The sequence below is a fragment of the Equus quagga genome, chromosome 16 (genome assembly GCF_021613505.1).
Source record: "Equus quagga isolate Etosha38 chromosome 16, UCLA_HA_Equagga_1.0, whole genome shotgun sequence".
Classification (NCBI taxonomy): domain Eukaryota; kingdom Metazoa; phylum Chordata; class Mammalia; order Perissodactyla; family Equidae; genus Equus; species Equus quagga.
In genome coordinates this window covers 40,750,702-40,894,880 of record NC_060282.1, presented here as the reverse complement: position 1 = coordinate 40,894,880, position 144,179 = coordinate 40,750,702, and the positions used below count along the sequence as shown (strand labels likewise).

Below are 144,179 nucleotides of genomic sequence, written 5' to 3'. Positions count from 1 at the left end.
ATGGCAGACCATAGACAAATCCAACAAACAAGGGAGAGGAACATTATCTTACAGAGAAAAAGGAGAAAATTGGGAGGGGTTGTTTTGAAGGAAACTTCATTGGAATAAAGCAAGAGTTCAGGGTGGTGATGGGTTCTCATTGGCTGAGTTGCTAAGGTAGTCCGTTCCTGTTTGGGATGCAACGTACTTTTCATCCTGTAACTTGAGATTGTTCCTGTTGAAGAGTCTGTTCGGGTCTGTAATTGACTATCTTTGGTAATCGACCTGGAGTGGTCCTGCAGGGGCTCCCCCTTCTGGCCCCTCCTGACTCCATTTTAAATGAGATTTCTCTTTATTAATTTTCACAAGGGGGACACCCACAGGGTTCTCTGTACACACAAAAGTCACACTTCTGTCCTTGGTGAACTTTCCTTAAAACTGTGGCTGAACTTTCAATGAGTAAACAAACAAGGTTTGTGGAATTGTGCATTCCACCAGAGAATCATTAGTTTTATGTAGGAACTCTCAACTCAGAATGAGCCTAAGTGTGGTAGTGAGATGGGTGGGCTTTGAAGAAAACTGACAATCCAAAGAGGGAAAGGTGGTTGACTGGCTACACTTGCCATATACAACTGGCATGTGGTACTCATGATATACTCAGTACTTCCATGCCAGCCTTTATGTTCCACCGTTCCACTAGAGCCAACCATCTGCCATCCAGCAGGCACCTGGTAGACAACAGAGCCCAGTTATCATAAGCAAGGTCAGCCAGTGACGAAGAGTCAGAGCTTGATTAGAAAGTGACAAGCCATGCCGAGGCCGCACCCCACATAGAAGCATTAGAGGGACTTGCAACTAGGATATACAACTATGTACCGGGGGGCATTAGGGAAGAAAAGAAAAAAGAAAGTGACAAGTGAAAAGAAGATGAATCACAGTTATTTCTGTGGCTTTCTCTCTCTGCAGACCCATTGAGAGTTTTTCCAGGAAGCAAAAAGTATCCTTCCCTCCTTTAAAGTCACACTGATGTGTCACTCTGGGCATCCCCCAGGAAGTCCTCACCACATTTTGAGCCATAACTTGCTGACTTTCATGCTAATGGGAAAAGTTACTGTTAGTATCTGTTAGTCTCTTCCTACATATGGACCATTGAGAAAATGCTCGAGTTTCAACGCTGTTATCATAATCGGCATCATCATCATCATCATTATTGTCATCATTACTAATTTTAAGTAAATTAACTGTGCAATCTTCATAGCATTTTATAGCTATCCTTTGCTGAACCAATTTTCTGAACAAAATCTTCCTAGTCTGACTATAGGTTTGAAGGAGGTTTTAGAACACAGCAAGGAGGAGCTGGCATGAGCTTCGTGGGAGGTTTAGCAGAGTGTGGGGAGTGAAAACTAGGAATAATTAAAACAATTAGACAACCATCAATGGCAAGTATTATTTACATAACACTCAACAATATAAATATTTATAATATCAGAGTAATATTTTTTATTCATTTATTTTTTAAATGATCATACAGTAAAATCAACTTTTTTTTGATGTACAGTGCCACGAATTTTAACATATATAGGGATTCATGTAACCACCACCACAATCAAGATACAGAACAATTCCATCACCCAAAAAACTCCCTTGTGCTGCCCTTTTGTAGTCACATCCTCTCCTGATCCCAATCCCCTAGCCATTGATGAGTTCTGTAACACTATAGTTTTGTCTTTCAGAGACTGTCATATAAATGGAATCACACAGTGCATAACCTTTTGAGACTGACTCCTTTCACTCAGCATAATGCCTTGAGATTCATCCAAGTTACTGCATGCATTAATAGTTTGCTCCTTTACATTGCTGAGCAGTGTTCCATTGTATGCATGTACCACTGTTTATGCATCATTTGTTGAAGGACATTTGGGCTCTTTCCAGTTTTTAGCAATCAAGAATAAAGTTGCTATAAAGATTTATGTACAGATTTTTGTTTGAATACAATTTTTCATTTCTCTAGAGTAAATATCCAGGAGTAGAGATTGCTGGGTCATATGGCAAGTCTATATTTAACTTTATAGGAAAGTTCCAGAGTGGCTGTACTACTTTGTACTCCCATCAGCTATGTAGGAGAGTTCCTGTTGCTCTGCATCCCTATCAGCACTCAATATTGTCAGTATTTTTTATTTTAGCCATTCTACTGTGTGTGCAGTGACTTCAATTTGTGTTTCCCTAATGATTAATGATGTTGAACATCTTTTAATATGCTTATTTACCATATTCATACCCTCTTTGGTGAAGAATCTCTTCAAGCCTTTTGCTGGTTTTTTAATTGGTTTGTTTTTCGTACTGTTGAGTTTTGAGGGTTCTTATATATTCTGGAAATAAGTCATTTGTGGTATATTTAATTTGCCAATATAGTCTTCCAGTTTGTAGCTCATCTTTTCATTCTCTTACCATTGTATTTCATAGACAAAAGTTTTTAATTTTGATGAACTCTAATTTACGATTGTATTCTTTTATGGATCTTGCTTTTGTGTCATGTCTAAGAACTAACCCCAAGTTAAAATATTTCCTCCTGTGTTTTATAGGTTTTGTAGTTTACACATAAATCTATGATCAATTTTGAGTAAAATTTTGTATAAGTTGTGAAGTTTGGTCAAAGTTCTTTTTTTTTGCCTATAGATGTCCAATTGTTCCAACATCATTTGTTGAAAAGACCACCCTTTCCCCATTGAATTGCTTTTGCATCTTTGTCAAAAATCAGTTAGCTATATTTGTGTAGATCTATTTCTGGACTCTCTGTTCTGTTCCATTGATCTACGTGTCTATATCCCTTTGCCAATACCTCCACTGTCTTGATAACTGTAGCTTTACAGTAAATCTTAAAATCGAGTAGTGTGATTTCTCAAACTTTATTCTTCTTTCTCAAAATTTCAACAACCAGTTTTCAGTGAGCTTTTGCTATGAATCCAACACCAAATCAAGCACCATACATGTATTATCTCATTTAATCTTCACAATGAATCTCTGAGGACGTGTGTCCCTTCAAGTTTGCTAAGAAGCAGATGTCAAGGTAGATCCAGAAGTGCAGTAGATTGATTGGGGGACATTGCTATAGGGGATAAAGGGGCAAAGGAGCAGGAGCAACAGGGAAAGACTTCAGATTGTGAGGCTGGTCTGACACCTGGGAGAGGAGGGGAGAAGCAAGGAGAGTTGAGCAGAAGACCAGATTGTAGCACAGCTCTGAGAATATTTCAGCAAGGGTTACGGGGGAACTCCAGAGCAAAGCTTTCCCATGAGAGGAGTCCCTTGTTGGACAGGAATCACCAGGGCTCTTGGCCCCGCCTGTGCTCAGCTATTGGCTGGGCGCAGACTAGGGAAAGTGTGTTCTCAGTATGAATGCTGCAGAGGAATTAAAACCCAGAATGATCTGATACTAACTCTTGTTACTTTCCCAAATGCAAATTTCATCTCAGGATTAAATTTAATTATAATATTACAAACATGGAAAATAATTTGAACTGTCTCCTGCTCAAAAAAAAGTGTCTCAAGGTTAATAGATTTGCAAATTTTATAGCATTTTCTGCTTTGGCAAGACTCAAATATTAATATCGCTCAATATAGTGCTTTTATGATAGGATTTAGAGCTATTTCCCTGGGCACAGACAGGGGACTGGACTCGGAACCCATTTCCTGTGCTGGCTCCTTGTTAATTGATGTTTCTTTCCTTAGTATTGTTGCTCCTTCCTCTTCTTCCTTTCTTATCCTTCTGTACAAATTTCTTCAAAGATCTAAGTCACCATCCACTCATATCCTCCTGTCTGGCAAACAGAGGCCAGCTGACTTCTGCTTTATTAAAATACCACATTCAGAATCTCTTTAATTAATGTTCCCATTTCACATTTATAATAAAGTGCTAAAAATGATCAGGCCTTTATGCAACGCCCCCATTGACTGGCAAAGCTTCCCCTGCACTTTGATGTTCTGGGTGCATCCCCACTGAACAATTAGAGCATCTTAGTTCATACAAGGTATTTTTAGTGTGTTTTAAACATGTATACTGACCAGCAGCTGGCAAGTCAGACCATTTCTCCATTTATATTTCACCAATATTTCTATACTTTAAGAAAAGAAACATGAATGTAAAAAGTATTCCTTGTGGTGAGAGCAGGGATAACATAAACTTTAATATACATAGTTCTCTTTACTTTGGAATGTGCTTCCTTCTTTTAATCCTGAAATGAGTCTGTGAGGTGGACTGGGCCAGGAATATCGTGCCCATTTTATAAATGAGAGAAGTGTGGCTCCAAAAGTTAAAGTGACATCCAAGGCAGAACTGTGATGAAAATCTAAGTTTTATGACTCAAATTATGTGCTCTCTTCTCTAGACATGAAAGCCTGTATATGGCATCATAACATGTAAACATGGAAGATATACAAATCTTTAAAAAAGTAAATAGTTGACAGAAGGTTTTGAGTGTTTGTGAACATGGAACATGCTAGGCATATGTGTGTTTATGTAGAAGCCCAGCCACCCACGCTGTTGAGAGATTGTCCCAGAGGAGACTCAGAGACAGTTGAATGAATGAATGAATGAGGGCCTGCCCCAGATCAGGGCAAAGCAACCTCTACTAGAATAGGGGTTCACAGGGCCACCACAGAGTTCTGCCTGTTCCAGAACATCTCTTCCTGTCACAATGTCACATTTTCCTCCCACTTAGCCTGAAAGCCCTACCAGGAAGCCTCTGCTAAGAGTCAGACAGCAAAAATAGAGTGTTTTCCCCAGTCCTGGACAAAATGCACTTTCATGATCTGGGAGGAAAAGGAGATGAGGGGTCGGCCTTTGCAGTGAGCACATCTATGCCCCTTCAATTCATCCAGAAAATGTACTAATTTCCTTCTGTCCTCTTCCCTGCCATCACCACCCCTATCATTTAACTCACCACATTGTCTACGTGTTTGTCTCCTTCATCATTGAGTGAGTAACATGATTCCAGGAGCACACTCATTCATCTTTATATTCCAGAGTGCCTATCACAGCCCCTGGTATAGTGGCACTTATTAAGCAATTGTCCAAATGAAGAAATGAGAACTATATGCTCAGCATTAGGGCTGGGTTTTCTAGCATTGAAACGAGGAGGAGGAGGAGGATGAAGCTACTGATGATGATGATGATGATGATGACATCAGTCAACATTGTCAGCACTTACCATACGCCAGGCACTCTGCTACATCATTTACACACACAATCTTATTTAATTCTCATACCAGCCCTGATGAGGTAGGACTTTCTACTAGTCACATGCAGGAAACTGAGGCTTATTAGGGTTAAATAATCTGCCCAAGACCACACAATGAGTATGCAGTACAATTATGTCTGCTGGACTCCAGGGAGCATAGTCTTAACTTCTACGTTTTATTCTGCTGGTCACACTGTCCAATCCAGAAATCAGATACATGGTCCAGACCATGGCCTTTCAAAGAGGACAGGAAAGATTCCTTGAAGAATCTTGGAACCAAGCTACCCTAGCTATGGGGGAAAAAATTAAGTAGAAGACAGGATCCTGTCTTCAAGAAGCTTACGGCTGTCATAAGGAGAGGAGATCAACATATGTATTAATAAGAGAATGACCCAGACACATGAAACTGACTATCTAGAAAATATCCACTCATTTATTTGGACAGCCATAACTCTACCAGTTGTGAGTGTACCCTCTATGCCACATACTGTGCTACGTGCGCTACATCTATTTTCTTGATAATTCTTCCAATCACCTTTGAAAATAAGTATTATCCTCGATTAACAAATGAAGAAATTCTAATTAGAAGAAGTAAGTAATTTGTGTTACATCACAGAGCTAAGAACAAGTGGTGGATTTGGACTTCCAAGCCAGGTCACAGGATTGCAGAACCTGGATCACAAACCCCACCCTCCGTGCACTCTAACCCAGGACTGGTAGAGATCTGGCAGTTATGCCATAAGCAGAGAGTGTTTCCAAAACATACTGTTATAATGGAGACATCTTTAGGAAAAATGAGGATCCGTAGCAAAGACTTGTCGATCTAGTATAAACTAGTTCTTTCAGATTAGCTAATAATTCAGTTGGGATCTTACAGGCATGGGACACATGACAGATAAATATTTTATCTTCTGCCCAAAGATGGTAGGTCTGCATGAGGGCCACATGAGGCGTGTGAGTAGATGGGATGATGGGACAAGAGGAGATGGAAGTACTATAGCCCGACGACACCAGAAGCGTGAGGAGAAGCAGGTCTGCAAAGTGGGTAAGGGAATGATGAAACCAAGTCCACAATTTCACCAGGGGCTAGCCCTGCTTAAAGAAATGGAAGAATTATGTCTTGGAGATTTATTCTTGGAGGTTAATCTGTGACTTGCTTTTATTTGTCTTAACAATATGTTTGGAGCTACTTCCAGGTGAGAAAATAGCAATCTGCAACATTCTTTTAAACGGACACATATTATTCCATAGCATCCACGTACTAGGATTTATATAACCATTCTCCTATTGCTGCGTGTTTAAGACATTTCTACTGTCTTTATACAAACAATAATCCAGTGAACATCCTTGTTCATATGACCTTGTGTACATTTGCCAATGTTTCTGTAGGATGGATACCAAAAGTAGAGTGTTATAGTTCTTTTTTAAAAACTAAAAATCCAAGCTTTATTAATTGTTGAGTTGATGAAACATCTCTAACTTCTGACCTAAATTGGCTTTTGAAACATTTTTTTTTCTGTTTTAATGTAAGCTGAAAAACATCTTTTTAAAGATAGGAGGTATAAATTATAGGTCTTCTATCTAAGATAATAGACCAAAAAGCTATGTGTAATCATAACAGAACTATAAAATTCTATTCTGTTTTTCAGCACGAGGCAAATAAAAATTTTCAGAGTAATGAATATAATTTTGGGTCTTATGCTGTCAAATTCAGGCTCTACATCTTACAGCAATGCACTCTGCTACTCATATTTTCAAGTGATTTTTTTTTTTTGTAGATTTGTTTTTTCTACATGTAACACCAAAATATGGGGGGAAATGTACTAGCAAATCCTCAAGTACTTTTTTTTTAACCTTATTTTGCATCTGTCGTATTTTGATTCAACTATCCTTTAAATACCTGAATGTATCATTTCAGAATTAGAATGCAACTGATGGGGAGGGGCCGTAGGAGGTGGAGAAGTAAAGAGCTGAACTAAAATGTTACCTGTGAGATTCTCTTCCAGGAAAGAAGGCTCCTAGATTCTGAAAGAATTACAGAGAAGCAACCCAATGTCTGTCGACAGATCAATGGATAAACAAAATGTGGTATGTACATCAGTAGAATATTACTCAGCCTTAGAAAGGAAGGAAATTCTGACACATGCTCCAACATGGATGAACCTGGAGGACATACGTTAAGTGAAATAAACCAGTCACAAAAAGACAAATTCTGTATGACTCCACTTACATGAGCCATCTAGAGTGGTCAAGTTTATAGATCAGAATGTAGCAGGGTGACTGCCAGGGGATGGGAGGAGGGGGAAAGGGGAGCTATTGTTTAATGGGTATAGAAATTCATTTTTGCAAGATGAAAAAATTCTAGAGATCTGTTTCACAACTATGTGAATATACTCAACACTCTGAGCTGTACACTTAAAAATGACTAAAATGGAAAATTTTATGTTATGTATATTTTACCACAATTTTAAAAAATTACAGATGATCTAACCCAAATAACAAGAAATCTGCTAGACTTTGAGTAACGTAGCCTCTAGTGCTCACATTTAAAGTTGCATTTTCAAACTTAGTTGTATTAGTTGGGGTAGCCTAAACCCCAAGAAGTTGACCTTAAAATGTAGAATGGCTAAACCATAATAGAAGATCATTTCTCTTTCGTGTGACATTCCAAGGCAGGTGGTAAATAAATGTTTGTTAAGTGAATGAATGAATGTGGGTTATAAGATGTGTATACAAGCCACAGTATCAGATATGAATCTGAGTTTACAAACTCAGATGCAAAAGAAACATGAATCTATTCTATCATAATTAAAATTAAAATATATTTTGAAGCTTCCTTCTGCTGGATTAAGTGGCCAAAACTATATCTGAGACTGCTGCTTGCCATCCTGTGGTAGGCAGAATAATGGCCCCCCAAAGATGTGCATATCCTAATCCTCAGAACCTATGAGTATGCTACCTTATACGGCACAAGAGACTTTGCAGATGTGATTAAATTAAGGATTTTGAGATAAGGAGATTATCCTGGATCATCTGAGTGGCCCGTTATCACCAAGGGCTTCTCTAAGAGGAAGAGGGAAGCTAGAGAGTCAGAGTGAGAGTGAGAGATCTGCAGATGCTACACCAATTGCTTTGAAGAAAGACAAGGGGACACGAACCAAGGAAAGTAGGAGGCTTCTAGAAGCTGGAAAAGGCTGGGAAACAGATTCTCCCCTAGAGCCTTGAGAAGGAACCCTGCGCCAAGCTGACACCTTGATTTTAGCCCAAGGAAACCCATTTCAAACTTCTGACCTCCAGAACAGTAAAATCATAAATTTGTGTTGTTTCAAGCTACTAAGTTTGTGGTAATTTGTTACAGCAGCAACAGAAAACTAATGAACATCCCCACCCCCACTTTGCTAACAGTGGCAGCTGAATTCTGGATCTGGGAGGCAATAGTGATATAGAGAGGCCACATAGAGTAGAGACCACCTGGATTCAAAACTCAGCTCAGTCACCCACTTGCTTGGTAACCTTAGCGAAGTTATGTAACCTCTCCATGAATAGCCACTTCCCCATCTGCAAAATAATGTCCTCATCTGTAAACTGGGAATGAGACCAGTACCTACCTCACTGGATTACTGTGAGGAATAAATATGTTCATTTAGGTAAAGGGCTTACACCAGTGCCTGGCATGCAGTAAACACTCTGTCAGTGTTAGCTAGTACTGTGGTTACTCTTATTGTTATCGTCTGGTCCCAGGCCCTGCTTAGTCCATGCTGGTTCCTACCAAGTGAGCCCTTACCCTAGACATAGGCTGTCCCAGGTCTGCTTGTATTTCAGTTAATTCTGCTCCAGAATGGACTCCCACTTTGGAAGCATGATGCTGATTCCCATGGCAATCTGAAGCGGAAGCTGTTGGTGCCTCCCCCAGATCCCTTGGAATCCCTTTCGCCTGTTGATTGGTGTGCTTGTCCTTCCAGCCTCTGCTGGTGCTTTGGCTGAAGGCTCACCCCTGCAACCTTGTCCAGAGGATTGCCCTTGGGCAATGGAAGCCACCTTGCCCAGAGTTAAGATGCCCTCATCAGAGGTCAGGAACCCTGGGGAAGGGTATAAAAGTCTTGCTCCCTTGTCTCAAGGCAGGACAGAATCTGCAGGACTATTTGTGTTCCAGAGCTTAAGAGGATCTGCTAAAAGCCATATTCTTCCCCGTCCTAGCCTGCTGCCCTCACCACCCTGCATGTGCCTCCTGAGAGAAGGCCCTCAATATATTACATGCATGCACAGTTCTCACATAGGCTCTGTTTCTGGGAACTTAACCTAAAGTATAGCCTAAGGCTTCAAGACACTTAGTAGGAGCTGCTTAGGGCACACGCTAGGTGACCTGGGAGATGATAAAAAGCTGTGGGATTGCAGAGGAAGGAGCTATTTGGACTGGAGGAGCAGGGAAGGCCTCACAGAATGGCCTGAGCCAAGATTTGTCCTGTAGGCACCTAACTGGGAAAGCCTATTTTCAGACTGGGCTTTGTTCTGTGGGCCACCTTCAGATGTCATTGTGTCCTATGCACACAAAATGTGTAATGCTATTTTCTACCCAACCTTAGTTGTCACAAAGTCAATTTTTTTCTCAAAAGCAGTAACACTTTTACCACTAAGGCCTCTTATGTCCTCAATGTTAAAAGTAAAACTTAAAAGCTCAAATTTTTGTTGCAGCTAGAAACCAAATAAAAGGTTTCCAAGACAAGTAAAATTATGTTTGTAGTTTTTCCTGAATAGATTTTTAAAAAGACCAAATAAACCGTTAAATTTTGAGACTGCAGCAATTCATACTATTATCTTTTTGTTTTATCTTCCCTTTAGGTGATATACTGCTTAATATGTGAGCATTTGTTGCCACTGCGTCTCAGGACGTTATGATTTTACTTCACTAGGTTTTCTGTATTTACACGTTTATCTTCCTGACTTCCCCCATTCTCCAAGACAATTCCTGCCTCCATTTAACTCCTCTCTCTCACGTCATCCATACAAATGCTTCCCACAGACACCATTTTTTTTTTTTTAAACAAAAGAACTATGGCCATTGGCAAGCTAATACTGGGAGTTGTAGGAGTATCATAGGGATTTACTGAAAAAGACACTGACTATACATTCGGCTGGAGCTGAAGATAAATCTAAAGGACAGTGTCTTCCTCAGGACATAAAAGTGTTCAATGAAAGAAGCAACCAACAATGACCAATCATTTGTCACTGAATAGGATAAGAAAAATGGTAATTAGTGACTCCCCACCAGCCATTCGCTTCTTTATTCCCTTCTCTCTTATCCACTGCCTGCTTTCCTGGACAATTGCCAGCAGCCAACCTGACAGGTGGGAACTGCCCCTAAGCTGTTGAGGGAACAAGGTCCCTCCAGCCCTGCTGGGTGACAGGCCAGGAATGGCCTGCCCCACCATGGACAACTGGAATGCTGCAGGTCCTCCCCCGGACAAAGATGCTTACGCAGGAAAGGGGGTCTTGGCAGGGAGGAAAGACTACTCACCTGCCCCTCTCTGCCTCTCATTTGGAAACACACTAGCATATATGTTTCAACACTTTCACATCAAGAGTCTCCAATGTAATTCTTTTTGTTTTTTTTGAGGAAGATTAGCCCTGAGCTAACATCTGCTGCCAATCCTCCTCTTTTTGCTGAGGAAGCCTGGCCCTGAGCTAACATGCGTACACATCTTCCTCTACTTTTTATGTGGGACGCCTACCACAGCGTGGCTTGCCAAGCGATGCCATGTCTGCACCCAGAATCGGAACCAGCGAACTCCAGGTTGCCGAAGCAGAACATGTGCACTTAACCGCTGTGCCACCAGGCCAGCCCTCCAATGTAATTCTTTGACTTTTGCTTTTATAGAGTATAAAGTTGAAACTTGGAAGGAAAAAAACAGAAAAGATACTTTTACTCCTTCTCATTTCTCTCTTAAAAATATACAGTAATATATGCTTTGGGACTTTCATATAGTCTCTTCTATAATTCTGTTTTACCTTTTTCAGTTCTAAACCAAGAATGGAGATAGACCAGCATCCAGACGCCTTACAAATTACTTCAAGGGGAAATGAATTGTGCTGGTAAACATAGCATGTAGTAGTTACTCATACTGACCTATTTTATTTCTAACAAAAGCCTTGTAAAATGTGTTGGTCATCTCCATTTAATATAGTAACAAAAACAGATGAAAAATAGAGTGATTTGTCAAAAACTCATCACATTCATGGCAGAGGCAAAGCAAGAAACCAAGAACTCTTTGATCTGAACCCAAAAGAGCTTGTATAGCTTTCAATTTAATGGGGGGAAAGAAGTTGTGAGTACACGTCTTTGAACCTAAAACAAAAACAGAAATATAACGTCTAGTCCATTTACTAATTCTCAGAGAATGCAGCTTCTAGTGTTGAGTTTTAAAGTCTATTTCAACATTCGAACGTTTTTAGCGCCAGCCTCAATTAAGCCTTCATTGAGATTGCTATTAGCAACATTACTATATGAGATTTTTCTAACTAAAAAGGAATTAAATGCTCATATATCTTCTCCTCGTCCCCACCCCAAAGGTGCAATGCTGTCTCCTATTGTCCATAAAAGCAACAAAGCCATCATCAAAAACTTCCACTTAAAACTGATGTGTGCCTTTACGACTCATGTCTTGGATCCCTACCTTGAGATCACTAAAGCAGTACAGAAGAACCATAACTCACTGCCCTTTAAAAGAAAAAGTATCCTTTAGCCTATGACAAAGGATCTGCAGCGAGGATGTTAAAGGTGAGCAAATTGAGAGGTACCGAGAAGAAAATTTCACCAGAGAAGAAGAGTGTCAGAATAGGCTCTTTTATAAAATCTCTCCCTAAGAAGAGACAAGGAAGAGATCAGATAATTTATGGCCTTGTGTAGAATTGTCAGATTTGGGGAGGTTTCCTGGCTTGCTTTCATATTAATTCTTTACAAATATGAAGACACTTATCACTTTTATTACTAGATAAAATATCTCCCCGAGAGTGTGGCCTTGTATTTAAATCATAAGAAAGGCTTTCTGGTTCTATTTGTCAGCATGTAATTGGCTAAAATGGAACCATAGCCTATTTACTTATTTTTACCCCTTATTTTCCTGTTACCTAAAGAAGTTTAAAAACCTGAGAATTAGATTTAAATTCCTAGTTTGTAATTCATTTTGTGTGTCATTGCTGTTGTTATTGTTTAAAACAATTACCATTTCTAACTCCATTCATATATTTATTCCCTCCCCAGGCTCATTAGAGCTAAAAATAAATTTAGAATTAAATAAAATTAAATGAATGCAACATTTTTCTTTTCTTTTTCTTTTTCCTTCTTCTCCCCAAAGTCCCACAGTACATCGTTGTGTATTCTGGCTGTGGGTCCTTCTAGTTGTGGCAAGTGGTATGCCACCTCAGCCTGGCCTGACAAGCGGTGCCACGTCTGTGCCCAGGATCCAAACTGGTGAAACCCCAGGCTGCCAAAGTGAAGCGTGTGAACTTAACCACTCAGCCACAGGGCCGCCCCAATATTTTTCAATTGAAGAAAAGAACCACCCTATTCTCTATATTATTAATGACCCTGCCATCAGCACATCAATGCTATGACATGGTCCAAATGAGAGGCAAATGTTTTATAGGCCAGTAAAATTTGTAATGGATTCAGGTTCAAAATTTTTATCTGCAACACTGATTTAAACTAATTTGGGTTTATAATCTTTGGGGCAATTTGTGATCCACGTGCAAATTATTATTACAATAAATATTTTTCAGCAAGGGTCAATATAAAAGAAATGAGCACATTTCTATGGCTAGGCAGAGGGGAAACTTTCTAACAAAAACCATCCAGGGTTGGGATGAGAAATCTTTTCCCAGAGATGCCTTAAAATGAGTCAGGGCTTATTTGTCCAGAGTGATTTAGCTGGAGCATCTCTGGAGGCTTAGTGACGGATTATGTAACTCTGAAGGTTCTTCCCATTCCCGCAATCCAATGATAAATCTGGGCATTACATTAGATTTGTGTTCTCACAGATTGGTGACATGGCCTTCTCCCCTTTGACTCCAATGAGAAAAATATACGTTGAGAAATTTTCTACTTAGGCTTTCTGTCACTTTTCCTATATGAAGACAATGAAGACAGATACAATTATCTATGAAGGGGAAAAAAAAAAGAAACTGGATCCCTACCTCATACCAAACACAAAAACCACTTCTATATGGATTAAAGATTTATATGTGAAATGCAAATATTTAAAACTTTTAGAGCCCTACAGATGAATATCTTTCTGACTATGGATCTTTTAAACAATACAGCAAAATGTGCTGGGCATATAATAAAAGCTTGACAAATTCAACTACATTAAACAAAGAACTTCTGCTCATCAAAAGAGACCTTTCAAAAGTGAAAAGGTAAGCCACAGACTGAGAGAAGGTATTTGTAACACATGTAACAGACAATATTGTTATTAATGTTTATACAGAACTCCTTTAAGAAAAAGACAAATAATCCAAAGGAAATAGGCAGCAAAAATAAAGAGGAATTTCGTAGAAGAGGTAACTTAAATGGCCAAAAAACATTTGAAGAGATGCTCAAGCTTATTAATAAAAAAGGAAATGTAAATCAACATGATGAGATACCATTTTATACCCAGTTAATTGGCAAAAATTAAGAAATCTGACAATATCAAATATTGAAAAGGGTGTGAATCGACAGGAGCACTTGTTTACAGGTAGGAGTGTAAATAGCTACATCCATTTTGGAAAACAATTTGGCGTTATCTTGTAAAGTCCTCTCTCACGACCCCGCAATTCTACTCCTAGGCATATACTTGTGCACTACCCAAACATTCATATTTTTGGGAATAGCAGAAAGATGGATGCTCACACTAGCAGAAAAGATAAATTATTCTGTGGCATATTCACCCAATAGAATGAGTAAACTATAACTACCCATAATAATATGGATGAATTTTAGTAACATAATATTGAATGAGAAAAGCAAGTCTGAAAAAGTAAGCAAAACTAAACAACTTATTGTTTAAGCATATATAAAAAATGATAAACACAAAATTCAGGACAGTGGTTGTTTCTGGAGTTGAGAAATATAGCACATAGGTAAGTTTAATTTGGGAGATAGCTGCAGTTCTTAGAGTAGATGGCACTTCATAGGTTTTCATTAAATAATTAAACAAAAATAAACAAACAAATAAATAAATGAAATGATAGGTATGCCCAGATCAGAGATGACAGTGCTTGTGTACCAAGGATTATGATTATATGAGGTCCCCCTAAGCCCCCAAAAGAGAAATAAATAAAAATAAAACTAGTGTTTTCACAATTGGTTTGTTTGTGCTGTTATGATATTTCAAGGATTATAAAGTATCTTACCAGTCTCAATTCATAGATTTTATACTACTTAACAGTATTTTTACCCACCTCCCCCAACTTTGTCTCTTTTTAGTGTTTCTTTTTGGCTTACAGTTAGAGAAAACTGTAAAACACAAAAAAGAAAACGCTTAAATATTTTTCTCAAAGATCAGTGGTGAGCCTAGAAAAATGACTTCCTAGGCTTTTCTCTCTATACCCAACAAGACACCATTGCACACTTCACCCTAATTAGCAGTAATGACACACATAGTTCTGTGAGTTTTTCAGTTTTGCCTATAGGGCTACTTTTTTTTCAAATCAGTCTTGCTGGGGGTTAATACTTTCATTAATCTCTTCAAAGAAGTAACTTTTTGCTTTGTTAGTATTCTCTACTATTTGTCTATTTTCTATATTACTAATCCTGACTTTCTTATTTCCTTCTTTCTACCTATTTGAGTTTATTTTGCTTAACTTTTGTAGCTTTTTAAGTTGGAAATTTACAGAGCTGATCTGAAACCTTTCTTTGTTTCTTTTGTTTTTTTTAAAGATTGGCACCTGAGCTAACGACTGTTGCCAATTTTTTTTTCTTCCTGCTTTTTCTCCCCAAATCCCCCCAGTACATAGTTGTATATTTTAGTTGTGGGTCCTTCTAGTTGTGGCATGTGGGACGCTACCTCAACATGGCCTGATGAGTGGTGCCATGTATGCACCCAGGATCCGAACCAGCGAAACCCTGGGCCGCCACAGTGGAGCGCCTGTGAACTTAACCACTCAGCCATGGGGCCAGCCCCATTTCTAAAATAAGCATTTGAATTTATATATTTCTCTCCAAACACTGCTTTTGCTATATTTCACAAACTTTAATAGTGTTTTCATTTTCATTCAATTAAAAAATCTTTCTGATAAACCTTATGATTTCTTCTTTGATCCACTGGTTATTTAAAATTATGTTGTCTAATTTCCAAATGTTTGGGCCTTTTTAAAGTACCTTATTGTTATTACTTTTAACTTGTTATTAGTTTCTAGTTCATTTCTGCTGTAGCCAACGAATGTATTCTGTAAGATTTAAATCTTCTAAAATTTATGGAGACTTATTTTGTGACCCAGTTTACAGTGGACTTGGGGAATGTCCCATGTATACTCGAAAAGAATGTATACTCAGCAGTTGTTGGGTACAGCGTTTGGTAAAGGACAATAAGGTCAAGCTGATTGTTAGTTTTGTTCATATCTTCTACATCCTTACTGATTTTTAAAATCTATTTATTCTATCAATTACTGATAAAGGAGTGTTAAAATATCCAGCTATGATTGTCTCCCTTTAGTTCTGTCAGTTTTTGCTTCATGTCTTTTGAAGTTCTGTCACTAGGTGCATACATATTTAGGATTATTATGTATTCCTGAGGAATTGACACTTTGACATTATGAAATGTCTTTTTTAATCTTTTCTAATATTTTTTGTCTTGAAGTTTACTTTGTCTGATATTAATATAGCTACATCAGGTTTCTTAGGCTTACTGTTTAAGAGGTGTATTTTTTCTATTCTTTTAATTACAGCCTATTCAAGTCTTTATATATAAAAGTGCGTTTCTTATAAACTGTCTATAGTTCAGTCTTACTTTTTCACACAGACTGATTTCTGCTTTTGATTGGTATGAGTAGCCCATTTGAATTTAATGTAAGTATTGCTATAATTGGTTTTAAGTCTACCATTATGCCAATTTTATTTTATTTGCCTCCAATGTGAAATAGGATGACCAAACATTCCAGGAAACCTGTCAGTCCCGGGCACACTCTAAGAGTTGGCCATTCTCGGATCACAATATGCATCCTCACCTTATCAATATCTAATTCTAATCAATATTGTACCACTTGATATAAAATGTAAGAACCTTACTATAATTCCATTTACTTCTCTCCTCTGTTCTTTTTGCTATTTCTTTCATGGATTTTACTTACACATACATTATAAAATCCAAGCTAAAACTGTAAATTATTTTTGCTTTAAACAATAAAGTGCCTTTTAAAGAAATTAAGAGAAGAAAAAATGTTCTTTTAGAGTATGTATATTTACCATTCCTGCCTGCAGATTTAGTTCCCATTTAGTATCATTTCCTTTCAGCCTGAAGAACTTCCTTTAATATTTCTTATAGAGTATGTCTGTTGGCAGTGAGTCCTCTTAGCTTTTGCTTATCTGAAAATGTTTATTTCATCTTCATTTTTCAAATATATTTTTACTAGATATAGAATTCTGGGTTGTTTTTTCCCCTTCTAGCTCTTTCTATATAATTTTCCACTGTCTTCTGGCCACCAAAGTTGCAGAAAAGAAGTTAGCTGGCCTTCCTATTGTTATTCCCTGTGCCAAATGTGTATTTTATTTTTGACTTTTTAAAGATTTTCTTTTTATCTTTGTTTTCCATCAACTTGACTATAATATGCTTAACTGCACTTTTCTTTGCATTTATCTCACATTATTTGTTGAGTTTCTTGGATCCAATTTTGGAAATTTTTCAGTCACTGTTTCTTCAAATATTTTTTCTGCCTCTGTCTCTCTCTTCCTCTTCCTCCTATTCTCTTTCCCTCCCCTTTCTCGCCCTCTCTTCCTGTCTCCTCCCCTCTCTTCTCCTCTCCCTTTCCCTTCTTGGGCACTAATACACATGTGTTAGACCACTTGATATTGTCCTACAAGTTACTGAGACTCTATTAATTTTCCTTTATTTTTCCTTTTCTAATATTTTACTTTTCAGTTCTAGAATTTTCACCTCACTCTTCTCTATAATTTCCATTTATGCGTTAATATTCCTTATTTGTTTATTCTTTATGTCCATCTTTTCCTTCAAGTCTTTGAAATATTTCTAATAGCTACTTTAAAGTCCTTATTGGCTAACTCTAACATCTTGGATCTATTTTCACTGATTGTCTTTTTTTCTTAATTATCACTCACATTTTTCTACCTCTTTGCATGTCTAGTAATTATCAATGGTACTCTGGATATTGTGAGTGATATGTTGAAGAGAGACTGGATTGTTTTGCCTTCCTTCAAAGAGTGTTGAGTTTTGTTCTGGCACACGGTGACAATGCTGGTAGATCTTCATTTTCCTGTCAGGCTTGGTTTTATGCTCTGTTGAGCAGGTTTATTTTGATTTTATCCTGAGTCCTAGGGAATGGCTAGAACTTACTCTCAAGATGTGGTCTTTCTCTGATTTTAACTGAATGCAGTGATGTCTCTCTACTCTGGCTGGGCCAGGACTCTAACATCTAGCAGCACTGTGCAATCTCTAGTATTTCTATTCTGCTTTTAGCTGTTTTCTCCTAGGCTACTAGCTGTCTCCAAGGACCCATGATGACTCCCCATGCAGACTTCTGGGGTCGCCCTCTGTGTAGCTACCTCCTTTCCTGTACCCTACTCACAAATTCCAGCCTTCTGAAGCCCCAATTTCTCATCTCACCTCCTCAACTCAGTAAGACTGCTATTTGGGCTTTCTCTCCCTGAGCCATGGTCCAGAAACTTCCCCCAGTCAGAAATCTAGGGTAGCCATGGGTGTCCCTTTGTGTATTTCCTGTCTCCCAAAAATCACAGTCCTGTACTGCCTGTTATCTCATATATTTTGTCCAGTTTAATGTTCTTTTATGATAGGTGGGCAAGTCCAGTATCAGTTAGTTCATTTTGGCCAGAAGAAGTGACATTACCTGATTTTTATAAGCTTTCATTTTGTTTTTATAAAAACTTTGAATTTTTTATAGTGTTGCAAAGCAAAATGAATTGTGGTTTACATTCACAGTTCAGAAATCTAATTTCTCATGCTTTTGCAAAAGTGTCATGTCCCCAACTGTTCTAAGTTTTCTCCCTTTCAGATGTTGGAACATTTCTCTGGGATGCTTGTGCCCTATCCTTCCACCCCCACTCCCAGTGCTTCCTTTCTCATGTCAAACTCATGCGCCCTACCCCAAAGTTATTAATCATCCACATCTTCTGGAATAGTCACCTCAAAACTTGAATTCCAAAAATCCTTCAAACCTTTAAAAATCCAATGTCTAGTTATCATTTGTGCATTATGAAAATGCTTTTTGAATCTGTTTATATTTTCATTCTAAGCCACATTGGGGGAAAAGATCTCCAATATGTAATACTTTTTACTTTTATGTATGTTTAAAAGTTTTTATTATCAAATGTTACAGCAAAAACAAAAAGAAATTTCCAAAAGTTCGCAATAATTTACCTCTCATTTGTCCTAAAACTACTTCCTCCAGGAACTAAGTGATGCCCTTTGGTTCCAAATCCAGGATTTGATGAATAAGCCTGACTTCTCTCCAAGATAACTTTCATTACTCCATAAATATCAGTCACTTTCCTGTTATCCTTTATCTTGTCTGAACTCTTCTGTCTCATTTAGTCTCTCCTCATTGAATAGCTCCTAAATCCATGGCATTTTTGCTGCTTTTTTTGAAGGACTTTCAAATGTCCTTTATGCCTCTTTCTGAAGCACAGTAACCCTGCCGCAGCTGGTACTCCAGGAGAGCATCCACGATGGATAGATACAAGAATAAAGTAAACATCACTCAGCAAGGAGGGGCTGAGTTCACACCTTGAGGTCTTCTTTTCCTTGAGACACATAGTGATGACACATAAAAATATCCAAATTATGTTCTCTGATGACTATACAAGTCATTTGGCACTTGATAATAAAAAGATGGATTACGAAGTCCACAAATATGAAACTAAAAAATACATTGAAAAACACAACTGGAAACCCTTCCTCAGTGAAATATTTATGAATTTTGTTTAAGCCTTTAAAAAACTAGCAGGCTGGGGCTGGCCCCGTGGCCGAGCGGTTAAGTTCGCGCGCTCCGCTGCAGGCGGCCCAGTGTTTCGTTGGTTCGAATCCTGGGCGCGGACATGACACTGCTCATCAGGCCACACTGAGGCGGCGTCCCACATGCCACAACTAGAAGGACCCACAACAAAGAATATACAACTATGTACCGGGGGTCTTTGGGGAGAAAAAGGAAAAAATAAAAAAAATCTTTAAAAAAAAAAAAAAAATTAGCAGGCAACCAAAGCCTCCAATTCCCGACCAAGAAGAATTTATGGAAGAGATTTCAGAAGGCTTTACAAAGTTCCAGACACACTGGGCTGGAAACCTTGGTTCTAAAACTCACTGTTTGGGTCAATTTGGGCAAATGATGGCAACTCCCTGAGTCAGCTTCTGGTCTGTTATATGCAGACATTCGTTGGTTTCCATGAAGTTTTGCCTGAAATATTCACCTTACAAAGAACTCTTGCTCTTTAAATCGTCTCTGTTCTCATTAAATGGGCTTCAAAATCTAGGTCTGTCTCTCTGACTTCACAGCCCTTTCCAGTCACTGTCATAATTTCAGTAGTGTATTTCCTTTTAGAAAATATAATATAACAGATAGCTTAGGAGTCTCCACCAGAGTGCTGGTCCTGAACACACTGTCCCCACCCCATCATGTGTACCCAATTCTCCCAAGGAGAATCCAGAAAAGACATGGGCCGTGGAGTGTCTGTGGGGCAGGAGACACTGTCTGCTCCGTGTCAGCGTGCTAAGTCTCTCTGATCCCCCTGCAAAGGCCAAAGAAGGGGAGATCTTCCCTGCCTCTGAGGCTGAGGATGAGGGAAGAGAGAGGCTTCCATCAGGTGACCTGGCAGGGAGGCAATAGAACTGACAGCAAAGCCTGCCTAGGGGTGCAGGGAGGCACGAGCAGAACCCTTTGCTTCCCACCACCTGTGGATCCCCATCATAAGGACACTCTCAGATCAACCAGCTCTGAGAACAAACCAGCCAACCAAGAAACATGGCACCTCATCTGATGGCACCCAGCAGCCTGAGAGAGGAAAACAATTAGAGCACACTGGAGGAGACAAAACTGCTGGAGGAGACAGAGGAAAACATAAGTTCAAAAAACTACATGCACTTAAAAAGTCCAAATGCATCTGCAAATAGATAAATAATAATAATATTAATTAATTAATAATAAAAATGTATGACTTCCTAATAAAAATTCAAGATGGAAATCATGTCAGAAAAGGTAAGAGATTTAGAGAATATATTCAGGACACTCAACAGACAGATAATAGGAGTAACAGAAAGGGAAAAAAAAATGCAAAAGAGGAAACAAATAAATGACTTTAAAAAGCCCACAACTAAACAAACAAGAAGTTTTTCACTTGAGTAGAAAGACCTGAGTCTGGAAACTGAAAGGTACATGGAAGAGAAATCACAAGGACATAGGCATATCCTCCGAGTAAAACTCCTAAATTCTAAGGATAATTTAAAAATCTTACAAGCTTCTAAACGGAAAGAACAAACTACCTACGGGGAAAAATGCACAGCTTCAAATGCTTTTATTATTAAAGAAAGACAAAAATAAAAGAACTTAGAACTTCATTTAAGAAATTATAAGGAGATCAACTTAAAAAACAAAAGAAAAGAATAAGAGAGAATTAGCAAAGATAAAAGAGAAAACAAACAAACACAAAAAGAATAAGTAAATGTAAAAATTACTTTAAGAAAGATTAATAATAGAAGAGATAAATCTCTGGAGCCTGATGAGAAAGAAGTGTCAAAGAGACAAGGTTAAGAATGAGAAAAGAATGCAGGAGAAATTTTAAGAATCATGAGAGAATGCTTCTCTCTCTAAAAGCAAATATATGGCAACCCATTTTAAAACCTAAAGGATAATAATGACTTTCTGGCAAAACACCAATGACTGAAATAGACCCAAGAAGAAATAGTAAACTTGAATAGACCAATTATGATGGAAGAAATAGTGGTAAGAGAACTACCATTTAGATAGGCACCAAGAGCAAATTCGTTCCTAGAGCAGGTGCTATCTAATCTCTAAGGAATGGCTCCTTTCAATGCTGCTCAAATTAGTCCAGGCTAGAGAGGAAATACATTCATTTTATGTAGTCAACACAACTTGAATGCCACAGCCCGATCTAGTAGAAAATAGGATGAAAAAAAATAGACCTGTATCACTTTCAAATAAGACGTAAAAAATCCTAGACAAAGTATTAGCAAATGCTAGCAAGTTCTCAAAAACGGATGCACTAAGACCAAGAAAGTTTTTCTTTAAAGGAACGTGGAAGCAGCTTGCTATTAGAAAATCACTCTCAGGGAACATCAACAAAATCGATTACATCAACCAACTAAAGAATAAAACCCATAGAATCATATCAATAAATCTTGGAAGGGCTTTGATAAAATTCAACAACCATTTCCAATAAAAACTCGCAATAAGTAATGAAACTTTTTGATCTACTAAAGATGACCCCCAAACCAACCACAGCTGTCACTCTAAATAATAAAACACAATCCACTAAACCGTTTTCATGAAGATCAGGAGACAGATTGGGATGCCTTGTTATGACCATTATTCTTTATAAGACTTCTGTTGTTAAATAACTGGTATAGACATTAGAGAAGATATTAAAGCCACACTTTTCGCTGATGATATAATTGTATACCTAGAAATCTAAGAGACTCTAGTGAAAAATGTATTAGATTAAAGAATTTTAATTATGGTGGCATACAAAGTAAATATTAAAAGATAAGGAGTTTTCCTCTAGCAATAAGTTCCTAGATGAAAATGGGGGAAATTCTATTTATAATAGTGACAAAGTATATAATTAATAGGAATATATACAAAAAGAAGTTCACAGATCTACAGGAAACTATAAAATCTTATAAAAAGACATTTAAAGATCTGAACAAAGTTGAACATAACATTTTATGGTTTGAGATGACTTAATATCATAAAAAATATTACTTGCCCCCAAATCAATACATAAGTTAATTGTTGCAAATGGAATTCTAAAATGGTTTGATTGTCTAAAATGTCCTTAGAATTTATATGGATGAAAAAATACAGAAAGTATCCAAGAAAAATATGGGAAAAAAAAAAAAGAAAACAATGTGTGGTTAGGGAGAGTAGGGAGATGGCCTTTGGAAATATGGGAGGGTACTATATTGTCAGGGTAACCAAATAAACATGGGAATAGACAAATAGATCAGTGGAGAGAATAGAGAATTGCAAATAGATTGCAGTATATATAAGAATATATGTAAGATGTTTTAATACCATAGTTGTAGATGGATATATCAATAGCAATCATCCAAGAGTTCTTTTAAGAAAAAGGCATATTACCTTCTAGAAAAATGGGAAAAGGATATGAACAGACAATTCACAGAAGACCAACTCCAAATGTAAGTAACACAGGAAAAGATGCTGTAAAGCACTAGCAGTCAGGAAAACGCACATAGCACCAGCAATGAGCTGTTACTTCATACTTATCAATCTGGCCCAAAATAAAGCTAACGTCTCTTGCTGGCTGGGCAGCGGAGAAAGGAAAGGGAGACGGTCCAATACCACTGGTGGAAGGGTGAGAACTTTCTGTTGTTGTAAAACTGTCAAACAATGTCTCATAAAATTAAAATTATTTATACTCTCGAACCCAACAATCTCACTCTTGGAATCTAGCTCGCAGAAAGAAAATCACCATTAATTAAGGAAATATATAAAAGGCATTTCCTGTAAGATTGTTTGTAGGAAACAACTGGAAGCAGAGTGAATGCCTATTACAGGGAAACAGCTGGATCAAGTATAAAATACCCACACCAGAGGGAAACAGGCAGCCATTAAAAAAAGGAATGAAACTTCTATCAAGTGGCTTGTAGGAATTTCTACACGATGAAGAAAGCGTTCAATGAGATCTCATTTTGTAAAAGAAATAAGAACAAAACAAACACTCGTGTGTCTCATGTATGAGGGGGAGGGAGAAGTGGACATTCACGCTGGGCTGTTCACACAGGAAACCTCGGGGTGTTGGGGTGCCTGTGGGGAGCGGCTGGGGTGGGAAGAGCTGCTTTACGATGCTGCCCTGGAGCGAAATCTGCCAAGAACTTCCTCTCCGTCCTCATTCACCTTACTAACAGCTAGAAGAAAGAGAGCAAAACACAGACGTTCTGAGTTCTGACTTCATGATAGATTATTTTTTTCCTTCCCAGAAGCATTTCCTTATTTCTATCTGAATTCAAAGGAGTGTTTTTTGTTTCTTTTAACAATTAAATTCTTTTTATTTCTATTTCACAACTTGCAATTTTGGAAGTTTATACTCTTTCTCTGCATTTCTATTTGGATTTAAACTTCTTATGGTGCATACTTTTTTAAAAAGATAGAATGATGGGTACTCTTGTTTCCTATGCCCTTTCTAATGCTATTCAGTTTTTTGTTTGTACGTTTAGCCACAACAGAACATGTTTCTATGAGCAAATTTTATCATGACTCAAATATTCTATCTTAAGTTATAATTAATGGGTGAGAATTAATTGTCAAAGATCTGTTATTCAGTCTGGAGGGATCAGGGAAGGCCACCTAGAGGAGGTGTGTGATACATAGTAGGCACTTAAATATCTGCTAATGAGGACACCTCTAAACTGACACTGAAGAGGCAAGTGGGAATTAGCCAGGCAGAGAATTGGGAGAACAGAGAGGTCATTCCAGGCAGAAGAAATACTAATAACGATAACTGGCGTTTGTAATAACTGGCACTTATTGACACAACTAGCATTTATTGGAAGTTCACTATGTGCAAACTAACTTGCTAAATGCATGCATTAGCTCATAGACTTCACACATTAACCCTGTTATTTCCAGTCTACAGATGAGGAAACTGAGGCTTCAGCGGACTGCTCAGGTGTCAAGGTCTCTTAGAACACAGTAAGAGGTGGAACTGAGATTCAAACCCCAGTCTGTCTGTCACCAAAGCCTGAGCTATATCCACGGTAGCCTACAGCCTCCCCAGGAGCAGGTGTAAGAGGCCGCATTGTGTCTCCTCAATGTATTGCGCTCGGTAACAACTCACCCAGGCATGCACCCTGCCTGCTTCACATTTCACTTCCTGAAAGAATGTAGTAACATTTTCACATCCGGATGTTTGTGCACTTTGCTTTCTAGATCTTCTAGAAAAATGTTCAATGCAGCAATTTCCAGCATTAACCCATAGGTGGTCCCAGTATTAATACTGTTCTATTCAGAGAAATATATATGTATTCTCTTCTGCTTTTAGAGTTTTTAAGATACCTAACTCTATTGAGTTTGGAAAATATTTCACCCAGGGTAATTCAATAATTTAAACATTTCTTTCTGAAAATCGAATTAATTTTTATAGTAGTTTGTCTTCATTAAGACTGTTCTTTATCTGTATATGCCTTCTAAAGCACTCCATGACAAGAATTCTTTTCTATTCAAAGTGAAGATAAGGTAGTCAAAACTCTGCCTCATTTTCATCTCTGTCTTTGTCTGGGATCATTTGTTTACCAGGAACAGAAGCCTTCTTATACTAGCTAAAAAAAATGAGGAATTTATTTTAAGAATATCAGAGTATCTCATAGATCCTAAAGGAATAGAGTTAATTGGGGTCTGAAAAGAGGCTAGGAAAGGAACTGAAAAAAACAAAATCAGGAACCTACATTATTCTGGAGCCACGTGTCCCCTATTTTTGCTTCTGTCTGTTCACCTGCTTTATTCTTTCCACTGTAGATCAGGCCTTTTCTATTGCAGCCCACAAGGACCCTCACTAGTTTTGGACAATTCCCAGGTCAATGTACAATCGAGTTAGACTCTGAATTCCTTGGTTTAAATGATCTAATGGGTGAATATGATTGGCTGCTGGCCCACTAATAACTCGCCTGCTCCCGCATCCATCTGTAACTGTGAGCAAGGAGGTGCGGGACCACTTAGTATAATGTATGCAGGGCTCCCCTCCTAGTCCATAGTATGCAGGGTTCCATCCTGGAGAGGATGGGACTCGGAGAACAGTGAATGGGGTAGGTCTAGCTGCCACTAAACTAATAGTCTACAGATAGCAGTAACAAGAGTAGTACCATTTTACAGAAAATCAGTGAAGATTAGATTTTCTTGCCCAATTGGATATACAAAAATGCAATGCAAATAATTTCAAGATATCTTTGTGGAACCTTTCTAAATTCATATATCCACATATGGCTCTTAGGAAAATGTTGTTCGATGACCAAGAATGATGTAATTTTATAAACAATGTTTTCTATAAAATTTCATATCTGATTTCAGGATGAAATTTGTCACGTACCTTAGTCACAGACTTTATGATCTGAGAACAACTCTTAGTTTTAAAATGTATTAACTCCAACTCCTTTCAAGAAAATTCACGTGCTTCCCCAATGAGTACCTGGCATGTGGCAGGTGATCCACATATGTTTGTTGAATGAATAAATGTGAAGTTTTACCAGTCTTTCAAAAACCATACCACTCTGTTAGTGAAACAGACAAGAGCATTTTTCCTCCTGTTTTATTCAGGGGATAATTATGTATTAAATAATTCCTTGACTTTCCTGCCTGTGTTCTGCTGCCCAAAATGTGACAATTTTGCTCAACATTAGCACTGAATCAAATTATGAAACTCAAATCAGCCAACTTCCTTGGCAAAGGGTTGACAAAGGCAAATGGAGAGAATAGTGGAAAGACTGAGGTTAAGAATAGCTATTTTTGGACTGCCTGTAGATTTCGTCACGGCTTCAGCTCACTCGCCATTATTAGCATGGGTAATTAGTAGTTGGCTTGCTGGATTTCCTCTTATTCTCAGGTTCTATCATCTTTCAAGTGAACTTACTCAGGGCTAATCCTACCAAGTAGATTTCCAGCCTAGTCCCCCGAGAACATTCCAGGGAAGGGCAAGTGGAAGAACAACAAAGTGGCATCTTTCTCCCTTTGACGTTTCCTACTCCGACAGCTCACCTTGGGACATGGCACCTGCTTGTCCACGGCTATAAGGTGATATAATTAGATGCCATAATGACAGAATCCAACATGTCAGCTTAGGTTAAAAAAATATGTCTCTAGTAGCTTTCATTTGTTATTTCGTTTTGTCTGGTTCCCTTTGATTCCTATTTTTTACATTTCTGCATCTCAGTCTCTATATTGTTCATTTTTTATATTTTCCTCTGAAATTCTTGAGGTAGGGTGTTTATTCTTTTAGCAATCAGTGAAGCTATTTGGGAAGTGATTGGTTTTGCTATTTTACTTGCTGTGCCTCTCAAAGCACAACCCTCAAACGGAGGACCTGAAATGACATATGTGTTAGGGAGGAGCCTTTAGCTCTAGTCACCTGCTATACTTAATGTATTAGACATACTCCACAAAATTCTACCGAATTTTAGTCCTCAGTTAAAAAAAAATCCAATTAGTAAAACATACAAATAGGCTGCTATAGATTGAATGTTTGTGTCCCCTCAAAATACATCCAAGGTGATAGTATTTGATGGTGGGGCCTTTGGGAGGTGCTTAGGTCATGAGAGCACAGCCCTCATGGAGGGGACCAATGCCCTTATAAAGGAGGCTCCAGAGAACTCCCTCACCCCTTCCACCAGGTGACGGAGGACACAGCGAAAAGACAGTCATCTATGAACCAGGAAGCCAGCTCTCACCAGACATGGAATCTGCTGGCACCTTGATCTTGGACTTCCCAGTGAGAAATAAATTTTTGTTGTTTTTAAGCCACTCAGTCTATGATATTTTTCTCATAGCAGCCCTAAATGACAGCCTTCCGTCATTTCCAAGCTTAGACATGTTCCTCACACCAGCGGACATCCCCTGGCCCCTACGCCCACCCCCACTCAGCACAGGCAGCTTTTTTGTAGCTAGCTCTTATGTAGGATATTTTACTATTAGTGCTTTTCATACCTTCAGATTATCCTTTTGGCCACACCTGTTAATGCATTTGACTGTAAGATCTTGAATATTTATTTGTTATCATATACCTGATATTGTATGATTCTCAAAATGGTACCATCTCCTTGTCACATATATACTCAATGCTGCATGACATTTAAAAAAAACAAGTCACTGAGAGTCTCATAAACACCAAGAGCCTTGGGTTATATCTTTGGGTGCATGGACAGATCCATTATTTCAACGCAGGCATCTGCTTATTCATTTTTATCACTGTCTGCCCAGGCTGAGCCAGAGAGCGGCAGCCATGCTTCTTGTTAGGCAGATGCCCCAGTGACAGCAATCTCTGTGAAAGCCGGTGAATGAGTGCATTTTCCCCTTTTATTGGAACCCTAAGTTATTTGACAGATTCCTAAGTGTTGGGGAACAAAGGGGTGTGGCCTTGCCTGAAGGGTGGAGAGCAGCCTAGGGCTCTTTTGGGGGTAGAGGTGACACTTCTTGGCTCTTTGCATTTCTCTCACATTGCTCATTATTTTCCGGAACCTCCTTTCATAAGTCCCCCCAGCTCACGAAATTCTTCAACCCACAAAGAATCCATCTTAAAAATACGGCTATAGTTCATTCTTCCAAAAACCAAGCAGGCCCCCCTACATGGACCCACAGGTGCCAGCTGAGTTTCTGTGGAATCAGAAGCATCTGATGATACAAATTCCAGCCTCCTGATCTTTTTCTTCTTTTCCTCCTCTTTTGCTCACTCTTGTATTTCTCCACATTATCTTTTTCGCTGCCAGTGCCTTAGATTTGCCCAAGGGGAGCTTGGCAGTTGGCACTCAAAACCAAAGAGCTGGATGTCTCTGACTTTTGAGTTGTAACTCTCCAGTGCTCTAAAATGTCTTTCTTTGAGATTTATTACAGGGAAAGGTTACTAAGACATCGTAATTCCCACTTAGAGTATGACTGTATTTTATCCTAATTTCAAATATTACCATGGTGTATTATCTATACATTTACATCTATGTATCTTAAAGGTTCACAACTCTTATGCAGTAGAGATTGAGTTTTAGATAAAAACTTATTCAAGAACTATTGTGTGTCTTTACCTACCGGGAATGGGAATACACAGTGGTGAATAAGACAGAAAGGTCCCTGGTCTCCGGCAGTGGGCATTCTAGGATCACGATGGTTCCATAATTCATTCACTTGTGAGTCAGAGAGAAAAACAGTGTTAGAAACTGGAAGGGAATATGCATTTGTCATGTGCTGTAGTATACCATAGACACAGAATTGAAAAAATTTTCATAACAAAATATTTCAGATCAATTACTTCCACTCAGGAAATACATGCTCATTATTTTCTTCAGACTAGAAATTACTTTATCCCTCTTTTCTTTGAAGTTCTCTTAAATCTGTTATTATTCAGGGTCTCTATCCAATTTCTCATTAAAGTGCCCTATTTGTAGCTTCCAAATGTTAACACCTCTATGCCGAAACGGACCCTACAAAATGCCTTAGGGGCTTCAACTGTGTGTGAGGCAGAAATGGTATTTAAGTTCTTAATGAAATTGTGAGCTTTTAAAGTGTATTCTGGGTTTATAGGGGTCTTCCTCCACTTCCCCTTCTTGGGGCAAGGGGTTGGGAGGGTGCGAAATACTCAATACACGTTTATTACATTTATTGTCTTCTCTTTTAAAATACGATTTTCATGAACTGGCGATTTGTGAATACAATGCTTGAAGGCATCTGTAAACTTTGTGCGTTTTTCTCCAACTCTCAAGCAGTTTCTTTCTACTGCTCTAATTCTCGCAAGCTAATATGCAGCTAAATAACGTCTCCCATTGCCTCAACGATCTTTCTCCAGAAAGTGAAACTGAAGAGAAAAAAGACAAGACAGAAGGAAAGAGGACGCAGGAGGAGAGAGGAAAAGGTAGGAGAGGAGAGAGGGGAAAAGGGAGCAATAAAATGAAGGAGCCCCGGAGCCCGGAGCATTGATTGCGGACGAGCAGACCCAGGGAAGGCACAGCGCAGAGCCGCCGGCGCCCACTGGTCCACGGAGCTGCCAATCGGGGCGTAATCCTGTAGGAATTTCTCCCAGGTTTAGCTGGGAGTCACACTGCCGCCTCCTCTCTCCGACACCCGGAGAAGCAGGCTCGGGAGGGAGAGTGGGAGGGAGCGAAAGGAGAAGAGGAGGACGAGGACAAGGAGGAGGACCCGGACGAGGAGGAGGACCCGGGGAGGGAGGCGGCGGCGCGAGAGGAGGAGGGGCGCAGCCGCTGAGCCACTAGCCTGGCTCCGACGCGCTTCTCTCCAGATACTCCGGGAGCTCCAGTCGCGCGGACTGCGCGCCCCCATTGCTCTGCCCCCAAACTTCAGCTGCAGCTACATTCCAAGCCATCTAATTTATTCCTCAAAACCAGAAACTGAGCCGCGACACGGGGTAGGAGTCCGCGGAGGAGTAAAACAACGGCAGAGCAAGAAGAGCTCCAGAGAGCAGCCTCCCTGGAGCGACAACTCAGCCTCAGGAGTGCAGAAACCAACAAGTGAGAAGGAGCCGCGGTCCCGGGGCGCAGCCGCGGGCAGTGGGAGCAAGCGAGCGCCCCCGAGCCCGGAGCTCGAGCCCCCGAGCCCGAGCCGCGGTCGCTGCGGCTGCTCTGCTTCGGCTTCCTCTGCGCGGGCTGCGCCGGGCGCTGGGCTAGAGGCTTCGCTTCGTCCTGGTTGCAAGCGTCGGCTGGGAGCAGCCGGTCTCCGGGGAATATGCAGCGCGCTTGGATCCTGCTTACCTTGGGCTTGGTGGCCTGCGTGTCGGCGGAGTCGGTGAGTGAGCCAGGCGGGGGACACGCGCGTCGTTTAGGGTGCTCAAGGCCGAGCGGAGTCTGTAGCGCCCGCAAGGAATCGGGGAGCGCCACCTGGGGGATTCCACCTCCCCACCCGCAGACGCGGCGCTCGGTCCCCCGGGATCTGCTAGGATAAATGCACTCGCTCCACCACGCCATTCTCGCCTTCCTTTCCCGCAGAAAAGCGCCGCTCGCTCGAGTGGCCCCGAGGTCCCCGGGGATGAGGGTGCGAGAATCCCTGTTTTGTCTGACCGCACAGGCCCCTGAAGTCACTCCCAACTTCTTCGCCCTCGGAGGGGTCTTGTTGCGTGGCCCAGGAAGACCGAGGGAAACGGTGGCCGGAGACAGGAGTCGGGGTAGGGCCTTCGAGGGAACGGGTCCCCTCTGCGCGCCCCCCGGGACGCAGGGACGACCTGAAAACTTTGGGGTCCCTCCGCACACCATCCTCCGACGCCAGCTTACCTATTCGATTGAATGCAAGTTCTGGGGAGATGGAGCCCAGATTTAAGAAACCCAAGAATATCCGCAGAGGAAAGTTTGGAAAAGTTCTTTTGTTTGATGTTCCCTGTGGTTGGGGCGAAGTAGCAGACACTACGTGGAAACGCTACCCGCGGAGGCGCAGTCTGCGGTCCCGCAGGGGGTGCTCGGAACGCGACCGAAAATGCTGGGGCGCTGGTTGCTGGAATCCCAGTGCTACGGTGACCCCCTCCTCTTGAGGGGCGGAGGGCGGCCGCGGGCCCTTAGGGGCAGGAGGACATTTTACTACGGATTGCTCTGGAGTGCGGCAGGCATGCAGGGTGAGGCGGCGTGCGTGTGACACTGCGCTCGGCTTCGGGTTGCCTGACCGCTCCGGGGCCGAGGCTTCCAGCCCCCACGCTCGCCCTTGCGGGCCCGGGCGGGAGTGCTTCCGAGGCCTGGAGGAGCCTCTTCTGCGGTCAGGGCCGGCTGCGGGCACCCAGCCTTCCTCCCCAGCCCCGGCTGTGGGAACTTGGTTTCTTCTCCTTTGACTTGCGTTTGGAGCTTGTTTCCCTGCATCGCCCAATGAGCGCCCTCTAAAGGGAACTGCCTCGTAGGCTTCCCCTTATCGGTGGCGGTCCCTACCTGGGCGCCCGGAGCTTTGTCCGGCTGGGTGGAAGCGCCGCACCGTTCGGTCCGCAGCCTCAGTGCAGTCTGGGGCCTCGGTTATGGAGGGCAGCAGTTTCTGTCCCTTCTCGTTCCCCGTATCTCCTCCCTTTGCCACCTAATAACTTGTCTATTTTTAAATAACTGAACCGTCTCCTCGAAGACGGATGATGCCATCTTTAAGGGTGGTTTTGTGAGTTTTTCCTTCTCGCCTTTGAAGTGTGGCTTCTCTTTTCTCCCGTTTTTTTGAGTTAATGCAGTTTAGGATTGGGAAACCTCTTTGGCCCTGAGCAGCAGATGGGCATTTTCATCAGTCTGGGAGCCTCTGTGTGTGCTGGCAGATCTTCACACTTTACCCAGGATTAGAGAGCACGGAGAATTGTAAACTGAACAGAACTGATGAATGTTTGGGTGCTCAGGCTGTAAAACAGAACTCCGAGTCTTGCTAACATTTCTCCTCGGCAAATGATCATTTAGTCTGTTGGGAGTGGTAATCTCCCACTCAGTTATGAACTTTGGCTTGTACAAAAAAACGGGGGGAGATTCTCTGTTTATTTCAGGAAAACATCATTGCTCATCTTGTTGCAAAACAGGGCAAAGGGAGAACTCCATCTCAAGGTTTTCAAGAGAAGCCTGCCTAAAGAGCTGCACAGGCTTAAGGAGGAGTCCTGTTCAGGGATTTGCTAGGAAATGTTACTGTTTGGAGATGCTAGGGAAAGAATGTCTATCTTTCGCCTCTTTGGGTTTTTGCATAAATCTGGCAGTGGCCCTTAAGGAAGCTTTTTGTCTGAACTATACTCGTCCTCTATGGTGACACCTTTCCTCTGAACTCATTATCTTTGGGGTTTTGATATTTCTCATTTCCCACCAAAATGGGCTGCTTCCCGAGTGAGCTGCTTCACTGTGGTAGATACTGTTTTCACTAATTGGAATATCATCCAAAAGGGTGATTAGATATTTTTAAAATGTCAATTTGGAGACTCTAGCAGAGTCTTTGTTAGGCAATGAGTCAGTCTTTCTCAATAGAAGCTGTTTCAAAGCCCAGGATGGCTAATAGTCCGTTTGAATTACTTTTCAGTCTCTGTTTCATGTATAGAAGCATAAATGTACGCAAAGTTGAAAGACTTAATTTTTCAACATTTAGCCATTATAGTTCATTATTCCCAGTACTTTGCATTTTAATTTGAAAACTGCAACTGTTTCCTGGGAGTTAGGAGTAGTAGTGATTGTCTGAGCTTAAAGCCTCTCTTTAAAAGGAAGAAAGGAAAAATGTCTGCAGTCAGTGAATTCTTGAGTTTTCTGCTAAGCTCAAGAGGAAAAAAAAAAAGGTTCTCAGGAACTAAGGCTCAAAGCTGTCTGTGAAAAGGCCCTGGTGGCCCTTCCTTTATGGATGACAGAGAGCAGGGAAAGCCTGTTCATGGTGATGCAGTCATACTTTCCACCGGCAGGTTAGGGCTTTTCACTGCAGGAATAGCGTGCAAGGGGAAAGACTGACGGAGTGTGGCGGTAGTGACATGCTGCTGTTTTTCTATGCATTTTTTACATGATTGTTTATCTTTAGAAATAACATATTGCAGACTGCTATAAATGTATAATTTGAACTGGAAATATGTTTAAGAAAAGGAAGTGTTTTGAACTAGTGGAATTTTATACACGTGCTTCGATGTGTGTAAATTAAAAGAAACTGTCAAGTCATTTGGACTCATCCATTTACTTCTCAGTCTATTATGAAAGGCTTTGGAAAGTTTGCATTAGAAGGAAAAATAAAATTGGAACCATATAACCTTTTGCAATTCTTTGAAGAATATATTTTGGCTCTTCTAGTAATGAAATGAATTATTTTTGCTAGGGAATTTTGTGGATGCAAGGGCTCTTTCTCTGTTAGTTGGATATTAGCCGTAGATAGATGTCGTTTAAGAAGGAAAGATTTTGTAAGAACAGGCTCGCAGAAGATGGGCGTGCTGGAAAGAATTTGCGTATGTTCTCTAACACCTACTTCTGGGACCTGGAACATCTACTTTTGGTGGTGGTCATCATTTGAAGGGCTGTGTAACATGATCACTCACATGGCACCTTGAGTAATCATCAGTTTGGAAAGGATTTCAAAAGATCGTCTAGTTTTTTCCTGGGCAGCACTAGTTCTCAAGTCTTCAGAAGCCTCCAGAGACCTGACTGGCCAGCTGCAGGTAGCCTGGAGTCTCCTCAGCTTGGCAAAGCCTTGAGGCTGACCCACCCTGGCCGGCTCTGTCATTAAGGTTTATAGGGAGTCTGGTCAAGTCACTGTGCTGTTGGCACATCACCCGGCAGTGATCCAATAGTTCGTGTGAGGAATATCGTCTGAGTTTAGACTCTCACGAGATTGTCTTTCCTTCATTGTCAGAAATCAGACTAAAAGATCTTGCCCATGTTTTCTTCTTCCCAAGGCAGAAGATTGTTATTCATGCCCCTGTTGATGGTACATTCCAGTATCTCAAAAATTGCCTAATTCTTTCATGGACCAGAAGCCAGAATAAAGTTTTAAAGAAAAACAAGAAGTAATGAAGAAGAGGCTTTGCTGAAAACAAGCTACTCTCATTTACCTTTTTTAGTCAACTGGTAGTACCATCGTCTTGCTTCTGGTCTTTTGGATTTGAATCTTGAAGACGTCCTTGACTCATTCATCTTTGTTGACTTCCACTTGGCCTTCAAATCCTCCTCCGTGTTGTTCATTCCACAGATAATTTATTCAGCATGTACTAAGTGCTCAGGATAAATGGGTGAGAAACCAGGCCACTCCTCTGTCGTCTTGGAGTTCCCATTCTAGTGATCCAGATAGCTTTCCCCTTCAGTCTTTTCTTTCTTGGGCTCTTGCTAGCTTGTGCCTCCATGTCACCAACCTTGAGTTGCCCTACCTGGCCCAGATGTTCATCTGCTGTTTGATTTATCATGTACCACTTTGATCGTGTTGCCTATGGTCCAGAAACCTCCGTGTTTCCTTGTTATCATGGTGTGGAGTCTAAATATCTCTGCCAGATTTAGAAAATGCTCCACAGTCTTGCTCCTTCCTGCTTATCCACCCTTGCTCACTCTCCATCTCATCTCCTGGCCCTGGCGCACTGGTCTTGCTGTCATGAACGTTCCTGAGACATAGCTATCTCTTCAGTGTTTCTCCCTTTAAATTCTGTTGATTCAAATCCAAGATCGAGAGAGCTTTTCATGATTGATCCAGCCCTTGTTTTTATCTTTCTGTAAATAGTAAGCAGACTGATGATCAGAATCACTGGAAGTATGTAAAAATACAGATTTTGGGGCCTCCTCTCAGGACAATCTGTATTTTTATGAAGCATCTCAGATGGTTCTAATGAATTAGCCACTTTTAGGAACCACTGGCCTAGGTTGCACACTTTACCCCTTATTATGTGCTATTTTCTGTTAGTCCTGGGGCTCCCAGCAGTAAGATGTTAAGTGACCCTGGGGACAGTACAAAGCGCTTGGGCATGGGAGGTGGACAAGTCTGTTTCATATTCTGGTACTTAGCCACTCACTCAGTGTTAGGACTTGGACAGGATACTAAAACTCCGAGTCATTTAAAAAAATACATTCATGCGTATGCCTATAAATTGGACCTAAGACTGCCGTTATAACCTGACTGTTGTGAGGGTAAAATGAGGGAGAATAGGAATGGTACTCAAGGCACAGAAAGTGACTCTTCCTTTCCTTTCTGGGCCTCGGTTTTCTTGGCTGTGACACAAGGGAGTCATCTCTAATGTTCTTAAGGCTCCTTAGCCCTCTGATATTCTAGACTTTGGCACTGTCTGAGGGAAGGGCCCTTGTGTCCACACCTCTGACTCCAGTGGTCAATACGTGTTGATGCTCTGTATTTAAGTGCAGGTGCCCGTGGCCTGGGCAGTTGGTGTTGGTCAGTTCTGCTGAAGCTCACCTTTGTTCTGGCCGCTGAAGGCAGTGTGGTCTGGGGTCACGGAATCCACCAGCCCCAGGGTTGGACTTGAGCTGGTTTGCCAGTGTTGACTGTCTAGACCTCGGTTTCGGGAACATTGTAGTGTTGGTATGAAGAATAATCAAGATATTGAAGTCAAGTCCTGCGCATCATCAGTGACCGTTCTGCTTCCTCCCGTTTCCTTCGGCTGGGTTGAGATCCCAGCAGTCAGGAGGAGAGAGTTACATAGGCATCGCGTGCTGGAGTGCCACCGGTCATCCAGAATGAGGTGGCAGGGTGAGGAGGGAGTGTTGGGGACCTGGGGGCAGAGAGAGGGAGTATTTTTAATTTTTAACGGTACAAATGCATGAAATTTCTCTTTTTACAATTAGAGCTTTGGGTCCTAGTACTATTAAAAATCCCTATTGTGTTTTGACAGGTCTGTTTCTAGGGCAGCGTTAGTGTTAGCACCTAAGCTAGTGGGGTGACTGTCTATGCATAGGAAAGGGTGCCGTTGAAATAGAATTGTGAATGTCAGTTTTTCGCAGGTAACTCAAAGAATTGGTAGGACTGGAAGAAGGGGAGAAGCCTTGAAGTCTTGGGAGATTTCTCACTTGAATTTCCCATCAGCAGAGTGGGGCCAAGTCGTGTGCAGTCGGTCATGAGAGAGCCACTTCATGGTCTTGGACTCCAAGCTATAGAGAAATGTTATTAAAGATGAGATGTGTTTTCACAGTTCTTTCCTCTGCTGTTAAATCCAGTTTATGAAAAATGTCACAAAGATGCAGTAAATGTGCCCTTTACAAAGCATTTTGATGTTTATTTCTTTTCTTATGATTATACAGATATATTAAATACAAATAGTACTGATATTTAAGGAGTATGTACAGTTAATAGAGTTTAGCCTCATGATAAAAATGACTCATGGAACAAGATATCCAATTATTAAAGGAAAGTTATTTTTTTTCAAGTTCTTACCCACAGAGTAAAAGTTAAATATGTATTTTTGTGTGACTTATTATTAAATATAAAGATGGTAAAATTAAATGTACAATATTTAGGGCAAAAGTGAGGTTTTGCACACATCTAGTTACTATCTTAATCCCTGTGGGACTTCAGTTTCCCATGTGTAAAATAGTGGAGTGAACTGGAAAAATTTTAGTATTTATTTTTTCTATATGCTTCAGGATATGATTGGAGAAATGATTAAGATTAACCTAATCAATAAGTAATTATTAAGCTCCTGCCAAATACTGTTACTACTGAAGCAGGGAATTTATTCACATTACAGAAAGGTAAGTCGTTTCTATTAGCTGATGGTAATCAGTTGGCTTGAACTGAGTATTCATCATGTACTGGGATTATATACGTTGCTCTGAATATTCCTGATCTAATATCTAGTGTTTTCCCATATCTTTTCTTATATAAGTCAATGGAACAGCAAGACCACTTGGTGGGGTGGAATCACTTTCATTCCAGATGGAAGACAACATGACTTGATGTAATTTGAGGGTTCTTAAAGGCATAAGTCATGGAGGGGTCTCAGGCTCCTCATTTGGTTTCTAGCCTAGAGCTCCATTTTCAGAGAGGGGGCCTTTACTGGTGCCTTCCCTTTGGTTCCTTTCTGTAGCACTGGAGCCCAGTGTAAGTGCTGTGGAGACCATAAGCAAGAATCTAAACGAGCAGGCAGTATGATAGAGTGACTCAGAGCCTGGGTGCTGGAGGTATGACTTGCCTAGGTTTGAATCCACCTATTTGGGCAAGTTTCTTAACCTCTCTGTGTTCAGTTTTATCATCTGTAAAATGGAATATCCTAAAATAGGTGGTTTGGATTATATGAGACAGAATGGGTAGGAGCTTTTAAACTCAGTGGCGTATCCATGCTGCACCTCACGTGGTAGTTACTGTTAGTTTGTTTCCTGGATTTCTGCCTCCCTGAGGAGTGGAGGCTTGGCACACTATGTGGGCTGATCTGATAAGCTCCAGCCCAGAGGCTGGCCCAGAATATGCTTTATTGAACCTGCTTTTTCATAGCAGGGGTTCTCTTGCCTGACCTGGGGAGGCCTAGCTCTCTGTCAAGATACTGGGGATATATTTCGACTCATCTTTTCTCTAAATATGGGCGATGTGAGAGAATATGTCATTGATTATTTCTGGCCCATGAAAAGTTCCTTACAGGGACTGGGTGAATCCATGATTGTTAAGGTGTAAAAAGCCCATCTTTTCCAGTAATTTTGCCTCTACAGACCTATCCAAAGGAAATAATCACAGCCGCGTAAATGTATTTATTGAAACCATACTTATAATAGTTAAAAAATTAGAAATAACCTGAGTGTACAATAATAGAGGAATGGTTAAATACAAGATCATAAATTATACATTAAATATTACATAGCCATTGAAAACGTGCTTGTAACTTGGAAATTGTTTAGAATAGACAAAAAAGTCAAATATAAAACTGTATAGTAAAACTTTGGTTATATTAAATAAATTTATATATATACACATATGTATATACAAACCTGTGTATGTGATAAAATTGCGTAGAACTAAATACACATACATACAAACACAAGTGAGTATAAGGAAAACTGGGGAAATGGGAATAAGAGTGGCGGATTGTGTCAATATCCTTATTGTGATACAGTTTTATAAAACGTTACCATTGGGGGAACCTGGGTAAAGGGTACAAGAGATCTCTCTGTGTTATTTCTTACAACTGCAAGTGAATCTACAATTATCTCAACAAAAATGTTTAATTAAAAAAAATGGCACCAGACCTAGATGGTTTTACAAGTAAGTTCTGCTTATCCTTCAAGGAACAGATAATTGTTGTTCCAGGGCTTTGAGAGTGACGTAAGGCTGTTCTTTTTCATTTTATGAGGTTAGCATTAGTCTGTCAAAACCAGATAAGGAGAGCAAGTCTAAAGGCCAGTTTCACTTATGATCATAGAGGCCAACATTTTATATAGAATATTATCAAACTGAATACAGCAGCTTATTAAAAGAATAATGTTGAGTCCAAGTAGGGTTTATCCAAGGAATGCTTGAATGTCAGAAAAGCAGTGTGGTTATTAACAGTTTAAGGGAGATGACGATATAAGCATCTCAACAGATGCAGGAAAGCATCTGATAAAAGTTTATAAAAATGTTAATAAAGGATCTCTAATTTCTCATTAACTGAAGGTTTACTATATTAGGGTTAGTACATCTGTGCTAACAGCTCAATTTGCTTGACATGTTTAGGAACCAAAAGGCCACTGTTTACTGAGTTGTTAGGCAACAGTCTCTAGTTGCATGGGTGACAGGTGTGTGACAGTGCAATAAAGTAGGGGTCATAACATATATAGATTCTAATTCGTATGAAGATGTAGTTCTAGCATTGCCAAATTTGAGTTGTCTGCGCTCCCAAGTTAAGATAAGATAGGAGATGATGGTGAAAGTTTTGGATTCAGGTATATTGGGGTTCAGTTTCTGGTATTACCACCTAAAGCTGTGTGACCTTGGGGAAGTTTCTTATCATCTCTGAGTTTGTTTTTTCAGTGTAAAAATGGGGATTATAATATTTTGAAGATTAGCCTCGTAATGACAGAAAACGCCAACAGAAACCCTGACTGAGGGGCTGGCCTGGTGGCTTAGTGGAAGTTCACGTACTCCTCTTTGGTGGCCTGGGGTTCACAAATTTGGATCCTGGGCATGGACCTACACACTGCTGATCACATCATGCTGTGGCAGTGTCCCACATATAAAATAGAGGAAGACTGGCACAGATGTTAGCTCAGGGACAATCTTCCTCAAGCAAAAAGAGGAAGATTGCCAACAGGTATTAGCTCAGGGACAGTCTTCCTCACAAAAACGAACAAACAAACAAAAAACCCTTTCTGATACTAGATGTTTTAAACACATTTGATTCTGTTTCCTTGTAGCTTTAAGTTTTGTGATTCTGGAATGTATTATACATGCATAAATGTGCATGCGTCTGTTTCATGTTTCTCATTTGCATTCTGACCCTTGTCACCAAGGGACATGTATTTTCACAAATATATGACCAATTTATTTTTTACCAGGCAGAGTGTGATGCTGAATTATACCTTTTCTTTCCTCTGTCATCCATTTCCTGAATTACATTCAGCTAAAGCTCAAAATACACGTGTATACAAGTTGGAAATTTAGTTAAGACTTGAAAATCTAATATAGTACTTGGGATTATAATTTTAAAATGCTTAAAGAAGGTCAACATTAGAATCTTATGTTGTAAACACTGACTTATCTGTTAGGTTTACTAATGAATTAAAATCTTAACTTCTTTTACATCCCAGTTCTGAACTCATTTAGATGTGTGGTGCATAGTTTTTTGATTATATGAGATTTGATTAGATTTTGTGATTGTCCTGATCAGTTATTGAATGAAGTTTTATGTTTGGTAAGTCAGTCACTTAATAGTTAACTTGTGCTACTACGCATCAACCAAGGGCAAATCTCTGTGTTGGTCTTGCAAGTTAAAAAGAAATTATGATATGATACCTTGCTTGAAGCAACTATTATCTACCTTTTGATTATTTAGGGTAATTGAAGATGGGTTGAGCCCATATTTAACGTGCACATTATATATAAAAAATGTGTCAGTTTGTTTTTGTCTGAATCTGTTGAGGCATATCTAGCAATCAAAACTACCACAGAACTACAATCGAGAAGAATAAGAAGAACCCCTTGTAGAAGAGAAGTCACTGCTTCCCAGCAAAAAACAAAACCGTCCCTGAAGTGGCACAGTGTGTTGCAGAAAAGTCAGAATTCTATTGATAGCTTGAAGACACTTGAATTTCATATTTTTCTCTTTTTCCCCACCTGCTTTCCAAGGAAGGCTTTTTGAGTATTAAAATGTACAAGACACAAAAAGCAAGAAATTGTTTAGAACTGGAATAGTCTATTGATGTTTGTATCAGGGGAGAAAGAAACCTCGCATTTCATCCACTCTAATTCCCCAGACACTATGAACTTTGGGCCCTTAAAGGCGAGAGCTGGACCTTACGTGTTTGGTCAAGGTCAAATAGTCTTGACTGATGAATGAAAGAGGTAAAAACTGTTGGGATGATTTTCATTGTGTACTTTTGGATTCTGCTTTTTCAATGTGTAACAATGGATTTTAGAGCTGGAACTGACTTTTAAAACAGAATACATTTAGAGAAGTTAAATGATTTGTGCAAGATCACGTAGTTAGAAGTAGAGTTATAAGTTGGGCCTAGGCCATCTGATTTGTTAATATTTTTTTCTTAACATAAAACATTCTCTTTCTGGCGCTTTCTTCTCTCTCATTCCCCACATTAACGATAGCATCTAATACACTTCTGGCACATGTTTGATGAATAAACGAAATATCAAATGGAACATATATGTTATGTACTCTGCACCAGTGTGGTTAATGTGTTTTGTGCAAAATGAATAATTTTAAGTGATGTTTAGATAATTTCTCAATTTCCAGCAAAAATTGTCCTCCTGCTAACTCCTTTATTGTCTGTGAACCTTTTGTCTAATTAGGGCAGGAGAGCCGGAGAGTACTGGGCTTTGGAGACCCAGAGACATCGGGACAGAGTCAAGTGGATTTGTGAATCTTAGGAAGATTGTGGAGACCTGTAGACAGGAAAGGAGATGAAAGCTTCCTGAAGATAAGAATCAGAACTAGGAGCTAAATCCTCTTGAATTAACATCGCATTTTATGGGGGGAAAAGTTGCTATTGTTGGTTGAGGGAAGAAGAGCATGCCTTGGATTTTTATACTAAAAATACCTCAGTGCCTTCTGGGAAAAGAGAGTCCGAGGCGCTCAGGGCCCAGGTGGAAGCACTTTTTGGCTCGGTTCTTTTTGCCAGTGTTGGATGTAGGTTCATCTTTTTTCCCAACATTTTTCTCTTGAATACTGCTTTTGTAAATCTTAGCGTAATGAAATAAATACATTTGAGTCATAGTTTTCCAGAAAATAAGTCTGTGGTATGATATTTTTAAGAAATGAATTTTATTAAAAGACAATAACATTAAAAATTATTGCACTTATCTTCTACTCTGTACTTAGAACTATGATAGGCACTTTCCATACATTGTCTTTGTCTCACAATTGCTAGGCGGTATTACTTGCCGAGGCTGCATTTTATGTGACCCAGCAGAAGTTAGATCCTCAGTTTTTCTAGCTGTAAATATCCCTGATGTGATAGTATAATCTTTCAAGAGAGCAGTGAAAGAGTTTAAATATATTACCACTTTTTAATACAGCCTGATGGGTGCAGCCCTGACTTGTGAAGTGTCAGACCCTTCATTTGCTTGGGTGGCCTAATATTCTAGGTCACCCATATTCTGATTTCTTTACCAACATTTAGCATATTACTTTGATGGCTTCTCTCCACAAGCTTCAGTCTGGTAATGAGAGAACTAAGGAATAGAGTTAATGGGAATCTCCTTAAATCCCAGCTTGGCCGGTATCTGGCTGTATGACTTTGGGCAGGTTACTTAGTCACTCTGTGCCTCAGTTTTCTCATCTGTAAAAAGGAGAAGTTACAGTAGCCACTTCATAGAGATGCTGAGAGGACTAACGAGTTACTCCGTCAGGTGTTTGGAAGAGGGCCCTAGGCAGAGTCAGCACTAGTCTCGGTGTTGCCGCGGATTAAAACGGATGGCTCGTTAGATGTGCTGATCAAAGAAGAAAGGATCCTCTTTTGAGCTTTTGAGCCTGAGACTGAGAAGAATGATGCTGCCATTGACCAGATAGGAAAGACAGGAGGAGAGGCTGAATCTTTTCCTCTTTTTTTCTTTTTGTGGCTGTTGTGTTTTGGTGAAAAGAGGAGGCGTTTTAGCCTCTCTAGCTCTTATCTGGATAGTGAAGGCATGTTCTAGGTCAGTGGTTCTCAACCCTGTTTGCATGCTAAATTCACCTGGGGAGCTTTTAAAAGCTCTCTGTGCCTGCCCCACACCATGACCAATTAAATCAGAATCCAGGGAGTAGGGCCCAGCAAGCTGTAAAAGCTCGCCAGGTGATTCTTAGTTCCGGAGGATTGAGAACCGCTGCTCTCGTATGCCTTCTGGATCCCTCCAGCTTGGAGGGAAGGCCGGCAGGTAAGATTTGGTCTTCTTAAAGCGTGTTCTCTGTGGCCCCGTGGAGTACAATGGCTTCACAGGACTGACCTGCCGCCCGTCACAGCCGGAGCTGTGTAGCATTGGGAAATGCTCGTCCCCTTCCAGCTTCTTCGTTTTCTACCCTTCACCATCTTTTTGCTGGCTTGTGCTTTTCTGATAATTATGTTGGTGGACTATGATACATTTGAGAGCTCTTCAGACACAAGATTATATGTGTATAAATTGTTTATCTGAGGATATCTTAAAAAAAATCAAAACATTTCCCTTTCCTTTTGAAAACTTCTCAGTGGAACAAAGTATGCTTGTCCTCTTGGCCTGGTTGCAGAAGAGCATGTTTGGTCAGCTTATTAGATTTGCTTGAGTTCACGCTTTGAACAGCGATTTTGTGTTTTACTGATTGGAAATGTATTCTGGGACTTGTCTGAATTCACTGGTCATGTATAAGCCCTACACACGTGTCTAAATGACGGCCCTCTCATTGTAACTGCACTTCAGTTCAGCTCCTTGGACCTGGTTCAAGTTGAGTTAATTCCATGGAACTGCTGTTTCCGGTGAAGTAGGGAAGAGAGAGTGCTTTAGGCTGTCCTGTGAATAAGACATCTGAGTTGTCTTTAGTTCTTGCTTAAGTAAAAAAGCAGCAGCCCATTATCTAATCTATTCATAGTTTACTTTGCTCAGATATCTAATTTGGGAGCATGTTTGCCCTCACTGAGCTCTGAAACACAATTTTCCATCCCTTGAATAAAGAGGGATATCTTTAATTGACTCAGGGAGAAAAAGAACCTTGTTTAAGAATTCTAGAGTTTCCAAAGCTTTTAAAAATTGTTCTGCAGGATAACATTAAAATGCTGACCCTTTAGAAACTGCCACTCAACGTGTATCTGTCCTCCAGTAGAGTTGAAGATTCCTCTGATCTGAGCAAGCCCTTAAAATGAGCCATTTGCTATGAATCATAGGCTTTTGAATCCAATAAGTCTGTAATATCTAGAACAAAATTCAACATTACTGTTTATTATTTTGGCAACACTAAGGTTAAATGTGTCTTTACAAAGTATTAAGCATGCACGTAGACTAATCCTAGAAATTAAAGGAGTGGACGTGTGAATTCTAGCCCCTCCCCCGCCACACATCCCTGATATACTGTGGAATATCAATGCTCTGGAATAGCAGAGCAGAATACAATACAATTTGCAGACAAGTGGAAATTGAGGTCTGTTACAAGAGTCATTAACTCTAGCATTAGGTCGGTGGGCCTCAAAGTGTAGACACTTTGAGATGAACATCTGCCTCACCTGAGAATTTGTTAGAAATGCAGGTTCTGGGCCTAATTCCAGACCAACTGAATCAAATCTGGGGGTGAGGCCCAGCAATCTGAGTCTTAAAAAGCCCTCCAGGTGGTTCTACTACATGCTAGAGTTTGAGAACTGCTCTGAGCAGCATCCTCGTCCCTCATGGTACAGGCGCTATTAAGCAAGAGCCACTGGTGGGGTCCAGATATCAGTGGGTTTCTTTTAAACTGGCATGGTGATTCTAATGCGCAGCCAGGCTTGCAGGCCACTGCTTTACAACCTTGCTACTCCGGAGGAGGTGGGCGCCAGACCAGCAGCGTGAGCATCACTGGGAGCATATTGGAAGTATGGAACCTCTAACCTCACTCTGAGACTGCTGAATTGTAGTTTGCGTTGTAACAAGACTCCCAGTGACTCATCAGCATATTAAAGTTTGTGAAAAGCTACTTCATAGAAATAGTTTTCTTTACAGAATTCAGTCCCTAGAATGCCCTTAATTTAAAAGTGTTGTGAGGAGACAGAATAGCTGCGTTGGCTTCTGCTGGTGTTGACCCGGGGAAGCAGCCATTGATTGGGAGGAAAGGTACGGCTCCAATAGCTTCTGCTTAGAAGGACCCAGGATTGTTAGGCCTAACAGTAGCCCATAAGCCATCAAGTGAGAGAGAGCAGTTAAGACAGTTCCAGGTGCAAGTAACAAAAATCCCAACTCAGATTGGCATAAGCAATAAAAAGGAACTTTTTGGCTCAGATAATGGAAAAGTCCAGGAGTAGTACTGTGTTTAGGCTTGGCTGTATCAAGAGGCTTATGCAATGTTATCAGGCCTTAAATTGTACCTATCTTTCAAAGTAACTTTCCTGGGTTAGATTCACTCCCAGGCCTTATATTAATTAACAGCTAAGCTGTTGTTAAAAAGATATTTCCAGGGGTCCGGCCCTGGGGCCGAGTGGTTAGGTTCGCGCACTCTGCTTTGGCGGCCCAGGGTTTCAACAGTTCAGATCCTGGTTGCGGACATGGCCCTGCTCACCCAAGCCATGCTGATGCAGCATCCCACATGCCACAACTAGAAGGACCCACAACTAAAAATACACGACTGTGTACTGGGGGACTTTGGGGAGAAAAAGGAAAAAATCTTTAAAAAAAAAATCTCCAAATTTAGCGGCTCAAAATAGATAGATGTTTTATTTCCCTTTGATGTAACAGTCCAAAGACAGGGCTGGTGGGATGGCTCTGCCATGCTCACATGCAGCTCTTACCTGTGGCTCCAAGGTGGCCGCATCTCCTTTACTGTCTCCCAGCCAAGAATGAGTCAAGGGGAAGACATACCCAATCCTTTTAAGGCCACAGCCTGGAAATGTGCACATCACTTCTATTTACATTTTGTTCATCAGAACATAGTCATATGGCCACACAGGTGCGTGCAGGCTGGGAAATGTAGTTTCTACATGAGTGGCCATGTGCCTAGTAAAAATCTGGGGAGGTTGTATTACTAAACAAGGGAAGATTTTAGATAGTGATGGCAACCAGGAAATCTCTCCCTTTGGGGTGACAAGATGGGGTCTGGCAACTCTAGGTTAACCAAAAGTCTTGTCTTCTTGGCAGTTGTAGTAGAAAGAACTTCTCTTTCCACCTGTTCTAGTAAGAATCCAGGCATAGCTTCTTGTTGGCCCTTGGTTGGCCTGGCCCGGTGTCTCTGGCCTGGGTCATATGCATCATCGCTGGAACTACAAGTGAAGGAAGCATCACCTGAATCTCGTGGGCTGTGATAGGAGAGGTTTGGTTCCCCAGAGAGAAATGGAAGGACTGCTACTTGAGGGAGGAGAATGAATGCTGTGAAGATGGGACATCTTTTCCTCCTTTTACCTGTGCTCTGGCTGTTACTATGGTAATGTCTTTTTTTCCTTCCAAGTCTGATCTTCACCATAAGTTGATTCTGCCAGGGTAAGATGTTTGTACACACTCCTGATGACCAGTCTTGGATATGGGTTCAGCCGTCACACTTTATCCATGTGAAAACTCCTATGTATGTCTATTTGGTGACAAATTAAATAGCAGGCATAATACAGAGTGAGCTTAACCTTCACTCTTGTTAATTGGCATTTGGACCTAGACAGGAAAAGGAAGTGGAGAACTTGGGGGTGCTGAAGCCGGGGATATGGAAGGATTGACTGTCAATTTAGCCAAGTATGGTTCATGTAAAGATTATTAGCACAATAGATAAAAGGCACTTAAGAACAAATTTATTTAATGAGCTTAATAAACATAGATGAGTGTAGCAGTGTACTTTTTCTCTTACTTTTTTTCGTTTGTGAGGAAGATTGTTGCTGAACTAACATCTGTGCCAATCTTCCCCTGTTTTATGTGGGATGCCACCACAGTGTGGCTTGATGAGCTGTGCTAGGTCCGCGCCTGGGATCTGAACCTGCCAACCCCAGGCCACTGAAGCAGAGCGCACAAACTTAACCACTAAGCCAGCAGGCCAGCCCCTGTAGCAATGTACTTTTGATGTCTTATTTTAATGGTTGGTAAATATGAATAAAGGAAAAGATAAATTTGTTTATCTTTGGCTGATTGGTAAATGCTTTTTTTAATGTTCTAAATGAAATGGTTTGTATCTTAAGCACCAAAGATTGTATATAGAGGCCTTTAGTACATTAAACAATGATGAGTGGTAAAAAAATGATGAATTGTGCTTGTTTACCCTCTCATTCTCAAGGTTTTGTTTCCTCTAATGCATTTTTTTATACCTTACTCATTGCACAGAGGAATTGAGGTAATTTTCAAGACTGCCTACCTTTTCCACAAACTTTAGAAGAAATGATATAAGTGGTTGATTTATATTCATATGCAACCAGAGCATTCCAAAAGCATGCTGTGTAATGGTTTAAAAAAAATTTAAGTCTTAAATGATAGAAAAATAGTACATAATATTCAGAATAACATGCTATTTCCAAGCTTCTCAACTGAATGCTTATTGTCCTTTTAATAAAAATGTGGATTGTGGGCACATCTGATATAAATGAATTAAAATTTCATTTATCCAGAACGTTGTGTATTGTGTTAATAAGATTTACCCAAAACACTATTGTTGGTTTAATAAATATTAAGAGAGCATCTGTGAGATGCCTCCTGGTGTTTGCTGTTTCTCTCCTTGGGCATTAATTACTCTGCTGAGTCTTTACTAGGCTGCTTTTGTTGTTTTGTGCCTTGAGGTATAAATAGACAGAAAACCCAGAAGATTTAAACAAATTCCATACCATAAACTATTTGCAGATGTGTTTAGTATTCATTCAGGACAGCCTTTTAGTTTATTTAATATAAAACTACTTTTAGCATTCTGTGTGTGCAAGAGGTTCAGTTTCTATTTTAATGGAAATTTAAAAAACAATGGGAAAAACATTTTCTGGAAAGTATCATTGTCTGACAAGCACCAGGAAGATAAAATGTAATGACTTACATCTGACCCTTTGTCTTCCGGGATCTTATATTCTTTTGGACAATCAGGAATGAAAGGAGTGAAGCTTCCAAAGAGACAGATTTTGATTGAACAAAAGGAAGACCTTTCTAGAAGGCAGTCAGAGGTGGTCTAGACCACTTCAGAAGTAGTGGGTGCCAGTGCCCGGAGGTCAGCAAGTGCGTGTTTGGATGGCCACTAATTTGGGACCTTTAGAGGAGAGTCAAAGCACCAGCTGACTGGGACATCAGCTGACCGTTACAGCTTCCTCTAACCTTAGATTCTGTCCTTAGAATATTTGGAAGTTGAATGCTGAGCAACTTAAAATATGTTTTATTTCCTTTGCTGATAACTTGGCCTGACTGAGACTAGACATCATTTGTTGCCCTTCGTTCAAGGAGTATGGCAGTCTAGGACCAGCTTTGTTAGACAGATGGCAAGACCTCTGCCAGATTTATGGGACAGTGTAACTACTGAAATTTGACATTGCCTCAGACTTCATGTGACCCTGCCAGGTACTTACTCAGGTAGAATAGCCAGCTTGATAGTGTGATGTGAGCCAGAGAGGTGTGTACCTGGGATATAAGGCAAATTCAGGTCACAGTGAATGGCCTCAAGGGGGAAGGAAGTGAGTTAGGAGGTACTCTTAGCCTCCCAAGGATTCACTCCTCCACCACTTTGCAGCATGTACCAAGTAGCTCTTCTTAGACGGGAGGAAGACAGTCATCGTGTCATGATCACCCATGACCCATGAGTGGTAGCACAAAGCTTTCCTTATGAGGCTTAAGTGACCATTGTGAAAAACACCAGGGGAACAAATGCTGGGCAGAGGACTCTAGGACAGGAACCATTTCTCTGCCTCTTTATTGTTGCCCAGATTGGACTCACTTCGTGTTTTCTTCTTTATTCTGGCTGAAGCAAGAGAATGCTGGACAAGTAGCCAGAAGACTTGCCTTCTTATAGGCTGGCCTTCTCTGCCGGTAACCAGCTCTCACCTCTGGCTAGTCACTCATGCTTCTTTGCCTCAGTTTCCCCAGTTGTAAACCTGTTGATTTCTGCAGCCTAACTGCTATAGTTCTATAATGGCTGCACTCTTTTTTTAAGGAAATCATTTTTTTTTTCCTTTCTACCTACTGCCTTGGAATAAAGTTTTAAAAATTCCAGCCCACATTTTAACATTGTACTCTGTTCTCCTCTTTTCTTCTTTGTCAGCTGGGGAAATTGGTTACACTTGTCATTTAGAATGCAGTAATCTTTCACGACTAACCATTTCCTCTCAGAGATGCCTCTCCGTCTAGCTGCTATAGCTCAGATTTCTTCCTCCCCATAGGAGGATGGAGGTTGCTTTTTGCATGTGAGAAATAGAAGTTGGAGTAGGAGGTGAAGTTCTCACAGCAGGGGAAAAATGCTGTCCACCTGTTAGAGACAGGAAACAACTGGGGTGTGAAGGCCAGCTGTCCTTGATCTATGGATAACAATTCCCAGAAGATTTTTCTTTCTGCATTTCAGGCTCTGAATATTACTCACGGGAGATATAGTTTTGTTGTCCTGGGATCTCATAGTTCGAGGAGTTGATGAACCTCCTCTTCTAAAGGCTAACATTTCACCGAGCGTGAGCTAGCTGCACACTTTCACATTTGAAAATCTCCCAAATGCCTGTGAAAGTGATGGCAAGAATTATTATGAGGCAGTTGCTGCCCAACTGTGATCATGACGCACCTACCAATTTACAGCTCATTAGCCCCAGGACTGCCCGAAGGAGCCTTTCCAGGCTGACGGGTCTGCTTGCCCAAAGTTTTGTCCTCACCCTGCCTGTGTTAGGATCATCTTAGGGGAGGGAGGGAGTGGTTTGTTAAAAATGTACATTTTTGGTTCCCACCTTAGACTCTGCATTTTAATGTCTAAACGTACTGAAGTCACAGAGTAACTGCTTTAGGTTGAGAAACTAGAAAGCTTGGAATAACTTTCTGTGGACCCCACCTCTATGCTAATCTTTTTGGTGTTTTTAGTTCCAGGTCTAAGTCCTCTACAAAATGCAAAATTTGACACGGAGCTCAGAATCAAAATGTACCTAGCATTATCTGGAAATTATTAATTCATTTTTAAAAAGTAGTTTATTTGGTCATGCAATAGGATAACTGTCAAACAGTATCTTTTATACTAATTGTAGTTGCTGTACATATTTATGTATGTAATATTTAACAGCTTTGTTGAGATAGAACTCACGTACCACAAAAAGTCACCTGGTTAAATGTGCACTATAGTGGTTTTTAGTACTGTTTTCTCAGATGTGCATCAGTCACCACAATCTGATTTTAGAACATTTTCATCACTCCCAAAAGAAATGCTCTACCCATTAGCAGTTACTTATTCCACCCTCCACCAAGTCTTAGGCAACCACTCATGTACCTTCGGTCTTTATGGATGGTCTCTGTAGATTTGCCTAGTCTGGACATTTTGTATAAGTGGAATCATACAATATGTGGTCTTTTGTGACCTTCGTTCACTTTGCTTGTTTCTAAGGTTCATGCATGTTGTTGCCTGTATCACTACTGCATTTTTGTTTATTGCCAAAGAATATTCCACTGTATGGATATATGACATTTTGTATACCCATTCACTAGTTGATGGACATTTGAGTTTCAGCTTTTTGACTGTTATGAATATGCTGCTTTGAACATTTGTATACAAATTTTTGTGTGGACATGTTTTCATTTCTCTTGGCTATATACTTAGGAGTAGAATTGCTGGGTCATATGGTAACACTATGTTTAACATTTTGAGGAACCGCCAAACTGTTTTCCAAGGTGGCGGTCCCACCAGCTGTGCTCGTGTTCCAGTTTCTCTGCATCCTTGCTAACACTTGTTATTGTCTGTCCTTTTGATTATAGTCATTCTAGTGGGTATGAAGTGGTGTCTCATTGTGGTTTTGCATTTACCTAATGACTAATGATGTTCAGCATCTTTTTGTGTTCCTATTAGCCAGCCATTTGTATTTCTTCTTTGGAGAAATTTCTATTTAAATCCTTTGCCCATTTTAAAATTGGGTTATTTATTTTATTCTTGAGTGTTGAGAATTTTTTGTATGTCCTTGGTACAAGTCTCTTATCAGATAGACAATTTGTAAATATTTTTTCCCATTCTGTGGGTTGTCTTTCATTCTCTTGATAGTGTCCTTTGAAGCACAAGTTTTTAATTTTTATGAAGTCCTGTTTAATTTTTTCTTTTGTTGCTTTTGTTGTCATATATAAGACACCATTTTCTAACTGAAGGTTGAAAAGGTTTATTCCTATCTGTTCTAAGAGTTTTATGTTTTTAGCTCTTTTTTTTTCTGCTTTATCTCCTCAAATCCCCCCCCCCCCGCCCCGTACATAGTTGTATATCTTAGTTGCAGGTCCTTCTAGTTGTGGCCTCAACGTGACCTGACGAGCAGTGCCATGTCCACACCCAGGATCTGAACTGGCAAAACCCTGGGCCGCCAAAGTAGAGCGCATGAACTTAACCACTTGGCCACAGGGCCAGCCCCTTAGCTCTTACATTTAGGTTTATAATCCAGTTTGGAATTATTAATTTTTGCATATGTTGTGGAGTATGGGTACAACTTCGTATATTTATTTACTTTTGCATGTGCTATCTAGCTGTACCAACACATTTTGCTAAAAAGACTTTTGTTTGCACCATTGAATTATCTTGGCATCCTTGTTGAAAATCAATTGACCATAAATGTAATGATCTATTTCTGGATTCTCAATTTTATTTCATATATCTATATGACCTATATGCAGTACTGTATGTACGTATTTATGTATGTAAATATGTGTATATATACACACACACAGAAGGGAATTATAAAAACAAACTTAGTTGTGATCAATGTCTTTCCTTTGCCTTTAATTTAGGTGGTTAGGCAATGGGACGAATTCGAAAGCAGGACTTCAAAGGGCATTAACTACATCAGGAGACTTGGCCATAAGGTCCCTCAAGCCTCAGTTGAGCTCATGTGCAAGGGATACAAACAGTAGGAAGATATAAAGAGCAGGAAGCAGAGTGGTGGGATTGCTGTTAGTTTTTATTCTTTTTTTCTTCCTCCTGAAATGGAATGCATTACCAAATGTTTTGGAGTGGAGTGCATTTTACATCTCTGGTCTTTGGCCTCGCCCTGCCGGTAAGCCTTTGCTGAAGTGACCTTCATGAGCTCTGAATGCCCTCCACCCTGCTTAGAGTCTCTGGGCCGGAGTGTCTTTTTTTTTTTTTTTTTTTTTTTTAACGTATGGGGAGTTTTCTTTTTGGTGAGGAAGGTTGGGCCCTGAGCTAACATCTGTTGCCAATCTTCCTCTTTTATTTTTTTCTCTCTGAAGCCCCAGTACATGGTTGTATATCCTGGTTGTAAGTCCTTCTCATTCTTCTATGTGGGATGCTGTCATAGCATGGCTTGATGAGCGGTGTGTAGGTCCGTGCCCAGTATCTGGGCCTGCGAACCCCGGACCAGCAAAGCAGAGCATGCAAACTTAACCATTACGCCACTGGACCAGCCCCTGGGCCTGAGTGTCTTCAGCTGTGAATTGAAGGCGCTTGGCTAGACTCTAATGTTTCCCCCAATCAGCTTGAAATTCTGTGATTTGTGTTTGTCGTCACTCCTCATTGGTACATTTCATTGAAATGGTACATTTCATTGTTATGTACATGCAAACTGAAAGAACAAAGACACATCCTTCTGTTTCTCTCCTATTTTATTGATGATTCTGGTGAGAAGAGGCTAGGAAGCAAACATGGTGGGACGGAAGTGATGGATTCTCATCAGTGACTTAGTTTAATGGTGTAAAAAGCCAAGTCATGTGCTCTTCGCAGTGTTTCATGGTTATTTTAATTTTTAATGATCAAGCTTGTGGTATAGAGAAAGGAAAACACAAGATCTTGCTGTGACACAGTGTGCTTCTGCCTTGTGGATATAGTTAGTATGCCTTACCTTGAGAGCAGTTAACTACAGATAAATAGCTGAAACTTCTTTAAGAAATGTCTTAAATTTATTCTTGGCTTCATGGGAATTTAGAAACATAGGCTTTTAATTGTTCACAGCTGGTGCATGAATATAGCGGTAATAATAATTAGGAATAATATGGATCACCTCTTAAGCTGTTAGTTTTAATCCACTAAATTTTTTTGATCTTAAGTCTGGCAGAGTCTCCAAGTAGAACATTTGGAGGAGGTCCATCATAGTTTTTCGTCAGGAAGTGTGTGAGTCCGCCTTGTCTTGCTAATTTGTTACAATGATTTTGATGGTTTGATTTTAATGTGTTCCACCTAAAAGCACACACACAAAACCAGCCCACACTCAGCAAAATCCGTCCAGACATCCTCACTGCAGAGCCCTTGAGCAGAAGCAGTGCATCCCATTCGCCTGTATCAAGCACATTTGGGGAGCCTGCAGCCTCAGCTGTGGTCCTCTGCACTGGGGCCACACCTGATGGAGATAGGGCCTTGTTAGGAGACAGTTTGCTGTAAGACTCGTGAATGGAGGCTGAGGCAAGTGTGGCACTTAATACTTCCTTGGGATAAAAAGAACTTTTCCAGTTCGCTAGATAGTAGCCTTAAATCCTAAAGCTGCTTTCATAACTTATCTGTCTCCCCCTTGCTTTCTGTAACGTCCTCAAATTCCAAAGTATTAAGAAAATTTACTGGTGGGGTTTACTTTCCATGGTTTCATAATGCTCCATCATAGAGAAATTTTTCAGAGTGTTTCAAAATGATAAATATTTATTACAGGATAAGTATGAAAAATAGAATGTGTATTCTTGCAGAATGATTTGGATAGAGTTTGTATTCTGGGAAACTTGAAAACAACAACTAAATAGATGTCTTATGAAAGCATATAATTATATCAAATCCTTAAAAGATTCCTCTTTACCTTGGATAACTTAGGGAGAAAAAAACCTTAAATTTACATTTCATGAGTGAAAAAAATTTTAAATCCTGATGAGCTTTATGTTATTTTTAGAAGTAGTAGTGTAACATTAATTATACGAGCAAACTGATAGCTTCTCATAATTTATGCTGGCCGCTCATCTGGCTGAGTTGGTACATAGTTGTCATCTGGAACTAAGTGATTCTCATAACACATTGTCTTCACTTCTCACAGGACTTCCTGGAACAAGATGACTTTTGCCAGGTATCGTTGATCTAAGAGTCCTGCCAAGAAAATTTTGCAAGGACAACCTTTTTACTTTTAAAAGTACACATTGTAAAAAAGCTCTCTCAAATCTACAACTAGAACCCATTTTACAAAGTTAAGCTGTTAGTCACATTATATTTCCAGGAAAACAAGGGAGAAGTGTTTTCACTGTGGAAAGCCGTGGAACTAAGTAGAGGCTGAGACTTCATGGAAACGCTAGATCAGTATTAGGAATTAGTGCGAAATCCATGAATTTAGCAATTTCCAAATGGGTGATTTTTGCTGTTTTACTCACTTTTGCTATTTCCTGAAATATTGTTCATCAGAGTGAACAGAGGAACAGTGGTAATTCCATTAATAAGGAGACCTACATCCTTGTCCCTAAAAGAGCCTATTTTCCCATCCCAAGCTGTTTAGATGTGGTCAGCATGTGGACACTGTGCATGCTTATGTTTTAAGTATCTGCCTCTGGAGAGCCAGCTTGAAAAACCAAAACAGAAAAATCCCTTGGCATTTTGAGAGTTGAATCCACAGAAGATGTTGTTTGCAGTGTGCCGAAAACATAAGGTCCAAACAGCCGGAAGAGGCCTGGTGCCAGGCGATTTCACTGTGAGAGAAAGAGGAGGGCTGAGGCAGTCCTTTTAGGATTATCTCCAACTCGGCAGCTGCTGTCTGAGTTTGATTGTGCACATCCTGCTCTGGGAGACCTGCATTAACCCTCGGGCCCCTGGGGAACTTCAGCGCTGTCTTTTAAACAAAAGACTCTTCCCCTGGACACCCAAGGGCAAAAGCCAAAACAATATGGAGGTTAAAAGAAGGTGGAGCTTTTGAAGATTGGATTTGAGAGAACAATCTAGGAAGGAAACTGATTGCAGAATTTCGGAACTGCAAGTGCCTTTGAAGGCCCTTTAATTTTACAGATGAGGAAGCAGAGGTTCAGAGAAGTGAAGTGACTTGCCCAAAGAGAACCAGTCAGAACTGAAATCCAGGTCTCCTCATTCCCAGTGTAGAGCTGTTTTACGTAGTACCACAGTCTTGATGACACGATTTTCCCAGCACTAGAAATAATATGTTGTGTATTTTTGAAAACTGAGCTGAAAGAGAAGAAACTTTAAAAAAGCATTTGGAGTTATATGTTAACTACCTTCAATGAACTATCCAGGCATATTCAGATTTTTCTTTCAAGCTGTAGCTTGATCAGAGAGTAAATCTTAGTAAGTGGCCAGTAAATAGATTACTCCAGTAAATTCTTTGTATGATTCTTAAAGGCAGAACAGGCATATTGGAGAGGTGTTGGAAGGTAAAACAAGAGGAAAACTCTGAAAACTAGGAAGGATGTTTATGTGACGAACTCTTGTTCAACGATGGTGGTGTTTGGAGCCGGGCCGCAGCCTCTGAGGATTTATGGCCTCCAGTCTGCAGAAGGTAAGGTGGGCTCACATTATCTGTGTTGAAGAATGTCTCTGGGGTCCTTGAGCCTAAGGCTGCCAGGTAACAAAAGGCTTTGTCAAAGAAGATAGCTATCTAGAGTTCTTTGAGAGTAATGTGTTGCTGTTTATTTCACATCTGTGTTGGGAATTGAGAATTTTCCCTGCTCTGTGGTTGTAACAACCTTGTAAAGGTTGGGAAGCTAATTTCTTGTAGGAAGTAATACATTAAATCCTAGGGTATCACTAGAACGTGGATGGATGCTTTCTCTTTCTGCCGAGTTAGAGGATTGAGCTGTTAGAGTTTTGTTTGGTATAATGGAACTACAGTATTTACCATTGTTGATCTAAAAGGGTTTTGACTAGCAAGCAAGAGAGAAAAATCAGGATGATCTTATTCACTAAAATTCCAAGGGGATTTGGGATCTATTTTTGTACTTTTTAATTGCTTTGTTTTTAAAGGTTATGCTGAGTGTGAGCTGAGTATCCTTTTCTGTGTCCCACCATCCTTTCTGCAAAACTTAAAATGCTACATTTATGATGAGATAACAGTGGAATGCCTTTCTTTGCATTTATTCTCTTTCTAAGATTTTAGTGACGGCTGTAGCCGAAAGGAAAGGGATGAGGGGAGGTCTGGAGTGCATCCCAAATAGGCAAACGTGAGAATCTTCTTTTAGAGCTATGCCTTGGGAAATGTCTTATATTTAGTGGCCTAATTAGGACATGCTGATGTCTGTTCATTGATTTGATGAGCTTTTGAAATACCTGTTACCTGAAACTGAATTTTTCAAGTGCTTACCTGATTTTTTTTTTTCCCCTCTGACTGGAGAAAGGTAGGGCAGAAGGGAAAGTTATATATAATTTTTGTTGTTCTTCACCAAAGACGTGGTTTCGAGTACTTTGGAAGGAGAAGATATCAAAAAGTCGCTAATCCTTCCCTTCTTTGCTTCTTTCTCTTCGTGGAGACTGGTGGCTCTTCGCCTCGTTGAGAAACACTCTGAATGCTGTTAAGCTATAGTGACATCAAAGGAGGCAACTGAAGTGATTTTCTCTGTAGGCAATTGTTCTAGTTTGCATGGTATTCTGCAAAACTTTTTGGAGAATTGTTTGGACAAGTAACATCCCTCAGGTGGTAGCTTTCTCTAGGAGGGGGATATATATGTCTATTTCTGGATTAGTTTTACACAAATGAAGTGTGTTTCCCACCTGCTGCTTTTTGCCTGGGGTTGGAATTTTTCCTTTTCACTGCTTGACATTTGAATGGAAATGTGTCCTCCCTTTCAGAGCTAGGAGATTCTGTGTAATTCATCAGAAAAAAATTTCTCCAAGGAATTATTAATTCAATTGCTCCCTAGTAAATGGCTCATACTACAGTGTTAAACCTCTGAATTTGAAATCTCTTTTAAAAATCTTTTTTGCTTCAAAAAATGTGTACAATGGATTTCTGAGCAGCTGAAATCTCACACTTCATGGCACTGTCATTCTTGTAATCTCTTTTTAGAAGATTTGGTGGTGTTTTGCTGGTTAAGTTAAACCAAGTTAACATGAAAGTTTAGGTTTTTGAAGTGTGGAAATAGTTTAGGAGTAATAATGGACTATCCTTTAGATTTCCTTGAAGAAGAAAGATGAATGTATGGTGAATATACATGAAGGTCACATGTTTGAAAATGCTACTTACTAATTTTGGCTGTGAGTTGAGCTTGCCCCTGGTGGGTTGGGCCTGTTCCAGGAGTGGCGCTTGGAGGCCCAGGTGCCGCTGCAGAGAAGCCTCTCATTCCTGGCATTCTGGGGGAGATTTACGTCCGTAAGCCGGATAAAAATATGTAGGAAGGTGATTAGTTTAATTGGCCCACTATTACAATTATTCAGTGGGAGGTGACTGTGGGACAGCTATTACAGCTCGAAAGGCCTGCTAGGAAGGGGAGGAGACTTGTTGAAAACAGCAGCAACATTATGAAATGTTGGTTTAAACGTGCCTTTAATAACGAATTACCCTGGCACTTTAAGAAGGATGGAGGAATTCTTAACTATTTGGGACAAGAATCCACCCAAAAACAAGAGGTGGGCTTTTCCCAAGGATAATTGTGGGGAAATTCTGCTAATGATTTCTCTCCCTTAAAATAGCGTACCGGGTAACAGGATTTAGTGGAGGTAAACTCCCTCACGGTGTTTGTAACTTTCAGATAATCATTCTGAAGTTGTTGTGCCTGATGCTCAGGGTGGCCCCAGTGGTGGTGGTGTTTCAGCTTCTTTCAGAAAAGAAGCCCAGTGCAGGGTCACGTTGTAAAGTGGAGTATTTTTCTTTCACATCAAAGGGCAGGGAATGTTCTGCAGACAGTGAGCTAAGAAGGAGGGAGCAGACATTTCAGTCCTCGTGTTGGGAAACTATGTGTGGAATGTCATAGTTCATGGACCACGGACCCTGAAGTGAATCCAGGTGCCTGCCCCGTGCCTTTTTCCTGGAGCAAAATAACTATAGGCAGAAATTGTAGCCAGATGAACCAAAAATAAAATTGATGGCTTTATTGGACGTTCTTTTCATAAAATTTAACTTTCTAATGTGCACATATATCACTCTGGGGATTCATTATAAATGGCTGACCTTTTGTTTGGGAGAAGTTGCTGCGAGCTGTCTGTGTAGCTCCACTCAGCTCGGCTTTGATTCCAGCCCACATCTGTTGAGCATGTGATATATATTTTTTTTCCTCTGAGGCACACTGACAACTGGCTAAAAAGATTTAATGAAAACCAGTCAGAACTAATTTCTGTTAGATATTCCAGTTTAGGATATTGGCTCTTCTGGTTTCAGATGTAGACGTAATGGCTTCCTAAAAAGTTGCTCTTGAAGGCAGCATCAGGAAGGCTCCCTGGGCAGCGAACTGGGTTTCTTTGTCTTCGCTGCCCTCTCTGCTGCCCTAGGTTAATGATTGCAGGGTGGCTCCGAATAATGAACCAGTGCTGCAAAGCTTGTTATCAACAAGGCTGTGCAATGTTTAAAAATCATTCCTCCTCCCTCTTTCTCCTTTGCAGTAGAAGTCAGGGCACTGCTGTGGTGACGCCTAATAAATACTGCAGACTTCATTGGGCTGTTTAATGGGACCTAATGTAATGTCATTTGTGCACTTCAGTGGGTGGTTCTTCTTTTTGTGTGGTTTAGTGCTCAGTCTTGAAAAGAAATGAAGTTTGAGGACTTCCCAACAATTACAGTCTTTATGGAACCAGAATTTGAGTGAGAAGACTTTCGCCATTCTTTAACAGGTCACCTGGCTTTCCATATGAGCTTTGGGGATACCAGAGGAATTGGGTCACCACAATATAAAATTGTACTGTTTCAACTTGCTCCAGGGAAATGGTTGGAGTCCCTGCTCTCCCTCCTCCTTCATGCAAATCCCAGACATGATTTCAGCCTCTACCGAAGTGTTCCTGAATGTTCATGGTTGCCTCTTCCTCCTCCCCATGGCATTCTCTATCTTTGGCCAGTCTGGAGGCAAGAAGTGGTGAGGCTTCTGGTCAGTATGTGATGTCACTTAGGGCAGGAGATGGCACTGTCTTCATTTTGGAGAAGTTCTGCCTCTCATTTGGAAAGCTACACTTCTTGGTGTTGCTGCAGCCTCCTTTCCACTCCTGCTCCAAAGCCAGCCTCCCACCCACGTTAAGTTCCTTTACTTCATGGCTTCATTTCATATAGCATGGGAGTGGTCCACTTAGCACACTGGACAAGTTCCTTGTCAGAGCCCTTTTCCCAGTGGAGTGAGGCTGCGCCCGGTCCTGCCCTTGCCATCCTTGTTCGGCTGCCGTTATCTGTGAGCTGGTTATGGGGCAGGGAGAAGGTTCCCGCCCCGCAGACCCGTTTCCTGTAATCTTTGTCTTTTCCATAAAGCTCTCGGTGACAAACCCTTCCTCGGCTGGTCTTCCCCTCCTGGCAGGTTAGTTGAACTCAGATAAGAAAAAAGTGCTTGGAAGGGTTGGAAGTTGTCTATACTGTACCCTACCGGCAAACTGGATTCCCGGGTCTTTATTGATTTCTGAGGACTTTCTCTTCAGCACTGCTGGGACCTCAGTTTTTCCATGTGTAGAATCAGAATAAGACCACTAACTCGTGTAATTGAAAGGGATGGTCGGATGGCCTCCAGAGGAAAGGGTAGAGGACGTTTGCACAGCTCTTATAATTTACAGAGCATTTTCCACACGTTATCAAGTTTATTCTTCTCAATAACCCTGTGGTGTGGGCATCATTGACTTTGTTTCACAGATGAAGAAAGTAAGTCCTGGAGAGGTTGAAGGTGAGGCCTATCAAAACTGAGCGTTTGGTCTGAGTTTGGTAAGCATCAGATGATACAGTCACGGCGTTTGAATGTGACTGCCAGGCAGTGGTAGTTATATTTTGCCTTGTAGTTCTTTTCAGATGTTTTGGTCCTGTAGCGCCAGAGTGGCTTTGTACCTTTTTCTTATGGGTCTAAGGAGGTTAGAATTCAGTGAATATGTGCTGATTATTTGTGATTTTGGATTTAAACATAGGAATCTTTAAAGGGAATGCAAACTAAGTTTTGTAGAAAACAAAGTAGCAAAGATCATTTTACATAGGCGAGAGAAAAAGATTACAAGTTTATATGCTTGATATACAGAGCTGATCTCCTTAAAGCAGTTGTAAAAACCACTCTGTTATTGTATAACAAGATTTGTTTGTTATGCAGCATATGACCAATAAATGGCATGACCAGATATTTCACTGTTGCCGAAATTTCTTCATTCCCTTCCTTGAAGATTAAAAAAGGTGGAGCACATGTCTCTCTTGTCTATTTTCAGCATGATGGGGGAGATGGAGGAGGAAGGTCTTTCCGCATTACAGGAGTGCCAAGGGGGTGGTCTCCTGTTAACAGTGGGTAGATTGTGCTGAGAGACGCGTGGAAATCCTACCCTCATCAAGGGGAAGAAATTAAACAGTGAGCAAAAAGTGGAGAAAGGCCTTTACCTTCTTTTCTTTTTGAGAATTTTCAACGGCCTTCATAAGTACTTGGGATACATCACACAGACTAAGGGTCAAGCCAGGGACCCAAAGATGGGGTTCTGTGTGACCCCCATGTAGCTGAGATCAGGGGGCCTGATTTCACTGTGCCTCCCTTGAGCCGTCTGTAAAATGGGGCCAGTGGTACTGCTGTCTGGTGGCTGAAAGAAGACTGGAAAGGCACTCACATGGCTCCTGGATATGCAGGGGGAGCTCGGGGCCTGACCTGGCATGGAGGGGAGAGGCCTCTGTCCTCGGGGAAGGTGGTGGCTCCATACAACAGTCTTTTCCTGATTGCTGGGTGACTCCACTTCCTAATATCTGGCCCTGTTTTCGGATGTCAGAGTCATATTCTTCATTCTCCATGACTCCTGCTGGTTTTTGGCACTGACCCATCCACGATTTATTTCAGCAGCTAGCCTGGCGCCTGACCCATAGTCGGGGCTCAGTAAATATTGGTTGAGGGAACGTAACCCGCAGCTGGGAGAGGGCAGGCGTGCCCACAGACATGTAGGGAGAGACCGTGCTTAGGGACAGGTTCACGAGCTTCATTATTTCTGCCTCTGGAGTGTTTGAACGCACCCTTATAGCAATGGAGGCAAGACTGCAAAATCATACACACCACTAGAATCATTCATGGTTTTCCATTGCTGCTGTCTTTGTCACTACTTGTCCAGAACAGGTACTGCAGGAGACTCCCAGCTCTTCTCCCTGCCTCTGTTGGGTGCTTTAACACCAATCTAGCCATCCACTCTCAGAGTTTTCCTTACCCTTCTAAAACAGAAGTATGATCATTGGCACTCTCCTACTTAAATGCCTTTCAGTAGCTCCCCATTGCCTCCAGTAAAGTCCATCCTCCTTGCTAATGGGGCACAGAGGACCCTTTGTGACCTGGCCCTGTATACCTCTGCTGTGGCCTTGCAGGCGGTTCAGGTGGGGGCTCTCATCTGCCAGGTGGAGGTAGGTTTGTTTTGGGGGGGGTTTGATTTGCGTTGGGTTTCCAGTCTCCAGGTGAGCTGGGAATCACCATATTTGGAACGCGTGAGTAGGGTATATTAAAAAAAATAAGGCATTGAATGTTTGGAACAGGAGTGCAATAATTCATATTAAATAACGAGAAAAAATTAAGATGTTAGGGGATCTTTGCATATAGTCTTTAAAAATCAATTTAATAAAAAGTCTGTTTTTCCGCTGATTCATATACGTGTCTAGGTACACGTGCATATACACACACGTGTAAATTATATTCATGTTTTTTAATTTGGAAAAGGAATGAGGCAGAGACTTGTACTACTGGAGATTAAAACACATTATAAAGCTATGATAAAAGAGGGTGATGTGGGTGCAAAAATACACAATTAAACAAAACCTTTCAAGAATTGTATAGAATAACAATTTAAGGACAAGTCATTGGGGGAAGGTGCAGATTATCTGGTAAAGGAGGTTGTGAAATTGGATGCTTAAAAAAGACCAAACTGATGTAGATCCTTGCCTCAGGTCGTATGCCAAAATATCATTCATGTGGATTGGAGTTAAATATATATTTTTAAAACCCTAAACTAAAAAGAAATATGGAGGATATTTGATCTATGAAAGAGGATACCTTTTAAAGCCTGAAAGCAAGAAACTATTAATGATTGTTCAACTTGAGCACATAAAATTATTCCTTTTCCTAAAGAATTACAAATGGCTAATAATAATCACTAGGATCAGAAAAATGCAAACCAAAACAGATATTCATTGTTGCATCAGCATATTAGGAGTGATTTAGAAAATGCAAATACTCACTGCTCATTGGGATATGCTTAGATACACTTTCTAGAAAGAAATGTAATTTAAAAGTTTAAATAAAATATGGCAAATAATTTGGATTTCACATGTACTGGGAATGTTACTATTTAAAAACTAGTGTAAGTTATTTCAAAATGAAAATAATCTCTAATTTTAGGTTTATAACCTTGATTTTTTTTTTTAAAGATTGGCACCTGAGCTAACATCTGTTGCCAGTCTCTTTTCTTTCTTTCTTTCTTCTTCTCCCCAAAGCCCCCCAATACAGAGTGGTATATTCTGGTTGTGAGTGCCTCTGGTTGTGCTATGTGGGATGCTGACTCAGCGTGGCCTGATGAGCGGTGCCCTGTCTGCGCCCAGGATCCGAACTGGTGAAACCCTGGGCCGCCAAAGTGGAGCACGCGAACCCAACTACTTGGCCACGGGGCAGCCCCCTATAACCTTGATTTTTAATCATAGGTTTTAATTTAAAACCTTTTGGCCTTTGGGTTGTCAAAAGAGAGATATCTATAATTTACTGCTCTCAATTATAGACTTTTCCATATAAAATATAGCAAAGAGATAAACCATTGGGGATACCATGCTCTATAAAGGGGATTTATAATCCTTAATATTCTAGAAGACAATAATGAGGCATCCTATGTAAAAGAGAAGTCATATTAGACTCCAGTTTCTGAAGTGTTCAAATTGTAATTCACAGTGTGATTTTGAACGAGTTACTGTACCCCTCTAGGTCTCAGTGTCCTCATCTGTAAAATGGGAGAGTTTGGTTAGATCACACTTTCCCAGCTTAGATGCAGTGGCCCAGCTGTGCTGAGATTGTGATGCTCCTGAGCCCTCTGGGCAACAGGACAGAGCCCGGGGTGGAGGCCACAGATCCATCACCTCCAGCCAAGAGCAGCCATTTGTTTTCTCCAGTAAGTTGTGCAAATACTACCACAAATCACACTTAATGCATGAAACCTGTATGCAGCGAGTTGTTTTACTCTTTTATTATTTATTTATTTATCTTTTAAAGATTTTATCTTTTCTTTTTTCTCCCCAAAGCGCCCCAGTACATAGTTGTATATTCTTCGTTGTGAGTCCTTTTAGTTGTGGCATGTGGGATGCCGCCTCAGCGTGCTTTGATGAGTAGTGCCATGTCGGCACCCAGGATTCGAACCAACGAAACGCTGGGCCGCCTACAGCAGAGCGAGCGAACTTAACCACTCGGCCATGGGGCCAGCCCCTGTTTTACTCTTAAATTCAAGAGATGAAAGCTAGGTGGAAAAGGAGATAATTTCAAATATCATAATGAACCACCCATCATTCCCCCCCTTCATATTAATACCCATGTTAAAAAATGAACAGAACATCATACATCAAAATGTAATCAGTAATTGTCTCTGGTGGTGGGCTTATGGGTGATTTTTATTTTCTTATTTATAATCTGTATCTTTCAAATTGTTGAGTGGGTTAAGTTTAAAATAGATTAATTATTAAAAACAAATTCTCACCTGTAGCCATCCTTATATTCCAAAACTCCGTGAGTACAAGTGGCTGCTGTGGCTGTAAGTGAAAAGACTAACAAAAATAAAACATCAAAGAGGGGTCCATTTCTCATTAGGTAAATATCCTGGGGCATTTTCATCCCATGGTTTCCTACTCAGTGCTTATTTTCCAGGCTGGTTTAAGGTGTGAGAAGTAACCTTTGAGTGGAAGGCCTGTCTGTAGAGTAAGTTAGAGGCCTTTTCCTTACTCAGGGTAGCTTATCCCAAAAGTCTTCCTCCCCATCATCCTCCCTAAATGCTTTCTTCCCTCTCTTTTCCCTTCCCTGTGGTTCCTGGAATTGCTGAGTAATTCTCTTCTTCTTCTTGATCCCGGTGTGTGTATATAGTTAAATGTCCCTTGTGCCCTCTCAGCTCAGCAATGGAGATTCTGTTTTTAACTCGTCCCTTACATGCCAGCCCTTCCAGTGCCTTAGTCATTATTGTGGTTCCTCTCTCAGTTCCCTCCTGCTTATTTCCATCTTGTAATGAGTTGTCTAGAACTTTCCAACCTATTACTTTAAACCAGATTGGGGGGCTGGGGGAAGAAAAGTGGGCTTTTTTTTGGGCCCTTTGTTGCTTTTGCTTTACTTTGAGGATAAACACTATACACATTAAAGGCATTTAAACCCTATTTTCTCTGGCTTCTTAAACAAATACTTTTCATTGACTCCAGACATTTTAACGTCTCTGAAAAGTGTGATTGTTTTGTCTAAATGATGGACGTGGCAGGCACATGGGGAATTAGGAGAAGTGCCATTATAATTCTTCAGCAAAATTTTACAATGATTAATAGCAAGCCTACTATGGCAAAAGGTAATTACTTATAGAAATTAGAACATACTATAATACTGTTTATATTAAAACTATGCTAAGTATAGCTTATTTTATATAACACTTTAGGATCTTACAATATGCCTTACATCCTGAGCGTAGATAATAAACTAAGATATTAAGTAATAGAAAAATTCCAATTGGTAGAATGCTAGTAAACAACATTGTAACTGTATATTTAATTTTTACAGTACTGTTTATTTCTTAAAGTGATGTCATTGCAGTTTGAGCCATTGTAACAAGATTTTCGAGTGCCTCCTAATTATAAAGTACTGTGCTCTGCATTGCAGATGACAGAATTACATAGCAGTTGGCCATGGGCAGTAGTAGCTCAGGAAAACTTACGGTTTGAGAATTAGAAAGTGTCAGAGCTGGTATGGACCTCAAGGTCTCTTAATCCAGTACTTCCAAACCAGTTTCACATCGTGGCACACATTGGAAAGGTTTGCACAGCCCGCTGCAGGGAAACAAATGGCTGCTCTTGGCTGGAGGTGGTGGATCTGGGGCCTCTGTTGTGGGCTCTGCTCAGCTGCCCTCAGGGCTGAGGGGCATTAGAATCTTGGCACACTTGTGCCAGGGCATCCCAGTTGGGAAACTGTGATCTAATCCAATGCTCGCATTTTACAAATGAGACACATCTATATTTACACATGAGACCCAGAGAGGTCAGGTAGTTTCTTCAAGGTCACACAATGAATTAGTGACAATATGGTGGATAGAATTTTGAGCATTTCAGAAACTGGAGTCTGATATGACTTCCCTTTTACATAGGATGCCTCATTATGGTCTTCTTCCAGGACATTAAGGACCATAAAAATCTTTTATCGGGCATTTTTTCCCAAAAGGTTTATCTCTTTGCCATATTTTATATGGAGAAGTGAGTGATTAAGAGTAGTAAATTATGGATGTATTTCTTTTGGACAACTCAAAGAATAAAAGTTTTTTAAAAGAAACAAAAACAAAATTAAGAATATAAAACTAAAAACAATCCAGTATATGTAAAATCAGCCAAACCACTTTAAAGTATTTTATTTACACAAATTGAGAATGTACTCAATGTATAAAACCTGTAAGCTGGGGAATTGCCTTGCTTTTAAAATTCAAGAGATTAAAGTAAACTGGAAAAGGAGCTTAAAAATTTAAATATCATAGTGAACCACCACCACCAGCATCCTTATGTATTTACCAGCCATCAACTATTTAAGGCCCTTAAGAATACCAGGAAACTGTAGTATCTGACATAGTTTTATGATTCAGTTCTAGTAACTTCTACGTTCTCCTTCAACCCCATCCTAGGATTCATTGATTCTGCTGTAATTGTGGCTTGGTTCCTTACATCTCATTCATGTGCATGCCAGTGAAGATGCATGCTGTAAAGTGGTGTCTCAGCTTCAGTTCCCTGACTGAACTACAAACTGTGTGCCAAATCAGGACAATTGATAGTGTGCTAGAGTTGTGACATCAGACTGAGTTGTTCCATCATTACATCAAGATGTGTAGCTCTAGATTAGCATCACCCACCATTAATGGCTATGTGACCTTGAAGTTCCTTAATCTCTGCCTCCATTTTCTCCTCTATACAGTGGAGGATAATAGTACCTGCCTGGTAGGCTTGCTGTATGGATTAGATAAATTAATAAATGCGAAGTCTTAATAACATGTGACATAGTAAACCAACAATAAATGTTAGCTATTATTATCATTTGCCACCATAGCTTGTTACTGAATAGGGGGCACTAGGGTCCTTCAGGTATAGCTAAGAGCTACCCTACTTTGTCATTCTCAGACCTATACCTTTTATAAAAATAGTAGTTGCTAACTGAGTTCTTGGGGCACCAGGGAGGATGACTATTTCTGGGTGCCTCATAGTCTCTGCCTAGTGAGGCAGCTTTTTGTTGGGCTTTCTTTGGGGAAAAAAAAGAAAGCCTACCTCCTGGGATATGGGTAAAGTATTACTTTTTCCATAGTTAACATTAAATTCTGGTCATTCTTTTGCAGAAATGTTGTGGAACAAAAACAAGGGATAAAGACCCAAACTTCTGGCTTTCCTAAGACCACACGTAATGAATATGTAGACAGCGTGGTGCTCTTTCAGTCATGCGATCCCGAAAGAGTGTGAGGGAAAGAGTTAGAGCTTTGCATCAGACAGGCTGGCTTTGGCCTCTAGCAGGCACTTATAACTGAGTAGGCAAAAGCGGTGCCTTTAGTCTTCGGCGTTAGAGCCACCTCCTCGAGACGTTGTAAGCCACCAGGGATGTGGTGTAAGAGACTAGCGAGTTGTTTGGAACATAGTCTGTTTGCCGTAAACCTACCTTCCCTTTCCTGAGTTCATCTTTGCCCAAGTGATTTTTTTTAAGTGTATCTTCGAGCAGTCTCACGTGGTGGCCCATTTGAGGCTGTTCCATGCCGTGGCCTTTTCAGGGTGACTCTTGATTAATAGTCCTCAAGCTCGTCCCCCTCTGCCCCCCTCCCCCACAAACACTTGAGCATCATTCTAAGGTATTTAAGCTCCTTTAATTTTGTCACCCAAGTCCCATCCCTTTCCCCTGGTTATAATCTGTAACCTCACTGTGCTCCTTGCCCTCTCACTGATTGGTTAGTTCTCACCACACACACAGACCCCCACCCCATAGGGCTGCCAGATAAAATATAGGACACCCAGTTAAAGTGGAATGTCACATAAATACCAAATAAATTTTTTAGTATTAAGTATATCCCATGCACTATTTTGGACATACTAAGGCTAACAATTATTCATTATCTGAAATTCAGATTTAACTGAGTACTCTTTATTTTTTGAAGTCTGGCAGCTCTGTGAATATCTGTACCCATTGTGCAGTCGTAACTCATACTCCCACAGCAGTGTGTTTTGGCCTTACGAATGCCAAGAGGAAGAAGAGAGGCTTCCCAGGTACTTCCTGAGGTCTTGTTTTGGCTAACGTAAAAGGAGAATGTCCGCAGGTAAACAGGAGAGTCTACAGTCGGTGGGGAGTTCTGTGATGTCAGGACGTGAGAGAGAGCTACTTTGATTTGGGAGATCAACGTCATATAAAAAAAGATGGTCATTCACCAGTGAAGTATTACATTAAGCAGTTTTATGAAACGTAGAAATGGCTTTTTCATGCAGCTCAAAAGCATAATGTTGAAGGAGAAAACCCAAACAGGAATGATTTGTGTTTGTCAACCAGAAACATTTATGGAAATGTTCATGGGGAGTACTGAAGTAATCAGATGATATGGACCTTCTCTTCAAGGAATTTAATTTATGAGTGAGAAATTTGAAAGTAGAATGGCTTATTTCAACTCTTCTTTTCCTTCCTTTTGTTCTTTTCTTTTAATTTCCCTCCCGAGAGACAGTCGTAGGTCTGCCACAGCTATGGGTAAGAGTAGTCAGGTGAGGGTTGGCCATGGCATGAGTGCTCCCAGGATGAGTTGTACTGATGGCTCTGTAATATTTGAGTAGCTGTAGCATGAGGGTCATCATCGGATTTACTGAGTGTCTTACGTGTACTTGGCAGAGCTTGTGTTCTGTCATTGTGGGTGCTTTGAGAGATAAAAGATGTACTGGGTCTCGAGGGAATCCTGGCCTCTAGGAACTACTTAGGGTTGATTCCTATGTGCTTTCCCTCTGGCAATTAGAGGGTCTGCCATTGGCCAGAATACTGGAAACCTGCCTGTGCATTGTTGTTTGTGAAGCTCATCAGACCTCAGGTCCCTCATTGAGGAATTTTATACCAGAATCTTCAGTAGCCAGTCCAAGCTGACAATGGCAGGTTGTAATAAAATAGCTAATCAATCAATGAATCTATGAAAAATAGTGGAGGCACCCTCCGTCTCATATCAGATAGAACGCTTCCTCATATTGGTGCATTATCTGTACCTTTGTGGGGGTCTACTGTTATGAAAAATAGTAGAACTTGGGTAAATCTAATGATGTTTTGATACATTTCAGGGAGCTAAAGAGGTGGTAGTGTGACAGTAAGGTTTTTCCTCCTTAGCAGAAGAAATTATAAATGGTACAGAGTAAGAAAGAAGGCTAGCATTTCTGGCAGTTGTATTTTTTTAAGATAAGAGAAAAAATCACTCTGACTTTAAACCCCTTGGAATTTGAACTCTTGCCTATGTTCTAGAAACTTCTTGGGCTGGTTGAGATCCTCAGCCTGAAGTTTATAGAACCTCACAGTGTCCAGGTAATTCAGCGCTGTCAACAAAGTTCTCAGAAAATTCTGAAAACGGTATACTTAATGGACAGATGCATGCCGTGGAGTACTCTTTAGGGCTAGCTGGGTTCTCTCTTGGGGGAAATAGCAAATCAGGCAGTAGTGAGGTGTTATCATAAAAAAAGACTGCATGGAAATCAGCTGGCTTTAGGTGTTTGGGAAAGTTAATAGAAATTAGTGACTTTCTTCTGAAAGATTTTTGCTTGGGTATATTTTGGTTGTTTTTGTACTGGTTTCAAATGCTGTTTTAATGAGCCCAGTGTTTTGTAGTGGGCTATCACCTACAGCCATGAATTTTAAGTATAATTTAGGGGAAGAAAGTTCATTTTCCTGTTCCTTAAGGGCTAATACACTTAAAAATATCTGTCAGCTTTGTCTTTAAAATCTTTTTATTTACAAGTGACCCCTGACTTTAGCCTAACTGGTTCCTGGGTTCTTGAGGTGTGGCCATAACACAAACTCTTACTTCCTGTTCAATTTTTGTGTTCATTGTAAAGCTTATGTTATATATTGGGCTTCCATTTCTGGAAGTCTGTTTTATAATATAAAAAACAAAGTGGATAGAAAACTATATCAAAATACAAATGTACTTTTTTTGGTTTTGTACAAATGTTTCAAACCAGAGATACTAAAGATAGTAAAAAAGATTTGCTCTAAATGTTACTTTTGAGGAATTTTTTCTGCTTAGGCTGAATTGACTGAAGCTTGTTAGAGTCCAGTGTTAAATCTCCCTAAAGCAAATATAAGTATTTTTTCCATTGCTTCAGGGACCTTTAAATTGTGTTATGTAAAAGGGTTGTCTGCCTCAAATTCTGTTGCACATGAGAAGTGTAGAAATGCCGCTAAGTTTAATTGCTGAAAGTTGAAGGAGGGATAGTTGCCATGGCAACTTCTTCAGCCACCCATGCTCTGATATTTCAGAAGAATCTTCTTTGCTGAGCCGTGAATGAAATATTAAGAATTCAATCAAGTCTTCAGAATGTGAAAGCAATTACTAAAGAAGTGCATTTGCCCTAAGCACTGTTAGAGCAGATAGCTAGCTGGGTCTGTACCATCCCCAACTGAGTCAGCCTTGCCAGTCCACTGACCAAGGCGTTGACTTTGGACATAGTCCTTTGTGGATCTGGTTGTCATCACTTTAGGTCATCCCTGTGAGGATCTTATAAGAGAGGTCGTCGCAAGTTGAGCTGTCTTTGGTTGGGGTTTGCCGCCTGACATTAGGTATTCTCCTTTAGTCTGTATGTGTTTGTGTCTCAGGAAAGTAAGCAAAATATAAATTTTGGTTAAAAGACCAAATTTACACTGTAATCATTTTCTGGTTTTCCTTTTAAATAAGGGGACAAAGCAGGGCCTGGCATTATCTCGTAATAACTAGTGCTGACCGTAGAATTTTATGTCTGTTCCTACATGAGCCATTGGACTTCTTGCAGAAATGACATTAAAAGAGATCTTTTATCTCCCATATTTTCAAAGATGAAACACATCTAAGCATGAATGAGATGATATGAAAGTATTTTCTTCAAACATTTTTGGATACTTATTTTTTCTTACTGATCTTCTTGAATAGATTTTGTACTTTGTGGAGTTGCACACATGGTGAAGTGCTTAAGTATTTGTGGATTCATGATGTATGGACTGTCATTTTCTGATTAAATTTGTATTTTTAAAAAAATTACTGAATTATGTTAACAAAGGAAGAGAAATAATAATCTTGCATTCTTGCTCACAGTCAACTAAACATCAATCTATGAATCAGCATGTATTAAGTATAATAGGGATTTGAGTAGCACTGTACCACAGTGATCAGAAGGAAACATGAGGGATGATCCCTGCTCCCATTAAGTCGCCTGGTCTGAATCCTGACGACTTATTAGTAATTAAAAACCAATATAACAAGAGTTTAATTAGATTTTCATTACAAGCATTCTACTCACGTTTTTTCATTCATTCAGTGTTTTCGTGTTAGATAACATTTCTGGTATTCCTAGTCTTTTGGGTCACTGCCTCGCCCAGGTTTTCTAATTTTCTGAGGTGTCACTTCTGGATCAAGGTATAATTTAACCTTTCCTGTTCTTAGGACATTATATGATAGAAATTAACAGAAGCAGTTGACCAGTTAACATGATTGGGAAAATGGAGTCATATTGACAGGAAGAGTTGACAGAAATGCTTTTAAAACAAGTCATTATGTTTAGCTTTATTAAGATAAGTAGATCAAGCCTCCAAGAATGTCCAAGGAGTAGGAAGAAAAAGTGTAGTGTTCATTATGAAAATCATCTGTGATTACACATTTCTGATGTCTCTTTAGAATCTCAAGATGGAGGGAGGACGGAAAAGGGAAACCCCTAGGGGTACAGCAGTAATGCCTTCATGACTATCAGAATTGCACACAGTAGCTTTCGGCAGGGGCCTCCCTGTGCTCACCCGCTCATCTTGGGAGGTCACCCTTGAGGAGACAGTGGCTGCCCAAGGCCCTTTCCTCCAACACTTTTTTTTTTTTTTTAACTTCTCTGGTTTATGGAGATCAGAATTTGAAAAGATTTAGCAATATTTATTCATTTTGCAGTGGTTTTTCTCTTTCCAGATGAAGAGTCTCTCCTCTCGGCCTTCGTGAAAGAAGGTTTTATTCCTGCGTTGAATCATAAGTGTTAAGATACAATCTGATAAAAGCAAGCAGATTACCAGAAGAATCTCAGTTCACACAGGCCGAGTGAGTTATTGAATCATTGATTCATTCTTGAGTGATAGGAAATAGATCCTCGGAGGGGGGAGCGTTTTCTTACTTGATTTTTTTTTTTAATTGCCAGTTCATCTCTGTTTCTCTAAGAAATTTCAAGTATTGCAGTCCAAGAAAGAGACTTGAAATTCTCTCAGATTTAAGGAGACTGTGTTCCAGTCTTTGAGGGTATACTTCATTAATTCAAAAGATATTTATTATGGAAAAACAATATGTGGTATATACATACAATGGCATATTATTCAGCCTTAAAAAGGAAGGAAATTCTGACACGTTACAACATGGGTGAACCTTGAGGACATTATGCTAAATGAGGTAAGCCAGTCACAAAAAGACAAGTACTGTATGATTCCACTCATGTGAGGTGTCTAGAGTAGTCAGATTCATAGAGACAGAAAGTGGAGGGTGGTTGTGAGAGGCTGAGGGAAGGAGGAATCGGGAGTTGTTTAATGGGTACAGAGTTTCAGTTTTGCAAGATGAAAAGAGGTCTGGAGATAAATGCAGTGATGGTTGTAGACCACTGTGAATGTACGTAACACTACTGAACCGTACACTTAAAAATGGTTAAGACAATGAATTTTATGTTCTGTGTATTTTGCCACAATTAAAAAAAGGTATTTATTGAGCATCTGTTTTTTGGGTGCCAATTATAATCCAGTGACTGATACAAAAGCCCCCAGGTTGAGGGAGCTCACAGCTCACCCTCACCATGAGAGGTGAGGGTGTGATGCTGCTGGGATGGGGAACCCAAAGTCCTGTCATGGTTAAGGATGCTTTGATCCTAAACTCAGGTGAACATGAACCAAGCCATGAAAAAGGACCAGAAATAGTTCTCTTTGTAATTCCCACTGCTGCCTGCTTCCCCTCACAACGTATAGTGCTGCCTCGTGGCTGTGTCCCAAAGCCAGTGCCTTGGGATCACTTGAACCAGCTTCTCCTTTAACTCATTTGCTTCCTGCTCTGTTCCCAAATCCAGCTCTGTTCTTCCTCCTTGGCCTACACTTTTAAATCCTCTATTTGATGTGTGACTATCTCTCATTTTACAGCCCATGTCATTTTCCTTCTTGGACTATAAATTTGGAGAGGACGTGGGCTGTAAACTTTGACCTTTGCAGCACCCAGCATAGTAAACCATACTTAATGAATGTTTTGGATGAGAATGAGCCTCTGAAGTTAGGAAGCTGACATTATTAATGCCTATTTAATTGAAGGTTATTAATGCCTCTTTAGCAGTGACGGATAGTCCTCTGTTTACAGCAGAGAACAAACAAGCCCTCAAGCTTTTTCTGGTGATCCCAAAGAATTTGCAGTCAGGTGTTACCCCAGTACCTAAACTAACCTGGACTTTGCATCCCAGAGAGGAGGAGAGATGAGGCACTGGGCAGCTTGTCTTTCTTGTGCTTGGTTCAAAGATGGGAACTCAGGGCTGGGATAGGTCCAAATATTTATGTACTAGTTCAGCCTATTAAATATGAGATTTTCCTTTTCTTCCTCTGTTGAGAGACTTTTCCTTCTACCCAGAATAATAATTGTAAGTAGGGTTACCGTATGTCCTAGTTTTTTATACCTGTTTTCTGGCTTAATTATTAGTAGCTTCCCTCTTTCACTCTCAAAAGTGCCCTGGTTTGGATGATAAATTTTATTGCTACCATGGTTATAAGGAGGAACACAGAGAGAGAATCAGTTATTAGGGGAAGGTGGGGAGAAAGAAGAGAAACTTGAGCTGCTAGAGATTCAGGAGGGTGAGGAATTTGAGAAATAGCTGTGTAGTTTGGCATGTTAGATATTCTTTGGATGGAAAAAATTATTTGGCTTTTAAATTATAAGCATGCTAGTCTAATATGTTAGAATTTGAACGTCTTGAGGGCTGCATGGGATCAAAGGAAGATTTATTTTAATTAGTCCTACTATAGAATCCTTTAGTGCAGGTTAACAGGTTCATATGTTTACTTAGAGTTTCAGACATTTCTATGGCTAATGGCAAAAGAGTTCACAGTAGCCTACACCTGTGCATATCTCATGCATTTGTTTAACTATGAAAATGAATTCCAGTCTCTTAAAATTCTGTTTTATATGTGTATGTATTTAACTTAGATAATTCTATAGTGGATATGCAATATTGGTTGACCTTAGCAATTAAGAAAAGCCACGCTGATAATGAAGGAAATTAGGTAGGACCATATTAATATCTTTGTATTTGTTCAGGGAAAATCATGTAATCTGAACAAAGTAAGTGTTTTTTAAAACAAATATCATTTAGGAATTTTTTATGTTGTGAGTTTCCATTTAAACAGGTTTAAGCTGATTTTCTGTTAAGGAGATGTATCCGTTTGTTTAAGTAAACGGAAAGTCTAGCTGTTGGGTGCTTTCAGGGCTGGTTGATCCAGCAGCCCAACAGCCTCAGCACCATTCTGTTTATTTCCATTTCTCTTCTCTGGCATCCCTGGCATCTGCTTCAGCCTGAGCCTAGAGCTCCCCTTGCTGTGCTCCACAGTCATTGTATTGTTTGAGTTTTTTTATTGTGACAATGTGTACTTAAAAATAAAATTTAAAATTTTTTTCAAAAGTTATCCAGTAATATCGCCTTACATTTTGAAAGAGCTTTGTAATTTTACAAAGGACTTTCACATCCGTCTCTTTGGATCAGCAAACAGTCTTACCAGCTGGAGGAATTATCATTTGTATTTTGCATGTGAAGAACAGAAATGTGAGTGACTTATTCAAGGTGTGGTAACTGGCAGGATGAACTTGGACTCAATCCCAGGTCTTCTGACTTCAAGTCCCTTGCTTAGCCATGATGTTCCCTCTTAGTTCTTCTTGCCCAGTTTATTTCAGAAAGAAGGGTTTTTCCCCCAATTTCCTTTCCACTTAGGCTTGAGGTTGTGTTACACTATTCCTTGTTAGGAAAGAAATAATCTGGGTGCTTTTGGGCTAATTGAATGTGATTTACCCATCGCAGCCAAGTGACTTTACTGATGCAAAATTATCCCTATCCTACCTATGGCTGTACAAGAGAGACCAAGGGACCTCCGTTCAAATATCCTTTTGACAGATCTGCCTTAATTGCCATCCCATTCCATTCCGAGCATAGGGATTTCTCCAGCTGCGATCTTCAGCTCTTGCCCTTCCTCCTTGCTAACTGTCCTCTCAATTCTAACCTCCACTTAACAGATGAATGCTCATCCCTCAAGAACCAGGGGAAGTGCTACCGGCTCAGTGCCGTTTTCTCTGCTTATTCTAGTAATCACGCCTTCTCTCCTGAGCTCCAGTAGTACTTGAATTTCTCTTATGGCACTTAGCACACGCTGTTTTGCACTATAGCTATTTGTCTTTATTTCCTCCTTCAAGATCGTGCAGAGCTCCCCAAGGGCAGTGACCATTTCTCATACATCTTGGTGTCCCCATGGCGCTTAGCACAGTGCCGTATCTCTGGGAAACTGCAGTTAATTTTTTTGAATAAATGAATGGATTTAAAGATGGTTATTCCCACTCATAAGATTTGAGGATTGCGGGTTTTTAAAACACGTGGATATTATAGGGAACCTTATTATTGATAGAATTATCACTTGGTTTGTGCATAGTTAAAGAATGTAATTGTACATTTTTATGCAGTAGGTTATCATGTACGGTTCTAAGTCTGCTCTACTTTTTGTGGGCTTACCATTTGATTAAATTGCATAGGTGTTCTTGAGAATGCTACTCTGAAGGGGGACAGGAGGTGCAGAGTTGAAGTCTTTTTCAGAAACTCTGAGCTGGCTCCTTGTGTTGTGGGTATATCTTGTTAGGCTAAGCCCTGGCACAGCTGTCTCCTCCTGACCAGCTTTTCTTTTGGAGCTTGCATTCGCTGAGAGAACAGGTTTAAAGACTTTAACCCTTCCCTGCCTGGTCTGGGTTTCAGAAATATTCTAGAGGACTTTTGCAAAATAGAAATTCGGTAGAAAAGATTCTAGAAAAGGTTTTGAGAGTTGTTGCTGTTTTATGTATACTTTATTTTTTTTAATGTTTACATTTTAGTCCATGTTCTTCCAATTCTGTAGAACATGGACTGGCCTAATAACTGATATTTTTAAGAACTAGGTAATTTTGATGTGTGAGGTCAGAGAAAAATTCACCTTGAGAGACACCAGAATAGATCAGTATTGGGAAGGAGGGACTTTGAGATAGACCTTTTAAAATGTGTAAGATTTAGGTAGGTGAAGAGGAGAATATTTCCATGTAGAGGTAAGAAATACAACCAAGTCTAAGGTGAGAATGAGCATAGAATATTAGGAGGGCAGGTGGACAAGGAGGATCCTAACCAGGCTTCAGTGGAAGGTTACTTTAGAGCAATGGTTTGTGAACTGTGGGTGCATAAGAAGTGTCCAGTGAACTTCTTAAACATTCACATTCCTGTGTTCCACCCCCACCCTGCAATTCCGTCAGTTTAGGGTGGTCTGAGGTTTAGGATATGGCCTGGGCATCTGTTTCTAACAAACATCCAACTGACCTTTAACCCTGTGATGGAAACCCTGCTTTGTGGAGTCAAAGAAGGTAAGGGACTACATTTTGGAAGTCCTTCCATTTGTGGACGAGGTTTCGGATTTGAGGTGGGGATCCTTTGCTGGGAGATGAGCTCCAGGGCTGCTGAGTAGTTCTGGTGAGGTGGTACATGCAGTGAGGGGACAGGGAGAAGGGAGGAATAGGAATTAAAGGGCAGAACTTTTTCTTGGAAGAAGGTATAGACAGCTGAAAAGAGTTGACTCTTCTGTAAACTGCTAATAAACTGCAGAGAAATTTTCCGTTTACGTAATCTGAAATATTTTAGAAAGGTAACCTTTTTAATCCACCCCTGTAAGGGCCTGACAGTGGTCCCCCTTAGACATCCAAAGTAGCCTGAGATCTGAGATTGGTCTAGTCTGGGGGTTTGGCTTGGAAGTCATGAACCCTAGATGGACTTAGGGACTTGGTGAGTCAGCTGCTTGAAACTGTAGAATTTTATGGGGACACACTTTTTTGAGAAGAAGGTCCATAGTCTTGATCACATTCTCAAGATAATTCTCTCTCCTCTTTTTAAAAATCCAGAACAAATTCTTGTTAGTGAAAAATTAGCCAAGAGAACAAAGAAGGCCCCAGTCCCTGTGACGGAGTGACGGAGGAGCCCTGGACCTTCCTACAGAAGACCCTCCGTTTGCTTTGTGTGGGTGGGCATGCTATCATTACTAATGAACTGGAGGAAAAGGGAATGGAGAGCTTTTTGTAGAATATGATGAATCTTTCTGTTCCTCATGGAGCAGTTTCAGTGGTTGCAGCTGAAGTACAAAGAAAGGGCTATTGTAATGGCAAGGAGGTGAATTACTAGTTATTACTACCCAGTTTGGAGCTGAGGGACAAAGCTGGTGTGTGATATAGGACTATGTGTGAATGGATTTTCTCAAGTGTTTCATTAAAGATTCGTCAGAATGGTTAGCCTTCTAACCATCCCAGAGTCTCTTGCTTCTGATTCCTTTGTGGAATTAAAAAATGCTTTGGGAAGAAGGGCCAGACAACCCTTTTGTTTGAATTTCCATATATTGATAAATGGGCCTAGCAGAGCATCCTGCTGTGAATTCCCTCTGCTGCTGGTAATCATCACAATGAGGGAAGCTTTTTCTGAACTAGCACTTTCCATGCAGCCTGTAGGCTGCTATATTGGGTGTGACCATTTTTGAAAAGCCACAGTGCTAGAATGAAAACGGCCACCTCTAAATGGCCTATTGATTTGCAAAACCTTTTTGTGTCAGATTGAGTGGTCTCATATCTCAGGTGAGGGAAAAAATGCAGTCTATTTTCAATTTTTTATTGTGTCTTAGAGGTTTGAATTGACAAGATTTCAGTGGTGACTTTCACCTCCTGTTGAAAGGTCTACTGGCATCTTATGCCTTGGTTATACTTGTAAAAATCGGGTTCATTAGCTTATGCTGTAAAAGACTTCCCTAGTCCTACTTAACAGTGTGAGTCACAGTCAGTAAATAGGGGTCTAGAAAGCCTAGTTATGACTCAAGATCCCCCATAAACTTGGGGACCACCTCCCCACCAACGCTCTCCACTAGGCTATTTGTGGAAGAAGGCACCAGCAGTTGTTAGGTGTCAGCCTAGCCGACAGGGTCTGTTTTCATTCACCTCATCACAGTATTCAATCTTGAGGCTAGTCTGGGTTCTTCATAAGTTACAGATGGTAATAAACCGTGTCATGATGTACCTGGTTAGAGAATGTTTTTTGCCTGCTGATATAGGATATCAGCATGGCGCTTATGCCAAAGTGTGGGGGGTCTGGGTTTAAAAAGTGCTTTCTTTATCTTAATATCTGGGCTGACTTGGTGTGGGTCCTGGTTTGACTTTTTATGTAGCTTTTGTAGATGTTTATTACTTCCAACAACAACAACAATAATAGTAAAGTTAGTTGAGATATCTGTTTTGTCAGGTGTTTCCCCAAACATAAAGGATCAAGGAGGGAGAAAGTTCTAAGAATCGGAAATGCTCTTTGCTGCAGGCAGATGTGTGACGTGATTCATCTCGACAGGGATTCTTCTCACCTTCAGGCAGTCTTCAGGCTGGGGTGAGGGAGGTGCCATCTTTTCACCTGTTTTTAACCTGTATTTTACTCCATCACTTTAGTGCCTCCTGTTTTTCTTCTTGAAGTGGCAGGAATATTAGTGAAAAGGGAGGAGCTACTTTCAGTAGCTATGACCAGAAATGGACCAATGAAATTCCTGGTCTGAGCCTTCTTTTTAAACTGCCAATTTTAACATTGAGAATTTGCTTTGCAGTGAACATTAAACAAGAGATTTGCCGCTTTGAGGGGTGCGCACTTCACTATCTTGATGTCACTTTGGGTGCTAAGAAGGACCACATCAATAAAAGCTATGACCCTGTCTCTGTGAGAGAAAGGACTTCCTACAGCATCCTGGAAAACAGTATGCACATGGAGTAGACATCATATTTAATGGGTTTTTGGAGTATATTATATATTGTGTAAAATTCCCTCTTATCCTTGTTCTAGTAAATTGAATTCAAATGTGCCTCTCTACCTTTTATCTCTTGTATAGCAAATTCTGTCTGTCAGAAACATTTCTTGGGTAGTCTGAGTATGGAATCTAAAAACTCAGAGTTTAACACAATACTCTTATACTGGAATTGAAATACTTAGTTCCTCAGGAAAACTTAGGAAAGCGTGTTATTTAAAAACATTTGGGATATTTTCAAACTTTTCCCCTATTTTCCTCCTCCACGTTTTTATCCCAACTGAGGCCTTGACATGGGGGAAAAACAAACAGACAAAACCTTTTTTTAACCTGTTTTTCTACTCTTGAATTAGAACCCCCTGAGCAGCTTGGGGGGCTTTGAGGCGCTCCTGCATCTTGTGGGATAGGTAGTGTGAATAATAAAAATCTTATCTGTAGATAACCCTGAAAATGGGACTGAAGTCTTCATCTTTGAGAACTGTCCAGCACCTGCTGTGAGCTGAGCAGCTTTTTTTAGGAATGAGTGGCCTGTGAGGGGAAAGGGGAAAGTTTGTTCCTAACGAGAGGAACACTAGGAAGCAGTAATAGAACCAGTTGTCCTTCCGTCGTAGGCTCATTGGAGCCAGTAATTTGGGGGTGTTGATCAGTTGGCCCTTTGTTTCTCTTTGTTTAGAGTATCTTCATCAGTCTCTTATCTTGGTGCCTCCAGTCAAGAGAAACGTAGTTTGAAAAGTCCTCACATCACTTCTCTTCTGAGGCTGGAGTAGTAACTCACGCATGTTTGCACACTCTGAAATGCCGTTGTGTAGGACTCAGTAAGTATTTATTGTAGAATTGGATTTTTAAAAATTTAATGGGCATTGTTTAAAACAAATAAAACCTATTTCATTATGTTGAACCAGAGCCTAGAAACTGTTGTAGTGTAGTGACATGTATACTATTTCTTTAGCTGAAAGAATAGTTAGAATAACCTTCACTTTTGAAATCCAGCTCACCTTTCAGACTACTCTTTGTTTTAGTGGTGAAATTTTACACTTGGGGTTTTTGAACCTCCCAAGCATGTAGTGGATATTCCTTTAAAGACAGGCAACAGATAGGCTGGGAACCTCTGCTCATGTGAATATGGGAACCCCAAAAGTCTGTCAAAGATCTTATAGTTAAACTAAGGATAAGGTAAAACCTAAAAATTAAGGTCAAAATGGAAGATAGGATGGTTGTCCCAGCCTCACACTACGATTTTGGGTATAAAAATCTATATATATAATCTAAGATTATATATATAATAATGTCATATATAGTTATAATCCAAGCACTTGATGGAGAATGCTGAATATCATTCCCAGTGATAGATAAATTCCGCTGGAAAGGAAAGTTTAATGGCCGACAGTATTATTATCATTCATTATTATTATTATTATTATTTTAAAGATTTTATTTTTCCTTTTTCTCCCAAAGCCCCCTGGTACATTGTTGTGTATTTTTAGTTGTGGGTCCTTCTAGTTGTGGCATGTGGGATGCCGCCTCAGCATGGCTTGATGAGCAGTGCCATGTCCACGCCCAGGATTCGAACCGGCGAAACTCTGGGCCACCGAAGCAGAGCGCGCAAACTTAACCACTCGGCCATGGGGCTGGCCCCTATTATTATCATTATTGACAGAACACTGTGTCATTGGTGCTTGTGAAACAGTTTTTATTTAATCCATCATGTATGTATCACATGTGCATTGACTTGGACTAGTTCCTACCTAACACACAGACCTCCAAAACCCCAAGGAAATAATTTAGTAGACAGCCCAAAACAAGTCCCCTGACCTCCGTCATCTAGGCACATCTTATTAAAAAATAAAGAAATGTTCTATTGAAGTATAGTACATTAGTCTTATTTAAACTGGCCAAGCATGACAGTCTAGTGCTTTGCTGAGACTATTTCTCGTTAGTATCTGGAGTCCCCAGGAGCCTCCTGTGGGAGACTCACTCCTGGGGTGACAGGAGTCAAATTGCTTCCTGTTGATGGGTGCCCTGACCTTGTTTCTAGTCCTAATATTGTCAGCTCTTGGTTCCTACCCATGGTCTCTGTGATCGTCATCTCGTGAGGTCCCCAGTGTACACAGCTTGTGAGTTACTGTTGAGGAGGACTTGGAACTTGCCTCCTCCTGAGCCAGTGATTAGCGCACTTGCCCAAGTTGCTGCTGGTGAGCAGGGCTGCTGGAATTGTAGGTGACTATCCCTGGGGAGCTCCCGCTTGGTTCAAGCCCCATTACCTGGGGGAGGGTTTCCATGGCCCATTCCTACCCTAGGCAGGTGGTGGAGGTGCAGAGATGCCTGTCATGCCCTTGCAATGGCTTGCATCACATTTCTCCTGCAATGCCCAAGAAGTTCACATCTCATCCACTGAATGGGATTAAAACAGAAAATCTGCTTAAACAGAAAATCTGCTTACGGTTATAATTTTCCTAATCAAACCCATCTCTTCTTCTTAGGACAGTATAAAACAGACCACTTCCTCAGTAAATAATTACCATTCACTAACACTCATGTACTGCTTACTTACCATGAGCCAAGTACCTATCCTAAGCAGTCTGCATATGTTAGGTCATTGACTCCTCACTGCCGTCGTATGAGGCAGGAATACTGTTATTAGCCCCAATTTACAGGTGAGGGAACCAGACACAGAGAAGTTAAGTAACTTGTCCAAAGTCACTGGGGCTGGTGGAACCAGGTATAAACCCAACCCACGTAGCTCCAATACCCTGCCCTTAACCTCTCATACCTCTCATCGCCCAGTGCAAGTAGGTTAGGGTGTTTAACTTTGGAGTCTAATGGACTTCTCAGGTGATTGAGTTTGATCATTTATGGCAGCAGGCAGGCCGTTTTCCGAGTCTGTGGAGGAGAGATACCAAGTAGGTGACCTGACTAGCTCAGTGTCTGTGGCAGGCCCTGGGGACTGACTCTCCCTCCCCTCTGATTCCAGCCCCCATGAACTTGGTGCCAAGGCCTCTTGTGTCCATTTCCTTTTTCTTGGAATAGGTTTTCTTAGATATCTCCATCTTCCTTCAAATCTTTTCTCTTCCTCCTTCCTCCTCTTGAACAGGATCAGTCTCTGTTCACTCTTGGGAGGCAGGGTGCGTGCCCCATGAGTTAGGGACTTGATTGGCATGGGGAGGTGCTGGTTCTTGCTGCCTGCCTGGACAGCTTGAATTCCTCCTGACTTGAGAAAAGGAACAAATCACAACATTCTTCACCAGAAGTAGTGACACACTGGTGTGCATTTGACTTGCTTCTCATTTGGTGTTGCTCTTCTCCAGCTAGGCTTGACCCAAACCCCTGCTTCCCCCAGACCTTGTTCAAGTTAATGTCAGCCTCCAGGTGAATGAGAAATGAAATACAGATTCTACTATCTAATATAAAACTCTAACTTGTTTTTACTCTGAGCTCCATCTTGGGACTGTATTCTATCCAGAGGCCCTGAGGAACTTCTTTCCGTCTTTTGTTTTGATATATTAAAGTTCTTAAATTATATTCCATATTATTGATCTTGGCAAATGTGGCTTTGAAAATTGAGAGAGAAGTAAATGGTGTAAGTTCGTAATATGCTGTGTTATTACTATGTATTTGTCTGAATTCTATCCAATGTCTAAAAGAAAGAAATTATATCAAGCCACCGTCTTTTGACATAAAATCAGTTTATATTTTGTCTTTTTAAAAATACATATATATATATTTTCTTTTTGGTGTGGAAGATTGGCCCTGAGCTAACATCTGTTGCCAATCTTCCTCTTTTTTTCTTTTTCCCCCCAAAGCCCCAGCACATAGTTGTATATCCTAGTTGTACGTCATTCTAGTTCTTCTATGTGGGATGCCACCTCAGCATGGCTTGATGAGCGGGGTGTAGGTCTGCACCCAGGATCTGAACTGGCTCATCCCAGGCCAACAAAGCTGAGTGTGCAAACTTAACCACTCAGCCACAGGGCCAGCCCCCTTTTTAAAAATATTGATTGCTTTATACATTTGGTGTTTGCCATATCTGAGAGTTTATTCTGATTCAAGATCATTGTAAAGTCCTAAAGTTTACTTAGACAGAATTTTCTAATTGTCCCACTTAAGGGCTATCTTCCTCTGCATTCAAGACTGAAAAGGGACAAAGGAATTTTTAGGTTTTTGTCACTAACTTATAACTTATAATTAAAAGTAGTTATCCTATTTTGAAGCCTCTCAGTTTTGTTTTCCTGGTTTAGTTGTCCTGTAGAAGGGATACTTTACAATCCCTGCAGTGTATTTAGCTAACTTTTCTTAGAGTGTGGTATCCCTCCTGCGACGTCAGAAGACAGCACGATTAAGTTCCTGTGGAGTTTTGAAGCATCTTGCCTGTGTTGGGGAGTAATGTCTCTCCAGTTCATTAAGCTTATGAGAGTTTTCTGGTACTGAATGAAAAAGAATTGTAGGTATTCCAGGAATTCCTGACTAGCTATTTATGATCAGACTAATGAAAAGAAAGCAGTTTTAATTTTGAGGTTACACGGAATACAAGTTTCAAATTTTAAAAATGATACAAAAAATCAGACACCCTTATTTTATAAAACACTCTTTTACACTGAGGGAGAAATTGATAAAAGGTGTACAATAAGTTTCTTTGATAAATATTTGAAAGAAAAGTGTGTTTTGTGGGACATACTTTTTTACATAGACTTAACTTCTATAAACCAGTATTTCTGTTGGTACTAATTTCAGAAAATTTTAATCTCAGGCATTCAGTTTTGATAGCTGATCTATAATTAGATATTCTGTCTACTCAGGTTGTATATGAGAATGTGTTTTTATAAAATTTTACACCATTTTATTATTTTGACTTTTTAAAATAATTTTTTGAAGATACTGGTAGCATATTATAACTGTAAATGAAGTTATACTTTTAATATTTAAATATATTTTAGAAGTTATACTTGTTAATATAGAAATAGCCTGAACAGTTGTTTGACTGGGTCGGGTGGTTCCTGCGTCATTACTCTTGCTAAGGTTGGTTGCTTTAGTATCTTCCTTTTATGACGAGATAAGGGTAATGGGAAATTGTAGAGATAAGCTAAACTTATACTAACATCAGTTTTAGAGCATCTTGTCAGTTTCTTTCCTTCTTGCTATCTTTCGGAAGCAAGAACTGCACACACCACTGAGAGCAGCTAATATAGCCATTTATCCGTCATAAAAAACCACAGATGCTGTTCTGTTCTTTATGCTTTATTGCTCTACTTTAGAATATTGCCTTCAGAACATGAGAGCCATTTGTATTTCCACTTATTTATGTTTAATCCTATACGAGGATTCGTGATCTGTCTGTCTGGTTTGGCTCCAAGTGCTCTATGTAATAAGGTGACTGATTGATTGACATACAATTTTGGATTTATACCAGGGATATTTTTTCTCGGGAGATTTACATGGTGATTATTTATCAGATTCTGATGTATTGGAATATGTGAGTATCTGAGCAGCCTGCCGTCCATCTGTAAGGGGTCATAGTACAGGTTAACTTCTGAATTTTAATAAAGTCTTGAATTTTGTGTATATCATTCCTTTCAGTGAAGCTCAAGTCTGCAAGTATTTCCGTTTTAAAATGATTCTATCTTTGGGAGCATGTTTCTTAATGTGTCTCTGATTTTAAAAGGAAAATGATTTTATGCAGGTCATGGTTTATGTTTTAGTGTTTAAAAAAAACGTATAATCTCACAGTGCTAATTTGCCACACTTTACAAAGCAATATCACAAACTTTTACCTAGTTCATTGCTCACAGGGGTGCTCTGAGGTAGGGGTCAGGATCTTCAGTTTTCACACTGAGTGGGACAGAGGTCAGGCTGGATCTCGGGACTTGGGTTCACTTGGGTAATTTGGGATCTAGTCCACTTTCTACTATGCCATGCAAAGCTTTTTTGTTTTTTTATTTTCCTCGTTTTTTTGTAAGATAAAGACACATCTTTAACAAGACACTGCAGGTCTGACCTCTGCCTGCTTCTCCTCTGTCCCCTTGCCCCATGTTGCCTGCCCTCCTGCCATTCTGCCTTGTGGGCTCCTTTTCAGCCTCTCCTTTGTGCCCAGCTTCCTCCCTCAAGGGGCTTTTGCATCAGCTGCTCTTTCTGCGTGGAACTCTCTTCCCTCCCCTTAGCCCTCTTCCTGCCTTTCCTTCTTCCCCTAGTTAAGGCCTAGTCTCCTTCAGGCCTCAGCTCAAGTCTTTTTGTCCCACTTCCTCCACTATACATTCTCGTAACTCCGCTCACACCTCTCCTTGGAAGCACTTACTTCTACGGTTAATTTTTGTGCCACTTGATTGTCTCCCTCCCTCATTAGACCAGGCTCTGGAAGGATGGAGACTTTGTCCGGTTTTGCACCTTGGGTTATAAATGGGGAAGTAAGTCCCCTTTGTGGGGTCTTTAAGGATCATTACCACGTGGCTGCAGAAATTACGCTCGGAGAGGCATATGAAATTAAAGGAGTTATTATACTCACGGGTCTTAGAAGTCGGAGGCAAGGTGTGCCATGCAGGGGGCCATGTGGAAGGCCTATCCAGGGAGCACGTTCAGCCAAGCAGGTGGGGAGGTGAGAGAGAGTGAGGTTCTGTGGGCAAGTGCCTTTATTGTGGTCAGGGAGGAGTACACAAGCAAAAGGCTTGAGGGGATTTCATTGACTGTCACTAGGTCACAAGCTGGGGAGGGCAAGAAGGGGAATTTGTGACAGGGACCAGCCTTATCACACTGCTGCAACTGGTTGTGGTGTTGACAGCCTATTTGTGGGGATGTTGAGGCATGCGGAAAATGTGAAGGTCAAAAATTTATAATTCACCCCCATTATATTCTCAGTCCCTAACACATGGTGTCTAGTACACAAGAGGTTTCACATCTGGATGAATGTATGATGCAGACTTTGTCTCCTTTCTTAGACCATTAGAATCATGGGGAGCTCCTGGGATTCAGTGAGCATCTATTAAGAGTAGCTGGTACAGCACTTGGCTAGATTTGAAGAAATTAGGAATCCTTTGTTTTGTTTAGTTCCAACTCCAATCAATTAGCCATATTTATTGAGTATGAGACAGGGCATGAAGTACTTGCTGGAGCTCTGTCCTTATTTCTTGATCTTAGCATTTCTTCATGTTTACAGAGCAACAAGAATGATTCAGGTAGCTACTGGAAGCCACCAGGTCAAAGTGCACAGATAATAAATATTAGCATTTATTTAGGAGAGCTGTGCAAAAATTTAAACACAAATGTATGTCATTGGTGGAATTTAATAAAGTAGGCTAGATTTAAAATTTTTCCCTTTGCTGTATAATACTTCCTGGTCTTGGAAGTTTTCAGAAATGAGGCCACTTCTCAGTTACTCCTGACAAAACTTACTCTTCAAATTTAATAGCATTTTCTGCACCAGTATCCCTCCTTTGTTCATCTCTCTGACTCCCTTTATTGACCCTGCAAGTTAGGCATCCGTACAAATCCAGGTACTTAACTTCTCGGTCTGCTGCAGAGAAGGTTTGCGATAGTGTAAATTTTCTCTTGGTCTAAGAACAGTCTATTTCCAGCTTGAGCTATGATAAATTGTTAGACTCAGGGAAAGCTAGACCTCTCAACATCCTCTTAAGCTTGATTGTTAAAATATAGTTTGTTTGGAGTAAATTGTCAGAATATCACACATATGCATATATTCAAATATGATTAAGTGATGTACTTGGAAGTCAAACTTGAAGTAGAAAGTTTATGGTTTGGATTATTTTTGTAATGTTATTTCAGATTTCTCACCATTATGTCCCCTCTTTGGGGCTGATAATTTGAGAAGTTAACTACGTATAAACCAGCTTTGGTAAAAAATTTTGTGTTTAAAAGAAAAAAATTAAACATGAAAATTATTTCTCCTCTTTGGCTACACCATTGCCCCTATCCCATGCACACACTTTTATTCAGTTTTAGGATTGTGTCAATTAAGTATTTTACCATGTGTCTGGTCAATTGATGTCTTTATATAAGAATGGTGCCATTTCTTGCTGAACAATATTTTTATCTCTTTGATATTTGCCCCAAATCCAAGAACACAATACCTTTGTTGTGTAGTGGGAAGGTCCTTGACTGCCAGCCAGGCTGGGATTTTTTTAAAGAAGATACAGAAGTACAGGAGGAACTCAAGTACATTAAACTGATTCTGAGGACAGATGTTAGGGTGTGTCTAACCATGTCTACATTCAGTGTACTTTGTAAATAAAGCCCATAATTGGGCTGCATGAGTAGTTAGGGCAGTTCTAATTGCATGAAACCCGTCTGAGAGAAGGATGCATTCTGTTCTTGGTGGTTGAGGAGAATATAAGTGTAGGGTAGAGCTGTGTGTCGTTTAGAAATGGTTTGCTGGGGTTCAGACATGCTTCTTTTCTGATGGGTGGAGATGGAATGAGAGGAAAATAGCTGGATTTGCCCTGGTTCTTAGGAAATGAGAAGGGGATTTGTGATTCTTGCTCAAGATTTGGGTAACCAGGAACAATGCTCAAGCAAAAGAGATGGCTGGTGGTGGTTTGGTGGCAAGCACCTGACAGGCCTTCATTGGTAGGTATGTTGCCTGTGTAGGAGCTTGTGTAGGTTGTTGTCCTCAATTACATCCTTGACATTTATGGAGGAAATCTTTTCAAAGTAAACATCACTATGAAGAATTTCTGAATTTTGCCTCTTGAGATTGGCTTAGGGTTCTCAGAAAAAGTTGCTGACACATTTCCATAAATCAAATGAAATTTGATTATTACTGTGTAATAAATTGTGTATATTAGTAAAGAATGTCAATGGAACACTCTTAAAGCATACGTTATCTTAAAAGTCACATGACAAGATAATTTCCAGATTATTTCATGGATTTCTAGTTGGAGGAACTGGTTTATTTTTAGACTGTTTTTGCATGACTTGCTGGAATTGGGGAGTAAATATACTCATGGTAATATAAGTACTAAGTTATCTACTTTCTGCTCAGCTCTGGTCTAGGGGCTTGCTATATGGGATCTCACTAAAGAATAATGGTGGAAACAAGGTTGCCATATTTGGCCCAAGGGCGGATAAGGGACTATGTGGGATGTGATGATGTGAGAGAGGAGAGACAAGGCTGAATAGCCAAGGAGGTGAAATTTGAGGTAGGGCTTAAACGATTTAGGAGTTTGACAACTAAAGAGGAGAAAGGAAGGGATTGCTGGAGAATATCCGCTAACATGGAGATGGAGTTGAGTGTGGGACAGTGAGGAGGTGACTGACCTTGAGGTTTTCGTAAAAGGTGGGAAATGAGGTGGGATGTGGGGCCAGGCAGAGGATTGGGGATTTAATAAGTAATAAGAAGCCGTTGAAGATTTCTGAAGACAGAAGTGGAAGAATGAATCTGCAGTTTAAAGATGTGTGATTTTTCATGTTCACGAGTACTTCTTATGACATTAGTATAATTTGCTGTTTCTGTAGCCATATACCAGGTGTCTCCAATAGGTTTTACCCCTACCTTTTTAGCCTAAAGTGAATGATCAATAATGATTAACCAACTAAACCTTTCCAAGTATTAGGGTTTTGTCTTAATTTTTATACTGCTCTAAGTTAGATTGCAAATGAGGACATAGTGCAGTCCTCATTCAATAGGAAGGGAGATAGATGCAACTCAAGTTCTTCAGCCAAATTCTAACCAAGCTGGAATTAATCCAGGAATAGTAAGCCAACTTTTCTCCTCCAGTTACTGCGGACCTTCCTAATGTGAAATGAATTTTAAGTACTTGGGGAGCAAAACACTTAGACCTATATGAAGCCTTAAATGGCTTTATATAAGACCAAATGTTTGTTTTTGAGTTGGTATTAATTAATTTTGATCTTAAAGATGACAAAATATCAAAACTTCATCCCCCTCCCAATTTTCAATGGATTTTTACCAGCTTTATTGAGATGTAATTCACATACCATATAATTTATCCATTTAGAAAGTGTATGACTCAGTGGTTTTTAGTATATTCAGTGTTGTGCAGTCATCACCACAGTCTAATTTTAGTACTTTTTCATCAACCCCCTGAAAAAATCTATCCGTTAGCAGTTACTCCCCCGCACCCTGCAGTTCTCACCTCCTCTCCTCCCTCCTCATTAGCTCTAGGCAACCAATAATATAATTTCTGTCTCTATAGTCCAGTTGATTTTTTTTTTTTTAACTAGGATTTTCCAGAATGCTGCTGTGGATTTTGGCATCAGCAGACCTGGGTTCAAACCGCAGCTTCCTAGTCCTATGACCTTGAGGAAATCTCTTAACTTTGTAAAGTCTGTTTCCATATTTTTAAAACATGGATGATAATATCTACTTCACAGCTTGTTGTGAAGATTAAAGGATATTTATGTAAAAGTGTTTTGCTAAATGCTGTATGAGTTCATTGTTCGACGGGAGGTGTGTAACTGAATTATTAAAGGATTTTAAATATTAATCCTTTAAGATAGTTGGTAGAATATAATAGAATCCATAACAAACGTTCAGATAGAAATGAACAGATTTTGTTTTTAAGGCTATGGTTTTATTATTTATATGACTTTAGAGTTTGGCTTTTAAGATGAAGGAAGTTTTCCTGGATTTCCCTATAGAACCTAGCATGGTAATACTTATGCTATTTCTGGATCACAAACCCCTTTGAGAGTCTGATGAAAGCGATGCACATACACTTGATTCTATTAAAAAAATCAGGAGGTTCACGGATCCCTTAAAACTATCCATATACTCCCACATACTCCCACTTACTCCCACATACCAGGTCAAGAGCCAGTGGTCTTTTAGAAGAGATAAAATAGCTTTTCAAAGCTGGAATGAGCAGTCCTACACGTTGGCAGGAAATCACAGCAGCCATCAGCCTGAAGTATGTTTATTTACCCTCCAATTTTTAATGTCCATGTACAAGTGTGCCCAGCATATGCTTGGCCAAGCAAGGTGGATTTTCTTCAAGGTCTAGAAGTGTATACGTCTCACATAGAGAAGAAATGCAGAGCAGTATCCCTGACAGACAGAGCTGGTGAGAGGAATAAGAGCCAACCAGAGTATCTTTCATACTGCAAGCAATGCCCTTCGGGCCTGTACATTTTAGAACCTTGTATAAACAAGCAGTGGATTCCCAAAGGATCAGGGGTGGACGAGTGGGAATTCACAACAGCCTTACTGCACAAGGTGAGTGGGATGGCCTTCATCGAGTTTATCCTCCAGATAGCTGTTCCTCACAGGCCGCTTGTTACCACTGTTGTTTATTTCATCGTGGTTAAATGGCCCAACAATGTGGCATCCCTCACTAGATATAACAAAGAGATGCTTACCATGTCTAGAAAGCAAATTTCTTCTTTACCAAATCTGGTTTCCCACTTACTTCCCTTAGTTTGAAATGCATTATTGTGGGAAGATGTTTGGGTATCAGTGGTGAAAGATCCAACTAAGAACATAGCTTAGAGGGTTGGGATGTGGAGAAAAGATGAGGTGAAAGCCGAGTGAATAATAGTAAATAGAGTGGCCAGGTGGCCCCTGTCAAATAAGAGGGAGTATCGCTTGCTACACAACCTTTGGATAATAGTCCTTTATCAGATATGTCTTTTCGTAAATATTTTCTCCCAGTCTGTGGCTCGTCGTCTCATTTTCTTGGCAGTGTCCTTTTGCAGAGCTGAAGTTTTTAATTTTAATCAAGTCTAGCTTATCAATTATTTCTTCATAAATCATGCTTTCAGTATTGTATCTAAAAAGTCATTGTCATACCCAAGGTCATGTAGGTTTTCTCCTGTTTTCTTCTAGGAATTTTATAGTTTTGCATTTTACATTTAGGTCTGTGCTCCATTTGAGTTAATTTTTGTGAAGGATATAAGGTCTGTGTCGAACGTTTTTTTTTTTTTTTTTGCCTGTGGATATCTGACTGTTCCAGCACCATTTGTTGAAAAGACTGCTTTTTCTCCTTTGTAATGCCTTTGCCCCTTTGTCAAAGATGAGTTGACTGTGTGGGTCTATTTCTGGGCCACAGCCTTTTAGTGCCTTAAAGATAAGTGGACAAGAGGCAGTATCTTTCACTGGAGCTGCCTCCCTTGCTTGCCCTTGGTGGGAATTCTGATGGAGATGGGCAGCCTGGGGAGTCAGGATGGCAGGGAGCTGACATGGAGCGCAGTCCCTGTGGGTCTTGGTAGCTATGGACCTCATTGTTATCAGGGTTGAAAGTAAGAGGCTCTGCATTACTGGAATAACAGTGAATGCAGTCCTCATTTCCTCCTCTTCTACAGGCTCCTCATTTCTAACACACTCATTCTAACTGATAAGATAATTAGAGCAAAATTTTGTGTGACTGCTAGAATGAGAGATTCCACTGAAACAAGTATAATTGGTAATCCTCACCTTCGATTCTTCATTGTAGTGAAAGCTAAAATAAAATTAGGGTTGTTTTCAGGCAGAGCTTTTGTGCTTAAATTACCCTGTTTCTCTCTCCATATCTGTAGGCTAACCTAAATTCCAGATTTCCCATTTGGGGATTTGGGTGGTTCTCCCACGGAGGCCAAGGTTAATTTAGTGATAGGTTGGCAACTGTGGGAGAAGGGTTATGTTCACAGTGAAGTTCCATTCCATTTTTTTTTCTTTATATGTTTCCCCGGACAGTATCACTTAATTTTGTGGCTTCAGACTGTCATTTTTATACACATCACTCCTAAGTTATTTTTCTGGCTCTGTGTTCTTTTCTCTTTCACTGTTCCAACCAGCGGGTAGCCATTTTCTCTTGGACACACTGTTGGTACCTCAAAACACCAAAAACAAAATCTGCCGGTCTTCTCCCAAACTTATCTTTTCCATTGTTTTCTGTAAATGATGTCAGTAAGATGTCTCTGTTGCCAGGTCTAGTTGAAGTTGCCAGTTCTGAAACTGTATAAATCTCTCCCTTGTCCGTATTTCATTACCTTGCTCTAGATTAGCCTTCTTGACAGCCATCTTATCTAGTCTTCCAGCTCTTCCTAACTCACCCTTCCAAGATCTCACTTCCTCCCCCATGGATTTTCAACAGCTCACAATTTCTAGTTAGATAGAGTTTGGGCTTCCTAGGCTAGCACTCAATTTCCTGGCTTTTACCTGACTTACATGTTTTCTAGTACATCCCCTCATGTTCTTTGCTACTCAACTAAGTTGAGTGTTCTCCCAGTCCCTCCATTTTCTGTAAATATCTGATGTGTTTCCATTTTTATGTCTTTGTTCTCAGACTTTAGGTGTACCTCAGACCCACCTAGAAGAGTTGCTACAGCACAGATCACTGGACCCCACCCCAGAATTTCTGATTTAGTGGGTCTGGGGTGGGCTCTCAGAATTTATAGTCCTAACAAGTACGGGTGATGTTGATGAAACCCCACCTTGCACCTTGAGAACCACACTTCTAAGCAGTTTTCAAAGCTGATGTGGAAGTAATACAGTTCATATTTAATTTAATACATTTACATTAAAAGATAAATTTAATCCGTAAGGAGGCCAGCAGTTAGTCAGATCTGTGCATTGGAGTTTATGTAGAACAGTGCTAAAATTGTGTTCTGAACTTAAAAAATACAGTTTAAGCTCTTACTCGGTGCCAGCTGACAGGCCCTTTGCCTGTAAAAGCACTGTTGAATTGAAGGGTGTAGTTCTGTTTGTTCTCTACATATTGGATAAGGACACTTGCCATATTTACCCATGAACCACCGATGGCCACACTCTGTCATTATAGACCAACAGGCCCTACAGCCAGTCAACTGCCAATTACCAAACTACAGGCCTGTATTCCCAAAGCGGTTTAGCCAACCTGTGCCAGCTTCTCTGTTGTTCCTTCTGTGACCTGGCCTAGGCATAGTCTTGTAGATTGGTGGCTTGGTAATTATGCCCTTTTAAAGACTCAGGTGTCCCCAGTTGTCCTGGTGAGATGGTTTTACATTTTAGCCGTATTGTTATATGTAGGGATCATTTCATTGTCTCATTCAAGATGGAAGTATAAGCCACTTGTCTGCCAATGGGGGTAGGGAAAAGGGGTGGGAACGCGCTGTGGCCTGTAGCCTGTTAGAGGCACTTTAGTGCTTTTAACTTAGCAGGGGCATGTCCAGGGGTGAATGCAGTTTGAGCAGGTCATTTGGAACTCCTTACAAGGTAATCAGTACCTAATAGATTTCCCACTTCTCTGCTCATTACGGTTGCAGTCTGCTGGTCTAGACTGCAGTCACTTGAGCGCAGCACTGTGTGTTGGTTGCATGTGGCCTAGCCTCACAGAGAGAGGTGAAGGACCTGTGATTTAAGGGTGCTGCTTTTCTGAAGGATTCTGAAGTGAAAGCTTGAAGAGTGCTCGCTGATTGGTGAATGTCCCTAAGATGTTTCCCATATGCACCTCTGGACTTCTGATGTCTAACCTGAAACAAAACTTTCCAAGGAAAGGCCTTGAGATTGTAGATTTTTTTCTGGATTTATCTTAGAGAATTTATTGTCTCCCATAGTTAAGTGAGGAAGTCAGCCCTGCCGGTACTTTGGGAAAGCTCCTTGCCCATTGTTTTGGGAGTTGAACTTTGCGATCCTTTAGAAAACTGACTTAGTTGTGGGCTGTTGCATTTTAGTCATTCTCTGTACATTCCTCACTCTGCTTCATAAACTTCGATAAGTTAGCAATAGGATATCCTTTCCTGCCCACATGTATTTTTTTTTTCTAAAAATTAGACATTGAGGAAAGGAAAGTAAGTTTTAGAAAAATTATGATGCCTGAAATGTGCTTTAAAGGCATGAAACATATCAATTATTTTAGTTTATTATGAATGAATATTAGCCGTGAATACACTTATTACTTCTGAAGTTTGTTTTAAGAATGAGATGTCCGTTTAGTATTAGTCTGGGTAAGTGAGTCTATATTTGCTATTTGTAAAAATGGTCTCAATTTTTTTTTAGAGAGGCAAGTTTTGTTAGAGATGTTCCATCCAATCTCTCATTTTTCGGTGAGTGTAAGTTTTTGAGAAATCGCACTGACTGCTGAAACCTCCCTGAATGTGGCTTACTCTTTGATTTAGAAGATGTCTCAAGGTCCTATGAGATCATCGTACTGAAAAGAATTTTGATTGTTTCTCTGTGCTGAATAAATGAATTTAGGTTGAGTCTTAGTTTAATAGGATTTTGGATGAACAGAGTTTAACATATTATAAATCCTGACGGTATATGCATATGTGGTGTTATCTATTAGGGCAGGGACTAGGTGGGAAGTGGGGTGGGGAGGATAGAGAATTGAACATCTGTGACAATAGCAGCAGTTTCTTCTATAACTGTAGTGTTGAGAGTTTTGCCTTGTGGCTGACTTGTGTCTTTTTTGCTTGACACCAGTCATACCTATCACACACAGATTAGGAAACACTGCATTTGCCTCTGCAAGTCAGATTGAAAAGGCCACATTGATAACTGCCTTGAAGAAATTGGAGATATTTGGAATGTAATAGCATTTCCCCGGGAGTGGGAGGTGAAGCACCTAGGGATGGATAATTGAGGAATCAATGATCTGGAAGTTGAGGAGTTGAAGTTCTGCAACCTGTTGAAATATCAGAGTTGTATTACTCCACAGGACTCATAACACCCATAGTGTTAGTGAAAAATACAGTGGGCATGCCACCCAGAAGACCTGGGCGTGAGTCTTCCCTCTTTCCTGCCCCTTATACCACTTATTAGCTGTGTGATCTCAGGGAAGACCCAGACTCGCACCCTATCTGATGTTGGTGATACCCACTGCTTTTACCTTACATGGGTGAGGCAAGCATCCACTTTGACTGGATGAAGTGAAGCAGTGTCACAGACATAAAGCAGCAAAACGAAATGTCTGGTGTTTTATCATAATCCTTATCATGGTTATATTATATTGATATATTTATATTATGGCTATATTGATTACATTATATTGATTGTTACATTATCTTGGCCAACTTTATCATGGACTACTTGGATGCTTCCTTTAAAGACATAGGGAATTTTAGTTTAAAAACACATTTCATGTAAGAATATTGGAGTTGACTTTGGTAAGTTCATGAACTTAAACACTTAAACTCTCTCTTGGCCTTTAAATAATTCTTGATTATGTGAGAGCATTTAATTCATACTAATGCTGTGGAGCTATAATACCGTTAATGGTTTTATAATGGAAGCAAAGGCTACAGCTAATTCATTAGAATGATAAGGAATATTGTGAAAGGGTTTTCAGGCATTCTACTCACAACATTTCTGGGGAAATAATGAAATGTGAACCATAACAGAATTTAATTTGGCATACTTTTTACATATCTAAAGAAGCTCTTATAATAACTATTGTACTTATTAGTTTTATGTGAAATCCAATTAAGAAGCATATATACCATGTCAAAAAATATTTTTGCTGATTGTTCTTAGTTTCCCTGAGATTGGTGGTCTTTTTTTTCTTCAAGTCGCTGTCACCTTGCAATTTGAGAGGTATGGGCATTAGTTTCATACTTTAATCCCATTTTAAGGATTTATATTTAGGGAGGGGTGTGTGTGTATGTGTTTGTGTTTGTTCAAGCAGATGCTTGTTTTTTAAAGTTTACACAAGTGAACATTTATTAGCAAGATCTCATGACTTTAACAGTTTCTATCAAATGCCATCAAAGTTTGACTTGAAGAATTCTGGTAGCAAAAAGATAGGGAAGAATTCTCAATTAAAGTTTGAAGAGAAAATGGTGTCATAAAAGTCTTAAGTTTTGGCATGTTCTGCCATCTTTAATCTGATTGAGAGTTCACAAGAATAATTTGGTTGTCATACATATTTTTTCCTAAACTTATTTTTACCATAAAGCCTCATTACCCAACTGTATTCTGAGAAGTAGAGTGGGAGCAATATCTATTGAGTACTTACTATGTGCCAGGCGCTGTTAGACATTTTATGTGCAGGTGGTCATTAGAACCACCATAGAAGGTAGTGATATAATCTTCACAATTTAGAAGACGAGACTCCTATAGAGTGTTGCTGTCATTCGAACCCAGGTCTGCCACACACTGGAAAGTCCATATTTTTCACACTACTTCCTTATAGAGGTGTAATTACTGACTCTTTATCTAATATGCCAGTAAAGCTTATTCTAAACCTAAAGGAGAATTGTCTCAGTTTTCTTTGCTTTGCCTTACAAAATTCTATGAGGTAGGAGCCAGGTAAACCCTCTGTCTACAGTGAAGCCTGTGGGTTTTTCCTCTCTTCCTCAAAAGTTCTTAATTGTCTTGGCACATGTTGGGGTGAAAGAATACATCTTGTAGGGGTGGAAAATGAAATGTTAACTATAAGAAATAAAATTGTTGGCTAGGCCAACGAGTTGGTTTAAACAAAAAGGGGGAGCAGCTGGATGAATTTGTTTTTCATAATGTGCCTTTAAAACATAACCAAAACCTGTTGGAGATACTAAACAATTGTCCAGTTGCTTAAAATGTTCTTATTAATACTTGGTGATAGAACCTTGAAGCTCTGTCTGTATTAGCTAGACAGGCAAGGGGGGTGGCTGGAGGAGTGCCATAGGGGGTCAGAGAGCTTCAGTGACTTGCCCAAGGGAAAACCTGGAGGTGGAACTCTTGCTTGGAGTTCTTGATTCATAGGTGGAAATAAATGTCACAAAGATTGAGTTAGTGCCATCTTTTCTTGTATCTGCGGGTTTATAGAATGTGAACTGGTCAGATACTGTAAATTGAGCTTGGGTCTGCTGAAGCCAGGAGCTAGTTGTTACAGCCCTGGTCTGGGACCGTAGCTCAGGCTGATATTTTGGAAATGTGGGTCTTTAATTATAAGAGAAAGTAAGGGAAAAGTGAATTCATTCAGTAAACATTTTTTGAACATTTTCTTTGCTTGGTAGGCAAACAGGTGACAAGGGGAAGTCTTCATTTATTTGGGGTAGGCAGACATAAGTCAGTGTAATACAAGTAAGAGGAATGAGGAATAATGAAAAGTCATTCCGTGATCAGAGAGGAATGAAGTTTCATATGGCTGATGCTTGGGTGAGAATGGTAGAATGTTCTTTCGTGTTCACTCCCCCTTATTCCTTCTTATAGCCTCAGCCTAGACATCCTTTCTTGCAGGAAGCCTTTTCCCTGACCCCCACCCCACGACTGGGTTAGGTTCCCTTGTCGTGGGGTCCTGGAGGACAACGTACCACCCGTAGCACACCATCTGCACCCTGGATTGTAAGTGGCTGTTTTCTGTCTCTCTTACCTGACTGTAAGCTCCCATGAGAGGAAGAGCCCTGTATTGACTCAGTGCCCTCCACTTAATAGGTGCTTAAATATTTGCTGAGTGAAATGAAGCTATAAATATTGGAGTCCAGTTGTGGAGGGCCCTGTAATAATAATAGATAATATTTATTGATTGCTTACCACGTGCCAGGCACTGTAAAAAGTGCTTGGCATGTGTTAACTCATTTCATTTTTCAGCAACCCATAAAATAGGTTCTCTTACGATTCTGTTTTCTAGATGGAGATCTTGTGGCTTGGCAAGTTGAACGCTCAGCTTCTAAGTGCAGAGCCCCTCTCAGCCCTAACCGTGTAGATCCGGAGTCGTGCTCTCACCCACCTTGCTCCCTGCCTCTAGCTCCCTGCCTCTCACTCCCCTGCTGGGGAATTTAGACCCGCTCCTGGAGGCAGTAGGTGCTGTGGTGCTGAGAGCAATGGAGTGTGTGAGTACGTGTGCCCTGTGGCAAAGTAATCCTGGCACTGCGTAGATGGCCTGTACAAAGAAGAAAGACCAGCAGCAGTGCAAAGTCACTCCTGAACTGGCACCAGCAAGATGTGTTAGTGTGATTTATCGACCTAATAAACACACAGAGCACTTACTATGTGCCAGGCACTGTTCAAAGTGCTTTACAAATATTAATTGATTGAATGCTTATGGCAATCCTATGAGGTGGGCACTGTTACTATCATCCCCATTTTATAGATGAGGAACCTGAGGTTCAGAGAGGTCCCACAGCTGGTAAGTGGCAGAGCCAGGCAAGTCTGGTTGCAGGCACTTACTCACTATCTCATGCTGCCGCTGAGTCTTCCTATAAAAGGGTATGGTTCCTAGTAGTCTCCAGTGATGTTTCCATTCCAGATTGTACAGGATCTCAGTGATATTTGAGAGATAGGTCCTTCCATTCTGAACGCATCTGCTGTTGAGACATTTGTCTAGAAATATTTATGTGATTACATTCTATTTAATATATGCTTGGCTTAGAGCAGAATAAAACCAGATACAGGCCTTGTCCTTGAGGAACTCATATTCTGCTGAGGGGGAGACAGAAAAGCATATAGACAGAGAAAGAAAAAAAATTTCAGCTAGAAAAAGGTAAATGAAAAAAATAAAACGAGGGAATGTCATAGACCTGTGCTATCCGCTATGGTAGCCACTAGCCACCTGTGTCCATTGAGCACTGGAAATGTGGCCAGTCCATATTGAGAAGTGCTGTAAGTGTAAAACATAAGCTGGAATTCAAAGACTTAGTACAAAAAGAAAATTGTAAGTATCTCATTAATCATGAATAATGTTTACATTGATTGCATCTTTAATTTTTTTCTATATTGGATTAAATAAGATATAGTAAATGAATGCTAACTGAAATATGCAAGGCACAAAAGGACAAATATTGGATGACTCCATTTAGATGAGGAATAGTGAAACTCACAGGAAGAGAAAGGAGCATGGGGGGTACCAGGGGCCAAGGTGGCAGGGACTAGGGAGTTCTTGTTTGATGGGTGGGGTTTCAGTGTGGGATGATGACAAAGGTCTGGAGATGGATGGTGGTGATGGTTACACAACAATATGAATGTACTTAATGCCACTGGACTGTACACTTAAAAATGGTTAAAATGGTAAATTTATGTTTTACCACAATTTTTAAAAAGTCAAAACAATGAATTTAACTTTAAAAACAAACCTGACCAGTAGAAAATTTAAAATTACCTATGTGGTTTGCATTAAATTTCTTTCTTTCTTTCTTTCTTTTTTCTTTGGTGAGGAAAATTGTCACCAAGCTAACCTCTGTGCCAGTCTTCCTCTATTTTATATGTGGGATACCACCACAGCATGGCTTGATGAGTAGTGCATAGGTCCACGCCCAGGATCCGAACTCGGGAACCCTGAGGCACTGAAGTGGAGCACCCAAACTTAACCACCATGCCACTGGGCTGGCCCCTGGCATTATATTTCTATTGGACTGTGGTGGGATAGAGAGTGGTGGATAAGATGGTCAGGAAAGGCCTTTTTGAGGAGATCCTCAGAAAAAAGAAATGAGTCCTCTGAAATGAGAAGTAATTGACCACAGAGAAGCTTGAGGGAAGAGTTTCAGGCAGATGAAGAGCTGGTGCAAAGGCTCTGGGGTAGGAACAAGATTATATGTTTGGGGAGGTCGCACGAAATAAGGTTGGAAAGAGGGAGTCCCAGATTGTGATGAGTCTTACAGGCCGTGGTGAAGAGTTCAACTACTATTTCTGCTCGACTTGAGAATAGAAACAAAGCAATAAAAATGCAAATTTTGTATAGACTAAACCATGTGAAATTGCTGACCTACAAAATGGCAGTTTCATCTGATTGAATCTAATATTGCATTGTTGTTTGGGGATTTGATTGTTTCACCAGTGATGTGCCTGGTCTGCTAGCAAAGAACTCACTTCATTGTTTTCTAGCTACAGGTTTGTTGGTGGGCGTCTCAGAGGACGGCAACCCGTCCTGTTGGCTCATGGATCACAATGCCTGACAACAAATCTGTGTTGAAATGGAAGAAAACCTAGCTGGCCACAAACTAAAACTGTCACAAATAATAAACAATCGTGAAGACAGTACCTTGAACATTTCCTATATCATAAACTTTCATCTTTGTCCACTTAGTGGCATGTGGAACCCAGACGGAGAGGTAATACTATCCTTAGCACCTGTAGATCTTGGCTCTGTCAAGTAACAGGGGCATTTATTATTATTGGACAGGTAGACTTTTCCTTCTGGAAAGGTCTTGGCTCAGGACAAGTAAATTGAAGGGTTGGCTTTCTCAGTAGGGGAGGGTTGTTAAGAAGGTAAATTGGGGTTTATCCTTATATTAAAGGCTATCAGTGCTGGCTCATGTAGTCTTGTGGCCATGTTCTGTTTCTTGGGTCCACCTTGGTGGCCTCATTGTGTATTATTGTGTATTGTGTGTGTAGTGTTGTGTATTACTAGCTTTCCTGGAGCAGGAGGCCTGGGACAATGAGAGGTGACCCCACAGGAGGTGCTACAGAACAAATCTTTTTCTTAATAGTCTTTGACTCCAGACCCCTTGGTGGAAAATGTTCATATGAAAGGCGAAGATGGTTAATGCTTAAAATCCTTCATTTTGTGAAAACCTTTTCTAGGCTTTGAAATATCTCTGGCCACCTGCTGGGGATGGTGGGTCCAGCCGGCGAGAATGATTACCGCTTGTGCTCCGGTCTGTTGTGGAGTCATTTTGTGTCCTATTTGAGCTCCCTGATGAGACGATTCTCGTAGCTCTGGGCATCTTGGGTGGTGTGAGTGGGCGAGGTGACTGCAGCTTTCCCAGGCTGTTTGGAGTTTAAAAGTTGACTGAGAACTTTGCACTCCCCTAGGATGACTAGACATCATTTCCTGATAGCCTGGGTGCTGTGTAAGCTAATTTTCTAAAAACAATAGAAGCGTGTTTTGTCCCTTGTTATGTAATTATTGATACCTGATCCACAAACCAGAAACATATTCCACAATTTCTGGAAGATACCTCAGATCTGCACATATTGTGATCCATTTCTGTGAAGTTGCTGTTGTGTCATGTGTGTTTCCTGTCAGATGGTCAACTGCTAGAAGTCATTACATTAATTCAGCACTTTCTAACCTCGTGAGGAACTCCTCATTTCGATAGGTTTATATGGAGGTGGAGTTAGGTTTAGGCTGAGTTACAGATCTTTTCTTCATTTATTTTTCAGTCCTGATCAGCGTCATTTGTTTGTTTGTTTTTGTTTCATTCATGTCGAAGTTCACAGGATGATTGTGGCTTAGTTATGACACAGACCATCAAAGTTGTGTGACCTCCCTGGAGGTGGCTTGAGTTTGAGAAAGTCACTTTTAACATGGCACCTGACCTGCCTAAAAGAGCAAATACTTCTACACAAATATAAATAATTGTTTTTATTGGGTTTTATTTTACAATTTACATTAGCTGTTTCACACATCATCTCTTTAACCTTCACATGAACCCTGGGAGATTGGCATTATTATTTTCTCCTTTCACAGATAAGAAAACTCAACTCAGAGTTTCAGTTCCAGTTAGATTCTCTTCACCACAGCTCCCAAGTACCATGTTGCCTTATATTCTGACAAGTGGCTGACAGAACTATAAGAATCCAGTCATTAAACTTAAGTGGAGAAAACAATCATCTATCAAGTATCATTTATGATTCTTACTGTAGTAACTCCTACTAGCATATCCTACTTGCTCATTCTTCAAACTCATCATATCTCAACACAACTCACTGTCTGAGCCCCTACCTGCTTCTTCCTATGTTCCTGAGTCAGTGAAGGACTCTATCCCTTATTCATCAGACCAAATCAGGAACCTGGATGTTAGACTTAATATCTCGGTGATGGTGGGCAAACCATGTCATCGCTAAGGCTCAGGTCCCACAGCTGTACAATGGAAATAAAACCTGCCTTGTTGGGTGTTGGCAGTATTTTGGGATCTCATCCATCTAAAGTGCTAACACTGCCTGGCACACAAATGGCTGTATAAGGACAGCAGCTACTACTATCATTAAAAAAAATTTCCTCTCACTTACCCCTTATTCATTCAGTTGGCAGGTCCTGTAGCCTTTACCCACATTAACACCATTGACTCCCACCTCTCCTTTCCAATCCCTCTGCCTTACATAATTACTGCCGTAATTTGACTTATGACCCTGACTCCTGTTCAGCTCCTCTCATCCATCATCCATACTACACCCAGCCTGATCTTTCCAAAAACACAAATTTGAACTTCCCCTTGAAGTCTGTCATTTGCTTATAGAATAAATATAAATTCCCTAGTTGTTCCCCAAAGGCCCTTCAGGATCTGACCCTTTCACAGTCTCATCTCCCATATCATTTCTATTCCTGTACACTAACCCTACCTTCTCTGTGCAGAACTAGCGCTCCTCTGAGCTCCTATCCTGTTGTGGTCCCCTAAGTGCTGGCATTCCCTGTGCCTCAGTTTCTCCTGTTCTCTCCCTGCCCTCCATATCTCTTCCCCTCTGCCTAGCTAGCATCAACTCATCTTCAGCTTTGTGGTCTTAGCTGCACATAGTAGGTGCTTGATGAATGAACGAATCAACTCTTGGCTTGAGTAGATAGAAAGTGGCCAGCATCTTTAGCCCATGGGACTTCTCAAGTTTCTAGCCTCTCTGGGGGGTTGGAAAGGCTGGAAACAGATTGGATCTTCAGAGGAAGATGCTGAGGTAGTAGCTGAGCCACCAGGAGACCTGGAATCTGCACCCAGGAACTTGGAGTGAGAAGAAATGAGATCAGTCTTGTCACATTTCATGTGCTTTATCAGCAGCAAGAAAGCCTACCTGTGGTTTATCTAAATTCAGGTGTATACAGCAGCTGTCCCGTCAGGGGTTTATCTGGAGCTGCCGTTTAGCTATTCAGAGTTTAAACCGTAGTTGCCCCTAAATATTCCCTGCCAAAGCAACAGTCCTTCCCCCACAAGCAACAACGAGCTAAGAGTGGTTATCTGTGGTTACCAGGTGCAAAGTCTCCATTAGCTGAAAAGCACCTCCATTAGCTAAACAACAAAGCTGCGGCTACCATCCACGCAGGCTGTTGGGTCTTACAGTGTTGTGATCAGAATCACACCTGTCCATAGTCGTCTGACAGCTTTCTGTGGCACTGGTCTGGTCTGATTGTTGTTCTGTGAGAAAGACCCTTAACACTTCCCGTCTTTGTTTTCTTTACTTCTTTGGAAAAGTCAACAAGCATAGAAAAATTATTGCCTTACATGTATCATCTAAACAACTAGAAATCTAAGCCTTTCTCTTTAGTGAGAAGAGTGGGGATTTGCCTTAGTCTCATAAGATGCAAAGCCTGCTAAGTGTTTGAGTGCTGACATCTCTTTGCCGTTAGTGCTCAGATGTAGGGGCGTGCCTGAAAATGCGATCCACCTGCTGTGTATCTTGTAAATGTACACCTGTATTGGAGAGAATGCTGTGACCGGGGAAAGGGTTTATTCTCGAAGATTTAGGTTGCTCTCTAAAGATAATTGTTTTTTAGTCAACTTTTCATTGAAGTATAACACAATCAGAAAAGTACACAAATCTTAAGTGTACAACTTCAATTTTCAAGTTACCTTTTTAATATATTAATATGTAATACTTTAATAATTTAGCATTTGGTGCTACCACCAGTTTCTTGTTTAGTTAAATTAAGGGGTTGGTGAGGATGGAATGCTGTTCTCTTGACACAGCTTTTCCTAACCTTCCTGTTACTCACGTGGTCAAAGAGGCAAAGTTCTGTTTTCCTGGTGGTAATATCTGAGCCACTCACAGCCTGTAATTTTTACCTCCAATTCAGTTTCTTTAGCCATTTGAATACATACATGAATTCCATTAAAGCCACATACATATAAAAATGGTCTGCTCCTGTCTGTGTCAGATACTTGTTTGTCCAATGAAACGTCACCGAAGAGCATGCTGCATGTGTTGTTCTGATAAGGAAGTTCATTACCTTGATTGGTTTTGTTTTTTCCTCTTACTTACCCTTAATGTCATCCTACTTTCTGTCTTCAGATTCCTTTCAGGAATCTAGTTTATCTCTCAAGTTCATAGCCTCCTTTGATTGTCTGATTCCCTACCTGACCCCGTGCAGTCTTTTGTGGGTCCAATTAGTTAAGCCAACTAAACACAGGCTGGTATAATTTTCAGTGAAGTTCAGCTCACTCTGCTGCCTGGTGTTTTCTTGTCCCACTAGTGAACTGTTTACCTTGTGATCAGCTTTCGTGTCAGTCTGAAATGTTTTCAACTGGAGTTCCCTCTTTTCTCTATTTTTTAATTATGAGAACTCTAAAATATGCAGAAGAAAGAGTAGGATAGTTTCTTCCACCTGAATTCAATAATTGGTAATATTTTTTATATTTCTTCTCTTTTATATAGAGATTTTTGAGGGGTTGTACTATTGATTGTAAATTTTGGTCATCAGGATACTTCACCCCTGAATACTTCATTCATCCCCAAGAGTAAGGACAATATCTTATATAAGAAAGTTAATGATGATTCCATAATATTTTGTAATGTCTAGCCCATATTCAGATTTCCCCAGTTGTCTCAGGAATGTCTTTTTAAGTTTTTAAACCACAATGCGCTAGAGTTTTTATCTCCTGCAATTTATTAATGCATCAGAGAATACCCGGACGATTGTGACAGTTAAGTGAAGGAACAGTGGTGCAACTCTTTACTTAATACATGTCGACAAGTGAGCCATTTTCCCAGGAGAAGACAGTTGGTAATTTCCTTCCTTGCTTGATGCAGCAGTGTAGGCAAAAGGGACTGAATGAGAATTCATAACACCCGTCACCACTGTGAATGGGCCACTTACAACTTCTAGAAATCTGGGAATGTCTTATTTATTTGGTAAGCTAGTTGAGTCTGATGCTGTGGGGCTGAGGCAGCCAGGTACACACATTGTTAGCAACTAGGAACCATCTCTTGTATGCTGGTTTGCCAAAAACCTCTTTTCATTCTAGCAAGGAGCATAGCTCAGAGCAGAATATTTGGGCAGGCCTCAGGAGCTCCCCAGGGATTTGGACTTCATGATAATTAATAGACTTTATTATTTGGGGGGGTATACTTTAAGATTTACAGAATAATTGAACAGATAGTATGTCGAGTTCCATATACTTCTCCAGCCTCCCCAGTTCCCTTATTGTGTTCGTTTGTGTACATTGCAATTAATCAACTAATATTGTTGTTATTAACTATATATATAGTCCATAGTTTACATTAAGGTTAACACTCGTACAGTTCTGTGGGTTTTGACAAATGCACAATGTCATGTACCTACCACTACAGTTTCATACAGGATAGTTTCACTGCTCTAGAAATCCCCTGTGCTTTACCTGTTCCTCCCTCCCCCCCCCCCCGGAACCCCTGGCCACCACTGGTCTTTTTACTGTCTCTGTAGTTTTGCCTTTTCTGGAATGTCATATAGTTGAAATTATACATTATGTAGCCTTTTCAGACTGACTTCTTTCATTTAGCAATATGCATTTAAAGTTTCTTCATGTCTTTTGGTGGTTTGATAGCTCATTTAATTTTACACCTAAATAATAATTCCATTGTTTGGCTAAACCATGTTTTGTTTATTCAGAAGCCTTAATGTTTTATTTTTGAACAAATGATAAGACATTTTGGGACATAGTAGGTATTTGATAAAGAGTTATTAAATGACCTAGTTAGATCAAATCCTTAATTCTTCTGACAGTATACAGTACCAGCGGAGAACAGTGATGGAAAAGGCAATTGTGTTGTTAGGAGCTGATCTGTGCTAACGTGCAGTTGTTGTTTAAGGAGACAGCACTTAGTGCTGCAGTGGCTTAGCCCAGCAGAGGGAGGTGGTTTTGTGCCTAGGCTTAAATTCTCTCTAGAACGGGACTGTCCAGTGCAGTAGCCACTAGCCACATGTAGCTATTTGAACTTAAGTTGGTTAAAAGTAAATTAAAAATTCAGTGCTCTGTTGCACTCGCCACATTTCAGCTGCTCAATAGCCATGTGGCTGGTGGCTACCATTTTGGACAAGGCGTGTATAGAACATTCTGTCATTGTAGAAAATTTTATCGCACAGGCTTGATCTAGAGCGTTCAAATAGAAGGATGGGATTGAAATTAGTTGACTAGACTGATTCTGGTTTCTCTTCAGTGCTTAGCTGTTCTGCACCGCAACAATTTTACAATGGAAGAGGAAGGTCAGAGATTTGTTTGCTGGAGAAAAGTTGCTTAAAAGAACTTAGTGGGGATAAAAAGGCTGCCCAGGCCGGTGAAGCTGTGAAATCCTCCTTGTGTGACAGCCCCAGGAGGTACGGCTTGACAAAGGTTTAGGCTCTTGATCAGCCAGTGTTAAGGAGTTTTACAGAACTCTCAGCTCTTACTTATTTAGTGTGGTGAAAAAGCAGGGGCCTTCTCTAATTTGAGGGGTTGGCATGGGTGTGGAGAAGGAGTTAAACTTCTCAACTAATAAATTTGCAAATTGTATACCCATCTCTTCAGTGAACTCCCAGGAATGTGAAACCTGAATGAATATCAGATATTTGCTACAGAAATTGTAGCTCACCCCCTTGAAATCAAAATTACTCATATTTGGGAGCAAAGCAAATGGCAGTTAAATTTTCTTGGTTTTTTGCTTTTTTGCTAGCTCTTTGGATTTGATCATATCTAATTTCATTCACATGGTAAATGCCACGCTGACACAAAATATTATGGGCTGTCAGTCTACTTAGATTTCACTTCTGTATTCATTTTATATATGGCATTTTAATGAAATCTTTGGATTCTTTTCTTCTAAACAGAAGTACAGATAAAAGACATTACATTAAATTGTACTTTTCTTAATGTCTAAGCTGGAAATTGGCTGTTGATGCTGGTGAGGGTTTTTAATATAATTTTTAAATGAAAATGCCAGATTGCTCTGTCTGCACATTGTAGCTTTAAATACTGACTTTTCACCTTTGAAGTGCTTGAGTTTCTGAGAGGCCTAATGTGGAAAGGCGAATTTGACAGAATGATATATCTCCATAATTCCTGTGAAAAGACTTAAAATATTCTGGTATTTGGAAGTTCAGTCAGGATGTGATCACTTGGAATCATGACTGTCCATAAACACAGGCTTAGAATTGATAGTTTTCTCAAAGAATAGGCACAGAGAAAATAGTATATTATCTTGCAAATGAAGAATTGGAAATGCTGGAGCTCAAATGAAGACAGATTTCCCTTGAATCTTTAAGCTAGTGTCACCTGCTAAACAACTCCTGCAAGAGTTAAGATTTAATCAGTATTTAATAATTATTGAATTTGTCCAACTGACTTGTCTTTAAAAAACAAAGATGTCTCTTGAATGAAAGGCAGGATAATGGATGGATTTCTTATCTGCCGTGGTTTTCATTTAATTTTAAAAATATTTTTAAATTTAGATACTGTTTCATGTTAGCAAAGTCTAGAGAAATTGATTATGGTTTCTTAGCATGGGATTGTTTTCTTAAAAACCGTGAAAGGGAAAAGAATCAATATTAGAGGTTTCCGAGTGGCAGCTTTTTACAGAACCCCCCAGCACGATTGATTACAGCTGCTTTTGTAAAGGATTTAAAAAGAACAATCTGTATTAAAAACATCATTCTTTGGTATGAGCTTGAACAGTTCCAAATGGGTTTCCATGGGGGCTGCACTGCAATGCGACCACTTGAAGGGATTGTGGTCATCACCGGTGGACCAGGGCAGTGAGGCAGAGGACAGGCTATTAGGTGAGGAGCTGTTGGCATGCATGCCGAAGAGGTTACCCTGGCAGCTGCAATCACTCAGCTGCATTCTTCAGCCTCCAAAGCAGGAGAGGCAAGAAGTGAGTAATTTTTCTACAAGCGGTGTGTAAGGTTAAGCAGCAGGAAGAGAGTCAGAAGGATGTCTTTGTTTCAGAGCATTGGCCGAAGGCAGGTATGTCCAGTCGAGGTTAGGAATAATAGAAACTGAGAGCTCCCCAGCTCCGTGTCCTCACCTGTTGCTTTGAGACCTGTGAGGAGTGGACATCACTGGGCATCTTACACGTGTGCACCATGACCAAGTTATTCTCACGCCGAACACTAATCTCGTACCAATTAAATAATAAACTCTACTCTCTAGGCAGAGGCACTGTCTGGAGGCAGGGTGCCTGGAGCAGTTAAATCTGTTAGAAATTGGTGCCATCTCGAAAGGCATGTGACGGGACCTGAGTGAGAGACCATTCATGTGGACTAGGCTCCTGGGATTTTTAATTCTCCATAAGACTGTGCGCTTTATAAGAAAGTAAGATGTAACAGGTAGCCCAGGTGGCTTCTATCCTGAACAGGGGGGCTTTTTATAGAGACCTTACTGTTGGTTGCTTTACAGAAGGCATTTGCCGGAATGGGGTGGCCCATTAATTTGGGAAGAATTGAAGATGCTGGGAAATGTGAGAATTTTAGAAAATAGGGTTAGGGTTAGCATCATCAATTTTTATTTAGCACACTTGGGTGCTAATCACCACAGAGACCTTTGATACGGCGTGCTTCAGAACTGATGGAATCAACTGGTAAGCTGCTTCAGTTACTGGATTCACTTGGAGAAAAAAATTCCCTGATGATCTGATATATTTTTGACATAACTATTTGCTTTTCTTTATTTCTCATGTTTTTAGAAAATAAGTGCTATGCCTCATGAAATGGTGCTTATGAATGTGTATTCCAACTAAGACATAATTATCTCTAGTGAATTACCATGAATCAGCCTCATTTGGAGACAAAAAAATAATAATGATATGCTCCTTTAAATATATTTTCAAAAGCACTTCTTAAATATTTTTAATTGAGCATGTAATTTTACCATCTTACCAGCTCCCTCTTGCCTCTCACCCTCCACACCCTATATCATCAGAATAAGAGTATCTGCTTCCATCAGCAGGACATCTTCCTATACAGGTTCTGGTGGAGGTGGATCAGGAAGGCAGAACACAGTGTGGGATGGGGTTCCCTTTTGAATTTTTAGAGGCTTTGGCTGCATGTCAGTTTGCACAACCAATATATTTGTTTTATCATTGGTGGAAAAAATATTACTATCCACAGGCTCATTTCTTCTTCATTTGGCAAAACTGTAAATGTTATCTTCAGATAAATCACTCATGTGTAACTCCAGCACACCAGGAGGAGCGCTTTCTGAATTGCGTTTGCTTAGAGATAGCACAGGTCACGTGACTATAAACACACTCCACATGAATCACGTCCTTTTGGCTGGGAGCTCACGCCCCTGCCTCACGTGCTACGATGCAGCCTGGCGGAGGCTCCATTTCTTGGGGAATTTCATGCAGGGTCTTTGATGGATTTCATAATAGACTCTAATACCTTCAAATCTTTTCCTGGTTCTTCTATCAAGGAAACTATTTCTTTAAAACGTGCTTGGCCCTCATTGTTTATTTTACTTGGTTAAAATTTGGTCAAGAACAGTTCTTTTGTATAACAAAAATAAGTACAGGGCCTGGGGCTGTGGAGTCCAGCAGAATCGGGATGTTTTTCCTGTAGATAGCAGGAATGTGAATAATCCTTTGGGCACACAGTGCAGCCGCCACTGTGACGTGGCCCTAGGTATGAAAAGCCCACCATTCAGAACAGCTTGACTGCAGTTTTTAAATCAGTAGTCTCATCACCTTTGGATTTATCCCCTTCTGTCTAGCTTTGTTACTTTTCTTTAGATAAGTACTGACACATTTTCAGTCTTCCAGTAAAGGGAACCAGCTGCAAATGGCATCTTCTTCATTGAAAAAGTCCTGGATCAGGTAGTCACTGTGTCAACCCAAAGGCTGTGTAGAATCAGCAAAAGGAGAGGCTCCCGTTACACACAGATCAGTGTAATAGAATGGACCCTGAAAACCAGGAGCGATGAGGAACATCTGCGGGGCTCGCTGGCCTGTCAGCCCTGTAGGTGTGTCGGGGCACAGCACTCCGAGTTCAGTATTGGCCTCAGCAGGCTGGGGCTAAGCCAGAAGGGAACTTGTTCACTGGGAAACTGGGCAGCCTCACCTCGACGTGGAGTGGCCTTTTAGCTTTAAATAATCCAGGAGGAGAGTGGCTCATGAGATGGGTAATTAGACCCAAGAAATTTTAGAACCTAGAATCTTGTGATTGAATATCCGTTTTACCAGATCTTTTGCCTTTGTGACCTCAGATAAAATGGATCAGGAGTGGCCCAAGCACTGTTGTGTGATTCTGTGGCACTTTTCTGAAGTGCGAAGTTTTTTTATTGCTTGTCACTTGTGCACTCATATACTTCCATGATGCTTTCTTTAAATTCTTTATATATATGCATCTATATTTGAATAAATAATTGAATAAATAATAATAAATAATAAATAAATAAATAATCCCTGACAGTAGAACTATCTGATGAGATGGTACAAAAGATTTCGTGTCTTCCTAAAACATACTACCAAGGTGTTCCCAGAGAGCTTGTACCAATTTCTGTTAGTTGGCATTTTTAAATAGTCGGAGCTTCTCTTTACTAGCCAGTAGTAAAATATCCTGTATTCCTATTAACGTTCAAACCCAGCACTAGCTTAGAGCTCTGAAATACAGGCTCAGTTAGAAATTCCATCCTTCACCTGCTGCTAGCCGCAGAGTGCAGGTTCATTCTCCTGCATCAGCTGGAGCCTGGCAGGGTGCAGTCTGCCCTTTGGACACAAGGTCTTTCCCGTTTTCCCGTCCCATAGGCTTCCTGTGGCATTCTGTCAGCCCTGTATGAGGATGGAGAATATATGTGGTGTGCCTTGGGGCCTAAAATTGTAACAGTTGAAAAACCCTTAGAGCGAATTATTAAATCTAAACCAGAGCCTGTTGGCTTCCTGTGCTTGACTTGGAGTCTGTTCCATTATGGTAGTTTTTACAAAACACTTCTGAATAAGAAATAAATTCCAAATCTCTTCCCCACCCTCCACCCCCTCCTGCCAAACTCCACCAGGAAACAGAATCCCGTTATTTCAGTTAGAATATATTAATACTGACCCTTTCCAGCACTTGGGGCTTTTCAGGTTAGGCTCACACGGCTTCTATTTTTACTCTAGTCTAAACTGTGGTCATATGGATAGCAAAATAAATACTGGAATATTCTAGTTTGGAAGGCAGAGAGGCAGCAATGCTTATAATAACATGACTACAAACCTCTTGCTTCCTCTGTTTGATATTCCAAAAAAGGCAGAAAGCACAACTTGGAGCCCATCTGTAAGTAATGAACATTTTCCTTTTGTGTGTCATGCATATTCAACATGATCCCAACCGGAGTCCGGGCGTTGCTGTAATAGACATTGCTTCATGGAGCTCTATTTTTGTTGCCAATAAACTTAATTCAAGACAAAGGTTGCTTCCCTTCTCTCTCTGGGTCAGGATCTGAACGCTGTATCACAAAAAGAAATAAGAATTGTTGATGTGTTCTGCTTCTGTGTCCGTCCCCTCCCCCACCCCCCAGTCGCCTGTTGACCTTCTTGTTACTGAAGAGGAAGACTGGTTTTTGTTTGGTATTAGCAATAAGCCAATTTCAGGAAGAGTATTTTTTAAAAAAAAATTGACTGAATTTTGTGGTTCAGATGTTTCAAAATTCAAAAGTTACAAAAGGACATAAAGTGAAAATTCTCTCCAGGTGAGATATTTTGCTTTTATTTTATTTTATTTATTTATTTATTTTTTTAAATAGCAATTTAGATTTTATTCTCTTCCTTTTTCTCCCCAAAGCCCCCCGGTACATAGTTGTGTATTCTTCGTTGTGAGTCCTTCTAGTTGTGGCATGTGGGACGCTGCCTCAGCGTGGTTTGATGAGCAGTGCCACGTCCACGCCCAGGATTCGAACCAACGAAACACTGGGCCGCCTGCAGCGGAGCGCGTGAACTTAACCACTCGGCCATGGGGCCAGCTCCGAGATATTTTGCTTTTAATTAGTTGTCTGTAATTTCTCCAGGTTACAAAGTCTAAGGTATGTCAAGAATTTGGGTGCAAGGTTTAGATTTCTTCTTGGTTTATTTAGTGAAGGGTTCTTCCTGAAATGGTGGCTTATAAAAACTGAGGGATTGGGGTCACAGAAGTCTGTAGGTGACATGCCAGTGCTATGCTTATTGGTAGATGAGCGTAATCTCAATGAGTGTCTGTGATCAGGGCTGTTGATTGTTACCAATTCTAGATTAAAGGGCCGTGGGCCTGGGGACTTGCATCCTGCCTGTTTTGTGTGTGGTAGTGCTTGGGCTAGAGGGAGGGTGCATCACTCTGTCAAATTAGCATTCAGGACTTTCTGATTCTCATGTCTGAGATGCTTTTTTAAGTTTAGCCAACCAACCACTTATTGAGTGCAGACACTGTTCTATAGACTCAATGGACAGACACTATAGAAAGAAAAACAATTTTGAAGCAACAGCTACACAGACGTACATACCATGAGGTACCTTTTCTGAAAATGCTATTGATTCTATTGAATCATAAATACAAATTTAGATGAGCCAAGTAATCCTTTTGTGAGATTTTTTTGTTACTGTTTTTGTTAATGTGCTGATTATTGTATGGAGCAATTTTATTAAAGAGAGATTTTATTTGAGCTTTGTTGGCCAAGAAATCTAACTGCTTTGAGCCATATTCAGTTTTTTTTTTAAACAAAGAGGAAAATTTCTACTGTTTAAGTACACTAACTCGGTGTTACTTTTTTTTTTTTTTTTAAGATTTTATTTTTTCCTTTTTCTCCCCAAAGCCCCCCGGTACATAGTTGTGTATTCTTCGTTGTGGGTCCTTCTAGTTGTGGCATGTGGGACGCTGCCTCAGCGTGGTCTGATGAGCAGTGCCATGTCCGCGCCCAGGATTCGAACTAACGAAACACTGGGCCGCCTGCAGCGGAGCGCGCGAACTTAACCACTCGGCCATGGGGCCAGCCCCCTCAGTGTTACTTTTTAAAACAATTTTCAGCTATTTAAATGTTCTCCAAACACTGGCACTGTGCCTGACTCATTGGAGGCATTTCTTTTTCTTTCTTTCTTTTCCTTTTCTTTTTTGGTGAGGAAGATTGTCGCTGAGCTACCATCTGTGTCCATTTTCCTCTATTTTGTATGTGGGATGTTGCCACAGCATGGCTTGGTGAGCGATGTGTAGGTCTGCACCCAGAATCTGAACCCACGAACCCTGGGCCACTGAAGCAGGGTGTGTACACTTAACCACTATGCCACCAGGCCGGCCCCACATTGGAGGCATTCTTAATGAGTTGGTGGTTCCATCTAAGGTCATACTTATCTTTCTGGTAGTCCTCCTCACAGTATAAGGGTGAATTCCAGATTGCCCTTTTTAAAGAGACCAGGTAAAAGAAGAGTGATCTAATTTTCCCAGATGTGAGTTAACCAGGTAAGTTCTTTAAAGAGTATTATGGTTATTTCCTTTTACCAAATGGCTTAAAACTTGGGTTCAGCTTTTCAGAAAAATATGACCTTCTCTACTTTTTGTTGTGCCTTTACCATGTGCTGGCCCTTAGAGCACAATGATAGGCCTGGTAGGGGATGCAGAAAACATCAGACCTGGTCCTGATCTTGGACCTCTTCAGGGAATGTACATTCTAAGTGGCGAGATAAGATTCCCACTCTGTATGAGGCATCCAACAGGAAGATCCAACATGAGTGGTTAAGTTCCAGATGAGTGGTTAACACTTGGAGGACTTATAAACAGATTTCGTACGAAGTCTGTCATTTGCCATGCCTTGGTTTGTTTCAAAAGGAACTGGTCAAGTTTCTCTACAGTTGCCTATAATTTGACATTTTTTTAATTTGATCTGACATTTTTATAAGCAGCCCAATCATCCTTCTGCCTCACACTTCACACCTAAATATAATTCTACCGTCATAAAACTTGATGATTTTTTCAGAACAGGGTTTATTTTCCTAATACTCATGGGTAAATAATTTAAATCAATTCCCTACCTTAAGGAAAGTATGCCTAAGTTTCTTAAAGTCAGAGACTTTAGCTTTCTATGTAATTAATTATGGACTAGTATAGATGTTTGAAGCAGTTCTGAGCCAAAGACCTTTCTTGAGGATTTCTTAAGTAGGGGATTTAAGAATTTTGTTTAACGCGTGACCTCACCCTTGACCTTAGTTTTTGTGTGTATTGTATACAGGATGGTAGAGTAAGCCTGGGACGTGATTAGGTTGTCCATAACAAACCCTTAAAATAAGTGCTTATAAATATTTACGTAACTCAGACATATCTCACCTATTCAAGGAAAACAGTATGTTTTTCCTATAATAAACATAGGGTTCTTTCCTTCTATTATGTCTTTGGTTTGGTGGGGACACCTGATAGAGATGAAGGTTTTAGTAAAATGAATGAATGGCACTTGATGTACGTGGCTCCAGGTATCTTCATATGGGGAACATACGGGACATTAGGCAGCGAAGAAATTGTTCAACTAGAACTATAACTCTTAATGCAATTTTTTTCCCATCTATGATGCCAAGAATGCTAGTTTTAAAAGATGAAATAGATATCCTGGAGAGAGAATTTGTTTGAAAGTGCTGAATCAAGCAAAGTTCAACATGACTCCTTAGTGCAGTTCTTCTCAGGGCCTTTATTATGATTATGTGTGAATCGTAAGGAAAGGGCGGGGAGAGGTGGGCACAGCGTGGCCACCACTGAATGAGCACACACTTTAAAGTCCAGACTTGGATGGGAATCCCTCTCCCCGGTTCAGAGCTGCGTGTCTCTGGGCAAGCGAGCCCCGGCTCTTAGTCTGCATGGAGATTGTTGGTGATGAAATGTGCCAGTGCTTATAGAACACTTAACACAGAATGTCTGGCATGTAATAAATGCTTAACAGTTTAGCTCCAGCTAATTTTTTTGAACCCCAGGCTGAAAGGCTCTGATATCTTCATGTAGTGGGGCACTACAATGCAACAGAAAGAGCCTAGAATTAGGTGTCAAAAGTTTTGGGCTCCAGTTTGGCGGCCAATTAGGCTGGATGATTTTAAGCTAGTTTGCCACTATGATGTTGTCTCTTCACTTCTGAAATAAGTAGGTGATCTTGATGCCTATAATGTCCAGTCTAGCTCTAAGATTTTATGTCCCTTTGAGCTATACCTGAGCCAGAACTGGCAAGTTCATCTTAAGGACAAGTATATGATCTCTGAGCAACTGTGTGGGAGAAATTTGTAACTCATTATTGTTTCATTGATAATGTGTGGTAGCCAGTGATAAAGTCATTTATTAGGTCAGCTAAAGTTACAGCCAGCTTGGCACTTTGTAATCATCATAAAAATTAATATACATTTGAATCTAAGTCAGGACTGGATATGCCTTTATCCTAAAACTAAGAAGCATCCTCTAGGTGTGTATTTTCTGTGATGTGGTACAGAATGCAATATCAGGCCACGTGGATATTTTATTTTTATATTCAAAGGCTAATTTTCTGAAGGTTGGGTCCCGGGGTGTGTGGTGTCCATAAATAGTTAGGTTTTCTACTTTCTGACTTTGTTGTTAATCTAAGTTTAGACCGTAAGTGAATTTCACACCGACTGCTTTGAGCTTTAATTATCTTGACCACTGTTGATCGGTCGCACTAGTTAAGGCATTCAGAGTACATTCATCTAGTAGATAAGGCAGTGTATCTTTCAAGCAAGACCTCGGATTTCTAAATAACAGATTTCCACACTGGCAGTTTGAAACACGGTATTTGTTCGATGTAGGCTTTATCTGCATGAGAAAAATTCAACCAGTAGATTGTTTAGTTACTATCCCACAAATTTTCTTTGCTTAGAAAATGGACACGTTTGTGATATTTCTTACTAAAGCCAAGATTGGTGCCCTTTGCAGTCTTTTATGCGTTGAAATCAACATTTTCTCTGTTCATTTTTATTACAAACACCATATAAGTTTAGGCTGAATCATTTTATCAAAATCCTAGTTTTATCATCTTTAGGTATATAAGGCCTAGATTGCCATTGTTTTCCTCAATTTTCCATCCTTAAAGGAGTTTATTTCCTCTTGAGGATCTTATATAAAGGAAATTGGTGTCACCAGGTCTCTTGGTGGTGTTTTTTGTCATGGAATCTGGGGTGTGGGTAGAGGAAGTGGCAGCAGCTGACAGTGGAAATGCAGGTGAGGCCCTGTGGTAAAAGAATTTGTCTCACGGCTAAGGAGGTTTTATTTCATCCTGTAGGTGACAGGGAGCCAATAAAAGGTTTCTAGCAAGGGAGTGATGTGGTCATCTTTAAGAACAGTCCCTCCACAGAAAATGGATTCAAAAACAAAGACTTGAGCAGTGGCCAAGTCAGGAGGCCTTAGGAACATGCCGGGCCCGGTGCGATGAGGCTGCTGCAGTTTGGGGGCCGGAGAAGGAGGGAGAGAATTAGGAGGCAAATATGTATCCTGCCTGCCTTCTAGGCATTCTGGGGATACAGAACTGAGTCAGATGTGCATTCTTCTCTGGAAAGAACTGCTTCCTCTGTGGAGGCAATTCAGTGTTTCAGTTTCCATGGCTGAATGTGGCATAAGGCAGAACCCTCCACCTTGGTCTGCGGTAGGTTTTCCTCCTTGTTGCACCTCATTGCTTTCCACAGTTTCCCCTTTGCTCTCCTGTATGAACCTCTTGCATCAGCCGAGGGGGAGAAGGTCTGAAAGACCAGCTTTGTTTTCCTTCCAGCCTGTACTCTGAGCCCTGTTAGCCAAGAGGATTGGCACTGCCTCACAGAAATGGTCAGTCCCAAATTAAACAACCTCGTTATGAAACCTGCAGTCAGGCTCTTTACTTCTGGGCCGTGCCTCACGCGCATTTCCTCCCAGTTGCTTTCATCCAGTAGCTCCATCTCATTGAGCAAGAGAGTGCTCAGAGTGTGTCCTGGGTTTTCCGCACAGTGAGGCAGACCACATTTGGCCGGGTGTAAAAGCAGTAGTCTTGAGTCACCCCTTTTCATGGCTTTCGAGAGATGCACGTCTTCTTGTCCCAAGGGAACATCGGTGCATAATTCATGTCCCTCTCCAGGCATGTTAACTGCAAAAATCCTTTCTTTGGGCACAGAGTGTGGAGTCTTCACAAAAGGAATTTAATGTTTGGAAGGTATTTTTTGTTTAAAGGAAAGACAATGGAGGTATTCTTTGAGCATTATCTGCTACCGCGTGAAAAGGGCCCTGTTTATTATTACATTGGAGTCTGTGGAAGGATTTTAGTAATTCCTCCTGTGTGCTTGGTGCCCCTGACATCAGAGCAGGAGGTAAGTTTTAGTTTGATGTCAAAATTATTTGCACCACTCTGGATGATGGAGGAAAAAGAACTTTTAGCTGCCCTCCAGCACATTAAACATCCTGTCAGCCCCGGGACCACCCTGGAGCCCTGCAGACCCCGAGTGACCGAGGGCAAGCCAGCTTCTCTAGACTCGCCCTGTCCTCCACCCCGAGTCTTGTAGTAATTCAGGCCTGACAGCTTCCTCGTAAGGAATGGGTTGTCCCAGGAAGTCAGTTCCTTGTCGGGCTACCCAGTGTGGTTAACTGTGAGGTGGTCAGAATTCTCTGGGAGATGTTTTTGGCCCATCTACCTGTTAGTGCGACAGATGTGTCAGTCTGACAACTGGGCCACCTAATGCATAGAAATTCAGTTTGCACAGAGAATTAAAATGTCTTGGTATTACTCAGGCCACATCAAACTTCTTTGACAGCCAAGAGGAAAATGAAAGTCATTCAATCTTAAGAAAGGCAAACAGGTTTCTAATATGTAAAGGGAGTCTTTTACTTATGTTTAAGACCCTCAGTTACGTAAGTGGATGCAATGCAACATGTATGGGAGGTTTGGGGAAGATGACCCAGGCTTAGACTATTGAGAGATTTTAACTGTAGGAATCCTGGAGCTCTTGTGACATGTGTTACCTCTGAAACCTGAGTCAAAAGCCAGTTTGTTTTAGCTAATGTCAATCAACAAATATTTATTGACTGCCCGTGCACTTTGAGAGGAGCAGGCAGCACACACAGGTCTTTGAAGACCGGCCTCCAGCAAGTTGCACTCTGCTGAGAGGCAGGAGAAAATACGCACGAAACAATTAAAAATAACAGTGAGTGTTTATGTCTTAAACCGTTCGTATGCTACAAAATCCAAAATAGTAGTTTATGGCTAGAGGACATATAAGGACTGGAGAAGTCAGAGCATTTTTGTAGACAGGATTTGAGAGAACGTATGAGAGAGTCCTCCAGATGAAGTTCCCAGGACAAAGTTTAATACAAGCAGGACTGAGAGTTGCTTTCAGGTGGGAACACAAACAGCCCAAGCAGTGTTTACTGAGCACCTACTATATGCCAGATACTGTGATGGCAGGGAGGTGTGGGGGTTTAAAGATGAGTGAGGTACAGTCCTTGCCCTCAAAGGAGCTGAGATAGGGGTCAGTTAAGTTGCTTCTAGAGCTGTGGAATGCAGGGCTTCTGACTGTTCACAAGCTTTGGGAATTACAGCCTGGAATGGTGATAGCCTTGGAAACGGTGTGATGCAGGAGGGCCTCAGATTGCAGGGTTAAACTCTGACCGTTCTAGCAGAAAAATTCCAGCACACTCTTGGCTCAGGGCAGTCACCCAATGCCTGCAAGCCAGGCCCACTGGAAAACTAATCCCTAAGGTTTCAGTTCTCAAAATGTGCCGGTGCGGCAGCTCAAACAAAATGGGTTCCCATGCTTTTCTGTCAGTTGGCACTGAAGCCTGCTGGAGAATATGGGCTCAGGTTTAAAATACTTGAGCCTCTCTAGCCAGCAGCTGAAACTTGAGAGAATAAAGTGGTAGTGTTATGGAGGGCTGGACCCGTCTGTCCTAGGAAGTCACAGTGACTGCTGAAACAGAAAGTTTTATTTTCAGAGGAAATCTAATGAAAGCCAGTATAGTAAGGGAAACATTTTTTTATAATTCCTGTTAGGAACAAACATTCAGTGTGATTTTTAAAAATAGGACAATAATGAGTGTTGCCTGTTTCCAAACACAAATGTTGTTTAGAAGCTGACAGTCTGCTTTATTTGCTTCTGGGCTTTCATGAGATACTGATGGAAAAATATCAGTTTACTAAAGCCATTAAAAAAAAATTATATGTCTACTCTGCCTCCAATTCATGCAAGTTACTCCTTTGGCAAGATTAGGTTGAATTTTAATACTAAACCTCTTATTGGAGAGCTAAGCAGCTGTGGAACTGGTATACTTAGTGAATGATCCCTCTCCATGTTAAGCGTGTGACTTTCTGTTGCCAAGTGCCAGTAATATGAAAAGAATGTGCTCGTGTGGGTTTATCTGCATTTGTCATTAAGGCTCTGCTAAACCAGGAGCCGTAGAAGCCCGCTCCGGTGGGCTTTCGCCCTCGTCAGCGGGACCTCACAGGTGCTGGCGTCTGCCTGGATCTGGGCTGTGGCAGAAAGCTCTGAACTGCCCAGGCGACTGGGGAGCTCTCAGCTGTAATGATAAAGCTCTGAGCGCGGCCAGGCCTGCAGACATTTCGTGAGCCTCGACGGATCCCTGGTGATGATTTAGCCTAAGGGCTGTAATGCCTTTGTATACATCCCCAAGAAAGTCTTAAATGATTTGAGTGTTTTGTAGCTTTTCCAGTAAAGGGAGACTCACAGTGATTTTGTGACAAAGAGAATGCCTGAGATGGCTTATAACTAGCACTGGGACCACTGAAAATCAGACAGGTTTAGTGGGATGTGACAAAATAAGCCCATGATAGGTGCTTAGGTCTCTGAGCTGTCTTCATTTCTACTGGATTAGGCTACATAATGCTTCCCTTGGGGGCATTTGTCTGTCCTTGACTTCATGCAAGTTGTCAGCATCCTGAGGAAGGGTAGGGCCAGAAATGTGGTTTTGGAGGAACAGAGGAGGGGAACAGAGAGTCATGACAGTGTAAACCTGAACAGTAAGATAAATAAGCTCGTTTTATAATCTCTCACCATCCTGAATCCCTTCTCTCTCCTTTCTCAGAGAGCAGAGCTGACGTCTGATAAAGACATGTACCTTGACAACAGTTCCATTGAAGAAGCTTCTGGAGTGTATCCCATTGATGACGACGACTATGCTTCTGCATCAGGCTCAGGTCTGGCTGGCTGCTTCCACACTCACTTCCATTCCCCATGTTTGCACATGCACACGTTCTTCTGGAACTTCCTTCAAGGAGACGGGCAGGATGCACAGTGGTTAAGAGCATGCTCTTTGGAGTCAGAGTGCCTGGATGTGAATTGTAGCTCTCATGCACTTAACCTGTGAGATCTTGAGAATGTATTTAACTTGACTGAACCTCAGTTCTCTCATTTATACAGTGGAAGGTAGTAACAGTCCTTACTACGTAGGCTTGTTCTGAGAATCAAAAGGGTTTGACATGGCATGTAGTCAGTATTCTGTCAACATTAGCTTTGAATTTTATTATTAAGGCTTTCAAAGTGATGTCCTGGAAATCACCCTTAAAGAAATCCTTGAATACTAGTTTCATGAAACCACCAAGCCTACGCTAAAGATGATAGATGAGACCAAGAAGAGTTATACCTTCTTACTCCTGGTGTGTTGCTCAAAAGTAGGAGGGAGAATGTAGCAGCCAAGTTAAATGTACAGCCATGTCCTCACCTCCCTTGGTGTGTCAGTTAATTCTGCATGACAAACCACCCCAAGTAGTAGCAAAAAACAACAATCATTTGCTTAGCTCGTCATTCTGTAGGTTGGCATTTAGGCTGGGCTCCCTCGCATGTCAGTGGTCAGCTGCAGGTTTGGCATGCACCTTGGCTCATCTTGGCTGGGCTCTGTCATCTCTCTGGGGCAGGCAGGCAGAATTGGCTGTGGTTCACAGGTCTCTCATCTCCGTCAGGCCAGCCTTTGTTCAGAGGGAGGAGGCAGAGATCCCAAGAAAGCCAGCAGAGGTGTGCAAAGGCTCTTAAAGCCTTGGCTTAGCGCTGGCACAGCATTACTCCCAAATTTGATTGGTCGAAGCAAGTCATAAGGCTATCCCAGACTCTCCCTCTTAATGAAATGAGCTACAAAGTCACATTGCAGAGAATGTGGATACATGGGGGAATAAAGGATACTGGCCATTTTTGCAATCTACCATACCTGGTAAATGTTTTACCTGCTCCAGGAATGGCCCCCAAGAAGCTAAGAGGAAGAGCTTGTACATATATTTAATTAATGATCAAGTCAGGAATTTGTGATCAACAGCATGCTAGCAAAGTTTTATTTAGGACCTTTCTTGCTTTGAGTTTTCATTGTAAATTCAATCAATAGATAGTAAAAGTTATGCTGAACGTAGATGTGTGACAATCGAATTGGCCTGGGTTTTGAAATGACCCAGAATGAATGAAATCAATTGTATCTTTGGTAGAGATCTAGCTATATAAGAGTGAGTGTTTTAAGTTGGAAAACAGCAAGTCTGAGAAAGACGAGAGAGGTAGTGCTGACCTACTAACAGCAAGCTTCCAATGCAGTCCTAATGTAAAAATAGCCCTAGTTATTCTTGGGAGAGTGATGCTTATCGCAAACGTAGAATGAGTGTGAAAAGAGTTATTCTCCATAGCCCACAACTCTATTAATATCTTTCACTTATGGCACCTCTTTTTTTTTTCTTTAGCACCTCAAAAGTGCTTTGTAACTGTCATCTTCAAAATGTCCCAGGAAATAATAAATATGGACACTTTTTTGTCCCCGTTTCACAAATGTTAGAATCCAAGAGTTGTTAGAGATCTGTGGAGGTTGTCCAAGTGATTTTGCTGATTTCTGCTGAGACTGTCCTTAAGTTTAATACAGAGAAAGCAGGTACACAGTCCTGCTCCTCTCCCAACCCTCCCTCTCCGGAGCAACCCCATATCAGGTGAGAGGGCTTTGGATTGGGTCATTTGAAATCCTGAACCCACTAACCAGGTGGATCAAGCTGGACTTCCATGTGGGCCTGCTTCTGCCTTGGCTCCAGCCTTGAGCAGATAATTGCTGCAAAGAAGTGCATCATTCTGGCCTTGGCAAACACCCTTGCACTGCACTGGAGATGTTGATTTTAAGCTTAAAGGTAGTAGAAGTCGTAACTAAAGTTTGTAAAGCACTTACTCTGTGTGTTGGGCATTGTTCCTGTCCTTACAACATCTCTGTAAGACAGATTCTATTATTATCTCCATTTATCACATGAGAAAACCTGAGGCACAGAGAGGTTAAGTAACTTGCCTCAGCTCACACTGTTAGAAAGTAATGGAGTGGGATAGGGACTGGGGAGTTGAGCTTGAGACTATGTTCTCTTTAACTCCTTTGCTGTAGTGCCTTCTTCTGTCATAAAACCCCGTTCTAGAATTAGGAGATCCTGCCTAGCTGATGCCCAGTCCCAGCTAGAAACTGAGATCCCCTAGGGTTTCAGTCAGTGTTCCCTCTATCCTCGTTCCTATCGAGCTATCCAGTGGAAAAGCAAATGGACTGGAGGAAAATGGCCAAAGGCCCAGAGGATACTACCCAGATTAGGAGATGGAGCCATGATATATGTGTGAACTCAAGGATGGGCATGAGCGAATATGAAAACTTCAACCATTCAGTTAAACATTTCATAGGCATTCACTGTGTGCCAGACTCTAAGCCATGTTCTTGGGACACAGAGATGAGAAAGACTTGGTCCCTGTCCTCCAAGAACCAAGAGTCCGAGGAGAGAAATGTAGAACTGAGAAAAAATAGTTGTAACACCATATCAGGAATGACGTAACATAGAAAAGTGCTATACAACAAAAATTTGAGTTAAATGTAGAGTTCTGGTTAAAGATGGCGGATTGAACACACATACCTTCCAATACTCAACTAAACTAACAATAAAGGAATTGGGCCTAAACTCACAAGGACAGACAAGACAGTACAGGAGACAAAAGCCACAATGTTTTGAAAGCTGGGAAGCAGATGGACCAGTAGTAACAGACTTGGCAGACATGAGAAGGCTGAGTCAGCCAGCAGTAGGGTTGGGAGCGGGGAAGCCAAGAAGCAACTCACTTAGCACAGCAGAGTCCCCTTGGGCCCAGGAATTGGTGGCACTAGATGGAGTGTGAAAGGAGTACTAAATTCAGGATGATTGGTTGAGAGTCTGCTTAAGGAGCAAGTAGATTCCCTGATTCCTTCCCACTGTAATGCAGCAAAAGGTCTCATGCTCCCAACCTCAGAAGAAAACTGGAAGTTTGTTTTCTGGAGAGGATGAAACAGAGGGTCTTTGGACTTGAGAGTGTACCAGGCACAGATGGGGCTGGGAGTACCGTCTTGAAAAGAGAGAGAACGAGGTCTAGATTAAGAGTCATTTAATGCTGAGGTGTTCCCAGTTATGTTCTCCCAGTCGCTTCCTGGACACTGACAGTCTAGCCTCTACCCTCCCTGGGGAACTGGACCAACTCAGAGGAAACAGCTCGAGGATACTGGCATTGGTAGTGCTCCAGAATAACACACAGCTCTGTCCCAACTGATGAGGCCCACACTTGACAAACCTCTCTATATGCTCAGAGCTTCTAGTCAGCTTTTTAGTGTTTCCCTCCTAAGTGTGAAAAGACAACCAAAGCTCCCCAGACATTTATGGAAAAACTTGTAACACAAAAGATAGAGACCTCCCTACACCCCCAAAATTGGGGGAGGACAGAAACTCACAGGGAGAAGAGAACTTACAGGAAAACTTACCAAATAGGGAGAGAGAAGAGGATGCTTTAATGGTGAAACAAGAAGAGGATACTATAAAAAAGGAACATTTTGAGAGTACAAGAGAGTCCTCGGAGAGAAGAACTGTCACATCAGAAATGAAAAACTCATTAGAAGATGAGAAGATACAGAGGATATTTATTCATTCATTCACCAAGTACTTATTAACCACCTAGTACGTGGGGGAACAGACACCATCCTAGGTGCTAGGAACACGTCAGTAAATAAGCTCTAACAGTGCTTTTGCTGGTGGTGGAATAATTTTACTTATTCCTTTCTGTATTTGTGTGTTTCCAAATTTCATCCGTGAAAATGTATTTTTTAAAACATGTATTCTTTTTATAAGTAGAAGAAAATGTTATTTTTTTAAAAAGAGATTTGGTAAACAGTAGGAGCATACAGAAAGAAACGGTTCCACGATGGAGAGAGGGGATGGCGTTAGTTGTGGGCACAGTGGTGTAAGCAGGAGCTTCTCAGGTAGAGGTGGGCTCTGGAGTAGGATGCCTCAGGCAGAGAGAACAGAGAGAACTGAAAGTCAGGGGTGAGAGGAGATGTGAGGGGGCTTCAGCGTCCCTGAGCAAGAGGCTCCATCTTTTTAACAGAGATGATAAATACAGTAGAAGAGCCTGCTGCGGCAGGTCACTCGTCTGTCTCTAACTTCAGTGCGATCTTGAGGGAATTCTCTACTGTATAAAATCTCTTCTCTCTCACAACAGATTCTCCATACGCCTAGTTTGATGATGCATACTTATAACTATTGTGAACCAAGGAGGTCTTGAAAGCGCTTAATTGAAAGTTTTTCTCATAGAACTTTTATCCTTTGTAAGAAAATGATTCGCTGTGGGAGCAAATCAAGCATATTAAATGTAAAACTTTGATGGAAAATCAGGTAGGCTGATATAAAAGAGCAGTGTGTTTCTGGAGCCATCGTTATTAATGACATATTTACAGAACATTTTATGTGTACAGAATGCTTTCAAGGATATGTTACGTTGACACCTCGGAGAGTTAGTTGTTATTATCCCCATTTTACAGTTGAAGAAACTAAGACCCAAGCATTACTTGCCTGAGATCACAGCACTAATAAATGCCAGAGTGAGTACTAGGTTGGTTGGTTTGTTTATTTCGTGCCAAATCTCGTATTTATTCCAATATATCCTGCCATTTCTTCTCTCTGTAATGAGTATACATGCTGAAGTTAGAGGATACAGGTGATATGTTAAAATATTAGAAAGTAAACTACAGTCACAGCCGTTGCACTGTTTCTATCATGTTACCTTTTACTTTCCTAACTGCGTATCACATTCACATAGTTCTGTGAGGAATTTGGAGGTATTCGTCATTCGTTCCTGTCTGGGGAAGCAGCCTAGTTTGAGTTCCAGAGTTTTGAGTTTATTTGAGGTGTTGCAAATTTGACAAATGATCAACTTAAAAAGAATGTTGTATTTGAATATCAGAAATTCTCAAATGCTGTTCTGGTAAAAAGGCAAAAAAAAAAAGAGGAAAAATATTGCCCAGGTGACACTCGGTGGTTAGTCACTTACTTGAACAAATACTGGATCAGAGCCTGTATGGGCCAGGGACTCCGCTAGGCACTCAGAGAACAAACCAGATGCAATGCCTTGGCGTTAGGGAGCTTCCAGTCCAGTAGGGGAAGCTTCAATCAATAGTTAAACAAACACATAATTACAAATTTGTGATAAATGCAATTAGGATAAGAAAGGTGGTGCTAAAAACCCATTTAACAAAAAACTATGACCTAATATGGAAGGGAGGTATCCCCCCCAAGGACTGACCTTTATGCTGAGATGTGGAGTTGAATTAGGAATTAACTAGGCGAGGGCTTCTGGCAGAAGAGCAGGAGACCCTGGGTGGAGCACGGGATAACAGGGAAAATGATGCTCGAGGGAGCTGGACCATGCAAGGCTGGGTTGAGGCAGGTTATATTCATTTCAAGGGCAGTAGAGTACCACTGTAATAGTTTTAAACAGGAGGATGATGAGGTTACAGCCAATTTGTGGACAGTAGACTGAAAAGACCTATTAGGAAGAAGGCAGGTATCGTGGTTCATGGAGAGATTACAGTGGCTTGGATGAGAGTAGTGGCCTTGGAACTACAGAAAGGTGTTAGAGTGTAGGCGTTAAACAGGTCAAATCAAGAGAACTGGGTGATGGATTTGATGTGGTGGTAAGGAAGAGGAACTCAAGTTGTGGTTTATACGCCTGGAAGGAGCATGGGGAGAAGACCAGGTTTGCTGGGGAAGAGGGAGAGAGATCACGAGTTCTGTTTGGGATGTGTTAGAGGTATATAGTACCTTTAACTCATTCAGGTGAAAATGTCAAGTAGGCCAGTGGATATATAGATCTGAATTTCACAGGAGTGGTATAAGCTAATGATGTAAATTTAGGTCTCATTTATATTTAGATGGTAATTGAAGCCATGAACGTGAGGGAGGGAGAAAGTGCAGAGTAAGAAGCAGCCTGGGGCTGAGTCTTACTGAACTCTTGATATTTTGTGTCCGGGTAGGAGAGAATGAACCTGCAAAAGAGGTTCATTCTTTTACCAGAGAGGTGAGGGGAAAGCCAGGAAGTCAAAGTCATAGAAGCCTAAAGATGGAGAGTGTTTCGAGAAGGAGATGATAATGGACAAGTGTCCAGGAGTGCTAGGAGGTTCGATTAGATGAGGATCATTCTGGAAAATGCCATCGGAGATGGCATCATGGGGGAGACGTGGGTGACCTTAACAAAACAGTGCTAATAGTGTGATGAAAGGGAAAATCCACCTAGAAGGAGTAGAGCAGAGAGTGGAGTAGAAGGTGCGAAAAAGAGCTCGTGAGTATCCGCATCACCACTGGAAAAGTCTGGCTATAAAAAGGGGAGGAGGGCAGCAGCTTGCCTCAGGTAAAGGTTCAGCTGTGGGAGTCTGCCGTTTTTGTTTATTTTGTTGTGTTTTAAAGTGGAAAATGCAACATGTTTCAGTGTAGAAGGGAAGAAATCTCATCAGCAGGAGAGATTGAACATACAGGTGGAAAAAGGGCTCCCTGAGAGTGTTCAGGATGATGATATTTTAGAGAAAAATGCCAGACTACCCACAGATCCACTTTGACACCACTTCTTCATCACCTTGAAGACTGCGGGAAGGTTTGTGCTGAATTCTTGAGGAGCAGGTCTTGAAAGAACGTGGCTCTGTCAGTGTCAGCCTTAGACAGGATTTTCTGATAATGTAGAAATCTGTGTCACGATTCATGTGCTCAGCTCGTCTTTGCTTATTTTCCCAGGAGCTGATGAGGACATAGAGAGTCCAGAGCTGACAACATCTCGACCAGTTCCAAAGATAGCGTTCACTAGTGCTGCTCCAAAAGTGGAGACCACAACGCTGAAGATACAGAACAAGATACCTGCACAGACGAAGGTGTGTTTGTTATGTGTTGCATTATCAGGTTGTTGTAAAATGTTCCCTTTTTTTAGTTTAACAGAATGTTCTTAAGAGGCCATATTTAAAATTAGGTAAGGACAACTGGTCTTTTCATTATATAATTGGATCTTCCTTACTCTTCATGATCATTTTAACATTTACTCACCTACTACTTTTTTGTTATTGTTAAATAGACTTTGTTTTTCAGAGCAGTTTTAGGTTCACAGCAAAATTGAGTGGGAAGTACAGAGATTTTCCATATACCCTCTGCCCCTACATATGCACAGCCTCCCCCACTATCACCATCCTGCACCAGAGTGGTACATTCATTACAATCAGTGAACCTACATTGCCACATCATTATCACCCAGAGCCTATAGTCTACTTTAGGGTTCATTCTTGGTGTTGTGTATTCTTTGGTTCTGACAAATGCCTAAGGACATGTGTCCACCATTATGGTGTCATACAGAGTAGTTTCACTGTCCTAAAGGTCCACTGTGCTCTGCCTCTTCATCCCTCCTGCCCTCCAACCCCTGGCAACCACTGATCTTTCTGCTGTCTTCCTAGTTTTGCTTTTTCCAGAATGTCATATAGTTAGAATCATATAGTACGTAGCCTTTGCCTGTTGGCTTCTTTCACTTAGTAATATGCATTTACGTTTTTAAAAATTGCCTTTAGGGTCTGGCCCTGTGGCCTAGTGGTTAAGTTCAGCACACTCTGCCTCAGCAGCTCAGGTTTGGTTCCCCAGTGTGGTTCCACACCACTCTTTGGTAGCCCTGCTGTGCTGGCGACCCACATACAAAATAGAAGAAGATTGGCACAGCTGTTAGCTCAGGGCCAGTCTCCCTCACCAAAAAAAGAAAATTGACTTTAAGGAAGTAATTGTGTCAGATCAAGATAAAGAAGATAGATCATCTGTTTGGCAGAAGAGCTCAGATTAAATATCCAAAAAACTTAAAAATATTATTCCTAGTATTTGTATTCAATGTACTACTAATAAAAATTCATCCATTCATGGGAGATTTGAGCTACTCATTATGTGTCAAACACTATTTTAGGTACTGATAATACTGATATTGAATAATAATAGTGATTAAATTTTCTATTTTGTATTTACATGGCACAGCTAAATTAAACATTGCCTCTATGATACCATTAATGTAGAATTTGCTTTTGAATGAGTCTCTCAGTGACATTAATGTCATTGTTATAGGTATTCTGTCTAGTTTGTTGTAAATTTTTGTGATAGAAGTTTTTTTAAAAAACAGTTATTTGTTCAAGCAGAGCTTTGTTTGTAATCTTTTACTTCCATTATATTTCCATGGCATCCAAACAACCGGGCATGGATATGACAAATGTTTAATTGGCTTCATAATCATCTATGCTGACTTTCTGTAATTTCATTTTGCATGTATATACAAGAGATAAGGTTTTTCAGATTAGTTCTGTACAATAGAAAGAATTATTCTTAGTGCAGCCCCTGCTTCCATATGGTAAAACTCAGGATAGAATGAGTGTTCTGCCCTGACCACTGGAGGCTTGTGCTCTGATGGACCATTGCTCTAAGTGCACGGTGGCCCCAGTTCTGTGGAAAACTTCCATCCCTACACCTGCAGACACCTGGAATGCTTCCTTGCTGCTGAATTAGAAGCTGAGTCAGACAGATTTGAAGTGTCCACTCTCTCAAATGATTTTAGGGACTCAAGGAACCTGAGGAAGAGGGGCCAGCCCAGTGGTGTAGTGGTTAAGTTCGCATGCTCTGCTTCAGTGCCCCTGGTTTGAGGGTTCAGATCCTGCGTGTGGACCTACACACTGCTCTTCAAGCCATGCTGTGGCAGCATTCAACATACAAAATAGAGGAAGATTGGCGCAGATGTTAGCTCAGCAACAATCTTCCTCAAGCAAAAAGAGGAAGATTGCCAACAAATGTTACCTCAGGGCCAGTCTTTGTCACAAAAAAAAAAAAAGAAAAAAAACCTGAGGAGAATTCATGTGATTTCTCATAATAGTGGGATAAAGATGACATGGGTAAGTTAAACTCAGCCTCTAATATCACAATAGCTACCTATGTGCATCTCATTTGCCACCAGAACTTGCTTTCCTCTTTCCCTAGTCACAGACCTGAGTATCCACCTATTTGAGTTTTCTCTTCTTTTTCCCAACCTCTAGTAGCAGTGCTAATGAGGACTGAAAAGTTTCCTAGATTAGTACCCACATAATCCATTCTCTCATCTGTTGAGTTGTCTGTCCTTCTGCCAGCCAGCTAATTAGTGACAGACTTTCCATAAGAAGAATAGAGAAAACTCAGACAAAATACTGCCAATGAGCTGCTCTATTCTGCTTTACTTTGGTATGTGAAGGCCCAGGAAGACCTTTCGTATTTTCTTCTCTCACTGTAATGTAGAGAACAGTGAAATTTTGGGTTCATGTTGTGCAGCAGTGAAATGATTTTCCTATGGCCTTTGCTTTTTCTAAGTCATGACAGGTTGAGGTTTAAGGTAGTACAGGGTTTTCTGCAGCTTGGGAAAGTAAGACAGACATTCTTCATCACACTTTAGTATATACCATCTTCGGTGGAAACCTAGTGCTCCATTCACTGAGGCAGGGACCCACTGACCTCACATACTCTGGAGTTCAAATGGATCCACTTGGCCTAGCTTGTAGTCCTTCCTAGAAATGCCAATGACCCTAAGGCACCCTATGAAAGTGAGGTCTTTTCTTCTTATGTTCTTTAACCATCTAGACTTAAGTAGCAGGCTGCCATTTTGGATGAACCCTGGCCTTCAGATAGCAATCAGTCATTTACCTGAGACATAGCATAGAGTCCTAAATAAGATGGTTGGCTGTTCTTAGGAAGACTGATAGTGCTAAAAACGACTATTGTCTACAATAATAGCCCAATGGAGTTGACAGTCTTCTTCATCAATAGTTGTGGCCAGCCAGAACTTCAGCCTGATAGAGAATAGCCAATTCATTTGAACTGAGCTTCTCTAACCCACTGGTTCTCAAACCATAAAAATGTCTGGAGTGCTTTAAATAAACAACAAAAATCAATGCCATCTTCCCCAGCCCAGACCAATTGAAAGAGAATCTCTAGTGGTGGGGCTTGTATTTTTTTTTTTTTTTAAAGCTACTCAGTGACTTCAGATTTCATTGTAACCTTAAGTCATTTACACAAGATGGCCAGTGTTGGTGCTGAAAGTTAGAATGCCAACAGATGATTTATATGTTGGTGTGGTAGAATGTCAAGTGTTCTGGGGTTTTAGAGAGGTGAAAGATCAGAGAGGGCTTCATTAAGGATAAGTGGACAATGAAAGAAGTGAAAAATGCAGACTGGGGCTAGGAGAGCTCCAGGAACCAAGGCAAAGATGGTAAGAGTCAATTTAGGTAGGCAAGTGGCAGTGGGGATGGCCTTGCAGGGATTCCTACTGGGGATTAAGTGGTGGGCTAGGGGGAAGACTGGAAGCCACCCAACCTGTGCGGTTTTGAGGTGTTTGCAAGAACTTGGGTGTGATGTGACAGAGATCTGAATAAGGCTGTGAAAATGAGAATCCAAGGAAGGAAATTAATTTGATAGAATGGTGAAAGGCAAATTTCCAGGACTGTGATACAGCAAAATATAAAATTTGGAATGTGCTAAAAAACATAACTTTGGGGGCCCAAGAGAATAGTTGGTACCATTAATGGGAATAGAAAAGAGAGTTGATCTGATGCAGTGGTGAATTACTTTTTATACTTGACAAGTAGAGTTCTGGGTGGTGTAGCCAAGGGTTAGTGTCCTGTAGGCTGCTGGCTAGGTGAGAATAGTGCTGCTGGAGATGAGGCTGTGAGAATTATCACTGCAGATTTATACTTTAAAATTGTGGAATACCTAAGAAGCTGAGAGTGTCTTTCATTGGATAGACGAGGAAACTGAAGTCCAGAAAAGTGGTAAGACTTGGTTGGGATCACACAAGAGCTATTTGCAGAACCCAGGTCCCCTGAAGCTCTAGTTTAGGATTTGCTGAAGGTGTAAGAATGACTAAGGGAAGGGGAGCATGACAGAGTAAGCCTGGGAGTCTGCTCCCCACAGAGTGCGAGCAAGAGAGCCTTGGAGAATACCTGGAGAGAATGCCCAAAAGGAAGCCAACTGTCACAGTGCCCTGTATAGTAAAGAGATGAAGGACTAAGGAGGATTGGGGCAAAGCTATTGGGTTGGAGCAGCTGGAGGGAGATGATAGCCTGAAGTCGGAAGAGTGGTGAGGAAGTAGAGATCTGATGAAATGTCAGCTAAAACAACCTAACCATGTCATTAGGATTATTATGAACTCACTAACTATCCATTTTGCTTATATACGTGGTGGGTGTTATACAAAACCATGAACTATATGACACTGTCATATGACTCACTCATTCATATAAACATCGCACAAAGTGATTATTCCAATTATTTTCTAAACTCATTATTTGAAATAAATTTTAGAATATTATTATCTATTATTTCTTCTTTCCAGCACATTTAAAAAGAAATCTTTATAATCTTTCCCTTTTTCCTCTGCCAGTCACCTGAAGAAATTGATAAGGAAAAAGTTCACCTCTCTGACTCAGAAAGGAACATGGACCCAGCTGAAGAGGACACGAATGTGTATACTGAGAAGCACTCAGACAATCTGTTTAAACGAACAGAGGTCCTAGCAGGTGAGTAGCCCTGTGGGGGTCGGGTGGAAGCGTCCTTGAATAGGCCTGTTTTTCTTAAGTGATTCAGATGTCGGCAAAACTTGCCTAATGTCACCTTCCTACTGAAAGCAGTCTTGAGGGCCTATCTCATTCCAGAGTGAGAGGCAAGAGTTAGGCAAATGTTCTTTATTTTCTGTCAGTTCCCTCAGCCTAACCCTTGGCTAGCCATTGCCAAGGCGGGGTCGGGGGAGGGGGAGTGGGGAGTTGGGGCGGGGGGTGGAGGGCTAAGAAGAAGAATGTTCAGATCTGAATTGGTCCAGAACAATTCGGCATGGCAGATGGCAGGATGTGAAGATCAGTCTTGCTCCACGTCATCCTGATTTCAAAATAAACTCAAGAGAAGGAAAAGTTCTTTATGGGAAGGGCAGCTGACACAAATATGCCCAAGGCATTAGGGATGTTGTCTCTAATTGTAACTTATCTGATGAAAGTATGATCATTTGATTTTAAAGAGGAAGATTCACAAGATTTAAGAACACTTAATCCTTGAAAGGATAGATCTGTCCTTATAAAGGAAATTGGCATGCTTTTTTCCTTCATATCTACCCTTATAAAATTTAAGTCAATTATATCATGTGTGGTGTTTTCATTGAAAAAACAATTAGAAGATTAGACTATGAAATGTGAGTACTGAAAAGACTGAAAAATTTTAAAGTATGGAATTAGTTGAGGTCACAGCCAGATTTTTCTAATTGAGGCTTTTGGGTGCTATTATTAATACTAATCAAAGAAAATATTGTACCTTCCTGAGGAATGTCAGATTTGCATAATTACCTGGTTGCTTCATTGAATCCAGTTTTTAAAAGTTTTGGAGTTTTCAAATTAAGCCTTTTATAAAAGCATAAATAGATTGGGCTTTACAAAGCTAATTTCTGCAACCCTTGAATCTCGTCTAAAAGTAATCTTCCTTGTGGTGTGTTTCAGCTGTCATTGCTGGCGGAGTTATCGGCTTTCTCTTTGCAATTTTCCTTATCCTGCTGCTGGTGTATCGCATGAGAAAGAAGGATGAAGGAAGTTACGACCTTGGGGAACGCAAACCATCCAGTGCTGCTTATCAGAAGGCGCCTACTAAGGAGTTTTATGCGTGAAACTCCCACTTAGTGTCTCTATTTATGAGATCACTGAACTTTTAAAAATAAAGCTTTTGCATAGAATAATGAAGACCTTTGTTTTTCGGTTTTTTTCATTAAAGAGCCATTCTGGCACTCTAATGATAAAATCCCATTGTATTTAAAACTCTTCATGTATTTCTTTAGAACAACATAAAATTAAAACTTAACATCTGCAGTGTTCTGTGAATAGCAGTGGCAAAATATTATGTTATGAAAACTCTCAATGTTCATGGAATCGGTTTAAACTTTTATGTGCGAATATGAAATGATTGTTTTTATCCTATGGTCCGAAGATGAGAGCTGTTTAATTTGTGTTGGCATGTCTCAGATTGACCTTACCAAGTTGGTCTTCCTTTGTTAATTTATCTGTTGTTGCCCTCTCCTCTCTTGTCCCCTCAAAAACAAAACAAAACTCTATGCCTTCTGTAGCTGTTATGGTGCAGTTTGTCTTTGGATAATTCAGATAATGGTAATTTAGTGTATATGTGAATTTCAAATATGTAAACTTAACCTCCACTTTGTATAAATTTTTAAGTGTCAGACTATCCATTTTACACGTGCTTTGTTTTTCATTACCTGTAGCTTCCGGCAGATTTGCAACAGCAAATTAATGTGTAAAATTGGATTATTACCACAAAACTGTTTAGTCATATCAATCTATCAGATCTTCTTTTGGGAGGATTTGATGTACGTTACTGACAAGCCTCAGCAAACCCAAAGATGCTAACAGTATTTTGAGAAGTTGCTGCAGATTCCTTTGGCCACTGTATTTGTTAATTTCTTGCAATTTGAAGGTACGAGTAGGGATTTAAGGAAAAATCAGTTTTTGTTCTTAAAAATGCATTTAAGTTGTAAACGTCTTTTTAAGCCTTTGAAGTGCCTATGATTCTATGTAACTCGTCGCAGACTGGTGTTAATGAGTATATATAACAGTTAAAAAAAAGTTGGTATTTTATAAGCACAGACAATTCTAATGGTAACTTTTGTAGTCTTATGAATAGACATAAATTGTAATTTGGGAACATAAAAACTACTGAATAAATCATGTGGCCTAATATTGAAAATGTCACTGTTATAAATTTTGTACATTTTTGATCAAATGTACATCTCTTTGCTAGCAACCGTCTGCTCTCAAGGATGATGTGGGTTTGATTTCTGAGTGTTGCACAGTGTCTGTAAACCAAAACCAAAGAGCTCATTGATGTGGCTGTTTATTACCAGATTTGCTTCTGAATTGGCCAGAGGAAATCTGAATGTGTCATCCTGTGTGTGTTTGGGTATAGATATTGGAAAGTTGCCAGGGAGGGAATTGTAAAGTTTGCAACCTTTATAGGATAGCTGATGGCAATATTGAGACGGATGCCTGCTTTTGCAAATAGCTTTTAGGACTATAATTTCCAGAGAAATGAAAAGGGGCTTTCCTGACATCGGAGCTAAGGTTCAGTCCCGTAGATTGATTTCCCTTTGAAACTGTGCTCCAAATCTCTCCTGAAGCTCTACCGAAGAACTGCTAGATGGAATAGCATAGTTCACACTTTAGGGGAGGAGAGAAGGGCAAGGAGGCTCTGCATGAACAGCAGGGCCTCGCTGCTTAGGATAGAAATTGCTGGAAGCAGTGAGGCCTGAGCAGGAGATGGAAGTATGAGGGTACCCTGCCTGGGTACTTCCTTCTAACTCAACATTTCCTTTTTCTGTTTTACTATTAATTTTGTTTGAAACTGTGAGCTTGCCAAAGTAGGAAGAAGGCAGCAAAAATAGCAACCTTTCCAACATATAATTTACTTTTAATAAAGTATGAATACTTCATTTAGAGAACATTCCCTGGAATTGCCACAGAACTCATTTTTAAAAAAACTTTTTTAAGCAGCACTGGGAACAGTGTTTACTTAAATTTTCAATGGCCTTAATTCTCAAATTCCTGTCCCATCACTGCAGAATCAGTCCACCTTGGAGAGATTAAAAGGAAGGGATAGCACTTTCTGAAGCGGCACAATATGCCTCAATTACCGAGGTTAGGAATGTAGTGGGTATACCTCTAACTGTGCAAAGCATAGTTAAATTCAGTTCGTAGGATAACAACTGCTTGGATATCCATGCCAGGAAAAGAAAATTTCTGGCCAATATTTTGTCACTGCTGTAAAGCAAAATATTTGTTAAAGTGCCAAAATAAAGTCTGTCATGCTGAAAGTAAAAAAATCATTGTATAGACTGACATCCGACTTTCTTCAACTGCACGTTTTCTGCTTAGCTTATTTTTCTTATTTTTAAGATGCAGTGAATAGTACTATAGAAAGTGTTAGTAATGATTACCAAGTTCAGGAAAATTTTGGTAAAATACAAATATTAAAGCCAATGTGAAAATTTCATGTTTCCTTACCTCTTAGAATTTCCTTTGCATGAATATGGCTTTGTGTTTGGAGAGTTGCAATATCCAAACTCTCCCATTTTCAGCATTTGGGGGTATATGGGATGAGCCCATGTTTTTTTTTTTTTACAAGTTTCAGCTGCAGGTGCATAGTTCCTGAATTTCAGGATTAGCACCTGCTTAATAAAATTGAATTTAGGTTGGACAAGATTGCAGAAATTGTCATCTATTAACATTAAAAGTTGACAGTTTCTGAGCAAATGCTTAGTGAATTGGTATTTTGGTAATGCACTTCTTTTTTTCAAATTAGACAAAATGCTCTTGCTTAATGAGAATATACTCTGTATAGGGTCTAGGAGACTAAGCTAAATAAGTAGAACATAATTACCTTACTCTGGTTGCCCTAAAGAACTGAAATGTTCTGCAAAGGGTGCTGATTCTTGCAAGAACAGGCACAATAATAACTTCATAGTTTTTAGGAGCTTATATCTTCAATTTTAGACATTTTGAAAGCTTAGGGAAATTTTTTAAGTGAGGAGCCAAAATGTAAATCTAAAAATATTGCAGAGTTAATTTTATAATCAGGATCTTCTTTATAGCTTTATTATATAATGGGATGGTAGAAAAATATATTTTTAATACATTTGGTTTAAAAGGGGCAATGACTAAGCAACACAACCCCTAACTTGAGTTTCTAAGTTAAAAGTGTCTGGCAGACAACAGTGAGACTCTTAGGAGGTTTCCCGTTAAAATCAGTCAGGCCAGATGATACAATGGAGTAGTCCGAATTGAGTAATCACTAAAGTTGTTTTCAGTGCTAATATTTTATGACAATAGAGGAATTTGAGATTTGGCCATTTCTGGGGAGATTTAGCCGACACGGAAAACTTTAAAAAGGATAGAACAACTGTCTGCTATTTTGCGGTAAAAACTATCAAAATGAATTTTGTGACACTCTTGTCTCCTAGCTCTGTATCACTTCACTCTTATTACAGTGCTAAGATTTCATTCCTTGTTTATCTGGTGCACATAGGCTTTAGCAGGGCCTTTTCTGACCAGGGAATTGTGGCAGCTTGGGAGCGACTGGTTTCCTGTGAATTAGCTGGAAGGGTGTAACCCAAGCAATAGTTCCAACCCACAAATAGTGGAGTGAAGCTTTAGGCTTTGGTACTTCAGATGTGCTGAGCGCAAGACTCATTCATGCCAGTTTACTTGGTAAAATAATATTTAAGCAACAAATGCTTGTATGTGCAAGGCGTTGGAGGTTTAGTCAACAGGTATTTGCCTACTGACTATGGCCTGGGCACTCTAGGAGCTGGGAGTATAGAGGAGAACTAGGTAGAAGGAGACTCTGCTCTCATGGTGTTTGGAGAGGTGTGCATAGTGGAAACAAAATAAAACTAACAGGTGGAAGTTATCAGTTGGTAATTTCCATGATGGACATAATGGAGGCTGATGTAAGGGACAAAAGGACAGTATCACGTAGGCTACGTATGCTGCGGGAACAATCGCAAAGCCTCGGCAACTTGAAACAGCAAAGATTGATTTCTTGCTCATGCCACGTATCTGTGGGTTGGCAGAGAGTTCTGCTCTGAATAACTGTCATCCTCACAACAGCTCTCAGACCAATGGAGTAGCCATTATCTGCAACACTGCCAGTCACTGGTAGAAGGAAAAGCGTGGTGAAGCACACAGTGGCTCTTAAGACTTCTACCCTTTAGTGACATACGTCACTCCGACCTACATTCATTGGCCAAAACAAGTCAGGTGGCCACGCTTAACTTCCAGGGTACGGAGAAGTACAGGACTACTTTGTGCCCAGAAGGAGAGAGACAGGATATTTGAGAATAGCTTTAGTGACTACTACAGCCTGGTCAAGAAAGATCTCTGAGAGGGTAAGGTCTGAATGATCTAGAGCCAGTTGTGCTAAAATCAGGACAAGCATTCCAGGCTATGGGAAGCCTTAAAGAGGGGAAGAGCTTGGCGCGTTGGAGGAATAGTGAGAAGGCCAGTGGCTGCCGAGCAGGGGGATAGTGATAGAAGAGGTGCAAGAAGAGGACTGAGAAGTACAGTTGCCTCCTTCCTGGCAATATACAGCAGATAAAGGAACTATTGTTCCTTTATATTTTATTCCCCACAAGGAAGCTAGACTGATCTGTTTATGATATAAATTATTTTATGTCAGTCTTTTCATGGCTCCTATAGCACTTGGAACGAAGTCCTGGCTCCTTACCCTCAAGATCTTCAGGAATGGACCCCTGGGCAATTCACTATAAGGAGACACAGTGGGCGTAGGATGGCCAGTTAGGTCATTATTGTTACCTAGGGGAGAAATGATGGTGGCTTTGCCTAAGGTGGTAATAGTGGAGATGGGGATGACTGGAGAGGAATTGTTTTGGGAGGTCTTGCTAAAAGGCTGGAGGGAGTAGAGAATAAGGAAAGAGAGGAATCAAAGGTGACACCCATATTTTGCGCTGCGCTGGTGAATCGTGTTCTGAGAAGGGGAAGATCAGGGACTATTAAGCTGGTAAATCAAGAGTTATTTTGGGCCATGTTAAGTTAGAGAGGACTGTTAGCCACCCAAGTGGAGGTGTCAGGTGAACAGTTGAACGTAAGAATCTAGAGCTCACAGCAGAGGTCTGAGCTGGAGAGATTAATTTAGTAGTGTCCATCATTTGCCTGTTCCCACTCTGACTCCTTTCCTTCTCTTCCCTGCTCTGCTCTCAATGGAATTTGGAGTGGGGAGTTTCCCAAGCTTCCTTGCCAACCGGCTTCTGGGAAAATTTGGCCAATGGAAGCTATTTCCATTTGGCAAATGGAAGAAGACGAGGTCAGGAGGAAGGGAAAAGCCAGAGTACTTTCCCTTCTCTTGGCTTTGGGCAGCATCTCTAATATTGATGAGTCTCCTCTATGGTTTAAATTTGCACTAGGCTGACCAGCCTCCAGCTTGCCAGCTCCCACTGCTGCTATACTCTCATAAACCCCGCTTTCCCGCTTTGTTTCTCCAGCGCTGGGGTAGTGGCTTCCTGCTGTTGCTTTTCTCTGGGTTATCTCTCCCTTCCCAGGTTGCCTTGCAGCTTTTCCAACAACTTTGTAACTAAATCTCTGGTTTAAATTCCCTCTGTTGCCTTACCCGGCATGAGTTCTGTTTTCCTTTCTGGACCCCAACTGATGACATAGGAGTGAACAGCATGCAGATGGTATTAAAAGCCGTGGGATTAGATGAGGTCAGCTGGAGAGGCAAGTAGATGGAGAAGGAGGATGGCCCTGGGTCTGCCTTCTAGTGCAGTCTGACTACTTTTTAGATGAACCACTACCGGATTCACTCTTTAGCACTGGTCACCGAACTGGATTTTCATTTTGGCAGATGCTTAGCAGGAAACACAATCTTTAATGGCAAGGGGGAAAAATCCCCATAATGCATCATAGAGAGCTCATTTTTTGAGCAAATTAATAAGCTTGTTAAACTATCCACTTCTACCAGGTCGTTAGTAACATGCAGTATGAACTGTTTAAAAAAAGTAATTGGGCAGAGGGGTAAGAACTATTTGAATATTCAAGAAATATCTCCATTATCTGTGTTTATAATGGGGAAATATCAGCAAACAAAATAAGTCATTCTCCCATTTTTAGCCTTGTCCTGGGGTCTTTGAAGCAGGGTTTTTGCCTCCTTAATTACATTCTGCTTAGGTAACTGCCAGAGCGAGCTTGCACTTCCTCTGTTCAGACCAATTGCAGGGAAACACATTAAAGATGGCACAAAATGTACATGGACTTGGCTGCACGTCAGACCCAGAACTTGGGGATCATGAAAAGTTCCTTTTCTGATAACCCTACATCTCAGTCTTTGCCTTTTTTTTAGTATCTGTTACTCTTTTTTTCTCACTAGTTCTTTTTTCATGTGTAAAATAAAGATAACATCTGCTGCATCTGCTTGTGGTGGGAATTCAATGAGGCACATTCAGTGAGGTGATGCGCTTAGCAGGATGTCTGGCATCTGGTCGAACCTCGATACAGGATCCTTTGTTCATTCCTCCACCAACTGCCTCCCGGCACTTACTATGTACCAGGCACAGTTCCAGGCCCCGGTAATACAGGAGGCAACAGAACAAAGTCCCTGGTCTCAAGGAACTTACATTTTAGTGGGAAGAGACAGATCATAAATACGTAATACATCAATGAGAAGATGACATCTGAGCAGAGGCTTGAAGATGGTGAGGGATTGAGCCACAGTGGGTGGGGTGGGGGTCTGGGGCGCTGGGGAGCATTCCAGGCAGAAGGAGCAGCCAGCGCCAAGGCCTTGAGTGTGGCCGAGGAGCAAGTGACTAGAGTGGTGGGCAGTCAGTGAAGGACTTATGGGTCAGATGGTGTATGTATGGCCTTGTAGCCGTTATAATGACCTTGGAGAGCTGTGCAGGATTTTGACCCAAGGAGTAACATCTGACCTATGCTTACAATTCCGTCTCAAACTTTTAGCGGGTATCAGAATCAGCAGGAGGGCTTGTTAAAACAGATTTTGGGCCCCACCTCGGAGTTTCTGATTCTATAGGTGGGTAGAACCTAAGAATTTGCGATTCCAACTTTCTCAGGTGCAGCCGCTGCTGCTAGTCAGGGATGCCACTTTGAGAACCACTGCTTCAAAGGGATTGCTTATTGTGTTGAGAATAGATTGGTTGTGGGTGGTAGATGTGGGCAAAAACAGAGACACTAGTGAGGCTATTGCAGTACTCAAGGAGGGAGACAGTCATGGTGGATGAAAGTGGCGAGAAGTGATGAGATTCTGGAGAGCCAGGGGAGCCACAAAGTCTGGAAATCCAGGTGAATACATAATGGCTTGTCGACATTACGTTTTAATATCTGATACCATAATTTGACCCATGCGTGGTTCCAGACTTTATAGCTACACCGTATTTTGAAGGGACAGCCAACAGGATTTGCTAACAAATGCTGGGTGACACTCTTCTCCCAGCTGGCCACAAGCTTCAGACACTTCCCTTTGTCTCAGGATATCAGGAACCACTGTCATGATCCAGCCCCCAATCAACCTCACTCCTTTCTCTTCACTCCTGTAACCTTCAGCATACGCCTTGTTCTGGTCTTGTGTTATACATACCTGTTTTTGCCTTCAGTTCTAACTGTGTTGAAGACTTACATCAAGTCTGATTCCTTTTGCCACTCCCCACCCACCTTTCGTAGCTAGCCCAGTTCCCAGCATTGGATGATGGGTGTGTGCGTGATGAGACCTCTGTTACCAGCTAGCTTCTTACTCAATTCCTCCTTGAAATTTAGTAAGGCCCCATATGTCTGGGACCTTCAGCCAAAGAAAACAAAAAAAAAAAACAAATAACCTATATCATGGCAAAAGTCTAAACAGAATTCAAATAGGTGTTCAAGATATTTGTTAAAACTGTGGTCTTGAACTTCACCTACTCACCTACGTGAAACACAGGAAGTGCTCTGAAGGGTTAATGGTTTTCTTGCAGATGCATTTTATCATTTTGTAGATAAATATTTAGCATTTATACAGGGAGCTGACTAGTGTTTTCATCCTTTGTTCTTTCAATATTTCCCTTATTGTGCCACATAATCACCATGCTGGATCCATGCTGTCCTGAGATCAAAAACTACCCTTTTTATGACCCTCTTTCCCATTTATGTGAAGGAGGCTGGGCTGTAAACATGGTATGAAAAAAATTCTTATATGCCATCTTGATTGCTAACATCTGTTCAAATTTCCATTCATAAGTTTAAAATTCAGGCTTCTGCAGCCATCTGTTTTCTTGCAACAATCTGAAAAGAAGAAAACCCCAAGGCAGAAGTGCAGGTGGGAGAAGAGCTTCTGCCTGGTTTGGCCAACTTTTCTGAGTTTTTCCATTGCTTTCTTTTTTTCTCTAGCAGAGTAGGAATAACTTTTCTTCCTTCAGGGTGGGATTTCAGTCCTTGTGTCTCCGTTTCCTTTAATATTGGGAGAAGGGATTAGGAAATGGCCAGAGTCTTTGTTTTCTCCCAACCCATCTTTTTAATTCATGTAATCGTGTTAACCCTGTCTTCGTGACAATTTGGAAAAAAACTTTATTGTTCATTTTATCATTGCCTCTCAGTTTTCTCTCCCTCTTTCTGTCTCTCCCTCTCTCTCACACATGTATACACGCACAATACGAGCTCCTATTTTACGAACAAGAAGCCAGGAGCTGAAATCTTTCTACTGACACTTCAAGTTGCCTCGCGATCTCAGCAGACACTGGAGAACTGGAACCCGTTGCTTGCCTAGATGATAGGCAATTTTCTAGCTTGCTGGGCCGCTGGGCCTCTCATTGGGAATTTCTCCGTGGATTACTTTGGCATGGTTAATGGATATGATCTGGCAGCTGCAGGACCAGATGCCAAGCTAGGCAACGGCCCTTTTTTATTTTGTTCTTGGCAGTGTCATCTATGTCTAAGGGACTGGGCTGCTTCTAATACTGCTTGGCTTTATTCCAACAGTGCTGTTGCAGCAACTGTGAAATGCCTTTGAAAGCTGAAGTGACATTTTGGGGGCCTGCTGGACTACAGTACTCTCTCGAATGCAACCTAGCTTGGGACACACTTTTAGCTTTAAATACTTGTTTTCTAATTTGTCTTGAGAAATAAGTCCTCAGAAAACCACATGCAAAGTCTATTTCACATTCTAGTGACCCTCTCTGAAAAGCTCAGCAGTATAAGCAAGGATCCGCCCATCCCAAACCTTAGTTTAATGGTCCTGTACGTAAGCTGGTGGTTTGTGGGATGGTCTTGCTGGGTTCTATGTGCTCATTTTCATTCTAATCTGATATTGCTTTTATATATAACATGACTGATGTGCTGACCTCACTGTGTGACCTGGAACGAGTCATTTAACCGCTGTGACAACTTCTTGAAATGCCAAGAGAGTAGGCAACGTGAAACTTTGCCTCCCTTATGCCTGCTGGCGTGTGGATCATTGGGGTGATGCTTGTGAGTATGAGGAAGGGCTTGGCTAGCATTGCTGACACAGAAATGCTTGGCTTCTAAGTTACTTATAATTCTGAACAGCTGTTATCACCCCATCACAGGAGACCTAGCCACTGATTTCACTATGCCTCCCCACATTGTCACGGAAGCCTCTCTCACTTTCTGTCTCCCCTCTTTGCTCTCAGAATCCTGCCCTGTTGTTTTCACCAACTCCCTAGACTCCTCAGGCTCAAGATTGAAAAGTATTCAGAGACAAGGTCACAAGCCTTAGCTTACAGCTTAGTGTCAGGGTTTAAAAGGGTCTGGAGCAGAAATGGCAAATGCCTGGCTTGGGGCCTCACTTCCTACTTCTCCATTCATGGCAGACATCACTAATTGGCTCTCTTGCCAAGGCCAACCTCAGAATTCTTCTCCAGACAGCACTCCATGCAGGCACAGTAATTGATTGGAATTGGGTTGGGAGATGAAACCTATTCACCATCGTCTGCCCAGAGGGACACTGGTCTTGAGGCCATAGTTGTTTTGAATCAGCAGTGTTGTGAGTTAAATAAGTTTGGTCTATTTAAATAGGTTGGCCTAGGAACCAAACCTAATTTGCAATATTGTTTTGGCAGGAAATGCATTTGAAAGTTGAAACATTAGCTTACAAGTGAACTTTTGGAAAGCAATTGGTACATAAATTGGAGTTCTCCTATACTTAGTTGTGTGGTGATAAGAGTGGCAGCATGGGTTGAGCCCGAGAGCTTGCACTGGCTGGTTCTAATGTGGGCCCTGCTTCGTACTGGCTGTGTGACTTTAGGCGAGTTAATTAACCTCTCTGTGGCTCACTTCCTTCATCCATAAAATGGGGAAGGTAATAGGATTATTCTCCTCATAGGATTATTATGATGATTAAAAATTTATTATTTGTAAAGCACTTAGAAAACTGCCTGGTATACAGAAGATAAAGGAATTCATGAATTAAAATAAATAGCAAATTCAGGGGCTGGCCCTGTGGCCTAGTGGCTGAAGTTCTACATGGTCCACTTTGTCAGTCCGGGTTCCCAGGTTTGGATCCTGGGTGTGGACCTACTCCACTCATCAGCTACGCTGTGGAGGTGTGCCACATACAAAATAGAGGGAGACTGGCACAGATGTTAGCTGAGGGCTAATCTTCTTCAAGCAGAAAAAAAAAAGAGGAAGATTGGCAATAGATGTTAGCTCAGGGTGAATCTTCCTCACCAAAAAAAAAAGAAAGAAACTACACACAAATTCCAATCTGAACTGGGAGGCCATATCTGTTCCCTTCAGCCTCTTCATGAAAGAAAAAGTGAATTTTGTGTTTGTATAAGTGAGGTGCTATTTGTATCTATTAATCATTTTTTCAACACTTCACACATATATTAACTCATTTAATAGTTCCAATAGCCGTCAGAGAATTAGTTCCCATTTTACAGGTGAGATAACTGAGGCATTTCTGCATGGTATTAAAATAGACTGACTTTAGGGGTCCAGGCACACTCCTTTGGTGCCCCTCACATACATGTAGCAGGGTTAGTGACCCTATGTCAGAGAAAAGGACATCCTTCAGGGACTTTGCTCAAATATCTTCTGAAACATCAACGTGTCCCAGCTGATAAAAATGTGAGATATTTAAGGTTGTGAATGCTGACCACATTGACTCTTTTCCCCTAAATATGTTATTTAAATTCTACTGAAAAAAAATTACCTTTTACTACTACACAAACAGGGATGTACATTGTTGTATATTAGAAAATAAAGACAAGCAAAAATAAGAGAGTAAAAAAGTAGTCCACCACTCAGTGAGTACCAGTGCTAAGGTTAGTATTTATCTGTCCAGAACTTTCTTTGTATTTCTCTTTTTTTCCACAAAATGAGATCACATGATGCATACTACTGCTTTATTACCTGCCTTTTTTTTTTCTTTTCTGGTCAAGGATCTCCACTTTCCTTTTCAACATATTTGATCTCATCTAATAATAAACCATATTTACATTACCCAATTGCCTCCAAAATGTGCTTTATCACTGTTTATCCGAACTTGAATCTCATCCAGGACCATGTTTGCATCTGCTTGTTATGTCCGAATAAGCCTCTTTTAATCTATCTTTTTTTTATGACATATATTTGTTGAAGAGACTGGGGCAGTTGTCCTGCATTCTTGACCTTTTCTCTTTTTTTATTTTTGGAAATGATCCCAAATTTACAGAAAAGTTGCATTACAGATAACTTGTTTTTCTTTTCTGAAGCATGTGAGAGGAAGTTGCTGAAATGATGCTCCATCAAAGTCAGACTTTTGTATTTCCTACAAAAAAGACATTCTCCTATATCACCATAATACGAGCATCAAATCAGGAAATTAACATTGACATTAATTACCTCATCATGTAGTGATGGTACATCACTACCATCTAATCCTCAGAAGCCCTTCAGGTTTCTCCGATTGCCCAGTAATGTCCTTTAGAGGAAGGATCCAGTCTGGGAGAATGTATTGAGTTTTGGCGTCATGTTGCTTTAGTTTCCTTTTTTTCTGCATGCTTTTTTTTTCTTGATGAGGAAGATTTACCCTGAGCTAACATCTGTTCCCAATCTTCCTTTTTTTCCTCCCTAACGCTCCAGTACCTACTTGTATATCCTAGTTGTAGGTCATTCTAGTTCTTCTATGTGGGATGCCACCACAGCAAGGCTTGATGAGCAGGGCATAGGTCCACGCCCAGGATCTGAACCCATGAATCCCAGGCCACTGAAGGAGAGCACGTGAACTTAACCACTCGGCCACCGGGCTGGCACCTAGTTTCCTTTGATATGGAACGTTTTTCAATCTTTCCTTAACTTTTATAACCTTGACGTTTGTGAAGATGAAAGTCTATTTTCTGGAATGTCCCCCCATTTATATTTGTCTGATGTGTCTTCACAATTAGATTCAGGCTAAGCATCTTTGGTAGAAATATCACAGAACTGATGCTGTATTTTTCTCATTGCATCCCATCAGGTGGCATAAGATTTAGATTTGTCCCATTACTGATGATATTAACATTGACATTGAGTAAGGCAATGTCTGCCACCCAAGCATCTTTCCCTTTGTAATTAGTAAGTATTTCATGGGCAGTTCTTAAAGATTACTTAACTATCTTGTCAAACTATTCTATTTGTTATTTATTTATATCACTATGGACTCATGGATCACAGTCTGTTACTGTCATTATTTGTTTTCATGCTTATATTGTTCCATATTTGGCTAGTGGGAATCTCTTCAAGCTGGCTTCTGTACTTGTACTTCCCTAGCTCAGCTCTGGAATCAGCCATTTGTCCAAGCATCTCTGGTGTCTTTTAGTGGAGAATGGTGTTTAGAAACCAAAACCTAGGCACTCAGTGTGCTCATTGCTATTGGAGCATCACTGCTTCCAGACTCTCTCAGTGCACAGAAGTAGGGAATATGTATAGGCAAGTGTGTGCACACTTTTACATTTACTTTTCTTTATCTACC

The 144,179-nt window shown here is 40.7% G+C and overlaps 1 protein-coding gene across 1 annotated transcript; it reads left to right on the top strand.

Moving 5' to 3' along the window:
• Nucleotides 1–29,533: 29,533 nt before the first annotated feature.
• On the top strand, nucleotides 29,534–133,724 carry SDC2 (syndecan 2). Its single transcript, XM_046642199.1, has 5 exons — nucleotides 29,534–30,122; nucleotides 118,415–118,526; nucleotides 125,394–125,527; nucleotides 130,072–130,207; nucleotides 131,171–133,724. Exons 1-5 carry the CDS (start codon nucleotides 30,063–30,065, stop codon nucleotides 131,332–131,334), a joined length of 606 nt encoding a protein of 201 aa, XP_046498155.1. The 5' UTR covers nucleotides 29,534–30,062; the 3' UTR covers nucleotides 131,335–133,724.
• The last annotated feature ends 10,455 nt before the right edge of the window (nucleotides 133,725–144,179 follow it).

Coding starts and splice junctions, on each gene's coding strand:
- SDC2 (XM_046642199.1), top strand. CDS start 30,063: ATGCAGCGCGCTTGGATCCTGCTTACCTTGGGCTTGGTGGCCTGCGTG. Junction 30,123..118,414: donor CCTGCGTGTCGGCGGAGTCG/GTGAGTGAGCCA, acceptor CTCCTTTCTCAG/AGAGCAGAGCTGACGTCTGA. Junction 118,527..125,393: donor TGCTTCTGCATCAGGCTCAG/GTCTGGCTGGCT, acceptor TTATTTTCCCAG/GAGCTGATGAGGACATAGAG.